The sequence below is a fragment of the Mytilus galloprovincialis genome, chromosome 12 (assembly GCF_965363235.1).
Source record: "Mytilus galloprovincialis chromosome 12, xbMytGall1.hap1.1, whole genome shotgun sequence".
Classification (NCBI taxonomy): Eukaryota; Metazoa; Mollusca; class Bivalvia; order Mytilida; family Mytilidae; genus Mytilus; species Mytilus galloprovincialis.
The window spans coordinates 7,999,945-8,117,401 of record NC_134849.1 but is presented as its reverse complement, the minus strand read 5'-3'; the positions used below and the strand labels follow the sequence as shown (position 1 = coordinate 8,117,401).

The 117,457-nt window shown below is 32.5% G+C and overlaps 2 protein-coding genes across 4 annotated transcripts; both read left to right on the top strand.

The window, feature by feature from the left end:
* The first annotated feature begins 59,961 nt into the window (after positions 1 to 59,961).
* LOC143054004 (uncharacterized) lies at positions 59,962 to 115,783 on the top strand. 3 transcript variants are annotated; one of them, XM_076226842.1, is made up of 21 exons: positions 59,963 to 60,151; positions 62,090 to 62,183; positions 62,477 to 62,674; positions 67,930 to 68,070; positions 68,899 to 68,997; positions 70,244 to 70,471; positions 72,734 to 72,938; positions 73,506 to 73,692; positions 73,964 to 74,094; positions 75,162 to 75,308; positions 76,764 to 76,826; positions 95,390 to 95,634; positions 96,314 to 96,377; positions 97,163 to 97,238; positions 99,525 to 101,002; positions 101,750 to 101,848; positions 105,486 to 105,659; positions 106,301 to 106,461; positions 107,149 to 107,280; positions 111,550 to 111,641; positions 112,184 to 115,783. In XM_076226842.1, exons 1-21 carry the CDS (start codon positions 60,132 to 60,134, stop codon positions 112,788 to 112,790), a joined length of 4,641 nt encoding a protein of 1,546 aa, XP_076082957.1. In that variant the 5' UTR covers positions 59,963 to 60,131; the 3' UTR covers positions 112,791 to 115,783. The 3 variants fall into 3 exon arrangements, with proteins under 3 accessions (XP_076082959.1, XP_076082957.1, XP_076082958.1); XM_076226843.1 differs by lacking the exon at positions 75,162 to 75,308; XM_076226844.1 differs by lacking the exons at positions 105,486 to 105,659; positions 106,301 to 106,461; positions 107,149 to 107,280; positions 111,550 to 111,641; positions 112,184 to 115,783 and adding an exon at positions 102,730 to 103,942 and having other exon boundaries at positions 59,962 to 60,151.
* LOC143054002 (uncharacterized) lies at positions 81,504 to 91,179 on the top strand. Its single transcript, XM_076226840.1, has one exon. The coding sequence runs from the start codon at positions 81,547 to 81,549 to the stop codon at positions 89,779 to 89,781; it is 8,235 nt and encodes a 2,744-aa protein (XP_076082955.1). The 5' UTR covers positions 81,504 to 81,546; the 3' UTR covers positions 89,782 to 91,179.
* Positions 115,784 to 117,457: the final 1,674 nt, after the last annotated feature.

Here is a 117,457-nt window from a genome sequence, read left to right as displayed (position 1 = left end):
GCAACAGAAATACTAACATGACTAAAGTGCAACAAAAAACCAAACGACAATGCAACACACACAGAAACGAACTATATTAAAATAATTGCCATTTTCTTGACTTAGTACAGGACATTTTAAAAATAAAATGGTTGGTTGAATCTGGTTTTGTGGCTAGCCAAACCTCCCGCTTTCATGGCAATGTTAAATATAACACTAAAATGACAATATCAAATGACAGGACTACAATACAAATAAAGGGAAAAACATTCAGAATAGAGAAATGCACAAATCAAAAATACAATAGAACATTACGACATGATAATAGTTATTAAAGGTACCAGGCTTATAATTTAATACGCCAGACGCGTGGTTCGTTCACATAAGACTCACCAGTGTACTCATGTCAAAATAGTAAAGAAAGCAATTCCAGTCAGACAGACATATATACTTGACAGTCATTATATATAGTATACGTCAAATTTACTTGTCCCACTGTTTATAGTATCTGAGAAACAGACCTAATCATGATACTTCAACCTAGAACACTGATCTATAGGTTGCATTTCTGTAAATATTGACAATGCATTGTCCCATAGGAACTCCTTTTACGGCTAAAACTGTACCACTTTTACAATGCAGTTTTGAAAAAAATCCTAGAATTGAATATGCACCAATTTTTTTTTTAAAGATCAAAATATAGGGCTGTGCGGCATATTTTCAACGTTTTAATGCCCTGAACTTCTCAGAGTTTAAATTAACACTAATTTTCTTAACTACCCCAACCTCGAATGAAAGGTTACAACAGATTTCAATGTAAACAATATGCACATGTAAATTTACTGGTAACATTCCCAAGTTATGTCTCTGTGAGATGGGTAAGTTACCATTTTGGTTTAGTTAGGAGTTTATTCCCTTTCAAAACATATAAAAAAATGAAATCTGAAAAGTTTCGAAAGAACGAAGAAATTAATGATGAATGATTGAAATAAAATCATAAAATGAACTTAAAGCTAACAAGTTGGTATTGTTGGTATTTGTTTTTGTATAGACAAATGGAAGAAGGTTTTAAATACTAAGTATTGGAGACTTAATCACTTTGGTCGGCTACTAGTCTAAATACCACATCTGAAGTAAGTCGGTAAGATAAATTCGTTCCGCGGTGTGCTAGTAACCTAATACGATATATATGGAGTCAGTAAATTTCATGGGGGGTTCGAGCTTCTCTTTCAACTACCATTTAGTTCACTGACCCAATATATATAGTATATTTTGTCACTTATAGCTATCAAATGTACCAGGATTATAATATAGTACGCCAGACACGCGTTTCGTCTACACAACACTCATCAGTGACGCTCATATCAAAATTTTTATAAAACAAAACAAGTACAAAATTGAAGAGCATCGAGGATCCAAAATTCCAAAAAGTTGTGCCAAATACGGCTAAGGTAATCTATGCCTAGGATAAGAAAATCCTTAGTTTTGCGAAAAATTCACTAAGACACCATATAACATTCGAAAGTTGATATCCTCATATCTCCCCTGTTATTTTTGTTCATAGTGGTTTATCTCATATTCAAATGCTATAAATTGAAAATAAATTGTTCTTCTGCAGTGTGCTTTACTTTTTTCTGAATATATACAATTATACAGTCACATTTTCACTTGTTCATCGGGGAAAAGAGGGAAAACAGTTTAAGAGCAGGCCTTTAAAACGATGGTAGAAAGTAAAAATTGCAAAAATATCGAACCCCAAGAAAAATTCATAACGGCAAGTTCATTTTCAAATGGCAAAATCAAAACTCAAACACATCAAATGAATGGATAAAAAATGACATATTCCTGACTTGGTAAAGGCATTTCTGGATGTAACAGTTGGATTAAACCTGGTTTAATAGCTAGCTAAACCCTTAACTTGTATTCCAATTGCCTGAAAATGGATTATATTAAATCAATCAAAACAAAATAAATTAAAATAAATATTTCCTGAGAAGACTGACTATACATTTTCAAATGTTGAGGTAATTGTGTTACGGTCTTTTTGTATTCTTGTCGTCTCCTTTTACTTATGTGCTTTTTATTTGTGCGTAGTCTAGAGTTATTTGTAAAACACAATAAATCTATTTTGTCATTATAACACAATACGAATAAGCTTATTAATGTCTAGAATACTGTAAATATGATATATATATATGTAATACTCTCAAACGTGTCCTTTCCCCCAAACGTGTCCGATTCCCCCAAACGTGTCTATTCTCCCCAAACGTGTCCCTAATATTCAACATTCCCCAAACGTGTCCGATTTCAGAACCCCCAAACGTGTCCAATAATTGTTATTCGCAAAAACATGTCCACTATTATACACGCCAGAACGTCTCACGTCTTTTAGCGCTAAAACATGTATGCCCCAAATGAAATCGATAACGTTTACCGCAATTCTATTAAGAGGGAAGCAATTGATGAGGTAGCCATTTATTAGCATTAGTTTGTTCAATGCCGGTTGTTAATGATTATCATAATTGCAAATTTAATCTTTATCATATTAATTAAATTTTGACTGAAATTGCTTATTGTCCAGTTGCAAGTATTTCATGCTCATTAATAGTGAACATACAAAAAATTAAAGGTAGTTGAATTAATTTTTTACTGTGTAAATTATTTGTGTATTATAAACTCCGGTGATGTCTTTTATATCAATCCGACGGCGATCGTTCAGCAAAGTTTACTTACATTTATTCAACAGTTCTGATATTCTAAAAGCTCATCAAATCATAAACTGTTATTCAGTTTTTTTTATAAATTTTAGGTTTCGAGCATCACTTAAGACACACGATTAAACATAACGACAAGTGCCAAATATTGCATGCATTATTTGATTGACATCATGTTAAAAAATTAGATAGGTTCTACAAATGTATTATCATACCGGGAGCCAGTCCACATTTGTCAACACTGGTATCACGCAGTACTTTGATAGTGAACAAATATATCCTGTGGAATTGTTTAGTAAAAGTCCCTGGACGATATGACTAGCTACAAATATTACAATAATTTATAAAAGGAGGTATCGTTGATTACAGAAACAATCCTGATATGAACAAAGGGACTGCTGTTTTAAGTAGCGGTTTCTAGCGAAGAGGTGTAGTAATACAAATAGATAAGTGTCCTAGACGAGGCACATTTTACACGGTAAAAGATGATATTATTAATTCGTATATTTTAACAAATTTGATTCGTTTAGGGATAGTCACATGTTAAACTATTTTTTCGAAGGTAGAGAAAAAACGGCGGATAGCAAAAAGCATATTGACCGGCAAAAAGCATATTGCACGGTTATTTTTAGAATATCTAAAAACCGATATACTTTGTGACGTCATGTAATGAATTTCAGGATATTGTTTAAACAAATGATATCTGTGATCGATTATTTGACGAAAATAAATCTTAAAATACATAAGATGTCCAAAAAAAAGTAAATGAAATAACAACTAATATGTTGTCATTGTCAAGGAGACGATGTAATATCTATCAAGTTCTAACCAACCTAAACGACTATTTTGATACAAACATGGTCGGAAATTAATAATATAACAAATATAGCCTTTGTATGAGGTCAATACAGGATATATCGACCCAAAGAAGTATATCGACCTCGGACTTCGTCCTCAGTCAATATACTTCTTTCAGGTCAATATATCCTTGTATCGACCTCATACAAAGGCTATATTTGTATAATATAACAGACTTCTGTTTTCAAATAAACAGACACTAGATAAGAATGGCACAATAAAAATGTATTTTTACTAATTGCAAATTAAATTTGTACTGTATCTATTAACTTTAGACTGTTGATTGCGTATTTCAAGTTGCAAGTATTTCATGCATATTTAGAGAGAACATACAAGTTTTAATGTTTTAATGTTTTTACAGTTGTAGTGTATAAATTAACTTTAAACTGTTGATTGCGTATTGTCCAGTTGCAAGTATTTCATGCATATTTAGAGAGAACATACAAGTTTTAATGATTTTACATTTCTAGTGTATAAATTAACTTTAGACTGTTGATTGCGTATTGTCCAATTATTTTATGCATATTTTGAGAGAAGATAAAAGTTCTAATGCGCAGAGAAAATGACATTTTGAGCAGGTATATGTACAGTTTATATAAAAATGTTTGCTTACAATTTACATACGACACTTACCAAGTTTATACTGCCGGTTTAAAAAAAGACCTTACGACTTTATGTTTATTTTTAATGAAATGGTAAAATTATTTAACAAATGAAATAGCAATAACCAAATAACGCTTGATATGGACACGTTTGGGGGATTGAACACGTTTAGGGGTTAGTTGAAAATGGACACGTTTAGGCGCCCATACATGTTTTGCAGTTCAATGACGTCGATGTGGATACATTTGGGGGAATCGGACACGTTTGGGGGAAGGACACGTTTCTGAGTGTGACATATATATATTTAAACAATGAATATTTTCTTTTGTAGTCCATTGAACTAATCAATTATATTAATGTATAAATAAAATGTCATGCCTAATAACTTTAACTTTGTAGGCAAATGTATTTTGTTCGATGCACATATATTTTTAACAATTTAACGTCTTTGTTCGAAATATACATGCTAGGTCATAGGGATAAAGTGCATATGACACCCGAAAAGTAGAGACACGTAAAATTCCACTAGTATCAGCAATATCAAAACTTAAAGTCAAATACAATGAAACAATTGTTATCATTAAACCTCTGTTGCTCTTTTATTATTTGATCTTCATTAAGCTAAACAGTCATCGTCTTTATTTAAAATCTTTTGTTAGGATTTTCTATTGATCTAAAGTTATATAATAAATCAATTGTATTGAGTTAGTTCATATGATAAAAAACAATGATAGTTTTCATGCAATGCTAAACGTAGTTTAAACACTCAACTGTTGAGAATTGTTATATACAAATACATAGCCATGTTTTCATATTAAAAAGCTTAAACAGTGAAGAATTGTCAATATTTTGTTTTTGCTTCCAATTTCGTTTTTACAAAGTCAGCAAAGAAAACAAAGAAAAGATGTAACATTTTTAATGATTTATTTTATGAGTACACTAGTTCAGGGTAAAATGAATATAATGCAATGTGTATATGCATTCTAAAAGAGTTGTCTTATTGGTAAGCAGACCACATCTTTTGTTTATTTATACATGAAACAACTAATTATGTTTTATTTGCGGTTGTTAAAGTTCAAGCTTTGGGATTTTTACTTTCCTAACTTTCTATTTTAGCAAATTCAGTTTGTTGACTTACAGAAGTAAGCTGTATTATGGAAACACTATAAGAGTTTCAATCACAATAAACTAAGAAACGCCGAATATATCTCGGATAGAACTAACGTTGTTAGTTTGATATTTTGTTTTCAAATCGCCGAGTAAGAAATTAACAATATTGGGTTTTTGAAATGCAGGTCTCCTTGATGTGAACCCTGAATTCAATGACCTTGATAACTAGGAAGACCCGGATAAAGTATAAGGTAAATGTCGTGTTACAATTCAAACAAGACGAGGATTTTGATGCAAATGAAAACAATGAACTCAAAGTGAAAGTGAATCTGACAAGTCGGAGACTGATGCTTCCGAGGTAGATTTTACATACGAAGATATTCAAATAAAAGGTTGAAATATTTATTTTGGAATTCGAGGAACAGCCACGTTCTAAAGGTTCTAAAACCATTGAATACGAACACTCAAAACATCGATCATGCGTAGTTATTACGGTATTTGATATATAAGCTTACAATATACAATCAGGCAGAACTTTCATATACAAAATATCTGACGTCACAAGTCTTTAACTTCCGGTCAAAACCTGAATTAACCGGCCCACTGTACAACACGGTCCTCTTTTTTTATTCACATAACCGTCCGGTTTATAAGTTTTACTGGAGCAATATACCAACTTCACCTGTATATGGGATATACATTTTCCAACTTATTCGGTTTTATAAAGCTTGCAGCTGCTACTCAGACTTTGTCAACAGTGTCTGAGCAGAAAGTTGATGAACCAGGGGTATGTCTTAAAACGAAGACCAAAACCTTTTTGATAAATATTCCGTATCAACTTCACAAATGATACGATGGTCTTTAAGTATTGATTCTAGGTAACGACGTTGTTTGCCATCTTAATAACGTGTTTAAACTTTCTTTTATTTTTTTTGTCTGTAAATTATTATTTGTACTGTTCAGTCTATTTTTGGCTATATCCATTTCACGTGGTCGGTACTTATACATCCTGCCATTGTGTATTGTACTATGGTAAGTTTCTTTATTAGTGTATTTCGTTTTGGTTTATGTGCTTTGTCAATACAAAACATGGCCAGAACGATTTACACCCATTAATATATTAATAAAATATTCCATGTTTCGCAAAACTTTTCAAATATATGACATATTGTCAATATAGTGGTCCTCAAGGTTACAATAAAACCATTAAATATTATAGGCGCAGCCATTTTATAAGCATTAACATGGTATTCAGAATTAAGAGTATAGCTAATCCTGATTTGTTGATATATGCGCCCGTTATTTTTTGTTATTAGAGACTTTGTGCATTCTGCATTATACCAAAGGCCAAATAAATTATTTTCCTTAGCCCTAACTGAACTGAGATGTCTTTTAAATGCAAGGATAAAACACGTATTTTTAAGTGCAAAATTGATAGGCCGTGGAGATAAGTATAAATTACGCTAAGAAAGGCAATCCGAACCTATATTTTGTACCAAAAAATATTGACTTAATAACTTATTTTTTATTCTAGCAAGTTTTCGTTAAAAAAATCAACTTTCTAAATTCTGTTTCTCGAACAAGGCTATCATTGTCGCATTTGGGAAAATTCATTGTTTATTTCAATCTTAGATTGCAATAAGTATGATATGAAAATTGTATAAATGCTCAATATTTACTTTAACTACTTTCTAGCATATGCTATTGATACACTTTCGAAGCTATATACAATATTACGATTATACGGTGTTAGTCCCACAGTATGTGTTCATGCTACATAGACTTAGATTAACAGTAAGTTTCAACATATTATGTAAACGTACACTTTCTACATGTACTTTTCGAAACAATATTTCTTCATAAAATGAGGCTGAAACAGGTGTTTCACATGTTAAGTAAAATATCAAAAGTTGTATTACGGTTTGTTAAACAAATATCAACTACAATTTTATTGAAATGCAAAATGTTTTGAGTGAAATGTTTTTGCAACACCCAATTAGGCAATGTAGTGAACACATTAATAGTATCATCTCATTGAGTTTCACCTTACCTTGTTTTGTAGTTTTCTATTTATCCTGTTCTAAAGTTCTAAATCTATCAAATTATCTGATGATTAAGTCTGTCGAATCATTTATTAAAGTAAACAATACACCCGGACCGTTTAGTTGTATTCGGTTGAATGTTAACGAGTATTTAATTAAATGTTAACATTCAATTTATCTGATTATCGAAGGACAAATGTAGGAATTATCGCTCTATGTATTTTTAAATGATAAGTATTTAAAGGAAGATTACACGACTTCTATGGGTTGTGGTTTTTGTAAATGAGTCACAAATGTATTTCATGTATCAGATATGTTAAGTTTGAATGCAACAAACACATTTAAGGTCTTTCCACATCAAAGAAATTTTGAAAAGAAGCTAGTTTCTCGAGCTGATGCTATAACTAATAGCTTTGATATGCTTTAAAGTGAACCAAAGGAGAAAATGTGCTACTTCCTGTTAATGAAATGTTACTTCTGGTCTCAAATGATAGCTTTTTTTACTCTGATTCATAAAATATATAGATTCTCTATACTTGTATGTGTACAACGTAAGATAATTGGCCACTTCTGGTTTATCGAAAGTTATTTTTAGTCTTGAGGGATAAGTTTATTTATCGAAATTACAAAATATATGGATTACGAGTACTTTTACATGAAGACATATGCAAAAATGGCTACTTCCGGTTTTCTCAAGGTCATTTCCGGTTGTAATTTATCAAGGTCATATGTCACCTAGACTTATTTTGAAGGTCAAATGGCTTTATATTGAACCAAGTTGAAGTTGTATTCAAATAACCTGATAATCAGATATATCAAGGGCATTTACTCCTGTAAGATGTCATAAGATGGTATCAGACCAAATGTAACATATCTTTATTACCATCTAGCAATCCTTTTGCATTTGTTCTTTTATACATATCTTTAAAATGTTGGAGAAAATGCAAAAACATGAAAAAGTCAAATTTAAGAACTTGACCTTGACCTTTGACCTTGACCTTGTTTTCTAAGTTAGGACCTAGGGACCTCAAATAAAAAGGTTCCAGGGTAATACAGTCAAAGGTTTATGAGATAAAAAAATAAACCGATAAATTTATTTCGTAAAGGTAGATAACTCTTATAAAATTTCATCGAATCACTTCGACCCAAATTAGCCAAAAAATCCTGAGAATGTAACGAACAATATAGATATCGATATTTTTTTTGTTACGAAGGAGTGCACTCACTTGATAAACAGTGAATAGGGAGATAACTCTTTCAAAGAAAATTGTGTGTCGTCTTAGCAGGTAATTCAAAACCGCATAAAATGTACGATACTATATAAAAAATATCGAAGCGACATATTGCGAAAAAAAATATTTCAAGCTGCGGCGGAAAAAAATTAAATAATTAAAAACCAATTGTTCAGAGAACAATTGCAGGTCTTTCCACTAAAAACAATGTATTTTAATATGAAAGTTGTAAAATTAAGTTTAAAATGTCATTTCAATTGTAAAATGATAGCTTATTGTACGCTGATTCCAAAAAAATATGGTTTCTTTACAATATTTTTTAAATAAGGGCGATAATTTGTTACCTCCGGTTTGAAATGTTACTTCCGATAATATTTGAATATTTGCTTGACACTGATTCCAAAAATATCTGGTTATATATACTTTTATATTAATAAAGTACAAAACATAGCTACTTCCGGTTTACACACGGTCACTTCCGGTTGTTTTTTTCAAGTTTAAATGGTTTGGTACCTACAAAAGTCTCATGGCTTTATCATGTATATATATGAGGTAAAAGCAAAGGTCAAAATCTAGAATATCAAATTAAGCTATGACCTTGAGATCAATTTCAAGGTCATAAACCAAGGACCTCAAATCAAAAGACCATAGGTCTTAATTATATCTTGTTAATGAGTTTTATCACCATATGCGTATTTTTGAATACAAAAGGGGAGAAAACTTCCTTTTATGTTCAACATACTCTTGCGATCAAAATTTACGTGTAACGACATGTCGCAACTAACAATTAAGTAAAAATAATTTGTTGATATCTTATACGGTTTAAGGAATAAGTGAGAATAAGCCAAATTCAAAAATTAGAATATGACCTTCAACTTTGACCTTGACCTAATTTTCATTTTTTTGGACCAAGAGCCTCAAATCAACAGATCATAGGTCTCTATCACTTATAGTTTACAAGATAGAAATGCATATCACTTATATCAAATGCATAAGGGGAAATAACTCTCATATGAAGCGTTCATATTGCTTCGGTCAAAATAGGACAAATCGTGCGAAGAATATAACCAGCAATTTCATAAAATAAATTTGTCGTAATCTTTAACGGTTGCGAAGGAGTAGTGGTCACAAGGAAAACAGTGTTTGGGGAGATAACTCATACAAAGATAAGTATTTCATTATGCAGGTTAAATTTTAAAAGTGCATAAACTCTCAGATTGCTTTACATGTATGTGTCTCTTGCTTAACTATTTCTAAATAGTTAACACATACAAACGAAAACATGAAAAAGAATGGGGTAATCGTAGCAAGTTTGTTTCACGCTCAATATAGGCATAAAATCTATCTTAATTTACATGTTAGATACGGGTATCTTAATTAGTGTATTTGAAAACTCCATCTGTTTACTTGTGATGGAAATAAATGTGTTCGTGTCAAACAACACAGCTACAGCAACGTTGAAATCACTTACCAGGACAAAAAGTCTTCAAATTTTTTTAGCAGAGTAAATTCGATGTTGCATGAGCCAAATGGAAAATATGTGTGCAATGCTTTGTCCAGGGCACAAAGTGTTATTATTTCAGAATATTTGATACATTTTTTTAATTAAAGAAGGGATGATAACATGGAACAATCAAAACCTACAAGTGGTTTAAAAACACATTAAGAATATTCAAATCCACAAAATTGTTTTCCAGTTCTAGCAATATGTCGATATTACTGATTCTGGACTGTTATTACTGATTGTATCAATTTTGTAGTCGTTGTTTAGGTATTGACATGATATACAACCTACTGTTCTTGAATCAATCTTTGGTACATTGAGAAATATAGTTACAACTCCCATTTGTGGGCGTTCATAATGAAGGTGAATCTTAAATAAACACTTAAGATGCACGAAAATTATGAAAAACTAATCTGATTGTTAAATAACTCTAATTTAAACATAATGTTAATTACCAGCTATGTGTTCAATATTTTTACAAGTACAAAATCCTGCACATCCGCTTCTTTTGAGAGGTCAAGGTTTTGATGATTTAGAAATTATCAATGTATCCCTAAAAAAAAAAGTTTTACAATTCTAATAGTTGGTAAATTGTATTGTAGTTTACATTGCAAATAATACATCTTCCATTGGTCTTGTTTGAACTATTTTCTTCACGTAAAGAACGAGATATGCTAACTGGAAGAAAAAAACTCCAATCAAAAAGTGACTTGTAAGCATTTTACCACAATTTGAGATCAATAGGTTAACCTATTCCATACTGCATACATTGTATTTCCATTGGGGTAATTAGTATTGAGGAACACTGATATTCATGCATTTACGAACTTTTTGGAATATTTTTGTTTTATTCACTGCTTCCTTATGTTCTTTTCAATGTTGTGATGTACTGAAGTTTTTTTTTTTGTCAAATATTATGGAACTATAGCCGGTAATAGATGAATATACAAATATGAAAATAAAGAGATGCTGTATGATTTTCAATGAGCCAAGTTTAAAAAAAAAGTTGTAAAAAAATAAGTGGAACCTATATCGTATAGTCGGATATTCGCCCCGACATGACACATATGAATCAATTCAACGACAGAGTTTATAACAAAACAATTTACGAAAATCAAATATGAGATACAAATAGTTATCAAAGGTACCAGGATTATAATTAGGTACGCCAGACGCGCGTTTCGTCTACATAAGACTCATCAGTGACTCTCATATCAAAATAGTTATAACCCAAACAAATACAAAGTTGAAGAGCATTGAGGATCCAAAATTCCAAATAAGTTGTGCCAAATACGGCTGAGGTAATCTATGCCTGGGATCAGAAAATCCTTATTTTTTCGAAAATTTCAAAGTTTTGTCAACAGGAAATTTATAAAAATGACCACATAATTGATATTCATGTCAACACCGAAGTGCTGACTACTGGGCTGGTGATACCCTCGGGGACTTTGGACCCTTTATAGCTTGCTGTTCGGTGTGAGCCAAGGCTCCGTGTTGAAGACCTGACTTTGGCATATACATTGTTACTTGGATGGAGAGTTGTCTTATTGGCACCCATACCACACCTTCATATATTTATATAAAATATTCTTGATCCACCCATAATATTTGAATATTTTTATTCAATCCCTCCTAAAAAAAATAAAAAAATTATGACCCCTTCTCCTCCCAATAAAAACTAATAAATCTAAACTGGTCCAAAAGGCAAGGGATATATTGTACCACAGACACTCTATACCTTGTGGAGACTGGCTACTTAGATTTGTAAACAAAGTATGTCATAAAGTTTACCGTGACTGTTTTTACTGTTTATTATTAGAGTTACCAATCTGTGCATATTTTCAAAGGCAGCGGTAAACCCTTGTATGTCTATGTAGGTGTGTTGTAGTTTGAACATCATATGGGCTTCTTCCTCTAGACAAGGATATGAGATATGTATTGCCTCTTCTATGTTCATTACAATATATATCATAAACCTTCATCAATCTGGCAGCATAGTGTGCGTGAAATTTTATTTCACATAACCAAAGTCATCTTAAGCATTACGGCAATTTCCACTTTGGAAGTAGTACCAGATGCATTGCCTCTAATTTGCACAAAATTTGGCTATACTTTAGGTAGTATTTGGTATGAATCGCTATTCAAGAATTATTTTGAAGTAAAATCACAAAAAAAAAAATGAACTCGAAGGAAAATTCATAACGAAATAACAAAAATCAAAAGATCAAACTCATCAAACGAATGGATAACAACTGTCATATTCCTGACCTGGCACAGATATCGTCTTATGTAGAAAATGGGGGCTTAAACCTGGTTTTACAGCCAGCCAAAACCTCTAACCTGTATGACAGTCGCATCAAAGTCCATACAATTGTACATTTTGGATATTCAAATATTTTATCGTTCATGTTGTTAATGGTACAGATAACATATCATTTCACATAGTCCAATTTGATTGTTGTTTGCTTGCCATACTTAGAGATTCGTCATGGAGAACTGTGCGGAGGTTTAGGTAGACATTATTTTTACAATGGAACTGTGCGGAGGTTTAGGTAGACATTATTTTTACAATGGAACTGTGTGGAGGTTTAGGTAGACATTATTTTTACAATGGACCTCTGTTTCAGATTAAAAAAAAAGTTCCAAGGCTTGTTTCATTGTAAGTAAGTGTACATTGTTCTGAATTGAAGTGTTTAATGTTGTTAATTTTGATTACGCGATTAAAGGGAATATGCTTTTAGGAGAGGTAGGGTTTAATATCTTATTCTCGAACAAGATCATAACGAAGTCCACAGCACGTGGTCGGTCGAGCAATCAATGAGAAGCCACAGTAAATGCTATACAAACTTGGCATATAACGAATACCCATAAAATAATAACTATTTGTACAGGCTTACAGTTTTACCATGTTTACCACCTAAGTCAGTAAGTATCGATATATTCAAATAGTTAAAAAAAAAACTCATGTTAATTGGAATATATTATATATGTGTATATAAGATATGACTTCAAAATAGTTAATAGTTATCAAAATATCAAATCACACAAATGATTTTATTTCTGTTATACGAATTGATAAATTCATATGAAGTTCACCTTTTATCTTAATTGTAATGGTTTTATCTCAAACACGACATACCTAGATGTGACAATACTTTGGACATTGGATATGTTATCTTAACTCGTGATTGAACATATGTAACATAAGCTTGCATCAAGTGGTCGGATTGCTGGTATACTCAAGGCAGGTATGTTTTATAGTATATCAAATTAAATTGAATTGGTATGGTGTTACTGTCAGAAACATACCTTTGACTTATATTTGTTTACATCTTTGTCTTTTTATCTCTTGGAGATAGTTGTATCATAATCATTCACACCACATCTCCTTATTTTATATTCAACATGATGTCCTGTCGAAAAGGCTCTTTTCATATATTCCTCTTATCAATATATTGGTTAAATATTTACACACTCCCTTTTTCTACTGCATAACTTTAAAAGAATTCACTAAAATTGATCGATTGAAAAATTTAATGCCAATACCTAAGCATGGAATATTTGCCATAGGTATGTCAGTACCCACACATTGACGTATTTGGTAGGTCAGTGTCTACATATTGTCTATTTGGTAGGTCAGTGTCTACATCTTGACTATTTGGTAGGTCAGTGTCTACATCTTGACTATTTGGTAGGTCAGTGTCTACATCTTGACTATTTGGTAGGTCAGTGTCTACATCTTGACTATTTGGTAGGTCAGTGTCTACATCTTGACTATTTGGTAGGTCAGTGTCTACATGTTGACTATTTGGTAGGTCAGTGTCTACATCTTGTCTATTTGGTAGGTCAGTGTCTACATCTTGTCTATTTGGTAGGTCAGTGTCTACATATTGACTATTTGGTAGGTCAGTGTCTACATCTTGACTATTTGGTAGGTTAGTGCCTACATGTTGACTATTTGGTATATCAAAACCTTTAAATTTGGACTATTTGTTATGTAAGTACCTTATTAGAAATATTGACTATGTGGTATGTCAGTGTCTATATACTGACTTCTTGGTTTGTAAGTACCTTATTCCAAATAATGACTATTTGTTATGTCAGCACCGTTTGCTAAATATTGACAGTTTGATATGTCAGTGTCTACATATTGACTATTTGGTAGGTCAGTGTCTACATCTTGACTATTTGGTAGGTCAGTGTCTACATCTTGACTATTTGGTAGGTCAGTGTCTACATCTTGACTATTTGGTAGGTCAGTGTCTACATCTTGACTATTTGGTAGGTCATTGTCTACATATTATCTATTTGGTAGGTCAGTGTCTACATCTTGTCTATTTGGTAGGTCAGTGTCTACATCTTGACTATTTGGTAGGTCAGTGTCTACATCTTGACTATTTGGTAGGTCAGTGTCTACATCTTGACTATTTGGTAGGTCAGTGCCTACATCTTGACTATTTGGTAGCTCAGTGTCTACATATTGACTATTTGGTAGGTCAGTGTCTACATCTTGACTATTTGGTAGGTCAGTGTCTACATCTTGACTATTTGGTAGGTCAGTGTCTACATCTTGACTATTTGGTAGGTCAGTGTCTACATCTTGACTATTTGGTAGGTCAGTGTCTACATCTTGACTATTTGGTAGGTCAGTGTCTACATCTTGTCTATTTGGTAGGTCAGTGTCTACATCTTGACTATTTGGTAGGTCAGTGTCTACATCTTGACTATTTGGTAGGTCAGTTTCAACATCTTGACTATTTGGTAGGTCAGTGTCTACATCTTGTCTATTTGGTAGGTCAGTGTCTACATATTGACTATTTGGTAGGTCAGTGTCTACATCTTGACTATTTGGTATGTCAGTGTCTACATATTGACTATTTGGTATGTCAGTGTCTACATATTGACTATTTGGTAGGTCAGTGTCAACATCTTGACTATTTGGTAGGTCAGTGTCTACATATTGACTTTTTTGTATGTCAGTGTCTACATATTGACTATTTGGTAGGTCAGTGTCTACATATTGACTATTTGGTAGGTCAGTGTCTACATCTCGACTATTTGGTAGGTCAGTGTCTACATATTGACTATTTGGTAGGTCAGTGTCTACATATTGACTTTTTGGTCTACATATTGACTATTTGGTAGGTCAGTGTCTACATCTTGACTATTTGGTAGGTCAGTGTCTACATCTTGACTATTTGGTAGGTCAGTGTCTACATCTTGACTATTTGGTAGGTCAGTGTCTACATCTTGACTATTTGGTAAGTCAGTGTCTACATATTGACTTTTTGGTAGGTCGGTGTCCACATATTGACTATTTGGTAGGTCAGTGTCTAAAAAATTGACTATTTGGTAGGTCAGTGTCTACATATTGACTATTTGGTATGTCAGTGTCTACATATTGACTATTTGGTAGGTCAGTGTCTACATATTGACTATTTGGTAGGTCAGTGTCTACATCTTGACTATTTGGTAGGTCAGTGTCTACATATTGACTATTTGGTAGGTCATTGTCTACATCTTGACTATTTGGTAGGTCAGTGTCTACATATTGACTATTTGGTAGGTCAGTGTCTACATCTTGACTATTTGGTAGGTCAGTGTCTACATATTGACTATTTGGTAGGTCAGTGTCTACATCTTGTCTATTTGGTAGGTCAGTGTCTACATATTGACTATTTGGTAGGTCAGTGTCTACATCTTGTCTATTTGGTAGGTCAGTGTCTACATCTTGACTATTTGGTAGGTCAGTGTCTACATCTTGACTATTTGGTAGGTCAGTGTCTACATATTGACTATTTGGTAGGTCAGTGTCTACATCTTGACTATTTGGTAGGTCAGTGTCTACATCTTGACTATTTGGTAGGTCAGTGTCTACATATTGACTATTTGGTAGGTCAGTGTCTACATCTTGACTATTTGGTAGGTCAGTGTCTACATCTTGACTATTTGGTAGGTCAGTGTCTACATCTTGACTATTTGGTAGGTCAGTGTCTACATCTTGACTATTTAGTAGGTCAGTGTCTACATCTTGTCTATTTGGTAGGTCAGTGTCTACATCTTGTCTATTTGGTAGGTCAGTGTCTACATCTTGTCTATTTGGTAGGTCAGTGTCTACATATTGACTATTTGGTAGGTCAGTGTCTACATATTGACTATTTGGTAGGTCAGTGCCTACATGTTGACTATTTGGTATATCAAAACCTTTAAATTTGGACTATTTGTTATGTAAGTACCTTATTATAAATATTGACTATGTGGTATGTCAGTGTCTATATACTGACTACTTGGTTTGTAAGTACCTTATTCCAAATAATGACTATTTGTTATGTCAGCACCGTTTGCTAAATATTGACAGTTTGATATGTCAGTGTCTACATATTGACTTTTTGGTAAGTCAGTGCCTACCCATTTACTATTAGTCATATAAGTACCAAAAAATTTACTATTTTTTCTACCTCTAGTAAATGTTCTACTATTAACTTTTAGCGTTTTTTATAAGTTCCTTAACTGGTCAAAACAAAACTGATCATTAGTTTTTTTTAATGAAAATCGTAGAATTGGACCATTTTTAGAGTGTAATAAAATACTCGGATGTTTAAGATAAATTACGTGCGTCTTTAATATCAGAATCGTTCCTGTACAGTTATTAATCACAATTTATGGCCAAACTATGTAAAGATCCGTCTAAACTCTTTAATTGACAAATTTAAGAATACCCAACGTTATCTAAAAGATATCTATAGTTGATTAATCAATTATTTTATAAATATATTGCCAAAATGTACCAACATGAATTAAACTTAGATAAACCATTACGACCAAGATAACAATTCGATTAACTCGGAATTCCAACAACTATTCAAAATACATCAGACTGTGCAGGATAATTCAAAAGAGGAACGAATGATACAAATGGGACAGTCAAACTCATAAATCGAAAATAAACTGACAACGTCTGGCTAAAAATTAAAAAAAAGGACAAACAGACAAATAATAAAACACATGATACAACATAAAAACTAAAGAATACGCAAAACGTTCATTTGCGTGTTTATTTTGACTTTCCAACTGTTTTAATTGAGTAGAGCGCATTGATGTTACCTCATTATGTGAAACGCTCATGTGGGGTGCTTTGTTCTAACATGCTAAATAAATTAAGCACATGAACATCAAGTTTAACATTTGCGCATTGGTGTACTTGAAATACACACCATTTATTAAATAAGGGGCGTATTGTTAATTCCGTTCTCTTATATTTAATGAGCGAAAGTTCTTCGCTTGATTATTTTAGAAAATATGCAGAGTGGGATGCACATATTCGCCGTGGACACAATTTCGCCGTTTTATGATTTTGATGCGTAAAAACTTCAAATGAAGGCTGAAATTGAAGAAATATGCCGATAAATTATAATTTTGTAACACATATGATTATTTTTAAACTTAAACAAAATTGCGGCAATTACTCCAAAGGACCAAAAAACGGAAAACGATTTTCGGCCAATTTCCTGAATGAAAAACACGATTTTCAAAGAAGTTTTTCTTATTAATTTTTGACTGATGGACCTTAATTTCTGTTTTTCACACCTTTGAAATGTTTAATATTGTATAAAGCTGGAGTTATTTGGTTTTGAATAGAGGTGTAAAAACGGCGAATATATGTTCCCCATTGACAAAACATCAGGAAACTTCAAACACCCTTTAATCTAACGTACAGATGATTATTTTCAAATAAACATGTTTTCAAGCTAAGGAATGTTTGCATTTGATGTAATCTTCATATAGTAATATCAGTATACTTTAAAAACATATAGACCTGAACATAAACTGTAGAAAACAGTGTAAGATATGACGAAAATGAGCAATCCACTTTATAGGTCTCTTATCCATCCATAACATACATGATTGATTTATTACATGTGTTATACATTTTTGTTCATAATGTTACTATTCTGTTGTAGGATGGCAACATTACTGCCACAGGAAAATACAAACTTTTTACGATTGGCTGGTTTATTAATAAGGATAGCACCACGTGCTGTTAGACGTTTGTTTGACAAAGAATTTCATCCTAATCAGCTTAACCAATTCCTGAGGAAAAATCGGCCCAAAATAGATGACCTGACATTTAGGAAGAGAGTAATAACACAAGCAGAGTATGAATTATTATATCCAAAAGGTAAGGTTTCTAGATGTACCAGGGGGAAATTATGAGTTCTTGCGTATGATGACCAATCAAATAAAAAAAAATATTACACAGGTACAATGCCGTTTGTTTTATGGCATATGAGATAAGGTTCAGAAATGTAATCGCAAGATTTATATTTGAAAGCATCTAACTGCATATTATTAGATTTATTTCACTTGAATGGGCGGGGCTTAACCAGTTCGCTTATTGAAGACCAGTCCATCTATAGACAGGTGTGTTGGGATAAACTCATCAATGAAGTGATTAGTTATTCGTCCAATATCATACACTCAGTTTATTTGCTTATCTATATGGTGACACTGTGATTTAATCAATTATAATTATAACGGCCATCATCCTTATCACACACATTTCAATTAGACTGTCCTTATGCAAATTAAAACTTAAGCTCCGCCCGATCAGTTAAAACAACCATGGTAATACTTGTTTAATAATAAATTAAATGTACCAATCTTTTCAAATGTAATGACTAAGTTATGAAAATGTGATAATTCAGGCTGCCGTTTCATAAAGCAACCGTTGCGTACGTTTGATCGATAACCGTTTGTGCGATCAAGATAGAAGGTATTCATGGAATATGCTAGTAAGACAAGCACAGGATGCACACATTTTTGTTTGACAGTGATTGATGAACGATAAACTTTTGTGTCTTTAATGTGCAACGCATATAATAATCACACATACTTTTCGGGTAAAGTCTATATACATTTCATTTTTGCGTGCTTTATCAAGTTACTTCATAATGAAAATCAGAAATATATGGACGCAAACCATTTATGTGCGATATATGAACAATAACATGGACAAACTAAAACAAAACTTAACTCTGGATACTGTTTTTTGGGTCATAAACAAGCTTTTGACCAATTTCATGAAACACATGTGAAAGTACATGAAAGTTTATCAAAGTTATTGATGTTCCAATTTTTTTACAACAGCTGGCACCTTAATGTTGACACCGTCGACGAAGCTGAGGACGTAATCGGTGTGTCCCCCTTTTGATGAAAAAAAATTCACAAAGGATGGAAACACAAAACATGCACATGTAAAATGATAAGACTAGTCTAGATTGAAATGAGAGATATTAAGAATTTATCATTTTAATTGCATGTTTAGAATTGTTGAGTAATTCTGACATAAGATTAAAGAGACCAAAAATTGTAGAAATGTATACAAGAGAGTTTTGTGTTAATGGCACTGATACCACACCTTCCTATATCTATTTTGCTGAAATGTTATCTCACCATCAACAGTCAAGTGAAGCTCAAATTGAATAGAATACATCTTTCTAAATAACAAAAAAAAATCTTAATGACAAATTAAAAAAAATCGACTGCTTTTGACGACTTCCAATTTTTCTCTCCAAAAAAAACGGTAACAAATACTTCCAAATGTATTTGAGATCTCTGACTCTCGATAATACGGTGGCTGAATATGGCTATGAAAGAATCAGATTACTGTCCTGTGTAAACGACATAGTATCCTGAATTGAAATGTTTTAAGTTTCCAAATTAAATTTCCGATGGGACATTTCCGTACATCATATCCTTTGAAAATATTCATGCAAATTTTTAATGGATACAGCCGTGTTAACCAATAATGAAATATATCACGTCATAAAATGTTCATGCAAAATCTCGAAGAGTTGCGTGCATATTTCGCGAATTGTTCGAGTTTTATGTTTCGAGTTTGTTACATGGGTCAACGCTAAGTAAACGTTTTTTTCTGATAATCTGTGTCTTCCTTAGCCTATGAATATTATATTTTCTATCTTTTTCTATCATAATGTGAAAATTTAAGAATCAATCTTTATTTTCATGTATAATTTGAAATATTTATTTCAGCATTTCTATAAAAAAAATTCCAGTCAAATATTTACTTAACTCTATTTTTCGCAGTGGAAGCAATATCTTACGTTACGTCATAATATCTTTCGGGAAAACATAATATCTTCAGGAAAGGACATAATATCTTTAGGGAACATCATAACATCTGGAGGTAAAACATAATAGCTTGAGAGAAAGACATAATATTTTGAGGGAAAGACATGATATGTTAAGGGAACGACATAATATCTTGAGGGAAAGACATAATATTTGAGGAAAAGACATACTACAGTACTGCCTGTGACATCCTCTTAGTAATGTCCACCCTCTTGCATGGTCAACATCCAATGGTGGACATTTATTGGGGTATTCAATCTTGAGATGTTGGCCATTTATTGGGGGGTCATAAAACATAGGTAGATTTTTAATCTCATTATGTTACCTGTTAAAGTCAATCAGGGTTGAAGTTTTCAGCTGGTATGTTTCATTAAAATTTACCTGTAAAGGTAACTCAGGTTTCTTTTACAATTGACATTTCACCTTTTTCGTAAAATGTAGAATAAAATATTGTTTTAGGCTGTTTAATTTATTATTTGATTTTTTGTTGTAATGTTATTTAAATTCTGTTTGTATGTTTTTTTTCATTACTTTTTTGTTTCTTATTCTTTTAATTTCTTCTTGGTAAGAATCTTGAGTAGAAATGGCAAAAAGTCAAAGATAAAGTTATTGACTGGCATTTGAAATAAACAGACTTTTAATAATTGTTTTTTAAGTAAAAGATTTATATAAATGTAAATGATGTACATTGCATTCAATTGTTTGTTAGCATTGTTACATGTAAATGAGTTATTTGTTTCTATTAATTATTAAAATAATAACTAATAATCATGCAAATGATATTCAAAAACAAATTCAAGTAATTAAACAAGTTGGTTTCTTAACAAAATAAGATGATCAATATCAATCCTTTTACAATCAATTTTGATAACATCTGATATTTTTCAGGAAAACTACAAGTTTCATTATATGGTTTAGGAAAAATCTAATTTTTATCTAAAAAAAATTTCAAATCTCAAAACAAGAGTTGCATGTGCACAAACAATCCCTGAATAGACTTATTTTCCAAATGCCCACCTAGTTATCATCAAATTTTCTTAAATGCTCATTGAAAATGGTAATCATAACGAAAAATGTTCTCATCTCTGAATAAAGTGAATCTTATGAAAAGAAATGTCTTGAAACTTATTAAATATGTTATCTTCAGATAAGTTAATTTCTTTCAAAGTTTGTCTCCAGAAAAAAATAATGGTGACACTTTCATGGTCTATTAATTACATCATATTTTTTCTCAGTGTATAGTACATGTATTGTCGAAAGTGCATGACTGGCATGATACATATTCTTGGTATACATTTGCAAAGAATATTTCACTCAACCTATGCCTTTTAGATAAAGTTAATAATTGCAGGGACTTGAATGAATTAAGACTTTTAAAGTCCTTAATAAAAAATAAATTTAAAGAAAAATCGTAGAATAAAAATTTATGATAAAAACTGTAAAATTGATTGTGTCAATAGATATAATTTTTTATCATAATTTAGAAATAGAAAATTAATGGACAATATAAAATTCATAGGAAGGATAGAATAGGTAAACAGTTTCTCTTGTCACTAGGTCAATGAAAACACTATTCCTTGATCAAAAAATTAACAAAACAACTTTGAGGTAATTTATTTGAAAATTATCTACCTAGCTTTTCATAATAATGTCTCTTGCCCAAAAACAAAAAGTAAAAGAAATGCTTTACCTCTAATACATAGATCATGTTTAAAATATCATATGACAATAAAAATATTATCAAATTTTGCTGTAATGAAAATTACTAATATTTATATTATATTTAATAGAAAAATAATGAACTGCCTAAATTTTATTAAGAGTAAGTCCTAAAGACAATCTTAAACATATGTTAAACAGTGTTGAATGCAGATCAGTCTACAATAATAAACAATTTTGATTTAACCAAATTAATTTGAGAAACACCTTTTCATTAGAAAAAGGCAGTCATTTGTGTGTGCAGTTATATTTGAAAATGATATTCAATTATTTTTCAAAAAAATAGACTAAAATATGAAAAATAACATAAATTGATTAAAAATTATTTAAAAGGTATAATATTAAAACTAAAAGTCATGAGACAATTATTAATTGTTTAATTGCACTGTTTTCGCCTAGTTTTATTATTTCATTTTATTTTTGAATTTCTTGTCATAAACACAATTATTAAATTACAAACACATACATGTAAATTTTACCTGAGACACATGACCTGTAAGTTATATAATTTTAACACTTCAGTGCATTCAAGATTTCCCTTCATCCTTGACTAGTTTTTGATTAATACCTTGTGTATTAAAAAAGCAACAGGGGGTATGATGATGAACATATAGGGCCACCATGGTGAACATATTTTTTATGGCCACCATTAATAAGATAAAGTCACAGGTAGTACTGTATCTTTAGGGAACGAAATAGTATCTTGAAGGAACGACATAATATCTTGAAGGAACGACATAACATCTTGAGGGGAAACATAATTTCTTGAGGGAAAGACATAATATCTTTAGGGAACGACATAATATCTGGAGGGAAAACATAATATCTTGAGGAAAAGGCATTATATCTTGAGGGAAAGACATTATATCTTTAGGGAACGACATAATATCTTGAGGGAAAGACATAATATCTTGAGGTAAAAACATACTATCTTTAGGGAACGAAATAATATCTTAAAGGAACGACTTAATATCTTGAATAAACGACATAACATCTTGAAGGAACGGCATACCATCTTGAGGGAGCGAGATAATTATCTCGTGGAAACAACATTGCATCTTCAGGGAACGAGATAACTATCTTGTGGAAACGATATAGCAATTGTGGAAGCGACAAAGTATCCCGAGCGAACGGTATAACTATCTTGTGGACACGACACAATATCTTGACGGACGTACATATATATATATATATATTTGAATATTGAGGAAGCGAGATATCTTACTTGTGGAAACGGTATAGCATTTTGATTAAACGACAAAGTATCTTGTGTCAACATCTTATTTTTTTTTCTTTTGTGTAGTCGTTAGTCACACACTAAAATCAACGTAAGTCGTTTTTAGTCATTATTTAATGGATCTAGCTGATTTCAATCGCAATTTAAAGGTATTATCCTAGCACATTAACATATAAAACAAAATAAGAAGATGTGGTCTGACTGTACAAAACAAATCGTAAACGTATGTAAATCTTTTAATAACAACGTCAGTCTTTCAGTTTTTATTTCTTGCATTTTTTTGTTAGGCTCTGTTGGAGTTTTGTCGGATATGTTTGATGTATCATTGATGGTATGTTTACTGAGAAATTTCACAGATCTTGACATCCAAGATAGTCTGCCACTGAAAACGAATCTTACTTCGGCTGCAGATATTTCAAGGATAAAATTTTACAGAAACTACATTGTTCATTCTGAGAGCGGTGAAGTTACAGCAAACAAGTTTACAGTCATATGGAAGTGTGTGGAAGAGGTATTGTTCACAATAAGAACATATACATTGTCACTGTGAACATAATCATCCTATGTGGAAATGAGACGACGATTTATGTATTATTTGCAAAAAAATAAAAAAAATATAAAAAACAGAAGTATATCGGAATTTGGAAATTTGTCAGGGTAGACAAATGATAGAAGCAATATAAAATTTTCTAAAGAGTTGTTTAATTTTTACAATAGAGGTAAAATAAAACATACCATGTATGCTTCTATATCTACTATATCTACTATCTCTACTATCGGCATTGTATTAGCAAATCTTTGTATGTACTTTTCCACGAAAGAATTTGTATAATGTTTTAATGGACACTTTAATTGCTTTGTCATGAATGTTATGATGTTTAAAATAATGTTTTCTCTTTCTTACAGGCCATCCTTAGACTTTTACCAGAATTAAAGCCTGAAATTGATGCTCTGATATGCTCATTGTTAACAAATGTTGGTGATATAAAACATGTTTTAAGGCTCGAGAAAGAATTAGAAAAAACTAATCAGCAACTGGGTGCAATTAACCAGAAACTGGAAACGCTTGAAATAAAAAATAGTAATGCCAGAGGTATTTCTGATTAATTGTTTATTAATTAGTTTAATTGTATCATAGTTAAAGGGAGGTAAAGGAACTAAAGGGACTTCACAGTATAACCATGGTTTCATAAGTAACACTAATTTAGTCTATGTCCCGGCCATTTTTAGAAATTCTTGACAATACTCAATATTTGTATATTCCGAAGGCATACTGGATATTTTATGGAAGAGACCAACATCACACTAATTCAACTTGTTCAAAGAATTATTTTTGTTACACAAATCCTCTCATAACAATAACTGGTAACGAAAAAAGTAAAGAGATTTTGGGTATCAATAGACTATGATTTGAAAATCTTACAAAAATGAAATAAGTTAAAAGGATGTTGTGTGGTTGTTGTAAAACATATATTTATCACAGTGTACGGTTATGAATCATGATAGGTCGTCTGACGGCTTTCGACAATAAGCGTAATTCATGGCACATACTAATGTATTAGAGACATCTATATAACGTATAGGTCAATCTGAAAGGATATTAATTACTCTTATTAGTTTAGTTTAGTTTAGTTTAGTTTAGTTTAAACATATTTATTTGTAGTGGATTGGGAAACAATTTTTTTTTACTTATATTAATACTTTACCACTTTGCGGGTGCGAGTGCTGCCTTGTAGCGGCATTAGCCTGCTCTTTTTCGAAATCTACAATGATGTCTTAAACGTGCAAGAGTTATGGGTCTCTCTTAACACGGGTCAGCCCTTAGTCTTCCCCTTTCCGACGGACTATCATCGTTTCTTCATGACCATACTCGCAAATGGTGTCAAGGGAGAGCCGAAAATTCAGTCCCTGAAATGTTCATCCCCAACAGGAATCGAACCAGGAACCTTTGTGATAGTATTCCGATGCACTAATCTATACACCACTGTTTTCTTATGAATAGTTGCTCCTCTTTCCCTTATTGTGTGAGTTTTTGTATTCGAAAAAATTTTCAGCATGCATAGTCATATCATGGCGAACAGACTTAATCGATGGGAAACAATGTAGTTCTCAGAAGAACAAACGACCTACGACAGGACAACTTGTCATAATATTCGACTACAACCTCAATGTTCATAGTTAGTGATTAATGCAAATGAACAACATTGACTACTCTGACACTGATATTTCCTCGATTGGTCTGTTTAAATCTATTTAAGGAATGCCTGTGTCGTACTCCTTCTGGTTTAAAAACTGAAAAACATCTCATTAATTGGCCTTATTAAAACAAGCAGTGATAACATCAATGCTTAATTGTTTCGACACTCATGTTATGAGGTTGATTGAAATTCATACAAATATATGTGTTTTCCTTTCCTTATATACATGAATGTGCTCAACTAAAACATTGGTGGAAATTGATACGCTATCTTAACATATGCTACAGTTGGGTGGAGTTCAAGCATAATATGTCAACGGGCGAAATAAGTTAACGCGGTGTATTAAACGCATGTAAGCGCAGATTTCCATTGTATCCTGGATACACTGACAAAACATATCACATGATAAGGTATATCAAAATTGCCAAATGTTTATTTTCGATTTTGAGATATGGATGAATACAGTTAATGATATTACACCTTTTTAATTAATTGAAAAATAACCAAAGTATATAAGTATAATATAGATAGTTGTTTAATTATTTCTATTTAGTGTACTACATCTTTAGAAATAAAAAATAAATAAAGAGCTGCTGAACCAACGCCTCCTATGTTTTGTGATTGTAGAGTTCCCTTAAGTAGATACCAGATGGTATGCAGGGTTGTTAGATAAAAACAATAACAAAATAGTATAAATATGTCAATGCAGAAATGGCACATATAATAATGAAACAACTTCTTTATCAGCAACATGCAGCATTGAAGTGGTTCTACTCTTATTCGACCACAATTCCGATTTGAACTGAACAAAAAAACAAAATTATCGTATCATTTTATATGTTGTTATATAGCTTATTGTTAATATGTGGTGATATAGAAAGTAAACATTGTTCAGGAGGCACACAAGACCAGCCAAAAAAAATGTCAATTTTACACAGTAATATTAGAAGCCTAAGACATGTCAGAAACACACTGAATTATTTTACTGACATAATTAAAGATCACATTTAGATGTTAATATTACTGATACGGATATATCCTTATTTGGGTTTGAGACACCAGTGCGAAAAGACCGTCCCCGGCGCCATAAAAACTTTTTTTGAGTAAAAACATATTCTCATAATGAATTATTTTCCTCAGCTAAGAATGAGAACTTTTTAATCTGCCATAAAAAATATTCTTAACGTTTAGAATATTCTCAGCTGATTTTTTTTTTTATCTTTGTCGAGAATTTTCTCTCAGTCATGTGAGCGGTAAACTAGGTGTTTGAAAACTAAATAGTATACCAAACTTCGCTAAAACTCAGTTTAATCTATTTAGCAATAATGTAAAACAAAAAGAATCCGTGATAGCTACAATGACAAGTAGCATTTTGTAAGCATCGGTAAATGGAAAGTTTTTAAGCATCTGTTATCATATATGGACAAAAGATCAGAAGATACTGTATAAAGTCACAAATAGTTTGTGGGTAATTGTTTAAAATTATAAGAGAGAGAAATATTTTTAGTTATCCACCCGTACCTTCTTATAAATATATATTACTTTTTATATTTATTTATATTTTTTATACAGATTAAATGTAATCGGCCTAGTTAACGTTTAGTGAAAAGTAAAATCACAAAAATACTGAACTAGTGGAAAATCGATTCGGAAAGTCCATAATCACATGGCAAAATCAAATAACAAAAGGCATCAAAAACGAATGGACGAGAATTGTCATTTTCCTGACTTGGTACAGGCATTTTCAACTGTAGAAAATGGTGGATTAAACCTGGTTCTAAAGCGATAACCCTCTCACTTTAATGACAGTCTCATCAAATTCCGTTATATTTACATTGATTTAAATTCCCGCACCCGGAGGCGTCATTCAGCGGGCCCCTAAACATATATATATACTAGTTCAGTGATAATAAACACCATACTTAACTCAAAAATTGTACACAAGAAACTAAACTGCTACAGAAACTAAAATTAAAAATAATACAAGACTAACAAAGTCCAGAGGCTCTGGACTTAGGACAGGCGCACAAATGCGGCGGGGTTAAACATGTTTATGAGATCTCAACCCCCCTAAACCTCTAGCCAATGTAGAAAGGTAAACGCATAACAATACGCACAATAAAATTCAGTTCAAGAGAAGTCCGAGTCTGATGTCAGAAGAAGTAACCAAAGAAAATATAAACAAAATGACAATAATACATAAATACCAACAGACCACTAGCAGTTAACTGACATGCCACCCCCGGACTTGACTGATTGAAAGATAATGTCTTCATCATATCAGGCACAATTCTTCCTGTTAGGGGTTTAGGAGCATACCATCATAACATATATGAGAAGATATACCTATATTGTTCCAAATTGGGTTTACCCTTTGGAACTTACTTTTACGCCACCTCTTTTGCCAAAAAAATATATTTTTCGCCACTTTATTACTTTTTTTCCCCAAGTTACATACCTATATCTTTCGTTTTATTTTTTATTTTTTAGAAGTATTGTTTAAGATGAGATGTATGTTCTGAGATATTTCATGATCTATTTGTCCTGTATCTTGTATTATGTATTTTATTGTTTGAAAAAAAAAGGAAACCGAAAATGACTAAATGCTACAACTGTGAGGAGGTGTCTGGTTAAACAAATATAATTAATTGGTCACACAGCAACTTAACACAATGATAACTTCATTTCAATAAAAGAAACGTGTCTAAAAAAGAAATATCAATATTAATCAAGACATTAAAAATGGTATTCCTGGTGTCATTTCGAAGCACTGGACAATCTAGCTGTTGATAGTATATGATATACAGATTTTGTATTTGTGTATCATTGCTAAAGGATCATATTTAGGCTAATGAACTATTAAATTCATTGTTGATTTTATTTGAAATTCTATTCAAATTTTGTGTTGAATGGCAATAAAATGGGATGGATTAAGTGTGTGTGTTTTTTTTATATATTTTTTTTTATTAATAGGTTTCTTTTATTAATCTCCGGAGTTCACCACAAGAAAAATTGTTAACTGTAAAATCAAAAGTAGCATGAAATGAAGTTAAAATGAATATGAGATCCCTTCATAATGTTCTAGAAATCGTTTTGTTAGAGATCAATTTATTTCCAAATGAACATTGATAAGTAGCTGTATAACGCTCTCCAAACAGAATATTTGCATTTAACTGAAAAAAGGTTCATTTTGATATGTTTTCGATGACTTATTGGGAATATACGATATATTTCAGTTATAAACTAATAAAAAAGTCAATTTTAAAGCCTAGAACACTTCAAATTTTCTGTAAAAAAACCCAGACCATTTGTCTAAAAACCCGGACGAATTCATAGTTGCTCTCGAAAAAAACCAGACAATAACAAACACTGATTTATTTATTAAATACAAGGAAAATGAGCTTCTTTTTGATCAAAACAAATATAGTATTCAATATAAAATTGGTAGCAATGTTAAAAACTGTTATAATTACAAAAAATCCGTTATTTGAACTTATCGTACGTTTTATTAGTCGAAAAATCCCGAACTACACACGAAAAAAAAGACCAAATCACTCGAAAAACCACGAGCTTAGGCGGACAAAATACCCACCGTGAATTTCCTGTTTACAAAACTTTGAATGTTTCAAAAACCAAGGATTTTCATATCTCAGTCATAGATTACAATAGCCGTATTCACAGTGTAGATACTATTCTGTACGCTATCTCGAAGTCGCGATTTTCGAGCGAGAACTTTTTGAATCTCATTTTAAATTTGATGGATATACTGAATTCAACGGTAAGTTGATCATTTGTACATTGCTTAATGATTAATTCAACTGACATCGATATTCTGAAATGGTTTAGAATTAAATTCAGCACATTTATTATTCGTATCTTTGCCTTTATCAATAGATTTTCAAGTGCATCTCGAAGGAAAATCAGTCGATGACCCTATACGCAATCTTTTTACCCTCTTAGTGTACAAATTAACGGACTTAATTAGGTAATTGAAGTATAATTCAATTTGAGGTAACAGTTTCAACCAGATCTTAAAAGCCAGAAATAAGAAAATACACTTGTTTGAATTTCTCACTGTACGATCAGTCTCGCTACCATATTTTGAAACTGTATGATCAGCCTTTATTTCACTGTATTCTAGTGGTGATTTCAAATTTATTTACGATACATTAGAAGGTGGTATTTTTTTTAATAACACAAATATATTTCAATAAATTCACCTCCTGAAAACCTATGAAACATGTTTTAGCTTGATAAGGTGTACTCGACTTACTACATTAAGTATAAGGATGTTTAAATGTTGCTAAAATAAGAGGAAGGTTTGTTGTATATATAAGTTTCAGAAATGTCCCCCGTTATACTTAAAATTGCACAAACACACAGATCTAATTGATATATCAAAAATGCATGTATTTAGACACATTCGAGGCCATAATGTAGCCTATAACTGATCACAGTTCCTTCTCTTTGACACTCATTTGTTCACCACTTTGTAAATCAGGTGTAAATCGGGGAAATAGTGATAATGAAGTCGGTCTTTCCCGGCGTTTGTCGGTTGGGCCGGTACAATATGTTTCGCCGATTTGTAAGCGCATATCCTCATAAACCACCTAATATACATTGGGGGTTCCAGCCAATTTTTAAAGGAGATGAAGTCCAATCTATGAGAAATGGGGATTCCATACAAATGTATTGATAGGTAAAAAGAGTTTAAAACCGTCGGATCCCCTTTTTTGGATCCGTCACTGATATAACTGCTAATTAATTTTTTCTCGGATTCCTTATCTTAAATGATAATGATTGTATTGTGCACCGTCTATTAAGAATTTTAGTAAAAAAAAAATATGGGGTTTCTTTATATAAGATACGGACTTTAACATTGCATTATATGGACACCCATCAGGTATTTCAATTACCTCCTTAACCAATTATTAAAGATTTCTGAAATTGCTGCATTTTTAATCAATTAATTCATTATGGACCTTCTATTTCGAATTTTTGGTAAAAATATTTTTGATTTTTCTATAACTAAAATACGGACCTTTCCATACCCTTATATTGGGCGTACCTATTTTATATCCACAACTTCCTTCAGACACTTGTCATAACTTAATGAATCTTTTCAGATTCTTTTTCATTTAATTCAATTGTGCACCTCTCATTTAGATTTTTCGAAAAATCACTGTTTTCTTTCTTTTCCACTATCTTATTGAGTGGTACCCATTTACTATAAGCAACTTCCCCAAACTTAAAAAGGCTTAATTATGTTTATATAAGATACGGACTTTAACATTGCATTATATGGGGGCACTCATCGAATATTTCCAACACCAATTATTAAAAATGTAATAGCTAAACAGATAACTGCAACGATACACTATTAAAAAATCCACAAGCGAATCATGTATTGCTTTTTAGGCATTTGATTTGGAATAAGACTGACGGAACAAAAATACATTTTTTCCCGTTTGCAAAAATCATCAGAAATATGTTTGTATTGTCTGGTGAAAGAATCTAAACGTTATAGTTCCCTGAACAGTTAATAATATTACATAGACACGTATATTCCTTCAAATTGCAGGTTTTTTTTCTTTCAAAATCACGACTGGTCATACAGTCAAAAAATCAGAAATCCCTTCTAGAATACAGTCAGTATACTAGACTGATCGTACAGTAATCTATTTTGGGATCCTCAAGGAAATCATATTTTTTATGGGAAATATGAATATTCTACTTAAATACGAAAAGAATATTGAAACAGTATATATGTAACTGTAAACTGATGCAAATATTTGCAATAAAAGATTATTTGCTTTGTACTACAAAATTATCCATCGATTTCACTTTTTTCTATCAAGTTGGTGTGATGCACACGTATATTTTATATTCTAATGCATGTTTTTGTTACAGTGACTCATATTTATGATGATATGCATACCTCGAAGATGTTCAAAGCACTTTATAAATATAAGAGTAAACAAACGTTGAGAAAAGTCACCGTAGGCAAATCCGTCCTGTTAGCCAGTTGGAAAGCATCGCTTCGAAAATCGAGACTTCCAGATAGTGTACAGAATAGTACCTACACTATGGTATTTGGTACAACTCTTTGGAGTTTTGAATCATCAATTTTGAACTTGTTTGGCCTTATGAATATTTTGATTTGAGCGTCACTAATGAGTCTTATGTAGACGAAACGCGCGTCTGGCTTACTAAATTATAATCCTTGTACCTTTGATAAATATTTGCCCTCAATTATATACCTGTCTCTTTATCATTTTCTGAAGCAAACTTATGGAAAAAAAATAGTTTTTAAAAATATTTTTCATTATTTGCATTCACATAATCTATTATACAAGTTTTAATCGGGTTTCATTCCCGGATATTCTACTACCCACCAATTGATGGAGTTGTATAATTTTTTTTAATGGCATTACACGACAAGTAAATTACTAGTATAACATTTGTAGATATAAGTACAGCTTTTGATAAAGTTTAGATTAAAGGACTTTTATATAAGCTCGAATATTATGGCATTAATGAGGATTTAGTATGTTGGTTGAAAAGTTACTTATCGGGACGGTCACAAAGAGTGGCTATGAAAGATTCCCTATCCACATTGGGCTGCTTAAAAGCTGGTATGTCCCAGGGGTCGGTACTAGGTCCATTATTTTTCTTGGTTTATATAAATGACATAGCAGATAATCTAAGTGGGTTCAGTTGTCTTTTTGATGATGGCACATCTATTATTCATACTTCACCCGATGTTACACGTCTAAACACTTTAATAAATTTTGATCCAGATAATTTGATTCTTAAATGTAATCCAAATAAAACAGATATCATGAATTTTAATACTGGGAATATGCAGAAGTCCTTACTTTTGATTTTGGGGGAGTCTCAAAAGCTTCTGTTGATACACATTAGCATTAAGGTAATTTTGAAGTAGAGACTGTAAATGGAATAAACATGTTGATAAACTGATAGAGAAGACGTCAAAACAAGTAAACGTACCGAGGTAACTAAACTCAAAACTAAACAAAGAGCTGAAAGCTCTGAGGAAAAATGACGCCACTGTCTCTAATAATGGGATATTGTTTATGCAAGTGTTGATTTTTACATACCGTAATTAGTTTAACAATGCAGCATGTCTCGTAAGCATATACTTGATATTCGTATGTGTGTGTGTGAGTTGAAGATGGCAACTGGTTTTTTTTAAAGACAAATGAATAGGTAAAGACTATCTGAATTGTACAAATAAATACCGTAGAAAGGCTTGTATATTTCTCACTAGTACATAGTCCGAAACCCCTTCTCTCACAAAATTTTAGGAAAATAATCTGTTTGTTATTGTTATCAAAGGTCTAATAAAACTTAGGTAATTTCAAAGAATTCTAGTCAAACCAGCACCTGGTGAAATTGGCACCTGGTCAAATCGGCATCCAGTGCAGTAAAATCGGCACCTGGTTAAATCGACACCTGAGATAGTCAATTTGTCCCCCATGTTAAATAATAATTTTCAACAGTATTTAAAGCAAAAAGAGTAAAAATAAGAAAGGGGTTGCCAGAATTTTTTTCATTATTTAAGCAAAAAGAGTTAAATACCTAAGGAAGGGATTGTCTAAAAATATAAACTTTCACATTGTGGGGGGTTCATGTACATTTTGAATATATTGATTTTTTCTCAACTAAATGTGTATTTATGAGGTGTATATAGGAATTAAATGTATTGGATATTTTTTTATGCATTTTGTAACCAGTTGAGCAATTTAAAGGATTAAAAAAAAGGGTTAAAAACACCGCAAAGGACCTCCTTTGTGCACAAAGGAGAACAAAGGAGCACTATGGACCCCAAAGAAGTTTGATAAGAGAACAAAGAACCTGAAATTCCCTTTATAGCATAAAAATATTATAATTTCTGAAGAAAAATGTAAAAAAAAAAAAAAATCAATAAAAATTGCAATTTTATAATGTACGATTTGGTGTTGTCACCGGTACCGGGTTGGAACCGACTTTATATCCGGGCTATGTGATAGCTCATTTATGTATATTTTTAAATAGTTATAATATGATATAAATGATAAAAACATCAATTATTATTCTTAATATTGTGTTGTTGTAATATTTCTTTTAGGTAAGAGACTTTACTAAAACTACGAAAACTATGTAAAGGTACCGATGTTTTGCTGGTTTTTTTTCTGGTCTCGTATTTCATCATTAGCTTGTTTTTTCTTATATAAAAAAGATGTGGTATGATTGCCAACGCGACAACTGTCCATAAGAGACCAAAATGACACAGACATAAACAATTATTGTAAAAAATATTAAGAATAATACATCGTTTCTGTTTATATAACATGTATAATATTATAACTATTTAAAATTCACATACATGAGCTAACACATATCCAAGATATGAAGTCAGTTTCTAACCGATGCCAGTGACAACACCAAATCTTACATTATAAAAATCACTATTTTTCTTGAAATTATTAAATTTTTTTACATTTTTCTTCGGGAATAATAATATTTTTATGTTTTAAAGGGAATTGCAGGTCCTGTATGCTCTTATAAAACTTCTATGGGGTCCTTAGCGCTCCTTTGTGCACACATGATGTCCTTTGCGGTGTCTTAGAGACCGGAAAAAAAACACCTTAAATTTGCTAAATATTTGGCATGAAAGTTTGATTTATTGAAAGGGACTCATAGTTTTCCATTTTATTTTTTCCCATTGTCTCATTGTTAAAACAACAGCTTGGGTAAGGACTTCGTTGTTCACCTTTATACACAACAACATATTAACTATGTACTTGGTAAAAGTATTAAATAATTGGATGTAAAATATTATAAAAAAATATTATTGGATGCCGAATTGACTTCAAATAGGTGCCGATTTGACTAGATGTCGATTTAACCAGGTGCCGAGTGGACTTGTACATTTCAAATCCACTGCGATCGTTTGCTGTATTTTCTTGAGAAATCCTGTTTTCGATCATCAAACAGAAGTAGAAACTGCTTGAAAATGATTCTAGAACGCTTCATGATTGTTTACATAAGTTTAATTCATTTAAAAAACAATTTTGAAACTTGCGATGTTTCAACAGGAAGTTTAAAAAGCACGTGTAAAAGAATAAATTAACCGGTGAGAGTCGAAATCCGTACATGACAGATATCACTTTAATACAACTTTGAAAATAAAACAGTTCCTTCCTTTTGTAAAGCAGTCTTTGATATACATATCACATTAATGTTTGAAGTGTCTTAAGCTTATACAAACCATTTAAGTCGGTATGAAACACTAAAACGGAATGATCAATAACCGATTACGTTTTGTAGTTTCCAAATTCTAAATGCATTAAAATAAAACGAGAAATTTTGTAATGAAAGGTTTAGTTTTATATTTATCACTTTTAATTTGATATTAAAAAGAAATAACTTATTAATATGGATGAGTTAACATTATTAGTTTGAAAAATGATGAGAGCGCCCCCAACAATATCAATAACAAAGATCGCGGAACGTAAACAAACCACCTCGCCGCGAATATTGAACTTGTTCTCTTAGTTCTTGCTTATTGTACTCTGTAGTCTGCACCCCCACTGGAAGGTCCAGTTTTGGAGAATAAAATCGCGGACGATACAAGCCTTTCTATGGAAAGGTCAACATATTTGTAGTAAATAAAATAGAGTATGTAAACTGGTTCCCGTCCGACTACAACACTTTGTTCGAGTGTAGCGGAATACAATCAGATACCAGTTAGTTTGTAAAATAGTAAATATGAAACCGAGTGCGGTAGGCGGAGGCAATAATCGAATTCCTGTTCTTCTGGTCAATGGTATTGGAACAATGACGATGACGCGTCATTTTCCAAAAAGGAAATATCTTGAAAAGATAAACTATTCGTCCTATTTTGAAATATACATCTGAAGCTTTGGACAACTGTGGGCACATTAATTATAAACGGTTAGAAAAGTTACAGATTGAAGCAGCACGTATAATTACCGGTTGACCATGTTATGGTAGTATCAACTCTATTTATAGAGAGACGGGATGGAAGAAATTAAGTGTAAGAAGGGAAGTTAAAAAATATCCGTGTTTTATAAAATTGCAAGTAACCAAACAGCGGATTATTTACATGCATTGGTTTCTACGTATGTATCAGATACTACCAGCGAAATATCAATAAAACAAATATACCATTGAACCGTCTATCAGTTTATCGACAGTCTTTTTTTCATCTTCTATTTCATAGTGGAATAAATGAGATTTGCATATTCGTCAAATTCCTACTTTCTCTTATTTCATGTTACAATTGCAATTATATTTTCATAATCTAAAACCTCCTACGTACTTTTTGTATCGAGATGGTCTATTATATATATAGCATGCAAGGCTTCGCAATAAGTGCAGTGCACTTAGCGCGGATTTATACATGGCTAATTTAGTACAGAATGCATATTGTGCATGTGGTTACACTAGTGAAAGTATTGTAATATTTTTTGCAGTACATAAATATATAAAAGAAAGACAACGTTTCTCACTTTGATAATAACCTTGCTGGTTATTGGTTTATTTACTACAGTACAAACGTTGCACTGTTCGAATGATCGATTTGTTGTTCATAACGGTTAAGCTAATGTTTCGCCCCAAGGGATTTTAATAGGTTAATACAACTAGAGGCTCTAAAGAGCCTGTGTCGCTCACCTTGGTCTATGTGAATATTCAACAAAGGTCACCGATGGATTCATGACAAAACTGTGTTTTGGTAATAGTGATGTGTTTGTAGATCTTACTTTACAAAACATTCTTGCTGCTTACAATAATCTCTATCTATAATGAACTTATACCCAGTTAGTTTCAGTGGAAAATGTAAGTGAAAATTTATAAATTTTATGAAAACTGTTTAAAAAAATTTACTATAAAGGGCAATAACTCCTTAGGGGTCAATTGGCCATTTTGGTCATGTTGTCTTATTTTTAGGTCTTACTTTGCTATACATTATTGCTGTTTACAGTTTATCTCTATCTATAATAATATTCAAGATAATAACCAAAAAAAAACGCAAAATTTTCTTAAAATTAACAATTTAGGGGCAGCAACCTAACAACAAGTTATCCGATTTATCTGAAAATTCCAGAGCAGATAGATCTATTCTGATTAATTGGTTATCCTCTCGTCAGATGTGCTCTAAATGCTTTGGTTTTTGAGTTATAAGCCAAAATCTGCATTTTACCCCTATGTTCTATTTAAGCCATTAAAGCCATCTTTGTTGGTTGGCCGGGTCACCGGACTCATTCTTTAAACTAGATACCAAATGATGAGTGTGGTCAAGTTTGGTTTGATTTGGCCCAGTAGTTTCAGGGGAGAAGATTTTTCTAAAAGATAACTAAGATTTACGAAAATGGTTAAAAATTGACGATAAAGGGCATTAACTCCTTATATTTGGCCCAGTAGTTTCAGAGGAGAAGCTTTTTGTAAAAGTTAAAGACGACGAACGACGGACGACGGACGCCAAGTGATGAGAAAAGCTCACTTGGCCCTTCAGGCCAGATGAGCTTAAAAGGATACTTACATTAAATATCTGTTCTTGTCAACCCTTTATCCGTATTTTAAATTCATAATTTAATATCCATATCACAATAATATACATTGCACGTTACTATTTACAAGTTATATAGGTAAATGAACCTTTTCAACATCTCTCGACACCAACTATTGACACCTACAGTTTACAGGTAAAATGGATGGGTCGTCTCAAAGACAAAAACCATCATAATTATCATTACGAAACATACTGGATTGGCGGTTATATACTATTTTGACTATATAGCTTAAGAATATATATATCAACCAAATAAATAAAAAAATATATGTCTCTGTCATATAATATTCTTCTTTCGTATGTATTTGAACGACATTTCATGTTGAATTGATTAAAAGATACTGCAATCATTCTGCATCCTAACTTTCTCTTCAATTTTATGATTATGTGAGGCTTTCGCCAAGTATTTGCCGAATGCGAAAAAACGAGCAATTTGTTGGTGTAAAAGCTTTTATGATTTTTTTCAAAATTAAAAAAAAAAAATGATTACTGTACCGTCCGTCCGCATCACACTTGTGAATACGACCAACTTGGTGTTATCCACCGATCTTCACTTTAATTGATGTACATATTTAATTTCTGAAGGGATAATCCCATATTGATTTTTGATGAAAGTCGTTTTAACCAACTTCAAAGATGTACAAATGTACACGAAGTTTATTTTATAATTAATACAATTAGTGAACGCGCGTTTACTTAATAGTGCAAATAAAAAATAATTTTGTGAAATCTAAAGTAAGCACCCGTTTACCACTGACTAAACGGAAACAGAGTAAACGACCGTTTACTCATGCAGACATAAGAAATTTCCATTTTGACCGCGTTAACGTAGGTAAAGTAAACGCACGTTTACAATATTTAATTTAACACAAAAACTGAAGTTAACTCACGAAATATCTGCACGTGGCTTGAACGTGCGTTATGTAATAATTGGTCTGCTTGGTCTGCAACCATGTGTATGTCACAGAATATTTAAAACAGTCTTATAATGATTAGAAAATACCATAACATGTTAAATCACATATAACTCTGTTGTAGAAATACGCCATAAAATTTTGAAAGAATGGAGAGAAACTGACAAGAAATACGTTTCTACCTCGGCAAAGACGTTTATTTTCAAATCGTTACAAAGCAAAAGGGGTGTCGTAATTACTGGATCCCCAGGCTGTGGGAAATCTGCAACCGCTCATCATGTAGCTTTTGAATTAGAGAAGGATGGATATGAAATATTCCCTTGTGATTATCCATCTGAGATCCTTGATAATTTCTCGTCAGGAAATTTCCAGGTTTTTGTACTTGATGACGTATGTGGTAAATTCACTCTTGATAAACAAAAAGCAGACTCTTGGGATCAATACGACGGTAAATTAAATATGTTACTTGAATTAAATAGAAACGACGACAAGGAAGACAGCTCAAGCAAATCTGAGAAAGATAAAATGAGCAAATCTAAGAAAGACAGCTACATCAAATTTGATGAAGATTTATCCAGGAAGTCACAGACAAAATTTATAATTACAAGCAGGGAGAATATATATGTTCACAAGGCGTTTCCAAAACTGACTTGTCTTTCGCTTGTGCAATGCAGCTTAAGTACCAATTACAAAATGTCCTTAGATGAAATGCAGAAAATTGCGGTGGCTTATGGATATGAGGATACTCCCAAAGACATTCAAAATATTTGTCTATATGATTTTTTCCCTCTTATATGTGCTTTGTACTGCAAAAGCGTCAATCGAGATCCGCGATTCTTTACTCATCCTGTAGAAATAGTTGAGAAAGAAATATCAGAAATGAAAATCAAATCTCAATCATCTTTTGTCTGTCTTTCTCTTCTTGTCCTGAGAAATAATAATATAAGTAAAGATGAAATAAGATCAGGTGATGTGGAACAGATAATTAAGGATATATGCTGGGACTGCGAAATTGAAGCAATTATTTCCATGGTGTCTATACAAAAATCTTTTGAATGTTTCAATGATATCTATATAATTGAGGCCGAGGAAAAATACACTGCAATCCACGACAAAATGTTTGACATCATAGCAGCAGCTATAGCACCATCGATAATGAAATGTTTGATAAAGTATGGGGACATAGTATTCCTCGCAAATCGTATTCAATTTTTGTCATTAGGTAGAAGTAGTCTCCCCTTTGTAGTTCATATCCCACAAGAGTTGGAAATAAATTATTTAAATAGAATATACAAGGAAGCATTAAGCGGGAAATACTGGGAAGTGTTTGGAAGCATACAAACAGAGAAGAAGACATTCAGAAATTTACTTATATCTTTTCTGAAAGAACAGGACACATGTAAACAAACATCTTATGCCATCAGTGAAGATGGACCAACGCCGTTGTTTGTATCCTCATCTCTAGGATACGAAAATTTGGTAGAATATTTTATAGCTATATGTCGTCATCACATAGATGTAAAAGACAAGGAAGGTAGATCTCCGTTCTATGTCGCGTGTAAAAACGGTCACATTGATGTGGTTAAATATTTGATCAAATTTTATAAAGACGTCAATGCAGAAATGGCATATGGAACAACAGCATTATCAGCAACTTCTTGCACTGAAGTGGCTCAACTGTTATTAGACAACAATGCAGATATCAATAGAACCAACAAATCAAACAATAACGCACTTCATTATGCCTGCCGTGACGGTAATGTTCAAATGGTGAATTTATTATTTAGCGCATATAATCTGGGTATAACAATCAGAGATATCAATGAACAAACTTATTTACATACGGTATACCAAACGACACAGCAACTAACATTTAAACAATTTTGTAGAGATGTAAATCAGCAATCTGACCTTGGCTGGACACCACTGTTTATTGCTTGTTATGAAGGTCATTATGAAACGGCGAAACTGTTACTTGAATTAAATAGACAAACATGTCATAGTTGTGTTGATTTAACAATAAAAGATAACAAGGGATACTCAAATTTACATGCCGCATGCGAAAATGGACGTATCGAGGTAGTGAAGATTTTGATTGATGTTGGTATGAATGTAAATGACACATCAAATGAAGGTTTAACACCATTACATGTAGCATGTAAGAAAGGTCACTACGACACGGTAAAACTTCTACTTGATTTAAAAGGAAAAACATGCAATAGTTGTGTAGATACAAGAACTAGGAATAAAGATGGATGGTCAGTTCTGCATGTAGCATGTTCTGAAGGACACACAGAAGTAGTAAAGTTATTGATTGATGTTGGTTTGAATGTAAACGACCGAACGAATCACTTACATACACCTTTATTGTTAGCATGTTATCACGGTCACTTTGAAACAGTGAAATATTTACTTTATCCAAACGGGAAAACCTTTAATAATCGTGTTGATGTAACAATGAAACACGAAAATGGGTGGTCAGTTTTACATGCAGCCTGTTCTAATGGACATACAGAAATTGTCAAATTACTGATTAAATTTGGTAGCAATTTAAAGGAGACAATTGACGATGGAAGTACACCGTTTGATATATCATGTTGTAATGGTCAGTATGACACAGTGAAATATTTACTTGCCTTAAAGGGGAAACTATTAGAGGATCTAGTATGTTCAACCTCAAAAATTAAGAATGGATGGTCAGCCTTACATGGAGCCTGTTCGGGTGGACATACAGAAGTAGTAAAACTATTAGTTGATGCCGGTATAGATATAAATGCCACATTAAATTGTGGGAATACACCTTTGCATCTAGCATGTGAGAACGGTCACTATGACACAGTGATTTTTTTACTCAATTTAAACGGACAAACACCAAATAGTAGTGTAGATACAACAATTAAAAATTTAAACGGACAGTCAGTTATTCATGTAGCTTGTTCTAAAGGCCATACAAAAGTTGTAAAGTTATTTTTTGAATTTGGGTTGTATGTTGATGACACATCAAAAGAGGGGGTTACGCCATTATCTTTTGCTTGTCGCGAAGGTCACATTGACACAGTGAAATTATTACTTGATTGGAATGGCCAAACATTGAATAGTTGTGTCAATACAACAACAAGGGACAAACATGGATGTTCAGCTTTATATGCAGCTTGTTCGAATGGACAGACAGAAATAGTAAAGCTATTGATTGATGTCGGTTTGAATGTGAATGACACATGTTATAACGGTCATACCCCACTTTGTGCAGCTTGTAAGAATGGTCAATATGACACGGTGAAATACTTACTTGATTTAAATTACCAAACATTAAATAGTCGTGTAGATACAACAATTAGAGACGTTTGTGGGAGAACAGCTTTACATGCTGCTTGTGCCAATGGACATACAGAAGTTATAAAGTTATTGGTAGGGGTCGGTATGAACATGAAAGACACAGCAAATATGGGTTATTCAGCGCTACATTTAGCTTGTGAGGGCGGTCACTATGACACAGTGAAATATTTGATTAATTTAAAAAGCGAAAAGTTTGAAAAAACAGGAGCTGGATCAATTAAGAATGAAAATGACACAGTGAAATGCTTGCTTGAATTAAATGGCCAAACAGGAATCAGTCGTGAAGATATATTTATAAAAAGTGAAATTGGATGGTCAGCTTTACATACAGCTTGCTTTCATGGACATGTCAAAGTAGTACAGCTATTGATTGAGGTCGGTATGAATGTAAACGACCAAACAAATGACCTTTGGACACCATTGTTTTTCGCCTGTATGAATGGTCACTATGAAACAGTGAAATTTTTACTTTATTTAAAAGAACAGAAAATAAAAAGTTACGTGGACATTCCAAAACATAATATCGAAGGAAGGTCAGCTTTACATGTATCGTTTTCAAGGGGACACGTGAAAGTTGTTGAAATTCCAAAACATAATATCGAAGGATGGTCAGCTTTACATGTATCGTGTTCAAGGGGACACGTGAAAGTTGTTGAGTTGTTAGTCGATTTCGGGATGGATGTAAATGCCACAACTTACGATAGATTGACACCACTTTATATAGCATGTGGTAATGGTCAATTTGACACAGTGAAATTTCTGCTTGCCTTAAATGGCCAAATATTAAATAGTCGTGTGAATACAGCAACTAAAGACAGTGATGGGGGAACAGCTTTACATGCTGCTTGTTCCAATGGACATACAGAAGTTGTGAAGTTATTGGTTGGTGTCGGTATGAACATTAATGACAAAACAAATAGTAATGAAACACCTCTATATATAGCTTGTAACTATGGTTACAATGACACAGTGAAATGGTTGATGCATTTAACCGGCGAAACATCAAAAGGGCCTATAGATACAACAATAAAAAATATAGATGGATTGTCAGTTTTACATGCAGCTTGTTCTGGAGGAAATACAGAAATAATAAAGTTATTGATTGGTGTTGGTTTGAATACAAATGACAGATCATATACAGGTTTTACACCACTTCATCTAGCGTGTCTGAACGGCCATTCTGACGCAGTTAGATGTTTGCTAGGTATAACCGATGAAGCATTAAAAGTTCAGGTAGATAGTGTGGATTACTATGTAGCAAAGTTAAAAGGACATGAGGAAATAGTTATGATATTGACCGAACATTTGGGATATGACTTGTGTGTGATATCGTAATATAACGATAATAAGAGAAAGTGATAAACCGTTAGACATATGTAATTGTGAACGGAGTGAACCATTAATAAAAAGCATTTTTTGTATACCACATAGCGGGTTATTTTCGCGAGGTGTAAATTTTCGATTATTTCCGTCCAATGTGAAAATAATGATGATATTATTTAGAAATAATGATGATATCTCAAATATTTTCGCCGATAGAACAAAATCGATAAAATAAATTCCATCAAAATATTTTGCACACCTACTTCAATCAAATATCGCGAAATTTACCCGCTATACGATATAATTTCATGAAATATTCTTGATTTTTTCAATACCTTGAAAATCAGACAATGACAATAAGACTTTTGCTCTCAAAAAGACGGATGACCTGTTTGTGGAGTGACACTTACGACTGCCACTGAATAATAAGATAAAATCGGGGCTGTGTCAAGGTAACAACAACTCTACCAGAGGGCCGGAGTGCATAAATCGGTCTTCGACACAACAAGAAAACCCCGCATCCGAAGGTGGGCTTCAGCTGGTCGCTTAACAAAAATGAGTATGTAGGAGATCGATAGATATTTCGCTCAATAACAATATTTCATACTCGTGTCGATCTAAGAAGTTGAGATGCTATGAAAGCGGAACATAAAATCAAAACCGTGGTACATAAGTTAAATGGTTGATCAAACACAATAGAACAGCATTACGTTACCCTTGTACTGGAATCAGAGCTATACGTCATACACATGAAACCAATTTGAAATTGTTTTCAAAATTGATGTAAGCAATTTGAATCATGCTTTATCAGTTGTTTGTTGGTACTTTCGATGTAATTGGTACTGGTCTGATAAAATTAAGAACATACACATCTATGTCGTGTGTAAATAGGTATTATTTGACTTCTGAGTGTCTTTTTGTAAACTCAATCGGAACATTTATTTATAAGAGCATACTAAACATTAAAAGACATTTGAATCATTAAATTGTGTATATAGCACTGTGTATTTATTTATGTTTTTTGTTTATACATGTTATAGTTTAAATTTGAATGAAGTGATAACTGAAAAATGCTTTAACGTCGGTCTAGTTTACATTTTTTTTTAAATAGTTGCTACCTATCAATTTATTTTCAAAAATTAAGTTGAACAACAATTTTACTGTTATACTGCATTTACATTTTCAATTATCAATCTTAAGCCAAATTTTAATGGCTCATTTTTGTTTTGTTTTAATGCATTCAGCAATACACAGGTTGCTGGTCCATATTTGAAATATAAAACTGTTTGGTGAGATAACAGACATTTCAATCTAGTATTTCCTAAGAATGTTAATTTTTCGGTACTTGAAACAGACTGTATTTGCTACCTGCAAATGCTAATTCATAATATAATTTATAGATATAAAGAAGAATAAATGTATATTTTTTACTATTATTTTCAATTGTTTGCCAGATGCATTAACATTCGAATGCTGCTTTTATTCTGGTAAAAATAAATCTAAACATAGTAAAAAAAATATTTAGATATAACAGTTTTCACAAAATAATACATTATGAAAGCTAATGTATAAATTTATAAATTGTATGGTGCCATTGTTTTACGTTTACCCAATAGAAATAAAATTTGCAAATTGCAAACTAGTTGACTTTATCCATGTTAGCATAAACTTACATCTTCTCGTCCAATCAAATTGATTGAATTTGCCTTCTAATTTTCATAGTACATACTTTTATCAAGTTATACGTAACTACTCATCAATGGCCACAAGGATAAAATGTATTGTATCGAAATCAAGATATTGAAATAAAAATTGCTACTGGCTTTTTGGAAAAATAGGTTGTGTTCCAAATTAAACTAAATAGTTTGTGATTAGTTTTCAAACTAATTTTTAAACATCCTACTATTTAATCTTTGGATCTTAAAATTCTTTTGACGGTTTAAAGTTTCTTTCATTCAAATAAAGAGTAACAAACATGGTTCTTTATACCTTGATTTAGAGAACAATGCCATGCGTCTAAAATTGTAATCATATATTTTCCATGCAATTACTTTGTACCCAAAAATACAGTAAACCATGGAACCTTGTAAATGAAAATTATTTGTTTGTATCTATTACGTCATACATTGATTGTTGAGTGGCTGCTTAATGTCCAGTGACAGATATTTCATGTATGTAAACTATCCACTAGACTACCTATGGGTACATACCAAGGGCAGATCCATTCATTTTTAAAAGGGGTTCTTCTCCTTCTTCTTCTTCTTCTTCCAGGTCAGGAGCAAGATCGATGCTGAATGTTAGTGGTTCCGCGCTAAAATTTTACGCAGTGTCGGGGAACACAGAACGATTTCTCTTGGCTATTTGCAAATTACGTTTAAAATGTTCGCAAAAAATACAATTAAAATTATTTACAACTGGTTTTTCCTGCTTCCTTTCAGAGCATGCCTACAGGGCAGCTCTGAATCCCTCAACGGTGTTGGTCGATGTAACTGTTGTTTGTAGGTTGTTCCAGTCCCTGATTGTCCTCGGGAAGAAAGATTGGCCGTAGGTGTCCGTACTTGTTCTTTCTTGGAAGAAGCGATTTTTACCTCTGGTCCGGTCCGGTCATTCGGGTCAAATATTGGTGACGGTCTATATCTATCAGATCATGCTGGATCTTGAATATCATGCATAATCTGTTTGTTTTCCTTCCGTTCTTCGAGGCTTTCCAACTTTAGATTTTTGACCATATTTGTGACACCGCCTGGTGTTCGGTCTGTGACGTTGTTATTCACAAATCGTGCAGCTCTTTTCTGTACCTGTTCAATTGCCTTGATTTTTTTGGGGGGCGGTTGAGTCCCATACTGTGCTTGCATAGTCCACTGCAGGTTTTACCATGGACACATATTCAGCTGCCTTTACAGGTTTTGTACAGCCTTTGAGGTTTCTACGTATAAATCCCAACGTTCTGTTTCCTTTGGCTTCTGTATTATTATGTATTTATCCCATGTTAGGTTGTTGCTGATGGTTACTTCAAGATATTTACTTGCTTCCTCTGTGTCTAACGTATGACCATGTAGATGGTACCATGTTTGTATCACTTGGTTTATTGGGGGGGGGGATATTCTAATGACAAGGCATTGTTTGGCATTAAAACTCATCTGCCAGATGTCTTCCCAGTCTTCAAATGGTGTTAAGTCGTTTTGAAGAAGTTCAATGGCAGCTTGCTTGGTGATGGTACGAAAGAGTAGGCTGTCATCCGCGAACAATTTGGTCTCTGATGTAGATGCTGTTTCTGGCATGTCGTCAATGTAGGCCAGGAACAGTAATGGACCAAGGAATGTGCCTTGGGGTACACAAGAGAGTACTGGTACTTGTGAGGCGACGACACCCTCTAATATCACGCTCTGCTTTCTGTTATGTTGGAAGGAGCGAATCTATTTATTGATTTTGGGGTTGACGCAATAGTATTCCAGCTTTTATAGGAGGCGGTGATGTGGTACCTTGTCAAATGCTTTTGCAAAGTCTAGCAGGATGATGTCTACTTGGCCGCTACTTTTTAATTTTGATGCAATGTCGTTGATGGTTACGATTAGTTGAGATTCGCATGATCGTCTTTTGCGGAATCCGTGTTGTGCATCAGTTAGTATTTTATTTTTGTCAAAGTGGTCCATGATATGTACAATGTTCTAGGACCTTACGTGTGATGGAAGTCAGAGATACTGGTCTGTAGTTAGATGCTAGGTGCCTTTCGGCTTTTTTTTTTAAAGAGAAGTACATTGGCATCTCTCCAATCTTGGGGGACTTCACCAGTGTTCAATGATGTTTGATATAGGTCTGTGAGTATAGGGGCATGTTTTTCTGCTGCTGCTTTCGGTATAAAGGCTGGTATTGAGTCGGGACCAGTAGCTTTATGTGGTTTCAGGTTTTTTAACAATTGGGTTCCAACCCAAGATAAAGGGGAGGGGTCCAACTGTATGTCCTCATTCAAAAGCATTCATCATTCAAAAAGGGCGTTTTTCACCACTCCTTTTTTATGTATAACTGCAAACTATCTATATGTTATTAATTTTATCATAGTTTTAGTTTTTTCACTTAACAATTTAAATGATAGAGCAGCAATATGCAAAATACGCATAAGTGCACATTCCTTAATTATTGCAAGGGGAAGACATTTTAATATTCCTAGAGAGGGAAGATACTTTCCTGTATGTAAAATGGGGAAATTGAGGATGAACAACATTTCTTATTAAAATGTTACAGATTTAGCTCAAAGCAAGAAATATTAGAAAATAAAACATTTCTTATTAAAATGTAACAGATTTAGCTCAAAGCAAGAAATATTAGAAAATAAAATAAATCTTATATTTCAAATACAGCGTAACATTACCGTTGATGAAAAAATATATTTATGGGTTAATAATAGCTCAGCATTATTTCTTAGACTGTCATCCTCTTTCATATCAGAGTGTCTAAATATAAGTAACTTTTCTTTATAGCATAATATGTTATCATAGAACCTTTTAATTCTACCATGTCAATTATTATAGTTATATGTAATGACATAGGTCTTAATAATTTATTGTTTAATGAGTTTGTGTAAATAAAAAATTTGTATTTGTATATAAAATTGATTTTTTTTTGGCAAGAATGTAAAGCTTACACATCAATTTAATAATTGTCTGTCAGGTTTTTTTTGTCATCTTACCATGTAAAGAATAAAATTAAGAATGGAAATGGGGAATGTGTCAAAGAGACAACAACCCAACCAAAGAAAAAACAACAGCAGAAGGTCACAAACAGGTCGTCAATGTAGCGAGAAATTCCCGCACCCGGAGTCGTCCTTCAGCTGGCCCCTAAACAAATATATACTAGTTCAGTGATAATGAACACCATACTAATTTCCAAATTGTACACAAGAAACCAAAATTAAAATAATACAAGACTAACAAAGGCCAGAGGCTCCTGACTTGAGACAGGCGCAAAAATGCAGCGGGGTTAAACATGTTTGTGAGATCTCCACCCTCCTCCAATACCTCTAGCCAATGTAGAAAAATAAACGCATAACAATACTCACATTAAAATTCAGTTCAAGAGAAGTCTGAGTCTGATGTCAGAAGATGTAAGCAAAGAAAATAAACAAAATGACAATAATACCTAAATAACAACAGACTTCTAGCAGTTAACTGACATGCCAGCTCCAGACTTCAATAAAACTGACTAAAAGATTATGATTTCATCATATGAACATCAGGCACAACCCTTCCCATTAGGGGGTAGTATCATACCGTTAAATCTAAAACATTGTTACATACACGAGCGAATCGTACAAGTTGAGATATATAAACACCGTAAGATGGTTAATTATGGATAATTAACGATAGGAAATGAAAAATCATCTCTTTTATCATAAATTTTAGTATTCAGCTTTCCATTAGTGATATAGATATGAAGATCGAGGAAAGGGCAGTGGTCATTGTTAATATTAGCTTTATTTAAAGTAAGTTCAACAGGATACATTTCTTTAATATACATACTTAAGTCGTCATTATTGAGAGCCAACATATCATCCAAATATCTAAAAGTATTATTAAATTTGTTTATCAGATGTTGTTTCGATGGCTCTTTGCTTATTTTTGTCATAAAGTGTAAGTCATAACAATACAATAACAGGTCCGCAATTAATGGTGCACAGTTAGTCCCCATTGGAATTCCGATAATCTGACGATATACGGAATCCCCAACGCGAACAAAAATGTTATCTGGTAAAAATTCAAGGGCATATATAGTATCAAAGCATGTCCAATTGACATAGTTTTTTTGTTTATTGTTACTAAAAAATGAACTAAAAGAGTTTGAACATATATATTCACATTCTGACTTTTTAAATGCCCATTTAATTAGGCGTGTGAATTTTTTCTTAATGAGAATGTGAGGCAATGTGGTATACAGGGTAGAAAAATCAAAACTTTGAACAGATTCAAAATCACCAATATAAGCATGCAATTTATCAAGTACTTCCAACGAGTTCTTGACACTGCAAAAGTAACTAATTCCACTATTTTCGAAGGCCTTATTTGAACAATTTATTATCAGGTTTTTAATTGTACCAAGTGTGCTGGTAAGAAGAATAGACAATTTAGTAGTTGAACAATGGCTTGAAGACGAAATAAATCTATATTTGTAAGGTGTTTTGTGTAGCTTCGGAAGACAAAACATAGTAGAAACTTTCATTGTATTTGGCTCTGATTGTAAATCGGTAGCTAAAAGTTTATGTTCGTTACAGATGTCGTTTTCTGAAAATGGAGTCAGTTGGAATGTTGGTGAATTTGTTGTTGAATAAAAATAAAAAGGAATGTTGGTGAACTTCAATGTGAAATTTACGTCAAACAATAATAATATTATTAGCAGCTTTATCGGCTGGGACAAAAACAAATTCCTTGGCTAGTTCTTTCAGTACATGTTTGATACGAGAAATAGGTTTATTGTGGTTATTGTTAATAGTAAAATGTTCTTTAAAATGTTGAATACGTATATCAACTATCTGCATTACAGAATTTAAAAAAGAGTCCAAAGATTTTTTGTCAGCTTTTTCCCGTTTTATCCATTTCATACAGTAAGAAAAGAGTGAGTCGTGGATGATATTATGACACTAATTCCAATTAATAATTGACGGGGACGATATTTAAGTCCTTTACTGATGAATGATTTTAACTCTCGGTCTCGGACGATGTTAAGATCTCCTGTTATAACATGGGAAATGGGTCCATAAATATATTCGGAATTACTACAATAACATGAAGTAGGTGTATTTTCACTGATATTAACATCTTTACACAATTGACTATAATAAAACACAAATTTCCGGGTAGATTTCTTGAAAATATAACAAAAAAGAGGTAGCTCAGTATTGTGAAAAATATCCAGGAATTTGTTCTTTAACAGAATGGTCGTTAAATATACCGGCAATATTTACAAATCAAAACCTTTATTGACATACTTTATTTTAATAAAATGTTTTTATGATCTTTAGGGCGATCAATTTTGGGAAATAGTTTAGAAGAACAATATGCCATAATAATTTGAACAATTTCATATTCAGGACTGCTATATATGAAATTGTGTTGCAATCCTCCAAAATTTTATTTAACTTATTAACCGGTAATGAACAGAGTTTTGTTAACAGATAATGTCTGCCGTTGTTTTTTTTAAATAGAAATAGAAATAGAAAGTACATGTATAGTATAACACAGCTTTAAACATACACACACCAGTAGCTACATCGTAAATTATTACAACAGAGAGCTCATATATATGCTTTAAATACAAATAATAATGTGCGATGTGAACTAGCACAATTCTAAAACTGTATCGGGAACGACAATTATGATGATATAACATGTATACGCATGATAACGTCTGTAAAATTACCAAAAAGACAGCACTGAACGATCTAAATATTTGAAATTGAGAGTAAAGTAGTTACAACAGAGTCTGAATATTTGAACATCGTGAACAAACGGCCGTAAAAATGTAATAATATTTTTTTACTAAGTATAACTAGAAGAATGTGGCTAGGTACTTATACATCCCTCAAAAAATTAAGCAATTTAAATTGGTATCTTCAACAAATGTATTTAACAAATGAAAAAGGTTAAGAAAAAGAAACAGAGACTGTAATAATAAGTAATATAACCTGAATGTGAAGCACTACACGGAGTCGAACTACATCTTTTCATTTATCCCATTTGGTGCCAAAGTTGTTAATTTTCGTATCCAAAATCTTTCCCGAGCGAGTCTATCCTCCTTAGACCAAGCAGAGTTGTGGTCAATGATTTTAATGGTCAGTCGATTGAGATCTGCCTTAGTGTGGCCAGGGGATCTCAAATGTCGACTGAGAGGGAGGTCTGGCTTGCATTGGTAGTCGCTACGATGGCCGTTCATTCGTTTGTGAAACGGCTGTTCTGACTCGCCAACATACTGTTTACCACATTTACACTGTAAGAGATACACAACATTTGAAGTCTTGCAATTAACATTGCAAAATATGGTGTATTCTGTGCCAGTGGAGTGACTGTTAAAAGTCTGGGTATCCAGTATTTGTTTGCAAGTCAGACATCGTTTGTTTCCGCAACCCTTGCAAGATCCCATAGATGATAAGCCTGCTTGAGAGCAAAAAAGCTCATCTCGGCTGATGTTGTTAGCACGAGAAAAACCTTTATCAATGTCTTTTCTTTTGTAGCCCCGATGTTTAAGGTGACCGCGAAGTTCTTGTAGACGTTTTTTTGCAATATCGTTGGTGGAGCAAATCCTTTTTATTCGTATGGCCTGGCTGTAGGGAATGCTCTTGGTGCAGTGTTTGGGATGACAACTCAAAGGAGATAGATATTGATGTTTGTCTGTGGGCTTGCAATACAGATCTGTTAATATGTTTCCATCCCTCAATTGCGTTGTAGTGTCAAGAAATGTGATCTTAGAGTCAGAGATTTCATATGTGAATTTTATTGAAGGATGGGCATTGTTGGCATGATGAATGAACAGATTTAGTTCTTGTTCAGTATTGTCCCACTTCATGTCAATATCGTCGATAAATCGAAACCAAGAGAGGGGTTGATGAAGAGATGCATTGAGAATTCTTTGTTCTAATTTCCCCATAAAAATATTGGCATAAGACGGGGCCATCTGTGTTCCCATTGCTGTTCCATTAACTTGGAGGAAGTGTTCGCCATTAAATACGAAGTTATTGCATTTCAATACCAAAGTTAGAAGCTGGATGAGACATTCAGTTGGTGGATGTAAGGTGTTACGAGAGTTCCAGACTTCCCTACAGGCTTCAATACCATCGTCATGGGGGATGTTAGTATAGAGGGAGGTAACATCAAGCGAAACAAGGATCGTTTCATGTGGGAGAGGGTTCAGAGATTCCATTTTCTTAAGATAGTGTGTTGTGTCTTGTATATAGGATGGTAAATTTTCTACATGTGGTCTCAGATGAAAGTCAATAAATTCTGATATTTTCTCTGTAGGGTGGTCATTGGCGGAAACAATTGGTCTACCGGGATTATTAACTTTATGAATTTTAGGCAGAAGATAGAAACGCCCGGGCTTTGATTTTTCGGGTTTTTGGTGTTTAAATGTGTCTTCATCAATATGCCTCTCTTTGTTGAACTGAGGGGTGGGGTCAGTGTCTAATTTCTTATAAAATCTCTCATCAGAGAGTTGACGTTCTGCCTCTTGAATGTAGTCACATTTGTCCATGACTTAACCTTTTTCATTTGTTAAATACATTTGTTGAAGATACCAATTTAAATTGCTTAATTTTTTGAGGAATGTATAAGTACCTAGCCACATTCTTCTAGTTATACTTAGTAAAAAAATATTATTACATTTTTACGGCCGTTTGTTCACGATGTTTAAATATTCAGACTCTGTTGTTACTACTTTACTCTCAATTTCAAATATTTAGATCGTTCAGTGCTGTCTATTTGGTAATTTTACAGACGTTATCATGCGTATACATGTTATATCATCATAATTGTCGTTCCCGATACAGTTTTAGAATTGTGCTAGTTCACATCGCACATTATTATTTGTATTTAAAGCATATATATGAGCTCTCTGTTGTAATAAACCATATAACCTATGTCATGTTAACATTTTTTTAGAATGGTGCAAGCGTCTTTACTGATGTTCGGTTTGACTTTTTTTATTGTATAAAATTCAAGATTTAGTAAAAGTTTAATCTAACGAGACTCAAAGATGATTCATTTCACATCAGAATCTGACTGACGAAGGATATCTGTTATCCGAAATATTTATAAATAATTACATTTATAGTTACCTTTTTTGTATTTGGAGTTGTTGTGTACACTTTTTTAGGCGTTTATATAATTTATTTATTGTGTACATGTATCGTTACTCGTAACGATCCAGCGCCCTCGTGGGGAAAATCGTTGACTACTATACAGACGTTTTATATATATATATATATATATATAAATATTTAAATGTAGTAACATAATCTATCATTTCAGACCGGAAATGAATAAAAGCAAAAGTTGTATACCGCTGTTCGAAATTCATAAATCAAAAGGCGAAAACAAATCCCAGTTTCAAACTAAAAATGAGGGAAATGTATCAAATATAAGAGAACTACGACACATCAGAAACACAACATTGAAATGTAACACACACAGAAACGAACTATACTAGTAATATAATAATGGCCATTTTCCTGACTTCGTACAGGGCTTTTTAAGAAGAATAAAATGGTGGGTTGAACTTGGTTTAATCACAATGTTAATTATAACATTAAACTGACAGTATTACATGACAGGACTTCAAAACAAATAAATGGGGAAAAATTAAGGACAGAGAAACAAACGAATAATAACACACAAAAAGGTACCAGGTTAAAAACTTAATACGCCAGACGCACGTCACGTCCATTTAAAACTCTTAAAGGAGCCTTGGGTTTCACCGAACAGCAAGCCAAAAAGGGCCCCAAAAATGACTAGTGAAAAAACATGCAAACGGGAAAAACTAACAGTCTAATCTCTATAAAAACCGAGAAACGAAAACCACTTATGAACAACATCAACAAATGACACCAACTTGGCAAAAGTAGATGTGATATGAGTGCTAATCAGCCATGCAACTCTCCATCCAAGTCAAAATTGTGTAAAAGAAACCTGTTATGAAAAAAGACAACAGTAGTTAACCGGTGTTCGAAATCCTAAATCGATCGAGAAAAAAACAAAACAAATCCGAGTTACAAACTAAGACCGAGGGAAACGCATCAAATATAAGAGGAGAGCTACGACACAACAGAAACAACACATTAAAATGTAACACACATTGAAACGAATTACTAGTATAATATAACAATTTCCATTTACCTGACTTGTTACAGAACATTTGAAAAAAATGGTGGGTTCAACTTGGTTTTGTGGCATGCCAAACCTCCCGCTTTTATGTCAATGTTAAATATAACATTAAAATGACAACATTACATGACAGAACTGCAATTTAAATAAATGAGAAAACATATCGGACATAGAAACACACGAATAATAGCTAACAAAAAGTACCAGGTCTAAAATTTAATACGGCAGATGCGTGTTTCGTCCACACAAGACTTAGCAGTGACACTCAGATAAATAGAGTTTGAAAGCCAAAACAAGTACAAAGTTAAACATCACTGAGGATAAAAATTGCCAAACAATTTAGTCAAATACGGCTAAGGTTTTTCGCCTGAGAGAAGTCAATGTACGATCTTCAACAAGGAGCTTTGACACACCAACATCAAGCTATAACGGGCCCCAAAAAATACCCAGTGAAAAACCATTCAAACCGGAAAACTAACAGTATAATCTTTATTAAACCCAGAAACGAGAACCACTTATGAACAACATCAACAAAAGACACCCACTGAACATCTGCTTTTATTATTTCCATTTTTCTGAGGAAAAACCTATTGTATTTGTTCTGATATATAATATTTAGGTCTTTCATCTTTTACGGAAGAAGTCATTTGTGCACTTCTTTCATGGAAATCTATAGATATTTATATATGTATTTTTAAAGTGCCAGTCTGCCTAAGAATCAGGCAGTGATGAAAACATGAACAAAAAACCCCACCCAATCTGACATTGATTTCAGTTCATAATATGTAGTTATGCACAAAAATAACATTCATTTCTGTTTTCTGTTCTGGTAATAGAAGATACAATTTGGTTGAAATGCACTAAAAATTTACAAATAAGGGGATATAACTCTGTGATTTGCTATCATTCTAACCAATATTCTAACCGAGTTTTTTTTATATTACCAGACACACACAAACGAAAGACTAATAATTTTTAACTCAGGATGATGGTTTGTATTAAATAGAATTATTAGCTCGGTGGTTTTTTTCTGATCATGTTTTGATTTTTACCTAAATTGCCTGATTCTTACAAAGACTGGCACTTAAATGTAGAAACATAATCTATCATTTCAGACCGGAAACGAATAAAAGCAAAAGTTGTATACCGCTGTTCGAAATTCATAAATCAAAAGGCGAAAACAAATCCCAGTTACAAACTAAAACTGAGGGAAATGTATCAGATATAAGAGAACTACGACACATCAGAAACACAACATTGATCCAAAAAGTTGTCACCAATACGGCCAGGGTTATCCGCCTGGGACAAGAGCATCCTTATTATTAGGAATAATTCATACTTTTGCAAACAGTAAGTTTTATAAAAATGACTATATAAAAGATATACATGATTAAAATGGTGTATGACATTTTATTAACCAGATGAAGCAACTTATTTCTGTAAAAAAGGCATGAATATATATAAACATATATTTTGGGAATCAGTGTGAATGAAGCTATCATTTGAGTCGGACGTTATATATTTTCTAAACCGGAAGTAGCCAATAATCTCCAGGCGCAAGTATATAAAAACCATACATTTTTGGAATCAGTGTGAATACAGCTATCATTATCATCTGGGAATGACATATTTAACTAAAGGTTGTCAGTTATCTTCATTAACATTCTTAACTCAGTCGAAAACATCTAGAACACATATATGCATTGAAATATTTGGACACAATCTTTGACTTGACGCTACCTGTTACTTTGAGCTAACCAGAAGTAGCTTATCGTTTTAGCGGTATGTTTTGCATTTCAATATAAGCGGGAGGTTTGACTAGACATAAAACCCGTTTCAACCCAATGTTTTTGATTAACATACCAGGTTGTTGTTTATTTCTATGTATGTTGGCGTTTGGTTTTTTGTAGTAGTTCAGTGTTTCTATTGTTCTGATGTATTGTCTTATATTTTTTATTTAATTTGTGACCCGGATTTGTTTCAGTTAAATCGATTTTTTACCATTGAACAGCGGTATACTACTGTTGCCTTAAGGTACCACCGCCAGATTCTTTATGTGTCTGTTCAAAATCAAAAACCTATAAATCACTGCTTGTCGGTTGTCTCCTTGTTGACGGCCATTAGCGTGACCTTCGCAGTTCGGAGTATCATCGCGGTTCAGAGTCCTACGCATTTACCAACATCTATCAAAATATTATGTGGTTTTGAGCTTCTTTCGTGTGTTCATAGTTTCTCTTTCAGAGAAATAATCCATTAAGTTGTTACAACCTCAGAGTTTATCTCATGGAGCTGTCATACAATATTGATTCAGATGAAATTGGCCCCACATATCCATGTTGATAACTGCAATTGTTCTATTGCAGAGACTATCCCATCTGTCATTAATTTCTCAAATGTTGAAAGAAAAGAAAAAAGACTACCACTATGTTGGACAGTCCCTTTCATCATGAACATTTGTTTGGGTAAGAGGAAACAGTAACAAAGAGGTGAGAGGGGTGTCGTCCGGCACTCCTAAAGATGTAAACGCTGAATTGTAGGGAAAAACACTCCTTCTTGGAACCCAAAGAAATAATCATTAATTCCCGATACACAATACCCGATATGAGTAAATACCAATTTTCGCAACGACGGATAACACACGTCTGTGACGCTTAATTTTGTGAATGTGCCGTTATCGAAAATGTTCTCAATTGTTTAAACATGTACTTTATATTAATTGACGTGAATAATTATGTCTGAAAATGACCTGTTTGTTTCAGACGGATTTACTAGTTCAATTCTTTACATGCTTGAGGATGCAAGGTTTTCAAATACCTTTCTTATATAGGTACGAGTTGCCCCATATGTTCTTACTCTGAAATGTTACAATCTTTGTGAAGACGCAGTCCATGTCAACCTGTTTTGTGTACTACAACTTTTTTACTCGAATCGACCATATTACAACAGATCCATCAGTCAGCTATATTGTCTTCCCAAAACAATTAGTATTTTTCTTAAAATACGAAATGTAATATTTATAGATTGATTTCTCATATGAATATTGATCGAACGGATACATATATGATTAAAACTGCTGTACGAAAAGATTACGTGTGTATTAAACAAGTTCACTGGAAATTTGCTATATTCCCCTTAATCATGTAATGTCAAGTACATACAAATATCTTCTTAATATACATCTAGCCTGTTTGATAAACCGCTATTTAGACTTCAGTTTAAAAAGTTTAGATTTTTTAATACGACAAGGACTAATCGGCTGGTGTTTTGCCAGTTTGCTGAAGTAACATGGAATTCATGTCGCTCAATTTGCTATTTTTTCTCTGTAATTTCTATTAAACTTGTTTTCTTGTCGTTGCTTTTTTGTAGAAGTTTTCTTTTCATTTACTGTTATGATTTCCTGTCTTTGCATTTCTGGACTCCCCATGTTTATTTGATATTTTTTGCTATAAAACTTACATGTGTTGGGACCGTAGATACAAACTGAATTAACCGGTATTAAAAAACAAACAAAAATTTAACAAAAGCAACTTTATCCGTTTACAGTAAAATGTTGTTTAATTTTGCAACCAATATTTAAAATTATAAAATAACTATTAAATATGTGCAAACTCATTGAACCATGTGATCATCAGTTGTTCAGTAACATCCAGCTAGGATGCATGCGGAGCGGCCTCCGGAATGTATACCTACCTATATATACATAAAGTATCTAAGCATTAACTCAACATAAAACTACCTTTATTAATGGTTTCTATGTACAAAATATTTAGACCGTGGTTAGTTTAGTTTAAAACAAGTTACAATATAAGGGTTTGTTGGAGAATATGATGCATCGTGTTAAAAACCAACTTGTCGAAACTTTTTAAATGACGAGTTGCTTGAATATTTTAAGCTAATTGTCATCATGAAAACTTCTTAATATACAAGAAAAAATACTGGTAAGTCTTTCATACTATAATATCTTGTATTCTCATCAGAAGTAGTAGAAATATGTAAGTATTATGTAGGTACCTTAAAGAATTGTTAAAAATAACTATATCATAGCGTTGAATTTGTGAAAAGAACTACTCAAATTAATTCATACTTAATTATCTTCATTACTATGATTTTTTGGGGTAATAATAAACAACTCTTAAATTCGCCGCTTCAGAATCTAACTTGTATCGAAGGTTGGTGGTTTTATCCGGGTACTCTGGCTTCCTCCACCAATAAAAACTGTCCGCCACAAAAAGCCTAAATGTGGAGCTTAAAAGTGGCGTTAAAACAAAGTTAATTTAACTTCCATTTTCAAAAGCGTACACCGAAAATGTAATGATTGGGTTAAAACGTATCAAAAATGTTATAAACCATTTAGATTCTGAAAAAGACGAATTGTTAATGACATCTAAAAAACGTTTAAAAAAAGTTCAGAATGTTTAAACTGTATGTTCAAGTATAACGTTCTTACTTCTTATCATATTTTCTAATGTTTTAACATAAAGTGAACTTGCACATTTTAATATTAAAGCGGTCGTTGTTTAAAATTATTAAAAAACCGCGGAATCCCTAAGTATAATGGGTGTTTTATTTGCAATAAATTAGTATTTAAAAATTATCCGCTATCTGCTCAATCCATCAAAAGTTTGTAAAAACAATGAAACTTTGTATTAATTTTTAAGTATATGTATTTTTACAGGAAATGTCTGGTGGTTTGAATTATTTAGGGTGCACATGCCATGATATGGATAATGGAGGTGGAGTTTGGAAAGCTAATTTTGAAAGATCGTATTCAAACCCGTTTCTGTCTAGTGGAAATAACGATTTTGTTGATATTCCCTCTGAAAATTACAGATATGAGACTTTTACATCAAGTCCATGCTTGCAGTCAGCTTACACTGATACTATCAGTACTTCTGGGAATGCATTAGCACATGGGAATTATTCTGATCATTTCTTTTCCGAAGGTAGGAAACGATGGAATTGTGAAACATACTATGACAATAGGAATTATGGAAGTGAATTACCATCCGAAAACTGCGCATGTATATTATATCCTGGTCAAGGTTCGACAGGAAACCGTTTCACTGATGACTCTTCTGAAATATTTGACAATTTTGATGATCTTTTGCCCTATCCATGTACCTGTGAAACATTTTATGTCAAACAGCTCAGAGATAACCAAGCAAATCAAGATTCTACTAAAGGTGGAGCCACTTACTCGGGTGACAGAACTGATGGTAATTTCGGGAACAAGTTTGCAAATCGCAGTATCTATGAATATGGGTTAGTTTCCGAGTATATCATCTGGTCAATTAATGTATATAAAACAGGCAAGCTCATATATTTATACATTAAAATATTGATATAGCACTGAATTGAAAAGATCTGAAAACGTTGATTTAGGTATACATGAAACACTTGCCACTGGACATGAAAATCTTGCAATGATTTTCGTATATTTGTAAACCAATTATCACTTCATACTTGGTTCAGTGTAATCAACACATTCAATAAAGATAAGAAAAAAAAGGAGCATGATATATATCAAATTTAGAGGTTGACAAGGAAGGACAAATTATTTCTGCAATTTATGTCTTGTATTTAAATACATACAGAATGCCTCCGTGTATACCATGTATACCGAAACCTTTCTCACCTGTGTTGAAAACCCATTGGTGGCCTTGTGCGCTGTTTTCTACTCTTTTTTTGGTCGGGTTGTTGTCTCTTTGGCAGATTCCCCATTTCTATTCTCAATTTTATTTCCTCAAAGTAAAAAATATGCAAAAATTCTGATAACAAATATGTACATTGAAAGATTGATTGTCAGTGTGTGCCTAATCAAAATCATCATATGAAACGATTTCATAAATGGAATTTTGTCAGTGCAGTTAATTGAAATTATGTATATTTCTCTGATCAAATTAAGTCCTGTATGTACCTTTTCTTTTCTTTCAGTTCACGAATCTACATAATATCGACAAATAATATTTCATTCAGTGATCGGCGTTGTTTGTGGTCAAAGTTCTCGGCAGTATTTTAAATAGTTATAAAACAGAGCAGAATAAAAATGTTTCTAATTCAAAGGCAGATTTCAGAGGCCCATGTCCTCTTTTTAATGCTGCATTCATGGTTTATTCAGACTTTTATAGGTTTTCTGAGCTAAGTTTAGTCCTAGTTAGCCTTCCCCGTCCCCCTTTTCTCCCTTTTTAAATTCAGGATCCGTATCTGACTGAGATTATCAACGTTGAAAATCTCATTCACCACTATATTCTAATAATTAAGATTATTTCGGTCAAATATTGCCTAGATATACGAAAACACTGTTAAAATAAATTGCCCCTTGAAAAAAGTCAGCCAGTTTATTATTGACATACCATCCCCCTTTTTTTTAAATTCAAATTATTTGAATTCAAAATTAAGTCAAGTTAATATGTATTCTTTTCCAAGTTAAATAAAAAAGTAAAATACAACAATAGGCATAGTTTTGAAAAAACTGAGAATGTAATTAGATATAAGTTTAACGTCAAACGTTGGTGCTCCTGAAAAAAAGGAGAAGATACGGGTAGCAGAAATTGAAAATTAACGGGGCACCTGCGTGAAAGAGTTGTTTGGTCACATGACTCTCCCCGGCGACGAATGTTTATGATGGCAAAATAGTGATTTTTAACATTTAAACGACATGGATTTGTGACATCATTTAAAGTCCAATTTGCAGTTTTTATACTTGCAGAATTATCTTTAAACAGTGGTAACTGAAAATCAGCAAGATGAGCCAAATACATGATGGGTAGGTCGTGTCGTATGGTCGTCCCGGAAAAAAGGGGGGATATTTCAATCATTGAAAATTGAAACACATCCTTGTCTGTCATTCGATGTTGTCAGTTTGAATTACAGACTGAGGAAAATAGTATTTTATTTGTTTTTATTGTCATGTTGATTATATGTAGATGTCAACCCAAATTTACATACATGTAGGGGTACAACTCACTGTCAAGTCAACTGTAAAACAGTGACAATTGCCTGAATTTTTAAAACTCAGTAGCTGAATCACATTCAGGGAAATAGTTTCATACATAACCATCGTCTAAGCCCAATACACCAGTGAACTTATTGCTATTAATGCCATAATGATTGTGAATAAGTTCTAAAATTAAACAATTTTTTTTCAAACCATGAGTTGTCAGCTACATGTATCTCAGCGGGGGCCTTGTTATAACAATATTATGCATATACATTTCATAAAGATATGTTTAAACCATAATAAACGCATCAAACAAAACTTTTTTTTAAACATTGATTTACATACATGTAGGGGGTCTCATTGGAGGGTTCCCATCCCTGATGCTGCTAACTTTTTTGTCCGATTCCTGTATCCTGTTACACTTTGTATGTAAGCAATTCTCATTTTTTGTAAATTCCCCTGTCCCGCTGGACTTTATTTCCCGTTTTCACGGCACAATTATTCAACTTTCACATATATCATGCTTACAAAAAATTCGGCAATCCCGTGTCATGCTATTAATGCCATAATGATTGTGAAAAAGTTCTAAAATTACACATTTTTTTTCAAACCATGAGTTGTCAGCTACATGTATCTCAGCGGGGGCCTTGTTATAACAATATTATGCATACACATTTCATAAAGATACGTTTAAACCATAATAAAAATGATAAACGCATCAAACAAAACTTTTTATAAAACATTGCTTTACATGCATGTAGGGGGTCTCATTGGAGGGTTCCCATCCCTGATGCTGCTAACTATTTTGTCCTATTCCTGTATCCTGTTACACTTTGTATGTAAGCAATTCTCATTTTTTGTAAATTCCCCTGTCCCGCTGGACTTCATTTCCCGTTTTCACGGCACAATAATTCAACTTTCACATATCATGCTTACAAAAAGTCGGCAATCCTGTGTCATGCTTAAACCCCAACGAAACCCACTACATAAATACTTATGTATTATGGTATTAAAATTTTTGAAATGTTCACTTTCAAAACTCGGCCCTTTCTCAGCTCATTACTGATGACCTTTGTTTTTCACCCGATCTCAATTTACGGTCACAAAACATGTACTGCAGTGTAAATGACCTATATTTCAACCACATATTTGTACATTTATACACTTTTATAAAAAGGAAGATGTGGAATGATTGCCAATTAGACATCTAAACAAACAACAACCACTGATTTACAGGCTCCTGACTTGGGACAGGCACATACATAAATAATGTGGCGGGGTTAAATATGTTAGCGGGATCTCAACCCTCTCCCTAACCTGGGACAGTGGTATAACAGTACAACATAGGATATAGTCAGATATAGTCAGATAAGGGATATGGTTGGAAGATGGGAAATACTTATATGTCCACATTAATTTTGACTCTTATTATAAATTTAAACATACTGCAGCCTTGTACACGGAAATGTCAAAAACAGTATTTACGTTACCTGCGAGGCATAAAATAATTAAAATCACAGTCAAATAAAAAAAATTCTGCACTTATTTAAAGAATGATCAGACAATTTACTTTTTAACTGCACATGATGATTAATTTGCATACACATTCAATATTTTTTATAATTGAGTTGAACTTTTCAGTGTCACAAATGCAAAGTAGTGACTTCTTATATAAATGTGTTCCTAATGTTAGTGATTTGAATGTAATTATGTGTGCCTTCAACCATATATTGTGTAAATCATTATGTTTATGTCTATTTTCAGACCCCTTGCTACATACTGTAGTCTTACAGATAAGAATTTGGCAGGGTATTTTTCTAACACCAAAATGCGACGCCATCTCAAAAAGGCTGGACTGGTAAGTGTAACTGTACATTTAAATACTTCAGGTCAAAATCACTTTTTTTTAATCATTTGTTATTGTATACATCGATGACATGTGCTAATCACTGCTAATTATAATGCATTAAATTTATATCAAATGCTAATTTTGCTCATCATGATTCAGACTTTACCTAAAAATTGGTATTTACTAGCTTTCAATCAAATTAGAAAACTTAAGGTGTTATTTGAATAACTTTCTTTCAAAAGATCATGTGAAATTCATTAAAAAAAACATGAAATTAAAATTGATTTTTATAAAATTTTCAGGTTGACAGAAGAGGACAGATCATATCTGAAAACCAATACAGACTGAACATGGCTAGGAAAGAACACAAAAAACATGTGAAAGACTTACTGGCCCAGGCTATTGTACATAAAACATTGGATATAGAGAGGAACAGACAAGTAGAAATTAAAAGGAAATTAGAAGAAATTGCCAAACTAGAAGTTGTCAGGAGAGTAAGGGTAAGTGATAAATGTGATAGCTGTCAGAAGATAAAAGTTTACTCAAAGTTTTAATGTCATCATCGTAAGCTTAAATGTGACTTGTCACCGCTATTTAATTGGACTTTTAAAAATCCAATTAATAAATTAATCATCAGTGATGGACATTTACTTGAAGAATTCTTTGATTTCTCAAAATAGCTGGTTGAAGGACACTTCACCAGAAAGACTATTTTACCAGAAAGTATCACTCATGCTAAAGGTAAAAGAATTTGAGGACATTTCTTTTTCACTCTTGAAACAAAGAAGTAAACTGTGAACCTCTGCCCCTTGGCATTGAACAAAGGTGATTGCTCAAGTTCATGGGGCTCAATGAATTCTACTTATCTTCTCCTTAATGAGCATGATGAGACTGTCAAATAATTCAATTCTGCTCTGGATTTCATATTGATGCTCTTTTGTTTTATCAATTTTTGTTTTAAGTACATACATCAGCGCATAATTGTTCTTATTAACATAATTGTTTTGAATTTGTCATTTTGAGACATATACTAGCTTATGGCAATAAGCAGTAAGGATATTCTCATTGTTGAAGGTCGTACAACCACCTATGATTTTTAACTTCTGTGTCATTTGGTCTCTGGTAGATAGTTGTCTCATTGGTCCTCCAATTTTCAAATGATCAACCCTGGTTACCCAATAGAACTGTTGTGAAATTTCTTTCTATTTTATTTGTCTTTCACAATCAGTAAATAAAAGTCTCAGTACAAAATTAACCTCAGAGACATAGATACATTTGGCGGATCCAGGGGGTCTGGGGGTTGGAACCCCCCTTTTTTTGGGCTGATCAATGCATTTGAATAGGGACATATAGTTGGAACCCACCTTTATCCTGGGTTGGGACCCCCCCCCCCTTTTAAAATGGCTGGATCAGCTCCTGAGATATGCTGGAGAATAGTAGCACTGAAGAAAACTGTGAATATATATATATACCTCAGTTTATTTTCTCAATAGTTTTAAAACTGTCAAAGATAAAAACCTGATAGATTGGTTTCCTTATCATTCAATATCTTTTAAATAAGGTGTGGGTTGCTCAAAGGTGAGGATAATTTAAACAACATTAGATTTTTAAAAGAGTCATTTTAAAAAAAAAATGTTTATGATTTAATAATTGACACTTTGCATTTAAACATAGATTCACTTTAATTGAGGTTTGCAAACTGCCCTGTTTCAAATTTGTAAAACTAAATGACTGCTGCTCCTAGTTTCAATATTTATTATATTTTTTGTCCTCTCTTTAAATTCAAATGTGTTTATGTACAAATGTAAGCTTTCATCATTTGATGTCTTTTTATGTTTATAATATTTATGACTGCCTAACATAAACCTATAACATATCAGATTCAGTCACATTCTTTGTGTGTCTGTCCTAAGCCAGGAGCCTGTACAAATATAATTCTGTTCATGTAGATGTTGTCGTTGGTTCTTCAATCATGTCATATTTTGTTTTCCTTTAATTGTATAACTACAAATTACTAGGTAGGCTTTAAGTTCTGGCCTTCAAATTATTTTACATTATTCATGTCAGTTCCCTTTATAGATGACTTTAACTATATTACAGTATAGGCTCAGTGCTCATTGTTGAAGGCTGTGCAGTGACCTGTATAGCTGTTAACTTTTGTGTCATTTGGTCTCTTGTTGAGAGTTGTCTCATTGGCTATCATACCACATCTTCTTTTTCATATATTCAGTATGTGTTTGTTTTTTTCATATTGTATAATGCTTTAAACAATTCATAAATTGGTCTGTTTAAGTATTCTAGTTTGAATTTATTTACATTGTCATTACGGGGTGTTCTATAGCTGACTATACATTATGGGCTTTGTTCATTGTTGAAGGTTGTACGGTGACCTATAGTTGTACATATTTATGTCATTTGGTCTCTTGTGGAGAGTTGTCTCATTGGCAGTCATACCACAATCATACCACATCTTTTTTATGCCCCACCTACGATAGTAGAGGGGCATTATGTTTTCTGGTCTGTGGCTCCTTTCGTTCTTCCGTCCATTCGTTCGTCCGTCTGTCCCACTTCAGGTTAAAGTTTTTGGTCAAGGTAGTTTTTGATGAAGTTGAAGTCCAATCAACTTGAAACTTATTATACATGATCGATCCCTTTGATAAGATCATTCTAATTTTAATGCCAAAATAGAGAATTTATTCCAATTTCACGGTCCACTAAACAAAAAAATTAAAGTGCGAGTGGGGCATCCGTGAACTGTGGACACATTCTTGTTTTACATTAATTTAATTCCTTATGAAATCTGATCTCTATCATTTTTACTCTGATGGATACAATGTACATGTAGTTGGTCTATTTTTGGCAATCATTTCCCATCTCCTTATTTTTATGCTAATGATCAGACCAGCTGGACCAGAGGGGATATTAAGTGGTCTGGAGTTTTATTTTCAAACCAGTATGACAGGGAATGACTAGAAATCACACCTCAGTTTTTTTTATAGTCAGTGGCTATCTATATAGCTAATTTGTACAAAAATGTACATATATATATTTTTCTCAGCATTATTATCACGAAGAATTATGGAAATAGTTGTTAAATTTAACATCAAAAAGAGTATAGCTTAATATTGACTGAATGTTGTCATGCTTGTATACACCCTGTCTTAACTAATTGTGAAAATAAAGAATAACTTAATAATTCATGGTAACAACACTCCAGCCAGGTATAAAACAGATCTACCTGAAATCCAATATTATATCATATTGATTTTTAAGTAATCTACTTTTCTTTGTTTACAATCATGTAGTAGTTATGTGTTTATGTAATCATGTGGTTAAACAAATATATTTATTTGTTTTGGTAAAAGAGATTAAAATACACATTTTCAGTTTTCTAGGCGTGTCATTAATAATTTAACTTATCAACACATCTCCCATGAAATTTAACACATTTATTTTTTGTATTGATTTGAAAATTGTGATTCAAGCAGCTAAAGTTAAAGTTCCTTGATGTTCAATACAACATATTTATATGAATTAATACATGGCATTCAATGTTTGTTTGGTAGGGGTGAGCAGCTGAGACATCAAAACCCCACCCTTTTTGTATATTTGTATATTTTGTTTAATCGAAAATATACATGTATACATGTACCTTGTCATATGTCAATTAACGAACAAAAACAGAGCCATAGATATATTTGGATATTTTCCATCTTCTGGTACACAGATTTTTTTGGGGGACCTCACCGCTCATCACCAAAATTATTTTTTTAGAAGCAAAGCAATTGTAATAAACACATCTTGCTTTTTCAAAAAAATCCCTCACATCTTAAACACTTTCTCTAATTGCCCCTTTTATATCTTTCATTATGAAGACATTTCTTCAGCATTCACAATGAGGAACACCAAGTTTTTCATCTCATGTTCTCTTAGATACCAGATTCTGTAAGTCTATCCCACATATACACCTGATATAAACATACACTGTTTTTTAAACAATTTCAGACCTTTTATTATACCCCCGCTTTCAAAAAAGGGGGGTATACTGTTTTACCTCTGTCTGTAAGTCCGTCCCATGAAACTTTGGTCACATTTTTCTCAGGAACTACACATCCACCCTTTCTGTAATTTGGTATCAACATTTATATATGTCAGCCATACCGTGTAGTGCGTTTTCAGATTCATCATTCATCGACTTCCTGTTTACCGAACACTTGTATGATTTTACACATGATAGCCAGGTTGAAAATTTTCGTCACATTTTTCTCAGGAACTACAATACAAGGATTTCTGAAATTTGGTTTCAGGATTTATCTAAGTCAGCTATACCGTGTGATGCGTTTTCAGATTGATCACTTGTCAACTTCCTGTTTACCGAACACTTGTATGATTTTACACATGATAGCCAAGTTGAAAATTTTCGTCACACTTTTCTCAGGAACTACAATACAAGGATTTCTGAAATTTGGTTTCAGGATTTATCTAAGTCAGCTATACCGTGTGATGTGTTTTCAGATTCATCACTTGACAACTTCCTGTTTACCGAACACTTGCATATTTTTACACTATTAATATTATCCACTTGCAGCAGGGGTATCATCAGTGAGCAGTAGCTCGCAGTTTCACTTGTTATTCACTATTTCATTTTAATACATTAGGTCATACTTTCTCAATTTTCACACTTTTCAGTTAAAATCATACTGTCAGTTATTTCCAGCGCTTCCTTCTTATGAATTATGGTAATTCTCTCTTTTGTATATATTCCATATTTTATATCTAATATTTTTGTTTGTGATTGCTTATGAAAATATGAAAGAAAAACATAAGCTTAGTTTGTATGTATAGTAAAATGTATGCAAAAAAAATCAAAGAAAAAATAGGTTATTTATAAATGAGAACTATTTTGTGATGCTTAGGCAGACACAAAGAAGAGGAGTGATTCAACTCTGATGCCTTTGTTGACCCCAAGGTTGCGACCTCCATCAGCTCAAGAATCTGTACAGGAGGAAGAAAATGTTCTAACTCCAGGGTCATTGGTTAGTGGATTGTCATGTGATCTTGTTGTGAGATTGAATTAATCTCGAATTGAATTTGAATGTATTTTTGCTTAATCAATGACGAAATTTGCATATGCAAATGTTTATATGTATAAATAGTAGCTTTTCTAACCATTGTGATGTGGAGATGTATTTACAATGTTTTACAAGAAAAAAATACATAAGTTTTTGTGTTTTGTGTGTTAATATCTTTAAAGTTGTAGACCCTATCATGGTAATGTTGTACAAATATAACAAAGGATGATTTTAAAGTTAATTCATTTTTTCATAAGTATAAATGTACTTAAAATGTATCTAAATATTTAAAAAATGATTAGAATGACATTTTCTTACATTGTTTGTATACATTATTTGAAATCAACTTGTCTTTGATTTAATTAATTTCATCTTTTTTAAAGAGTTTATTGGCATTGATTTAATTTTGCTTTTCAAGTAGATTTAAAGATATTCAAATCAATTTTTTGTCCAATCATTATAATTATACAGTTCTAATATTTACTCTATTTCATAAATATGATCAAATATTCCATTTCCCAATTCGACTAAAAAAAAATTATGCTTTTTGTTTGAATCATACCATGAAAGGGTCTGTACATATCTTACTACAGCTGATGTAAAAAACAAAATTAAGCTTTTGTTGTGTTCTGCTTATTTCTTTAACACTATGCTGTATTTGTGTGTTTTGCTTTAATCCCCAGGCTACTAAATTCAGAAAAGGTGATGAAGATATATTACCTTACTTGTCTCCAAGGTCAAGTCGACCTCAGAGTAGATCTGGTAGATATCGTCCACAAAGTGCCCCGGCAGACAGACAATATAATGATAGTTATGACGCTGACGTGAGTACTCACATGGTTTTAGTTGGTACCAAAACTAAATTGATCTTAGAGTACGTTTCAGAAACAGGAATATTAGCAGAACACAGGCCTTCATTAGAAACACTCATAAAACAGAATTTTAAGGCATTCATGGATGGCACACTTAAATAATTGAAGTACTATGAAAAAATGTTTATATCTGAGTCAGACAATTAAAATTCAGCATAAAAACATGTATATTTTACATTTATTTATATGACAAGGTACATTGTACCTTTCAAAAAGAAAGTTTTGAAGTGCTATATATAGTTTTTGTGCAGTCAAATTTTGCAGTTTCAGTATCTCATGTATTCTGTGTAATATTTTCCAAAGCATACACCAAAACGTTGTGATTGGTTTAAAACGTTCTAAACAATTGAAAATTGAAATGAACCAATAACGCTACGTCATTTTCATTTTGGTGTACAAATAATGAAATTACCCATAGTCCTTCAGATTCAGAAACGGTGAATTGCCTTGACTATATACTAATTTGTTAGGATTAATCTAAGTATATTTCCATATATATACTATCTCACAAGGACAGATAATTGGCAATTACAGTAGACAAAATTAATGCAGTTATCTCCCTTTACATAAAGTTAATGATACATTTTATTGAATTTATATCTCTCCTGGTAAGGGTCTCTTTAAAAATTACCTGTGAAAATTCAATATACTTTTATATGCCTAATAAGATATAAAAAAATCTTAAATCTTAATCTATCTACCTGCATGTTGACCCAATGAATCACCTTTTGCTTGATTTGATATTTGATTATATAATAATATACCATGTTACAATTTTAGGTGATATATGTTGATGATGAGGGTCGTCCTGTGACTCCACCCAAAGATCTACAGGATGATCATAAAAGAGAGGAGATTGATACCAGGCATCTCTATGCTGTATGTATTTTTTTGGAGAAAAGTCACATCTCAATGCATATATATAGTTCCTTATAAAAGTTACAGAATTCAAAATAAATTTTAAAAAGTATTTCGCAAATTAAGAACAGTTATAAATACCATACAGTCAAACTAATAAATTGAAAATGAACTGACAATGCCATGGCTAAAAAAGAAAAATACAGACAGACAAACAATAGCACACAAGGCACAGCATTAACAAGAACTATCTTTAAAAAATATATCCCACATATTTAAATTTGAGTATATGTTTACAATTATCATTTCGATAACCTTCAGAAGCACAATGACTTAATGATGCAGGACCTCGTTAATAAAATCTCCATCTGAATGTAACTACAAGAAATTCTTTACTAAGTCTGGTTATACTAAGGCAATAATATATAAGAATATTGTGATGACACCTAAACATTTTATTTGTCAAAAAATCCAGTGCAAATAACAAGAAACAAATATAAGTTTACTACCTATTACATTAAGCTTAATTCATGGTTAACAAAGCTAGAAACTTTTGGTAGTATAAGTAGTATCATATTTCTGTTTACATTCACCAAAACCCTGCAGAAATCTCAAAATGCGTAGGTGCATTCTAAAAGACGTGTACGTTTGTACAACAAAGTTTACATTAAAAATTATATAATTGTACTGAAAAAACAGCTGTCATGGATGCAAAGAGCTATTGGAGAAACAATTATTTTAACAAAAATATAAATCTTTGTAAGATCTAGTTCAAATATTTATAGTTTTACACTTGCTTTCCATCACGATATAATTTTCGAGACGTTTTTTCAAACACAACCAAATCACCCACCATGACAGCATTTTGTCCAATCACAGAAAGGATTTTCGAGCATGCTTATTCTGTTGCCATAGTTAAGCGTCCATAAATTCAAAGGTCACAAACCCAAACTATACCGACTATGTCGGTAAAAAAATCAAACTGACATTTAAACTCCTAAGTCGAAAATAAACTTATATTGTGACAAAGTTCACAATGCTGTTACTTAAAGAAAAGACCAACAATTGAACTTTCATAGACAAACATACCATAGAAAACTATAAACTCAGCAACACAAGAACTGGGAGTGATCTTAAGTGCTCCCGAAGGGTCACAAAGCAGATAATGCTCCACATGTGGATACCTATTTTTTTTTATTTATCAATTTGATGAAAGTTATTTTGACCCACGTTTAATAGTTTTACTTTTAATTTGTTTCCATTTTAGCTGGACTCTGCTGCTTTAAAAAAATATGCTTTAACATTGTCAAAAATAGAACAAGGTGAAGGAATGACATCACCATATCTGATATCACAAGTTCCTTCTCCTCCCAGAAGTGCTAGAGGTAGTGCCAGGAACAACTACAGGGATGCTAGGTTCAAATCCCGCCTCCAAAGACCTAGAACAGCCAATAGCTTGAGTCCATACAGAAGTACTAGGACTGGAGCTGTTCAGGTAATTATCTCCCTTTAATGTTACTAGGAGACTTAGGGTATTGAGAAGTTTGTGAGCTTGTTTATTCAGAACCAGTCAAATTCAGAAATTCTTTCATGACATGAAAATAGTTTTGATTTTACGAAATTAGATAACAATTCTAGGTTGTTACTTATATGATATTTTTTCTGTTTAACATATGTTAACAGCCTATTATTAAGAACTTCTAATACTTCTGTTCTAAGAAATTTGCAAGGCTTTAACTTACATTGTTGCTGTTTAAGGAAACAGATTCATTTAAAGGTGTTGACAAGAAAACTGTGACAAATAAAAGGGTAGAAGTAGGTTAAACATTTTCTCTAGAAACACTATGTCCTCAGTTCAAATTTTGGTTAAACTGTTTAATGCAATTATTTTATTTTTGTCAATACACTTTCGTTTTTTTCAAAAATTGATTTTTTTTTATTTTGCAAGAAAACACTCACTAAATCTGTATTATGTGTTACAAACATAATTTTTAAATATTTAAAGTTGTCCAGATGAAATGATTTTAATTGTTACTTATCTCATCACTTTGCTTCTGTCTTAATTCTGTTGTCGGTTGACTTTTACACAATACCTTCTCCTTTGAAACAACTGGACCAAATATAACCACTTGACCACAAGCATCATTGGGGTACATAGTTTTAAAATTGTGTCTGATGCCCTGTCTGACAACCAAGATGATAAACAGTTGGTTTAGAATAGAACATTGGGGTAAAATGCAAGTTTTGTCTATTTAAAAAACTGCTAAAGATAGAGAAATTTGACAGAAATATTAAATATTTTGAGCTCTACGTACTGTCCATTTACGTCAAAATTGTCAGACAATTGACTTCTTCTAGGAGATATGGCCCTCATTTGAATGACTAATTTGTCTTAGAATTTCTTCGTATTTAAACTTGTATGACTATTACAAGACAGATTGTAATTTTCTAGCTTGAATTCAGAGATCAGTGGCACGTAGCTGACAAGAAAGTTCACAAAAGTCCATCTGTACATGTAGGTCAAAGCATGATTACTATATATAGTAGTAATCTGGCATGGGTCTATAAATAAATTGGTATTTTATTGGTCTATGAATAGATTAACCTAGCATGAATTGAATATATTGCCTAATTAGATCATGCAAATGTAGTCAGCATGGAATTAGATATAAAATTGGGTTTATAAATTTTGCTGGGTTCTGGAAACAATCCTTCTACATAGAATATAAAAAAGTCATTATTAAAGTTATAATTACAATATAAACTCTAATTTGATTTCTTTTTACCTCTCTTATAATCTTAATATATTTAATGCTTACAAACAAAAGATATAATCTGTGTTAATCAACAATTGAAAATGATTTCAAAGGATTAAAATAATTTATTCTTTTCACCAATTTCCATCTCCAAATATCCTACTTTAATTTCAAAGTCGGCGTTTGGAACACTACCCCTTTCTCCCCGTTTTTTGTACGATCAATGCATATGAATGGGATTGATTAATATATGTAGTTATAACCCCCTTTCTCTTAAGTTGGGAACCCCCTTTTGAAGATAGCTGGACTAAACATGCTTAAGATGACTGCACGTCAGATTATGACTGACCTTATCCAAATTGAGAATATTTTACATTTAGTTAAACTTCGATAAAATTGAAGACTCGACACGTTGCTTACTTTATATTGCACTGATTATAGTTATTACAAGAAATGAGTCCTTGCACCAAAACCAAATGTGCACTGCTTATATAGATATATGAATGTGTAAAGGTAATAATCAGAAATGCTTGTGCCTCAAGAAGGCATTAAACATACATGCATGAGTATGGTATATTTTATTGATTATTAAAGATATCAACCATTAAATTTATATGCCCTTGAACAACAAATAGGAATGATAAAATTGCAAGTTATCTGTCAATGATTTGGTGTGTTCATTACCTAGGAAATTTGTGATATGGTAACATAGTAAAAACATTTTATTGAAAACACTCAATTGGGTGATATTCACAATGTGGGGAGAAAAAAATCCTATTTAATGAATATTGACTGGTAATTTATAGTTGCCAAATGAAGAAAAATTGTGATTAGTTTTTCACAAAAAAAAACTCTTCAAAAATTAAAAGTACTGCATAATTTATAAAATTATCTTGATTGTCCAATGCAATTTAAATTATTTTGAAACTAACTTATGAAAGAATAACTCAAGAATTAGATTGGAACTAGAAATGTTTAATTTTGAAAATGACATATTTTAGGGAACTTTAATGCTTCATAGACAAGAGCCTGCTATGATGCATCAAGGAGAGGTCCAGACCCTTTGTGAAGTGACGATGAAATATTATGGACCAAATCTAATACTGCCAAGAGACCAGAGAGACCCTACACAAGACATTGAAATTGAACAACAGCATTGTGGGGGAAATACACTTCCTGTTTTCAAGGAAAGGATTAAACCTGGAGGTACTGTTATATTGAAAACATGTCTTCCTCTGGTATAACATTAGTTTAAACAGTATTTATTAATGAAAAATTACAAGATATATATTACAATGTTTCATAACGCTTTAATATGGGATTCAGAAACAAGTTTGGAAAAACTTTTATTAATCTGTCTCCCTTTTGTATAATATTAAGAAGATGTAATGTCATAACTATAAATCACAGCAAAGCCTTTGACAATGAGCAAAAACTGCATAATGTAGGAGACTATTAAATACCCCTGCCATGACAAACCACTGAGCTTTAATCTTAAAACAATAAAGGAAAATCATATAAGTAGTGAAGCAGACAACAACAAATAACAGCCACTGAATAGACCGAATAACACTTCATGATTAAAAAATTCAATTACTGATTGTCAAAGTGTTGTTTTGTTTGTACCTTAAAACAGACTTATTGCTTATAATTAATTGTTTAATGTATGTATTGAATCTGATGTTTATTTTCCACCAAACTAGTTAGACCTTTTAATTGTCAAGCTCATTTAAAACATCCCTGCAGTAAATTTTTCCATGTTTTTATTTTCAGATGAGTTTACATTCATATCTAGAAGACATAGAGGATATCCTTTCAGCCTGTCTATATTTGTTGATGGTAGGATCAGTGCTCGTGTCAGTACCTGCTGTGAATATGGCCATGCTAAAGGAGTTAGACTTGGCGGGAAAATGGGACAGTTCTGTCTGAAAAATATCACTGGTGCTACACCTTGCTACAAGTAAGAATATCTCATACAACACCTCTGTGTGAGTTTCTAGCGATATTTTTTTTATCTCAAGCGAGATGAATGATTAGAAAAATAATCACAAAAAAGATCAAAGATATATACACAAAATAGCAATAAAACTTGATACCTGTAGAAAGAGGTCAGGACAAGAACTGTTGTCAAATTGGATATAAAAATATATGACAAATTGAGATTTTGGTCAAGAAAAAAAAGAAAAACAATTTATATGTTATTAGTATTGGTATGTCATTTTTATCTGCAGATGCAAGTTGAATGCTCAAGCTAGTCCACGTACATTGAAACGTCCTACTTCAAAGAAAAGACAACAGAAAGTAGAGCAAATAAAAGAGGAAATAATTGTTGTAAGAAAAGAGCAGAAAAACAAGGAAGAAGGTAATTGTCACATTTCTCTAAATTGTCACATGATCTTAAAAATGGCTTTTTTCTGAGGCACATAGACATAACTCTAACAAAGTCACATGATCTTAAAAATGGCTATTTTTCTAGGGCACAAGATAGACATACATAAACACAGTCACATGATCTTCAAAATGGCTATGTTCTAAAACACAGTATAGACTTTACTCTAACATTGCCACATGATTTTTTAAATTATGGCTATGTTTTTAGACACATTATAGACATTCTAGCACATCAAATGGATAGTAGAGAACTTAATTTTCCAAATGCACATGTTTCATACTTTCAAAAAAGCACTAAACTTTATTAGATGTTTGAAGAACTGAAATCTTTTGCACATTAGGATAACATATAGTACAGTTAATTCAGAAATTATTACGAGTTCTTGAAAGTAAATAATGAGACCGTGTGAGTATGGCAATAATAGGGATTCTCATTCTAAATTTGATTCTTAAATCTGTCTGCAGATTTTCATATAATCACAATAAATAATCTAACAGTTTTATCTTTTCTTCAAAAATCACATTGATGAATGAGGACATACTCTTCATCGCAATAAAATTTTAACCAATTTGACGCTGACGCTGACAGTAGCAAAAATAAACTGTTTGAAGGACATTTTTTCCCACATATATTCACTCAATGATTTCTGAATTTACAGTATATTACTAACTTCATAAATTTGAATGAATTGGTAGTTGTGTTTTTATGTGTGCAAATACTAAGGGTTTGTTATATTTCATTAGCATATAACATTAATATCTATATAAGTGATTTACAGTCAAACCTTCTATGAAGGTCACCTCTTATACTAAATACTGTATGGTCAGGTCACTTACGTCTGGTCCCACTGTTACAATATCTATGCACTTGTAACTTCAAAGGTCGTATCTCTTATGATGTGACTTTTCTCTGGGACCGAGGGTAACCTTTATATGCAGCTTTGACTTAGTTAAAAAATGAAAGATTCAGATTGATCCTGATTTTTAAGAAAGCTTTCAACTAACCTAGATTTTTCTTACTAACATGGACCATTTCAGAGGAAGCAGAAGACAATGTAGTGGTACCAGTAGAGGGCGCTGGTGATGATGACGATGACAAAACAAGATCTCATAAAGCTTATATTAAAACTGACACAGATTCAGATCGCAGTGATAACAAAATTAATGATAATAAAAAACAGAATGGTACAAAATTCTTCATCTTTATAGGAATGCTAGTTGTGTTTCTCTGTTGTTTTATCTGCAAGCTACAACCAATTATTGTTAAATGTCTGTTTTGGACCATAATTCATTGTTCAATTATAAATATATCAATTTTAGAAAAAAACAATTTCTTTCTTTAAATTGAACTTTTTGTCCTTAACAAAGTGGTAAAACTATAATTAGTTTTATGATTTTACTTTGAATTTATCTCAAGTTTTAAAATCAAATTGTTTATCCTATAATTGAAGTCATAGAAAGTTAAAATTTTCTCAATATTATTTATTAGTTGGGTATTTATTGGTCATACCTATAAATTTGTTGTAGCCTAATGATTTAATTTATATTTGCATGGAGTTCATTTCTGTTTGTCTTATTTATTCTTGTTGACTTTATAGGCATGCTTTTACTCTGCTAAAAGTAATATCAGAGACAAATTTATTAATAAAAAATGCCCATAATAAGTATTTCTCTTAAATCTCCAAGATCAGTAAAATTGATGAAATAGTTCCAGTTTTTTTCAAGATTTTATTGTTTAAATCAATTAGACAAAGTGATTGAATAAAGGTTCAGCCAATATAAACCCTTTCAATTCCAAGATAGATAAAATAATAATTGTTTTTATTAAGGAAAACATATTAATTTATTCATAACTTAAATTGTCTCACAGTTAGTCAGGGGAGACGACCCTTCCTCATATTACCATTTATTTGAGTCTAAATTAAATGGATTTGAATGTTTTATTGTACAAATGAAAGTAGTATATGTTTTAGGATATTATAATGAAACAGAACAATGCTTGAATATTATGCATAACTCATTTATTGGCTGAATTATTAGTATGAATGCATTTATTATTGAATATTTTTCAATTTGACTTTATATATCATATACACCATTACATATTTATAAACATTGCATGGTTTTATCACAATATAATATATAATAATTAATATGCTGCAAGAAGTAACATTTTAATCAATTGAAGGCCATACGGTTGCCTATTTAATTGCTACCATCCATTTCATTTGAAATTGGGTGGATAGTTTTCTCATTTTCAATCAAACCACATCTCCTTATTTTTATATTGTAATTTTCTCAGATATTTACTAATTCCTCATTTTAAATTACCATACTTTGCAATTGCTTTTATTAATACAGGTTTCATTGTAAAATTATTCAAACATTTGATTAAAATTAAATTTAAGAATCAGGCAGTATGAAAGATGTGGTTTAAAAAAACTGGACAATAAGAGAAAATTTGTTTTGCTATATCATTACTAACAGAAATTAATAAATTCAATACATTTTTATTTTATGCATTGAGGAATATTTGAATTAATATATGCCTCAATGTTAGAATATTTTTAGCCCAAGCAATGTAGAATTATTGAAATGTCATATGACCACTTAGTAACTTGAATATTTTCTATTTTACAGAGGATAATTATGATGATGATTTTGAAGACGAAGATTCTGGCAGTAAGAAAGATAGCGGCACAGGTGAGTACATGAGATATATCTCATTAGAAAAGTCAATTAGAAGGAAAAAAGGTAAGTACATGAGATTTGTCTCATTAGAAATGTCAAGTAGGAGGAGAATTGATGAGTATGTGAGATTTGTCTCTTAAAATCTAGTCTACCAGCAGGAGGAAAATCAGTGAGTACATAAGACTTGTCTCATTTAAAATGTTATCAGGAGGAAAATAGATAAGTACATGAGATTTGTCTCAGAAAGGTCTACAAATAGGTTCATTCATGCAATTGTCTAGTTACTTTGTCTGACAGAAGAATATGTGAGTTAACATGAGAATTAACTAACAAATAAAAACAGATGGGAACATGAGATTTTTCTCATTAAAAGTATGACTTATCATGCATAAAATTGAAATTTACGTAATAGGTTGTTGTCACTTTTTAATCTTAATTGAGAAAATGTAACCTTTCCACATTTCCAACGTATTATAGTATCATGACAAACAAATGTTATGAAATGAAATAAGTATGGAATTTTTCATGTTTTTAAGATCTTATTTGAGTTGATCTTTTTTAAAATATACTGTGTGACTGTAGTTATATATCCACTTTTAATTATAAAAGATTGTCTGATATATATATAGCATAGAATCAAAGCTAGCACTACAGAATTTAAAAAAAACATCAACTTCTAAACATTTTCTGAAATGTTATCTTGATCTTTTGTTTTTATATGAAATAATCTTGATATTTATAATATAAAACTTGATGTTTGTAAGAGACTGGTTTAGGGATATTCCAGGGGAAAAATGTATTGGGGTTCGGGTTTGAATACACTTTTGATATACTGCACCACCTATGATTTTTTATTTATTTCATTTGTAACAGAAATGTATTTGCTTTTACCCCTTTTACCCACATAAAAAAAATATCACATGGTGTCAAACCCTCCGATACATGTTTTTTTTCCAGGAATAGCCCTTACATGATAATAATTTTAATAGATTAAAAAATGAAAAATGATGACTTTGTATATTTTTTAACTTCCAGATGATTGACTATAGAAGGGTTATTATTATTTTATATTTTTATTGTTTTTATATATACATAAGTAGTTTATTATTGTAAATGCCTTTTTCATGTCATTTTTCACCACTTATATTCATTTTCAATCTTATGTTTCGATGATAATAAGAATAGAAATTCTTTCTACTTTTGGGGCATAATAATAACATTCTGTTGTGCCTACACTAAATTAGTTATGGAACAATATATTTTCCAGCCATTCTTCTCATATATCAGGTTTTGGTTAAAGGTAGTCAGTGGTCACAGAAACCTTTTAATTAGTACTGATGATCATTATGAAATAAGATTTTAACTTAAAAGTTAAAGATTTTTTTTTTAAATGTGACATTGTGAGTAGGCTTTAGACAAATTCTTGATTTGATAATATTATTAATATTTTGTGATACAAGTCCCCATTTTCTTAAAATTGTACAATTGTTTGTTAGTAAATGTAAGCGTTCAGACTATTAAAGTGTTTTAAAAAGAATTTGAAAAACATTTACAATTTTTCAATACCATATATTATTAGTGTTTAGATTTGTTGAAAAGGTTGAAATTGAATCATAAGTGCTTATAGAATAAAGTAGTTTATTGTCTTATTTATTTATTTATTTTTCCTACAATGTTTAATAATTATTCTCAATTTACCAGATACCAGGATAAATATTCTGGACAAAGATGATACAAATGGTGATTATTGAGTTGTCCCCCCTTAAGTTCACTTCCTGTGTCACATTAAATGTTTGACCTGTGGTCAGGGAAAACAAGTCTTGTTACCTTATAGATTTTATAAATATTATATATAGTCACAGCTTATTCAGTTGAGTTATAGAAGATTTTGCTATTTTAGCTTTTCATAAAATATAAATCCTATTTAACAAGAGTTGTGTCCCTTTTTCCCCTTTTTCAGCAAACCTAATAAATAATCTGTTTCTGTAGTGAGTTTACACTCTAAAACAGTATCCCTTATTGTCCACTTAGTATCCGTTTAATTTTCAAATTAATTACCATCTATAATTGCTATAGTTGTTGAACTAATCTACCATAGCATAGAAAAGGAAAAAGAAATCAAGTTTAGAATATTCCTTTCCAGGAACCCTACTATTTCCCTAAATAAAATGAATGACATTTAAAAGTAATCCTTATTTGAACACTTAAATTTTAATCATAGAATTTATATTACCCTCCTGTGTTTCTTCCCCAAAGTATTTCTATAAAAAGGGGGGATATAAATATGTGTTGTGAAAAGCTGAACTTTGCAAATCACTCAACTGAAAACCTGCTGTAATGTGAAAGCACGCAAGCATGTAGTTTTTCAAGTCGCTGGTTCAGGGAGATATTTAAAGCCAAAATTAGTCAGATAGTAAAACAAATTTAGTTTGCATGCTGCTTCATATTTTGTTATTTAAATTTATTCCGTCTGTAATATTGATATTGTACCTGTTTCCCTGACCACAGTGGCAAATGAAATCACTGCATGGTTGATGTGATATTTACAAATAATGACCTTGAACAACCTTGTTGGATGCAAATTTTCAGGTTTTGGGTGGACTCTTAACAGATAGATAGATCCCTAATTTTGGTTTTTGTTAATGTAAAAAAGATTTACAGAAATTTATTTTTCATGAAGCTTATTTTCGTTCATTATTTTGATGTCATTATCTGTTTTGTATAATTTGCATTTCAAAAGTTTCTCTAATGGCAATGCATTTTTTTGCCAGTCAAGGCCAATAAATGTTGACATCTTTGTCATTGCAGCCAAACAATCTTGTTCAAGATAAAATTGAGATCATGATATAATATAAAATAAAATTAGTGACATGTTCAACTGTGTAAGATGCAAAACAAAATTAAGAAGTTGGAATGAATGACACATAGCCAACAGTATTTTAATTATTAATCGTTTTTATGTTTAGATATTCAGGTAATTTTGATTCATTAGAATAATATTAACAATATCAATGATTATTGCAGATTTTTGTGTCTTTATGTGTGTACTACAGTTTCGTGTTTACATGTGTGTTGTGTATTTTATGTTCTGTCACCTTACTAGAATTTAACAGGGCCACCATTTTACCTGTACTTATATGAATGACATGTGCCTCTCACCTATATATCACATGATATGTCACATGACCACCACCTCATCACCACAGATTTTGAATTTCAAGACTTTTGTTTCGCAGGTTTGTATATTTTTTAACATATTAATAGATGAAAAAGTAACATAACAAAAATACTGAACTACTATGCGCTCTGAGAAAAATTCAAAACTGAAAGTTCTGAATATAAATAATGGCTTAATCAAAAGCTGAAACATGTTGATTGTGATCAATTACGAATGACGAGTCTCATCCTTTTGAAAATACTAATGAGGTATGATTGCCTATGAGACAAGTTTCTACCAGAGAACTAAGTATAAGGATTAAATAATATTTATTAACTAAAAAAAGCCATAAAAACATTATTATTTAATTTATGTAATCAAGAAAACTGGATTATTACTGTGGATTCATTTGTTTTCGTTGGTATCAATTTTTGTGGATTGAGGAGAACTTGCATGTTCATGGATATTTGATATTGTGGTTTAGCAATCTCTATATACAAAGCCTATAGAAAATTTGTAATTTGTTGAGCATTTGAAGTCATGGTTAACAATTTAACCCAAGAAAACAACAAAAATTGGTACCCAATGAATTATAATGAGTTCACTGTATATAGATTTTGGGAATACAAAGAGACAACTATTCCAACAACCTTGGCAGAGATGTGGAATAAACTTCATAGAACAGCAACCCAAAGACACAAAAAACTTAAGAAATATTCCAACAAACTGTCTTCATTAATAATTCTAGTCTGTTCATAGTGTCAATCTATGATTTAGCAGAATGTTTCAATAATGAATGAATTTGATAATGTCTAGCAACAATTTATACTTAACATTGAAACTTACATAAAAAAAATGTAACATTTGATATATCTTACAGAAAATGACCTTGACATTAGAGGTCATAGATGTGAAGAAGATGATGAAGATGATTGGTCAGATATTGAAGATGCAGAGGTCGCACCACCTAGAAGAGTTCACCAAATGAGATCAAGTACACCAGTTGTTGGTTGGGATGAGGAAAAAGAGGAAGCTATAATTAGCAGAGAGGAGAATGAGGATGATGATGAAGCTGACGGTAAGAGACACGTCCATTTTGATGAGGATGTTCAATGTATTGCAGCTTCAGACGAATCGGAAGACACGTTAGGTCAGAAAGAATCGGACAATGCAAAAGATAGGGACTTAAAGAAAGAGAGAGACATCCAAACCAAGGTGCAAGAATTTATAGAGGATAATGATACATGTGATGAAGTGTCAGAGATAGAGACTGACCTTGACTCTCCAAGGAGAAAACAAGATTCTCAAGGTCGTGTAAAAAAGCCATCAAGGGAAGTTGAAAAGAATAGGGTAACAAGAGAGGACAAATTAAAACGACTACAGAAGCAGGATAATGAGGTTTACAGTGATGATTTTGATTCTGTTACATCTTATGTAAGTGAATCTAGTACTAAGTCAACTGAAGTCTTTAAGGGGGAAAGCCCTCAATCGTTGTCTTCTTCTGAATCTTCAACTCCTAAAACTGGTGAGTACAAAGATCATAAAAACAAGGCACCAGTCGATGTTGTATCACAAATGCACATGCATGTTAGTAAAGTGCACGAAGATGATTTGCATGAAAATACAGAAGTGAAAGAAGAAAACACGGTAGTGGTGGAAGAAAAGGGAGATAACTATGAAATAAGGCAGGAAAGTGATGGAGAGGAAGACTCTAGCATGGAGTTTAGGAAGGGAGGACCAATGTCTATTACATTTAGTGAAATGGACATCATTGGGCCGCTGGCAACACTTCTCGTAAAAGTTCGGAGAAGGAGACGTGAAAAGTCAGAAAAACGATCAAGAAAACAAATGTTGATTATGATTGATGAAAGTGAAACAGATAGTTCTGATAAACCGGCTGACCATAGCTTTGTTGATACCACCAGTAAACCCAGTGAGAAACTGGCTGACCATACTTCTGTAGATAGTACAAATAAAGCAAGTGATAAACCAGTAAATGATAGTTCTGTAGATACTTTAAGTCAAGTGAGCGATAAACATTTTGACGATACTCAAGGCGAGGCTACAAGTAATGCAAGTGTAAAGGAAAGTATTACAGATGCTTTTCAGGATGAAAAACCAGTAAGTGAGACAGAGGTGAAAGGTCAGATTATAGAGAAAGATGGTTCAAAATCTGAAACTGAAACTGACAGCAAGGCTGAGAATTCTGATAAAATAATTTGCCAAGGGAGACTAAAGCCAATTTCTAAACCTAAATCAAGAACTAAAAAATCGCATAGGTCAGAGCACTCAGACTCCTCTTTATCAAGTGTTTCTAGTTTAAATGGATCTTCAAAGGGTACATGTAGAACGTGTCGAAGAGAAAAGGTCATTGTTGTCAAACCAGCACAAGCTACGAAGGAGACATCCATGTCAGAGGTCGAAGTTGAGACCGTTATAAAACAGAAAATTAAACCAAAAAAAGAATTAATTAGTGATCATTTTGATGCTGACATAGTTACAACACCTACTGTAAGTATAAACAAAGAATCTGTCGTCCCACAGCAGAATAGCAATGTAAGATTTGTTAAACCAAGTTATTTACAGCGAGAGTATGATGATGATGATGGGTATGACAAAGTCCGAATGAAAAAGATGGAAGAGAAAGAGAAGAAGAAGGACCCTTCAGACGAGGATATTCTACGACAGTTAATTCAGAGTACGTTTGATGAGTCATATGAAGTGGACGATGACATAAGTGTTATAGACATCGATGATGACGAGCCATCCATTACAGAAAAATGTAGCACCACTGATAAATTATCAGAGAGCTTTGCACAGACAGTTCATCTGAAAAAGGACAATGTAAATGATGACACTAACAGTTCGAGCAAAATGTTGACTACAAAGGAGGCGACCAAGCAAACTCAGTTGGATACCGGTCCCAATTTAGAGATTATAGGTACAAAGTCCAAATTGTGTACTGAATTGACTGATGAAATTGAAGAGATTAAGATGGATGATGATAAGAATGAATCTGAAAACCAAACAAACAAAATTTTATCTAGTGATAAGAAGACGGATGAAGAACAAAGTGTTACTAAAGACCAAAAAGAAGAAACAAATACATCCATGGACCACGAAGTGAAGCTTGTTGCTGAAAAGTCATACAATATCAGATTTAAAGCAGATAGTATTGATGAAATAAATTTAGTAGATGATAATAATGGAAGTCAAAAAGATAATTCTGTAAGCCAGAAAAATGAGAAAATTGCTACAATTGATCAAACCATACACATAACAGCTGATAGTTCTATCACAGTGAAACTAGAGGCTGAAGTGTTCAAAGCAACACAAGGAAGATCTGAGGTGCCGCAGGTAATGGTAGCATCAGCTGATTTCTTTGACGAAAAATTAATTGATGAGAAGCAGAATGTTTATTTGGAGAAAATTCAATCTGTACAAAAACCAGAAACTCCTAATGGGGAGATAACTCCAGCAGATGAACAACAGAGTAATGTTACCTTTATTGATCCTGAAGATACAGAACAAGCTGAAACAGATCAACCTGTACAAAAAACAGAAATTCCTGAACATGCAGAACTAGTTGAATCAGATGTTAAGCTTGTGGAAAATGAAGTGTCAGACATGTTAGATGGAAATGATGCTGTTGGTCAGGAATTGTGGAATGTACAAAGACCAATCAAGTATGTTACTATGTTAGAGGAAAGACAAAGTTCAATAGATGAAAGCAATATTCCTGTAGCCAGTAGTTACAAAACATTGTTAGAAAGAGAATCATATATTGAAAAGGAAAACACAACTGAACCAGGAGAAACAGTACTTAAGGAGACTGGAAGCCAAAAAGGGATACAAGATGATAAAGAAAGTTTGGTGGATGTTGACCATAAAGAAAAGGGGAAAGAGACTAATACGAAACAATTTATATATCAAAAATATTCTGTAGAGAATCAAGAAGACACTGTAGTAATGGAAACAGTAAATAGTAAACCAGCCAACTCAAAATCTTCTGTTCCATTTGAAGATGATAATTTGTCAATATCTTCAGCCATTGTGGGGGAATATGTTCAAACAATTATAGCAGAGGCTAAGAAGATAGAGGAAGCACACACTGTTATGAATGACCATGTACAAAACATTATGTCTGAAGCTAAGAAATTAGAGGAAATTCAGGTAAACTCATATGTAAACGATGACATAAAATCTGATGAGATCACTGAAAGGAAAAAAGAGCATATTCAGGTCAAAACATCTGTAAATGATGAAATGAAATCTGACAAAATCAGTGAAAAGAAAACAGAGAGATTAGAGGAAATTGAGATAAAATCGTCTACTCATGATAAAATGAAATCTAAAGGGATCAATGAAAGGAAAATAGAGAATTTAGAGGAAATTGAGATACAGAGGCCTTCTCCTAATGAAATGAAATCTGAAGAGATCAATGAAAGCAAAAAAGATGAAGTAATGAAAACCAAAGAAACCACAACATCTGTATCTTTTGACCAAGTAAAAGTTGATTCATCTAAAGACAATGATGCAATGATGGTTGTAGATGAAGCCAAGGAAGATGAAACAGATAAAATGTCCACTACAAGTGAAACTGACAATTGCTCTGTATCCTCAAGTGTCATAGAGAGCTATGTCAACCATGTGTTAACAACAGCCACAGAACAAACAGTCACAAATATAGCTGTAAGTAAACAGGCAAACAAGGAGGATAAGGTAATTCCTTTAGCTGTTGACATCAATTCAAGTGTCTTGTTACAGGAAGCAGATGGTGTAAAAGATAAATCAGGAGAAAAAATACCTGCTACTGAAATAAAAGTACCTGAATCAGAACTAAAGACAAATGTAAAAGAAGAACAAAATGAACTTTCTAAAGCTGTATTAAGTTCTGAAACCAGCCTCAATTCAGATCTTACTTCTGATTATAATACAATTACAATAGCACAACAAACACCGGTTTCTGCTACAGAAGACGATTTGAGATGCAAAGTTGAGCAGCAATCAGTTCCTGAGTCCAAAATAAGTCCAAAATTAGAATCTGATAGTCCTCCTAATATTGATCCCACTGTTGATTTACAAGAGAATAAGGATTCTACTGCTGATACTGTGTCCTTGACATCTGTCTCCTCTAGTGTTGTCTTGGAATATGTGGGGAATGTACTTGAGGGTGTAAAGGGAGAGTTAACTACAGATCAGAAGGTAGAATTGAACCAGTCACCAGACTTGCAAAAGGAAAGCCAATCACATTTACTCACTCAAAATGATATACAGAGGACATCAGTTGTTCAATCAGAAATAAAGTCACAAGTTAAAGATGGAAAGTCACAGGAGGTTGATCTTTCAATTGAAGAGAAACAGGATGATGGGAACAAACTTGTTAACCAATCAAAACTGATGTCACAAGTTGAAGATGGAAAGACACCGAAGGTTGGCCAATCAGATAAAGATGAACATGAACATGTGGAAGAAAAAGTTATCCAATCAGAAATGATTTCACAAGAAGAAATTGGAAAGGAACAAGATATTGACCAATCACATAAAGACAAACATGATGATGTGGATGAATCTTCAGTTTCTTCTTCTGTTGTAATGGAGTATGTTAATTGTATTGTACATAACATCAAAGAAGATTTAAGTAAAATAAATAATAAAGAGGAAAAAGAAAGTCCTAAAGGAGAACAGGAAGTGGGAAGTAATGCAGCTGAAAAAGAGGCTGTTGTGTCTGAAACACCAAGAACAGATCCAGAGAGACAGGAATCGGCTATGTCTGCCCCAGAATCACTTAAAAACATCAGTCGTGCAGCTATACAGAAAGATACACAACCAAATGAGTCAAGTTATAACAATGAAACCAAAGAAAGTCCATCATCTATATCTTCAGAACAGAATGAGAAGAAAGAAATAATTGTTGCGGTAGCTGAAATACATATAAAGCAGGACACATTTAAAGCATGTGAAAATGTCAAAGTATCTGAAAATAGCACACATGAAACGTCTGATGTTTGTATTGCGGGAAAGGAACCAATTTCTCCAGCTAGTAATAAAATTTCTGATGAAACAGTTATAACTGTTGATGGCAATAACTTTTCAGAAGAAATAAAACCAGAAAAAGAAAGTAAAAAAATATTGAAAACAGAAACTGAAGAAAAACATACAGAAGGAACTGAACCTAAAAATGAAAGTACAAAAATTTTAAAAACAGAAACCAGTCAAGATACTTCAAAACAGATAGACAAAAAGATTTTACCTGATGACAAAATGATAACTGAAGCTGTTAATGAACATATATATAGTGATGATAGCGATGAAATGAGGGCTGTAGAAGTGGCTGTATTAGAAACTGGCATGGTGGGAAGTCTGGCAGCCATTATACACCTGGACTCTAGTTCTAATGAGTCGGTTAGTGGTGCTACTTCGCCAGTGGATAACAAGAGTGTTTCTGACATTAACAGTGTAATCAAAGAGGAGAATCAAATCAAACTAGTGGAGAAAAATCATGAAGATATTGTTAAAGGAAAAGCTGAAGAAACGTGTAGTTCTGAAATGAAAATTGTGGAAACACCAACCACTGATACTAAATCAGCAGATACACTAACCAGTGAAACTAAAACAGTAGATACAACAATCACTGACACAAAACCACTTGATACACCAATTATTGAAACTAAACAAATCGATACACCAACCGCTGCAACAAAACCAGTAGAAACATCAATCACTGAAACAAAATCAGTATATAAACAAACCACTGAAACTAAACCAGTTGATACACCAACCACTGAAACTAAACCAGTTGAATCACAAACCACAGAAACTAAACCAGTTGATACACCAATCACTGAAACTAAACCAGTAGATACACCAACCACTGAAACTAAACCAGTAGATTCACAAGTCACTGAAACCAAACCAGTAGAAACACCATCAACTGAAACAAAATCAGTAGAAACACCAACCATTGAAACTAAACAGATAGAAACGCCAGCTTCTGAAATAAAACCAGCAGATACACCAAGCATTGAAACTATACCAGTTGATGCACCAACCCCTGAAACTAAACCTAAAGATACACCAGCTGCTGCAACTAAACCAGTAGAAACACCAACCACTGATATTAAAACAGTAGATAAACCAACAATGGAAACTAAACTAGTAGAAAAACCAACCACTGAAACTAAACCAGTTGATACACCAACCACTGAAACAAAACCAGTAGAAAATCCAACCACTGAAACAAAACCAGAAGTTGCACTAATCGCTGAAACTAAACCAGTAGATACACCAACCAGTGAAACTAAACCTATAGATACACCAAACACTGAAACAAAAACAGTAGAGAAACCTTCCACTGAAACAAAACCAGTAGACACACCAATCACTGAAACCAAACAAGTTGAAACACCAACCGCTGAAACTAAACCAGTAGATACACCATTCACTGAAACAAAACTAGTAGAAAGACCAACCTCTGAAACAAAACCAGAAGTGTCACTAATTGCTGAAATTAAACCAGTAGAAACTTCAACCACTGAACCTAAACAAGTAGATACACCAACCTCTGACACAAAACCAGTAGAAACACTAACTACTGAAGCAAAATCAGTAGAAACACCAACTACTGAAACTATACCAGTAGTTACACCAGCCACTGAAACAAAACCAGTTGATACACCAACCACTAAAACTAAACCAGTAGAAATACCAACCACTGAAACAAAACCAGTTGATACACCAACCACTAAAACTAAACCAGTAGAAACACCAACCACTGAAAAAATACCAGTTGATACACCAACCACTGAAAATAAACCAGTTGATACACCAACCACTGAAAAAAAAACAGTTGATACACCAACCACTAAAACTAAACCAGTAGAAACACCAACCACTGAAACAAAACCAGTTGATACACCAATAACTGAAATTAAACCAGAAGACACACCAAGCACTCAGACTAAACCAATAGATAAACCAACCACTGAAACTAAACTGGTATATACAACTACCACTGAAACTAAACTGGTAGATAAAACTACCACTGATAATAAGCCAGAACTTGCACAAAACACTGAAATCAAACTAGCATTTAAAACTGAAAGCAATTCACAAATCATTGATCCGAAAACTGCAGAGAGACCTGTGACTGAATCAAAACCAGTAGATTCTGGTAATATTGACTCAAATATTCTTGATGCTGACAAAATTGGAATTGTTGAAGTACCAGATGTTCCAGCTAAGATCAAACCAGTTTCTGAACAGGGAACTACTACATCAACAGGTAACATTGTAGAATCAACTATTGTTGAGGTAGGGAAAATAGGAATTACTGCAGTACCAGAAGTATCAGCAAATGTGGATCAAAACCATGAAAAGGAAACCAGTCCATCATCTGGTCACATTAGTTCAGTTATAGTTGATGCTGGAAAAATTGGAATAGTAGCGGTACCAGATGTTCAAGATATCAAAGAACCAGTTTCTGAACAGGACAACAGTTCACACATCATTGATTCTGTTGTTGTAGAGGCAGGCAAAGTGGGAATCATTGCAGTACCAGTTGCATCAGAAAATGCAGAACCAGTTCAAGCGCAAGAATCCAGTAGTGAAACTGGCTCCTCTGTTGAAGCTGCATTAACTGAGGCAGGAAAAGTGATAGGTAGTGTTGTACACTTAAATGCAGATGATATTTCTGAAACTGCTGTGAATGAACAGACAGTTCACAGTGTTATTGAGAATATTGTCATTAGTTCTGAGAAAATAGCTGCTGGGGTGATTCATATTGATGAAATAAAGAAGGATGTACCAAATACTAAAGAGAAAGAGCAGTCAAAAGATATAACTGTTGATCTCTCTCATACTGATTTGACCTGCAGAGAAAATGAAACAGTCCAGCCTGTTCAATGCTCTACTCCTAAAACACAACAAAATAATCCTTTTGAAAACAAAGCTGACACTGCCATACAAAACAATATAGTTGAACAGGTGAACTCTGGAAACTGGACTGTAGATATTGCAGAAGTTAATGATGGGCAGGAAGTAAATCCAGATACAAAAGGGGAAATAACTCATGTACCTGATATTGTTGTGACCTGTCCAAATAATCCACCAAATGAGGACTGTATTGTACAAATTTCAGATCAGAAACAAGTAAAGACGAAAACTTCTGAAAATACACAGAACACTTCAAATGTTTCAAAACAAAAGGATTTACAAGATTTGCCAATAAGTGTTGCTAAAGAAGAACAAACCGAAACAATTGATAATAAACCACAACAGACTAATCAAAAAGAAGAATCTGAAGAAAAAATTATGACAGAAACATCTGAACCTGATGTTAAACATGAAAATTCAGGCTCTGATATGGTAAATTCAGACCAAACGGATAAAATTAGTTTAGAGACAAATGAAAATTTAGAGATTAGGAATGCTTTACCCAATGGGTTGGAGATTAAAGATGGTGCCTCTGTTGGGTTAGAGATTAAAGATACTGCAACCAAAGAGTTAAAATCATTGGAAGATGAAGAAGTTTCAGCCATCTTAAATGAAATTGATGATAATCTTAACAGGGGTGAGAAGAAGATATTAACTGAAGCTTTAAAAGAAAACTTCCAATACAATGATGAACAGAAAGAAGAGATGAACATATTGACAAAGAAAGACATTGAGGCGTTATTGGAAAGTGATGCTGAGTTAATGATTGACAAACAGACTCTGAAAGATATTAAGTCTGCTGCTTATGATGTTGATGTCATGTCGACCATTTCTGAAGTGACAACTGACTCTGTCACACAAAGTGTTCCAAAATAAATACTGAAAGAACAAATGGATAATTTTCATGACTTAAACACAAGATGATACTGTGGATTCATTGATATTCGTTGGATACCAATTTTACATGGATTTCGTTGGTAAATGTGTACCATGTAATTAAATTTTCAAAGTATGAAATTTTTCTATCAGCTTGTATGCTGACCTCGGTAAAACAACAAAATTAAATAGTTTTATTTCATCCACACAAATTGGTAATCACAAAATTAAATGAATCCACAGTTAGCTTTTTAGACTTAGTTATCAGAAATCAACTTTTAGTCAGTGTTGTAATATTGATTTTCCTAAATGTTGTAATCTTGAATTTTATCACAAATAAAATCTTGAACTTTATATTTTGAATTTCAAGTGCACCCACTTGATCGAGTAAAATCATTTTGCATTTCCTTAAAGTTTGTTAACTCTCTGCAATTTTTGTTGAAACTTTCATAGTTTTATTTTTTTGTATATTTAACTGTAGTTGTCTATAAAGCACAAGTTGAACATGTCACATCATTAGTTTTTTTTTGTTTATATTTATTTGAATATTTCTCTGTATATATTATTATATTAGATTTTTGTTTAATTTGAAATAATTTTCAACTGAAGGGAAAATAGACATAGTTTAGTAGTATTTCAGATTTTACAAAATTTGTATGCTTTAGCTGTGAACAATTTTGCTTTCTTGATTTGATATATTAAGGGGTCACCAGATTTGAGTTTGCTGTCTTAAGGAGGCTCGAGGGTATAAAAATTTCAGAAAAAAATTAAACATTTGTTTTTCATTACAAATTTTATTTATTACCTTTTGTAGTTGTTACTTTATCATATGGTATAAAAACATTCAAAACAATTAATTCGTGTTGGCCCCCGATGACTTTTAAAATGTAAACATCATTGAAAAAGTTCCAAATTATCTCCCTTTGGTGGAAAAATGCCATTTTTTGGCTTTAAAAATGAAATATCTCTTTTAACTCATCGGTGACCTATATTTTTTAATATAATTTCGATATATGCTGTACCTAAACTAAATTATTGTAAAATTTGAGCGATTTCTGTAATAAATTTCTTTTTTTATTTCGATATTACCTTTATTTCTCCTATTAGTTCAACAGAAAAAAAAACACTTTTATGCTTCTTTCGAAGGCAGATTGTGAGCGCAAATGAACGGTGACCCCATTTTTTTATTTTATTTTTCTATTAACTATAAGATAAAGTTTATTTATAGAAAAATATAGAGAAATCCTATATAAATGATTTAGACCCGCTAACCCCCTTAATCATTAAAGTTGAGGGATGTATAAAACTCACGAAAAAGAATTTCGTAGCATGATGTCGTCTTGAAATAACATTTTCCTTATCATTTAATTTTAAGTGTTCATAAACCGTTTTTTTTTTTAGAAAAAAAAGATAATAATCTGTTGTCACTATTTTAAAATTAGGAAACTTCATTTTTTCTCTTTTTATGTCCATTCTGAATATTCAAAAATTTATATTATCAATTTTAAGTTTATCCTAGGGTAATCTTTCCGTATTCAGATGCAGTTCAAGAAGTCATAAATGCATACAAAATTTATAAAAATCTGAAATACTGCCCAATTATGTATATTTTGTCTAAAAGAATGTCATGGTTTAACTTTACTTTGTCTAAAAGAATGTCATACTTTAACTTTACTTTGTCTAAAAGGTGTAATGGTTTAACTTTACCTTGTCTAAAAGAATGTCATAGTTTAACTTTACTTTGTCTAAAAGGTGTAATGGTTTAACTTTACTTTGTCTAAAAGATTGTCATGGTTTAACTTTACTTTGTCTAAAAGAATGTCATGTTTAACTTTACTTCGTCTAAAAGAATGTCATGGTTTAACTTTGCTTTGTCTAAAAGAATGTCATGGTTTAACTTTACTTCGTCTAAAAGAATGTCATGGTTTAACTTTGCTTTGTCTAAAAGAATGTCATGGTTTAACTTTGCTTTGTCTAAAAGAAAGTCATGGTTTAACTTTGCTTTGTCTAAAAGAATGTCATGGTTTAACTTTGCTTTGTCTAAAAGAATGTCATGGTTTAACTTTGCTAAGTCCATCAGACCTGTTACATTTTAAAAATTGTGACTTGAATGGAGTCTCAGTTGTCTCGATTGGCACTGATACCACATCTTCTTATATCTATATAAATTTAGAGTTCATGCAGTTCATGAAATCAGCTTTATTGCAAAATTTGAAAGAATTCCCAAGAAGTTTGTGTTAGGAAAAATATTGTATGTGTGAATTAGTATTTACACCATGACCACTGTTTTAGTTGTAGAGACTGTGAAGACATCAGGGTACCAGACAGAAGAAGTTTAAAATTTAGAGGAAACCAGTCCTCATTAACATCATCATATCTTTTTATAAGTAGAATAGCTCTGTTTTTGATTATAATATAATTGTTAGTTATAGACTATGTATTGTGATACTGTTAAAAAAGTTATTGAAGTTGCAAAAATGAATTTAAAGAGATGTTTTGTTTAAAAAAAAGAAAACAATTAATGTCTGCCATGTAGTTGAGTAGAAAAATAAATAAACTGAAGAAGGCCAATAAGAGAATTTTTACAAAAACTAGTTTAATATGCCTGTAATAACATAGGCAGGCACTATTGTAGTACCTAGGTGTCTTTCAAAAAAAACCATTTGCCTAAACTTGTGGCACAAAATCTTTGAACCGACACCAAGATAATTTTAATGACCTATCCAGTGACACTGCCAGAAAGGTATTTGTGACTGTTGAATTTGAAATTAACATTTGCAACTTTAAAGTGTATTTTTGTTTCAAATTAGTGTAATACTACAAAATCAGCCCTGCATTTACGACAAATTGTTTTGTAATCTGATGTGATCCTTTAAAAATTGCAGTTTCAAGTGAGTTTAATTTAAATTTTACTTGATACAACTATATTACTTTTCTTGCTTTATTGGTCAAATTAGATCATTATCTAACTCAATCCTTAGAGCCATTTGGTATCACTCAGCATCTGTCATTAGGGTTTGTCATATTCTTCCTTAGAAATCTTCAAAATTGGCACAAAATTTCATTCATCCTGGTTAGAGTTATATCCCTTTAAATGTCAATGCACTGTATAAGCAAATGTCATAGTTTTGGGGTCTGATTTTGAAAATTTAGAAGGTTAATAAAAAGTACAATTGGAAATTTGATTAGTAAACTATTTGAATAACAGAGAAAAAAAAACTAATTGAAGTTCTTTATTCTTATAATTTCAATTTTTAGTCATTAGGCAGATTTTGGCCAAATAAACAAATATTTAGTATTTATATATTGTAACTGATGAAAAATCATGCATTTATTGGTTTTACAATATTAAGTCTGTAAATATACCAATGCAATCCTCAGATCTCTGTGATATATGATATTGTTCCTTTTTAATGATTTTTTTATGAAGAATTTGTTATATATAGTCTTGTTAGTTATCTCATTGTATTAGATAGGTTATTTTGTATATCTTTTAATCTTTGTGAATGTGGAGATGAGGGTCTGGATGGGGTAGAGAATGATCGACCAACAGTTATACTAAGATCTGCACCACATGAAACAATTAAGAAATTGAGAAAAACATACAAAAAATAAATATGAAACAAAAAAATAATAGCTAGGTATTAAAATTTAAAGTAATATTACCTTAGAATTTAACCCCCATCCAGTCCCTCAAAAGGTTTAAGCCACCCTTAATTATTTTAGCACTCAAAACACAAAAAAAAAAAGGATTTGTTATTTTTGAATAGATTAAAAAAAAATTAAGTCCATTAACACCAAAACTAAATGCGATTTCTAAGACGGATTTTGTTTAAATCATTCAAATCAAAAAAGTGTTTTCACTTGACAGGAATTTTAACCTAGAAATTAGTGCCAAAATATGCTTGAGCTTTAACCTTTTGCCAGATTTATGTATTACTGTGTATTAGTCTTGTATTTTAAAAAATAGATGTCTGTAATAATGTTAAAATAAAAATTCATTTCTTCACAATAAATATTGTTTCTATTTTCAAATGGTTTTATAGATAATTTAGCTTTGTCCATCAGATGCAAAATAGTTGCTTCCGATTGAAGACATTATAAAAGTTTCAATCTGTTTTAAATATTTTTACTACATTGCTTGAAAAGAATTACCGTGATTTCCCTGTGAATTAAAAAAAGACAATTTCACATGTGAAATAAAATCCGTTATTTCACTCCTCTGATGTCATACAGCAATAGGTGTTGTCAAGATGTTGATGACATTACATCAAAGCAATTGTGAATGCAAAGAAAAAAAATATAGTTCCTTACTTTTACTAATTTTAATTCCACTAAAAATCCCGTTATCAATGTAATAAAAAGAATAACTAATCAAAGAATTCAAATATCGAAAAATATTCAGCTTGAAACCAAATAACACTTATAATTAACTAATGCGCTACATGCATTTGTAAATTATTGTGTTCTTTAGTGACTTGTTAAACATTCTCTATTTGAATTCTTAATTAGTTATTCTATTATTATCATTGGAGGATGTGGAAGGTAGAGGTAGATATCAGTTTTACAACCTAGAGTTTTTATAGAGGATCGTTGATTCATTACTATTCATGGGATACCTCTTATTTTTAGTAAACGTGAACCACAAATTGAAATGTTTATCTAAGTTAAAATTTTCCGTTACATGCAGACTTTTTTTTATAGGTCACTCACTCTTATGTATTTTTTTGTTGCTTCATTGACCTGGTTATGTATATGGATAAATAAGCATAATAAAATTGTTATTATCTGTCAATAGTTACATAGTTACATGAAAATTAAGATAAGATTGGTTAAAATGAACAAGATTTTGTCAATGAAAGTCTACCTTTAATGTGGCACAAGTAAAATTTGAACTTGAAACAATAATCGGAAAATGCAAAATATGCAGCTTGTTTGTTTACATACAAAAAAAGAGGACGAACAATTCATGAAATAAGTTGGCTGCTGCATGTATGAAATAAAAAGTGCAGTTTGCTCCTAGGGTGGTAACATTGAAACAGATGAAAATTTTGGTAAGTATAAATTGAAACCAAATGCTATGAGATGTTTACTGGCAATGATCAATCAGCAAGTTTACTGTGGATTCATTATTATTTGTTTTTTTAACCAATTTTCCTGGATATTGGGGAATCCTCAAATTTTAGCGTTCAACAAAATGCAACCTCTCTATAGGAATGAATGCATGTAGACTTCGGTATTAAACCATGAAATCAAGTTTCCACAAAAATCAATTTTTTGTCAATCCACGTAAAATGAATGAATCCACAGCATGGTAAGTTAAGGTTTATTTTTTGTTTTGTAAAGTGAAGGAAACATGCTGTGACTATATACATTTTGCAATTGCAACTTTCAAAAAGTAATTGAGTTAAAGTATATTCTCTTACAAGAAGGACAAATTATATTTAATTGATCGATAGATTTAATGAATGAACTCAAATAGTTGATACATTTGACAGTAAAAAAGAAAACCGAGTAAAGATAATTCGCAGTTAAAGATTCTGAATTTTTTTTTTATTAAGGTTTTTAGTCTTCAGAATATTTAACTTGAAACTTTCATTTTTTGCAGAAAAATACAAAGACGATTTTGAATCTGATGAAGAGACAAAGCCTAAAGGAAGGAGGTCAAGGTCAAGTTCATCTAGTTCCTCGTCCTCAAGGTCAAGATCCAGGTCACCACCACCAAGATCTCACACCCCTACACCAAAGACAGAAGAAGTGAATGATAGAGAGATATATGGACTGCGAGCAGATGAAGATACGAAGAAAGATTTGTCAGATGATGAAAGATCAGAGAAAGATAAACCAGTGAAGGTAAAGGTCAAATTCTATAAAAAAAATGATTAAAAAGTCATGTCCTTCTGCGGTTTATCTCCTGCAAATTCAGATTTTTTTTAAAAATTTTATTTATTGAAATAATATGACTGGGTGAGTATCCCAGTATAAAAACTTGCAAAAGGACAAACATCAGTTTTCAAAAAAAAAATTCAAAGAAAACTAAAGATAAAACAACTGTAACATGACCAGGCAAAAGTTAACTCAGGTGTTAAATAAAGAAAAATTGAATGTCCTTGTGGCTATTTTAGAAACTAAATGCATGAAAGGGTTTGACATCACGTTATGCTTTTCCTGTTGGTGATCCCAGTGGAAGCAGGTACAATTTTGTCACCAGTGAAAACAATAATAATTTGTGAAGGGGTATAAAAAAAAAAGAATCATCCCAACCCTATACCACCTCACAATTTATTTTTTTTTATATAGGAAGATGTGGTATGAGTGCCAATGAGACAGCTCTCCATCCAAGTAACAAATTAGAAAAGTAAACTATTATAGGTCAAGGTACCTGGAATATTCTTTTATTATAAACAATATTCATAAGCCAATTAGATTTATTTTTTGGACAGCACATTAAATAACTAATACACATATTTATATAAGAACTTATATTTAAAATATATTTCCTAGTCATCAAAATTTGGAGTTTTGATTTCAGCTACAGAGTTATTCGGACGAAGATGAACAGCCAGAGAGTAAGAAATGGATTCAACGTGAACCAGGTAAAGTGTTTGCCACGGTCACACACCCATAATCTATTTTCTTTTTATGGTTTAGAGAATAAGGGGCAAAAAAACAGCTTAAGGGCAATAAAATGAAGAATATTCTGAGAGAAAGAAGCATTATGATAATAAAGAATAGAGAATATTTGGCAAAATAAATTCATAATAAGAGAAAAATAGTGTAAAAATTAAAGTACAAGGAAATAATGGAATTCCAATCATGATTCTAATCTATAATAGCCACAGTTTTGGATTGTTGAGGATTCTACAAAATAGTAGTATTTTACAAGATAAGCCCCAAAACATACCTATTGAGTACAAGTTACATTTTATTTACAATCATTACTATGTTAAAATTAAAAGATTTAGTATGATTTCCTGTGAGATAAATCAGAGACCAAATGAAGTTAACAACTATACATCACCATGCCACCTAAATCTATCAAGAAGGAAAAACCCCATACCACAAATTTCAGCTACAAAAGGCACCAAATAGAGAAAAGTAAAACTTTTAAAACAAGAAAACAATCAACCTCATATATGCACCAAACAATAAACAAAAAACAAATATGTTTTATCATGCATATGACAACCACTGAAATACAGATTTCTGACTAAAGACATCACATACAGAACATGGATCAGTTAATTATGTTTACTGGTGCCAAACCAGCTATGTTTATAAACCTCCATCAATAACACATCATTTGGTTATTTCTTTTGTATTTGAGAAACTAATATTTAGTAAGTTTATTTTTTTAATCTGATGTTATTTTTGTAAACAGTTCCTCCGAAGAGAAAAGATAGCACTAGTAGCAGCAGTAGTAGCTCTAGTGCTAAGAGTAGAGACAGTCAGAAACCGTAAGTCAATACAAATAAACAGTCAGACACAGTAAGTCAATACAGATAAACAAGTCAGAAACAGTCAGCCAATACATTTTTTTGTAACTACAATCCTGTACCCTTTCCACAATTGAGACTTACCGAATTAGACTATTTACTGGGTTTATAATAACATGAACAACATGACAGGTGCAACTTGTGGAACAGGATCTGCTTACTCTTCCTGAACACCTTAGATCACCCCAAGTTTTTAGTGGGGTTTGTGTTGCTTAGTTTTTGTCGAGCCTGCAACTTTTGTTGCAGAAAGCTCGACATAGGGATAGTGATCCGGCGGCGGCGGCTACGGCGGCGGCGGCGGCGGCGGCGGCGGTGTTAGCTAACTTCTTAAAAGCTTTATATTTTAGAAGGTGGAAGACCTGGATGCTTCATACTTTGTATATAGATGCCTCATGTTACGAAGTTTCCGTCAGTCACATGTCGTATGTCCTTGACCTCATTTTCATGGTTCAGTGACCACTTGAAAAAAAAGTTCAGATTTTTTGTAATGTTGAATTCTCTCTTATTATAAGTAATAGGATAACTATATTTGATATGTGCGTACCTTGCAAGGTCCTCATGTCTGTCAGACAGTTTTCACTTGACCTCGACCTCATTTCATGGATCAGTGAACAAGGTTAAGTTTTGGTGGTCAAGTCCGTATCTCAGATACTATAAGCAATAGGGATTGTATATTTGGTGTATGGAAGGACTGTAAGGTGTACATGTCCAACTGGCAGGTGTCATCTGACCTTGACCTCATTTTCATGGTTCAGTGGTTATAGTTAAATTTTTGTGTTTTGGTCTGTTTTTTTCATACTATATGCAATAGGTCTACTGTATTTGTTGTATGGAATGATTGTAAGGTGTACATGTCTAGTGGGCAGATGTCATGTGACTTTGACCTCATTTTCATGGTTCAGTGGTTATAGTTAAATTTTTGTGTTTTGGTCTGTTTTTTTCATACTATATGCAATAGGTCTACTATATTTGTTGTATGGAATGATTGTAAGGTGTACATGTCTAGCGGGCAGATGTCATGTGACCTTGACCTCATTTTCATGGTTCAGTGGTCAAAGTTAAGTTTTTGAGTTTTGGTCTATTTATCTAATACTATATGCCATAGGTCAACTATATTTGGTGTATGGAAATATTTTATGATCTTTATGTCAGTAGCGCAGGTTTCTTTTGACCATGACCTCATTTTCACGGTTCATTGCACAGTGTTAATTTTTTGTGTTTTGGTCTATTTTTCTTAAACTATAAGTAATAGGTCAACTAAATGTGTTGTATAGAAGCATTGTTAGCTGTACATGTCTGCCTGGCATGGTTCATCTGACCTTGACCTCATTTTCATGGTTCATTGGTCTTTGTTTAGTTATCTAATCTTGGTTAATGTTAAGTTTATGAGACAGTTGTAATAAAGCTTTATACTTAGGACTATCAACATAATATCAATGATTAGTATAGAAGGCGAGACATTTCAGCGTGTGCACTCTTGTTATATCATCTTTCTAATTTTAATGGCAAAGTTTTTACCCCATTTTCACATATAAAATGATAATGCAGATGGGGCATCTGTGTACTATGGACACATTCTTGTTCTTTTTGAGCCATGATCTTATCAGTCCATTTTCGATCTATCAGTTTGAATGTCCCTCTGGTATCTTTCTCCCCTCTTTTTCAATACAAATGATAAAATAGAAAGGAAAATAGGTGGATATCCATACATGACATGAAATCAATACAATGTACAATATTAAAAGCAGATGAACTGAACTTGTAGCAATTTTCTTCATCTCAAAGTCAAAGCAAGGCCTTCAACACTACATGCAAAAAAAAAAGTTTAAGAAAAGATGTTCGTTTAAATCAATCTGTAAACCAATTTTAAGTTTGGACAGGATAGATTTAATAGCAAAACTTATTTGAGATAATCGTGATATTGATTGTATGCAACATTGCATTATTGTTCCATTATTCAACAATCTCATTATTAAATTCATAAAAAAAATCTTAATTTACAGTACAATAGATGTATTTACTATTATATACAAGTTTGTCCACCATTACATAAAAAAACAGGTTCCCATAATCCTTGGCATCACAATTAAAAAAAAAATCCCGTCATAATTAAAACGTGATTGTTGCTTGAATTTGGAGGTTATTCGGATCTAGGGTCATTTGGAGACAAAATTCAGCTAAATACCAAAAGTGTTAATACGTTCATAAGACTGGTAAACATTAGCTTTATGTTTTAATATTTTGTAGGATAAAAGAAGAAGAAAGAAAGACAGAAGAGATAAAACCTACTGTTGTGACAATACAACGTGAGCCTGTTGTTGAGAAAAGAAAAGAAAGAAGGTCATCTACATCATCTTCTTCATCTTCATCTTCTTCATCTACTGATTCAAGAAGGGAAAAATTCAAGAGACAATTGTCTAGGGAAGAGATAAGAAAGAAGGATCACCAAAGCAGTATTGATCAACGTAGAGAAGAGGAGAGAAAAAAAGAGGAAGAAGCTAGATTGAAAGAAGAACAGAAACAATTAGAAATAGAGAGAAAAAGACGGGAGGAAGACGAAGAAAGAAGAAGACATGAAGAAGAATCTAGAGTTAGAGAAGAAAAGAGGCTGGCTGATCAAAAAAGGAGAGAACAAGAGCTGGAAGAGGAAAGGAAAAGGAGAGAAGAAGAAAGACAAGAGAAAGAAAAGAGAGAAATTTATGCTAAGAGGAAACAAACTGAAAATCTAAATTCCACCCCTAGAATGGATTATATTCCAGAGGCACCAAGTTACTCTAAAATGTACGAACAAGAGGTTAAAGCAGCTAATAGACAGGTAGAGGCAGAGAGGGAGGTTGTGACAGAGAAACCAAGGTCAACAAGGAATAGAAGCAGCAGCGACACAAGCAGTGCGTCAGAGAGATCTACGCCAAAGCGTGTTGCTTCTCCAAAGGTTAGTCGCCCAGCATCATCCAGCTCTAGTAGCAGTGATTCTGATACAGACACAGAGAAAGAAAAAGGTTCAAAGGTCACCCCTCCAAGGACTCCTTCTCCAGCTAAGGTCACACCCCCAAGGTCAAGGACTGTTTCATCTAGTTCAAGTTCTAGTAGTGATACTGAAACAGAAACTGATGCTGAGAAAAAGGTGGTTAAATCAATAACCCCTGCTTCAACTCCCAAAAAGTCATCTGATAGTTCTAGTAGTGAAACTGAGACTACCACTGACACCGACCAAAAATCTCCAAAATCTATCACTCCACCCGAGACTAAAGCTATAAAGGAAGAAAAGGAATCATCAAGTTCTAGCAGTTCTGAAAGTGAAAGTAACAATGAAAAAACACCGAGGGCTATAACACCCCCTCGTCCTGGTAGCACTTTACCACATCCAATAGAAGCTAATGTTGTAACGACCAGTAGACCCAAAACTGACGAATCAAGTTCAAGTTCTGATAGTGAAACTGAAACTGGTACTGAGACTGGTACTGCTACTGAGACTGAAACTGATAACGAAAAACTTAAAAAGGAAGCAGAACAACAAAAACAGAAATTATCTGTTATCCAGGAGAAGGAGAAAAAGAGCACTACTGGTAGCTCAAGTAGTTCTAGTGGAACCAGTAGTAGTGAAACAGAGACTGAGACTGATAGGAGTCAGAAACAGGTACCAGTTCAGAAAACTGAAGAAGTACAAAAAACAGAAGTAGTACAGAAAACAGAACAGGTGCAGAAAAAAGAAGACGAGAAAAAAGGTACAGTTTTGAAAAATTAATATTTATGCTTGGCCAACAATAAAAGAGGTCATTATATTTTTTATTCTGTGCATACATTTGTTCACCAATCTAGTATCAGGTAAAAACATTTGAGTAATGGTAATATTTTATGAAGTTGTGTGGTCACATCTTCATCATACTAAGTACACATGTTTATTCTAATGTGAATGTTTTGAAATATATACATGTATATCAAATTGAAAATTTCTCTCCAATTTTATTGATCACAAAATATAAAAAATAACAATGCAAAACCTGTACATTCACATGTTAAAACTTTTGGTTAGGTCTAAGTTTAGCAAGAGGTTGAGGTCACATCAACATGAAACTTAGCAGACATGCTCATTATAATTAATATGCAAACTTTTTGACATTGATATCAAACGAGTTTTTATCCTTATTTCACAGTTTACTTAACATGGAAATATGAGTTTCATTTTGATTCAATTTGTAATTTTGTAATTTGCACTGAATACATGCTAACAGAGGGGAGATAACTCTGAAGAAGATATATTAGTTTCATGTTGGGCCTTTAATGGTCCACTATATAGTGTGGGTTTTAATCCTTGTTTAAGACTGCATAGTTGCCTTTACACTAACCTTGTCTATAGTCCCTTATAAAAACTTCATGTAAACTCTGGTGGAAAGTTGTCTCACTGCGTCAAACCACATCTTTTACATTAATAATATTTTCTTCTGTATTAAATTTTTGAACAACTATTTCAGACACGACAACAACAACAGATGATTCATCTAGTGGATCATCGTCAGATTCTTCATCTGATTCATCTGACAGTGAAGAAGAAGATAAGCAAAAGACTGCTGGTAAGTCTTCAGGAATTCAGATATTGTTCATATAAATCTATTTTACAATGAACATTCAATCTGAAACCAGTTGGGTTGCTGTCTCTTGACTTGAGACAGACATTTTTTTACCAAAGAAACTTGAACTCAAAACAATTTGGTTGCCATTTCATTCACGTACACTGTCATATATTTTACAATAGAAACTCATTATGAAACCAATTGGGTTTGCTGTCGCATTGATCTCAGCAATCATTTAAATGCAGCAAAGTGAGCTGTAAAAAAAATAAGTGTGGGAAAATGATTTAATCTAATAATTGAATTGAATAGATAAGCTAGAAAAAAGTAGCCTAGACGATTGTTATTTAGTAGCTAGAGTACAAGTTATTGCTGAAAATACTATTAAATTGCTAGTCACTAGTGATTGTCTATAAAAACATGCAGCTCTCATCATTTCAAATATAATCTGAGACAGTTCAGAGTTTTTGTAAAAATTCACTCTAAAGAAATCTTGTTATATGGATCAATATAGTCCAAATTACAAGGGTTACATGAGTCCATATAGATAAATTGCTGAAGTGTTACATGAATTATCAACATAGTTCCAATTACACAACTGTTATATGAGAAATTATGTTTAAGATTATCTATCAAATGAATTTCGCATCAGAAAAGAAATGGAATTTTCCCAAAGAGAGATAACTTAAGAATTATAATAAAGGGTCATAACATAACTTCATAAGAATTATAACAAAGGGAGATAACTTAAGAATTATCACAAAGGGAGATTTCACAAAGGGAGATAATCTGCTTTATATCCTGCCTCTTGTGAATTCTTTATTACACATCCTAGATTGCTTAGAGGTGTCAATGCTAACCATTTGTTTCTTTCCTATTTTCAGGGAAGGGACAGCAGCCTTAAGAAAAAAAAATGGAGTTTTTACTAAAACTTTCACCTCTCTTTCTGCTCCTTGTAGTTCAATGTTTCACTCTTTTTGTTGATGTTTTGTTTTATAAATGCATTCACTTTGAAATTCAATTTAAAAAATTTAATGTCTAATTTTGAAAAAAATCATACAAATTGAAAAACAATTAATGATGAGAAACATTTGTCTGTAGTTTTTGACTCGTATGATTGTTTATTTTGGGATAGATGCCCCTGATTGTTTGTAGATTTTTTCATGATAATTGTTAAGAAATGTAACTTGTACAAAAATGAGTTGTATAGATGTGTTTTGTATATGTCTGGACATTGTACACAAGTAAAATATAAAAATCAATTTAGTATTTTTAAGTGAATGCATTTTATTTTTTTTTTAATATTGGGATGTAGAATTCATATTTTAAAATTTTTAGATATTATAATTAGTAATTTCGTATTAAAATTTCATAATATTGATTAGGTCCAAATTATTTGTTAATGATTTAGTAAATTGCCATTTGCCTTTAACTGTTTGAATTTAACACTTGCACACCAATGCATTTGTATATATATATATATATATATATGCTTTGTTTCCATTTTTACGCTTCTTTCATTAAACCTGTGTTTGTGCTATTCATTATTGTTTTAAGTAATTTATTTAAAAATCAGTTCAAATCTTTTTATAAATGAAATTTTAATTTTTCTCATTGTTATTTAGAATTTTTTCCAAACTTAGCCTAAACATAATTTATTTCTCTTTTTATTTTCAAAATCACAAAACATTATTTCTTTAGCAAATGGGGTCAAAATCCAAATTTGAAATCCTTCCTTTGAATTTATAATCACTGCTTGTTCTGTGGTGTATATCCATACACTAACTCACAGTTTTAAACTTATGCTTTCCTAATGTGTCATATCAGCTGCTGCCCTTCCGATAATGAACTTTCTGCACTGCAACTGTCATTGACCTTTGCACTTTCAACAACAAGGTTGTATTTGTATTGTACACATCTTTCTGTTGGCTTTACTGTAACTAACCATCTCACTCCATACAACAAAATAACACATTCTCCCATTGGCTGTAGTTTACATAACAAATTCTCTCATTGGCTGGAGATGATATAACAAATTCTCCCATTGGCTGGAGTTAATATTCAAACATCCAGGAGACTTTGCGGCCTTCATTAAAGGTAATATTTTATATTAAATGTGTAGAATTAAGTCGAATTATGGTTTATTTGTATTGCATTGTAATACTCCTTGTAGACTATAACTTTTACAATACAATAGTTTTATGTGTGCAATATGGCTTTATCTGATAGTGCAATAATTCTACTAGTGCTATAACCTTAAAAGTGCAATATGACTTGGGGAAAATGTCAATCATACCACATCTCAGTATTTTCGCATATTTAGTTATTAAGTTTTCATGTTGTGAAAAAGCTTTTTCATTTAAATTTGTTTACTTTAGCTTCATTCACCTATTTTTTGTTATAAAGAAAATTAAAATGTAATGTACATAGATCAGGTACAGTAACCGTCAGAATACCTTAGTTTTTCTCAAATATTGTTTTGCATGATTTTCTGTTAAAACCATTCTCTTACTATATAAGAGTTGCTAAAAGTTATAAGAATTTAAAATTACAAGGCCTATATATACTGAAAATTCAGAAATTATTGTATTCATTTATTATTGCGATTTTGTCATTTTAGACTTAAATGCGATTTTAATTTTTACGATTTTTAGAAAAATCCTGTTCAATTCATATAAAATATTTCAAAATGCGAGTTTGAATTATTGCATTTACAACTCTATCACATTTTTCGCAATAATAAAAACCTCGCATTAATTTCTGAATTTATAGTAGGTAGTTACCATCATTTAAGAATCAGTAAATGATAGATATTTCCACTTCATATCAGTATTTCTGTCATATAATGCTTATCTGTAGAAAGAGGAGAGGGTTCTTTGTTTAATTAACCACACACATAGTCATTAAGTACGGTTATCCATATCTTTTCTTCCTTTTGAATTCCAAATTGGTTATAAATCATGTCCTTTGAGATCAACAAAATATCCTATATTGAAGGAGTGCAAACAAGAATGTGTCCCCAGTACAGGGATGAACTATCCACAACATCATTTTCTATGTTCAGTGGACCGTGAAAATGGGGTAAAATCTCTAATTTGGCATTAAAGTGAGAAAGATCATGTCATAGGGAACATGTGTACGAAGTTTCAAGTCGATTGGACTTCAAATTCATCAAATACTACCTCGACCAAAAACTTTAACATGAAGCGGGACAGAACGATGAACTGACGGACAAACGAACAGACGGAGGCTCAGACCAGAAAACATTATGGCCATAAATGGGGCATAAAAATATGATTTTCAAAATAATAAATTTGTGTCTTTGATTTACTATGTAATTGAAACCATTAAGTTTTCTAAAGTTGAGGACAACAAGTATTTTCAAAAATAAAGCACACATGAAACAGTACGTTTAGAAAATAAATGGACATTATTTTTCTCATTTAAAAAAAAATAAGAAGATGTGGTATGGTTGCCAACTCTCCACAAGAAATCAAATGATAGAAATTTACATTTATAGATCACCATACAGCTTTCAACAATGAGCAAAGCCCATAACTCTTAGTGAGCTAACAGTTAAATAGTAGAGAACAATTTTTTTTGTATAAGAGTATTAAGATACAGTAGTTTCTTCTTGCAGAAAAAATGAAAGAAATCCTAACCAAAGATGATGTTCCAGTTAGTGAAGCGCCACCTGTTGACAATCAAGAGAAGATAATCAATGAAGAACCATTTATCAGTGAAAGTGAAGGGGAACAGATGAAAGCTGCCACAATATTTGCCAGTGAAAGTGAAGATGACAATATGCATGGAGGTTAAACAAATGATTTTTTTTAGATACTGTGGATTAATTTTTATTATTATTTTATGTGATACCAATTTTCATGGATTTCGTGGATAAAGATGAAAATTACAAACTGTCCATAGGCTTGTATACAGACTTTGGCAGTACTGCAAAATCAAATATCCACGAACTTTCACTATTTTCTCAAACCACAAAAATAGGTATCCAAGAAAATAAATGAATTCACAGTATGAATTACTATGTATATTTAATTGACTTAAATAGAAAAACTAAGGACATGAGGTTTCCATCAATGACAAAAAAAAATGTATTTGCCAAGCAAAAAATAATTAAAGAGGAACAGAACAGCACTTTTATTGTTGTTCTTCATCTGAAAGTCACAATGAGGCCTTCAACACAGATCAAAAAAAGCTCTCATCTCACATAAAGTTTAAGTTGGTCCTTTTTATAAAAACCAAAAGGGTAGTTTCCATAATACCACCATTTGTCTGTCTGTCCATCCGTCTGTCATTACATTACTTATGTCTGTCACTTTTTTCAATCGTCAAATATCAATTTTATGAATTCTTTTTTATTCTAAGATATAATGGCCATGTACAAATTTTTTCTATGAAACTACAAATAAGATTTTACTGAACTTGTTTTTACAGGAAACGACCCTGACAACTTGGCTACCAGTCATACAGAGGTAAAATCTACCCTGACCAAGATTGGTATTACTCCGCCTCAGTTAGTGGAAGGAACTATTTTATCTTCAATTGAAGGCAAAAGAGATTTGGAACTCAACAATATTGCCCTAAGTAGTTCACAGGTATGCAATAGTTGGTCAATCATGGTGCACATTTTATTAAACTGGAAAAAAACCTATCAGTATTGCCTTCAGTAAAATTGAGAAAGGAAATGGGGAATGTGTCAAAGCGACAACAACCCGACCATAGAGCAGACAACAGCCAAAGGCAACCAATGGGTCTTAAATGTAGCAAGAATTCCCGCACCCATAGGTGTCCTTCAGCTGGCCCCTAAAATATGTATACTAGTACAGTGATAATGGACGTCATACTAAACTCCGAATTATACACAAGAAACTAAAATTAAAAATCATACAAGACTAGTAGTTCACAGGTATGCAATAGTCAAACATGGTCTGAATTTTATTCAACTGGAATTTTTTTTTAAATATTTTTAATGATAAACAGTATGAATTTTAAATAAGACCATGCATAATTAAGCAAATACTTTAAAAACGAATTATAAATGTTAATCAAAGTGTTATTTTCTGTCATTGTCCATAGTTTAAGATTCATGAATACGAAATTCTCAACTTAACCAATCTTTCGAATGCATAATTGTACGTGTTCTGAGTATACCCCTTCTAACAGTTTTTTCAGAGGGATAAACAGAATCACCCAGGATATCTGTCTATGAATACAGATATTGATACAATTAATATTTGATATATAAAAATAAAAAGATGCTTAAAGATTTTATTTTATTTTAGGTAACAGAAATTTGTGATGTCCTATCTAAGGAAGACAATTTACAATCTGTCTGCCTTAGGAATTCTGGGATTGATGATGAAAAATTTACAGCCATAGCTAATGCCTTGAAAACTACAGAATCCAAACCACTGGTTAGTTAGTTATATACAGTTAATGTCTTGTGTTCATTCAATACAGTTGTATATTGATGTTCCCTTTATAGATGGGGCCTTACTTGGCATCTTCTAACCCTTGCATCTTATGTGACAAGAATTGCCAGTTGGCCTGATGATGGTTGGTTGTTCCCTTTATAGATGGGGCCTTACTTGGCAAGGAGATACTGATCTTCTAACCCTTGCATCTTATGTGACAAGAATTGCCAGTTGGCCTGATGATGGTTGGTTGTTCCCTTTATAGATGGGGCCTTACTTGGCAAAGAGATACTGATCTTCTAACCCTTGCATCTTATGTGACAAGAATTGCCAGTTGGCCTGATGATGGTTGGTTGTTCCCTTTATAGATGGGGCCTTACTTGGCAAGGAGATACTGATATTCTAACCCTTGCATCTTATGTGACAAGAATTGCCAGTTGGCCTGATGATGGTTGGTTGTTCCCTTTATAGATGGGGCCTTGCTTGGCAAGGAGATACTGATCTTCTAACCCAAGCATCATATGTGACAAGAATTGCCAGTTGGCCTGATGATGGTTGGTTGTTCCCTTTATAGATGGGGCCTTACTTGGCAAGGAGATACTGATCTTCTAACCCTTGCATCATATGTGACAAGAATTGCCAGTTGGCCTGATGATGGTTGGTTGTTCCCTTTATAGATGGGGCCTTACTTGGCAAGGAGATACTGATCTTCTAACCCTTGCATCTTATGTGACAAGAATTGCCAGTTGGCCTGATGAAGGTTGGTTGTTCCCTTTATAGATGGGGCCTTACTTGGCAAGGAGATACTGATCTTCTAACCCTTGCATCTTATGTGACAAGAATTGCCAGTTGGCCTGATGAAGGTTGGTTGTTCCCTTTATAGATGGGGCAATATGCGGAATTGTTTCTACATAGGCGGTAATGGTAACGTTTTCTTCTGTTGCTCAGCCCATATCATAAACTTGTATATGTATGATGGCTTGTTTCGAAGCTGAGACATTTTTTACATATGTGGTTAAATTTTAGGAGTACGAAGTGTGATTCATTTTTCCGTAAATTAGCAAACCCCGAGTATCCTTTTGCGATGTGGCTCCTCATGGTAAAAAATCCCATTTTTGACACAATAAGTTCTTTAAAAATTTAATACTTTGAACACATTTAATGGCTCCATAGTTTTAACACAATTATTCTGTGTTCCCTTACTTTCTAAATTAACACAAATGGTTCAGCTTTGTCATTTGTTTATCATAGAAATGTGTCAAATATCACTACACAGAGATTTTTTGTTTACACGTGACTTTTGAGTTCCTCATTTCAAGGCGCATTAGGGATATTGTCCCAGATGGGGCCTTACTTGGCAAGGAGATACTGATCTTCTAACCCTTGCATCTTATGTGACAAGAATTGCCAGTTGGCCTGATGATGGTTGGTTGTTCCCTTTATAGATGGGGCCTTACTTGGCAAGGAGATACTGATCTTCTAACCCTTGCATCTTATGTGACAAGAATTGCCAGTTGGCCTGATGAAGGTTGGTTGTTCCCTTTATAGATGGGGCCTTTCTTGGCAAGGAGATACTGATCTTCTAACCCTTGCATCTTATATGACAAGAATTGCCAGTTGGCCTGATGAAGGTTGGTTGTTCCCTTTATAGATGGGGCCTTTCTTGGCAAGGAGATACTGATATTCTAACCCTTGCATCTTATTTGACAAGAATTGCCAGTTGGCCTGATGAAGGTTGGTTGTTCCCTTTATAGATGGGGCCTTACTTGGCAAGGAGATACTGATCTTCTAACCCTTGTATCTTATGTGACAAGAATTGCCAGTTGGCCTGATGATGGTTGGTTGTTCCCTTTATAGATGGGGCCTTACTTGGCAAGGAGATACTGATCTTCTAACCCTTGCATCTTATGTGACAAGAATTGCCAGTTGGCCTGATGAAGGTTGGTTGTTCCCTTTATAGATGGGGCATTACTTGGCAAGGAGATACTGATCTTCTAACCCTTGCATCTTATGTGACAAGAATTGCCAGTTGGCCTGATGAAGGTTGGTTGTTCCCTTTATAGATGGGGCCTTACTTGGCAAGGAGATACTGATCTTCTAACCCTTGCATCTTATGTGACAAGAATTGCCAGTTGGCCTGATAATGGTTGGTTGTTCCCTTTATAGATGGGGCCTTACTTGGCAAGGAGATACTGATCTTCTAACCCTTGCATCTTCTGTGACAAGAATTGCCAGTTGGCCTGATGAAGGTTGGTTGTTCCCTTTATAGATGGGGCCTTACTTGGCAAGGAGATACTGATCTTCTAACCCTTGCATCTTATGTGACAAGAATTGCCAGTTGGCCTGATGAAGGTTGGTTGTTCCCTTTATAGATGGGGCCTTACTTGGCAAGGAGATACTGATCTTCTAACCCTTGCATCTTATGTGACAAGAATTGCCAGTTGGCCTGATGATGGTTGGTTGTTCCCTTTATAGATGGGGCCTTACTTGGCAAGGAGATACTGATCTTCTAACCCTTGCATCTTATGTGACAAGAATTGCCAGTTGGCCTGATGAAGGTTGGTTGTTCCCTTTATAGATGGGGCCTTACTTGGCAAGGAGATACTGATCTTCTAACCCTTGCATCTTATGTGACAAGAATTGCCAGTTGGCCTGATGAAGGTTGGTTGTTCCCTTTATAGATGGGGCCTTACTTGGCAAGGAGATACTGATCTTCTAACCCTTGCATCTTATGTGACAAGAATTGCCAGTTGGCCTGATGAAGGTTGGTTGTTCCCTTTATAGATGGGCCCTTACTTGGCAAGGAGATACTGATCTTCTAACCCAAGCATCTTATGTGACAAGAATTGCCAGTTGGCCTGATGAAGGTTGGTTGTTCCCTTTATAGATGGGGCCTTACTTGGCAAGGAGATACTGATCTTCTAACCCTTGCATCTTATGTGACAAGAATTGCCAGTTGGCCTGATGAAGGTTGGTTGTTCCCTTTATAGATGGGGCCTTACTTGGCAAGGAGATACTGATCTTCTTACCCTTGCATCTTATGTGACAAGAATTGCCAGTTGGCCTGATGAAGGTTGGTTGTTCCCTTTATAGATGGGGCCTTACTTGGCAAGGAGATACTGATCTTCTAACCCTTGCATCTTATGTGACAAGAATTGCCAGTTGGCCTGATGAAGGTTGGTTGTTCCCTTTATAGATGGGGCCTTACTTGGCAAGGAGATACTGATCTTCTAACCCAAGCATCTTATGTGACAAGAATTGCCAGTTGGCCTGATGAAGGTTGGTTGTTCCCTTTATAGATGGGGCCTTACTTGGCAAGGAGATACTGATCTTCTAACCCTTGCATCTTATGTGACAAGAATTGCCAGTTGGCCTGATGATGGTTGGTTGTTCTCTCTGGCCTAAGACTGCCTATGGCTTCCTCTGTCCAGGGTCTAAGTAGTTTGTCTCTCTGGCCAAAGACTGCCTATGGCTTCCTCTGTCCAGGGTCTAAGTAGTTCTCTCTGGCCAAAGACTGCCTATGGCTTCCTCTGTCCAGGGTCTAAGTTGTTCTCTCTGGCCAAAGATTGCCTATGGCTTCCTCTGTCCAGGGTCTAAGTAGTTTGTCTCTCTGGCCTAAGACTGCCTATGGCTTCCTCTGTCCAGGGTCTAAGTAGTTTGTCTCTCTGGCCTAAGACTGCCTATGGCTTCCTCTGTCCAGGGTCTAAGTAGTTTGTCTCTCTGGCCTAAGACTGCCTATGGCTTCCTCTGTCCAGGGTCTAAGTAGTTTGTCTCTCTGGCCTAAGACTGCTTATGGCTTCCTCTGTCCAGGGTCTAAGTAGTTTGTCAACAGTAATCAGCAGCCTGTCAACTCTTAGCTTGTGAGTTAGAACCTCACCAAATTTTATTTGATCATTGCTTGTTGATTTGTATTGGAGATGACATTTTGTGATTTTGTTAACTTTGTTCACATACAAGTGGAAGGTTTAGCTAGCTATAAAACCTGGTTCAACCCACCATTTTCTTTGAAAAATGCATGTACCAAGTAGGAATATCACAGTTAACTTTGTTTTCTGATGGGTCGATATAGTCTGACATTTGATTTAAAGATTTTGTCATGTTTTATGAACTTTCCCCCTTTTGAAGTGACCTTGGAGTTTTTTTGCTAATTCTTTTTTCTTGCCGTACACATTTTGTCCAATATTTTTTCTGTATATTCTGAAAGCCCATCAGGAACCTCATCATTGAATGTGACATTTTATTTACTAATAGTTGCTATTGTTGTTACAGATGTTGAATTTTAACCTTAACAAGTTGAGGTCTGGTTCTGCTGACAAGCTGGTAGAGATTTTATCAGGCAAACCATCAATACAGATACTTCTGTAAGTATACACTTAGCAAGGGCAGGTGGATCAAGGAGTTTTGAAAGGGGGCATAATTCCACAAAAAATGTTTAGATACCAGGACGAACTAAAAACTTTTAAGGACAACTTTATGCTAAAAAAGATATACCTCATGAAGAACGTGATATTTTATTTTAATGGTTATGTCATATTGTTTTTGTCAAAATTTTTCATGCAACTTTTGAATAACATAAATTGAATTATTAAATTTGAAAACAGAAAAAAATATGGCTATTATTTCTTTAAGTTTCCCAAAAACAACTGATTGAATTTATTTATATTTTGTATAGAAAGCACATAAAATCTTCATTTTAAAATCCATAAAAATTTGTCTTTTGTCGCTAAAGAAAAATACAGTGATCCTACATTTGTCATTGGGTTCCGCGGAACCCTTATGAATTTTTTAAAAAAACTATTAGATGTTAATTCATGAATTTAAATTTCTGTTTAAATGATATAAAATAATCATAGGGTCGCAGACTTATAACTAAACAATTTGACCTTGTTTTGTTTTATTTCAGGTTGCATGGCAATCCTCTTGGAGATGATGGTGTGAAGCAGTTAGTTAATGGTATCCTTGACATCAAACAGGCGTCTAATCAGAACAAAATGGAGGAACAGGAAGTAGATGGAGCCAAAACAAGGGAGACAACCAAACATCATGTACTGAGGGAACTGGATTTAGGAGATACAGAGATTGGAGATGTAGGAATGGGGCATGTGGCTCATCTTCTGGAAAATGATTCTGGTTTGACGACTCTCAATTTAAATGGAAATTCAAAAGTCTCATACACTGGATGGAAAAGATTGTCTAAAGCTTTAAAAAGGAACAAAACTCTTCAATCATTGACCCTTGATTTCAATAAGATTGGAGATGAAGGAGTTGCTGCCCTTGTCAATAGTTTGAAGGTCAATACCAATCTACAAACACTTGACCTTGAGTCAACCGGTATCTCTGATGAAGGAGGACGGCTGCTAATTGATCTGGTTAAATGTAACACCACCATTTTAGATATCACTGTCATGCCGGGAAATAAAATCTCTGAGAAAACACAGGAAGAGATTAGGAACTACCTTGGACTCAATAAAGCGGCTAGCTCTGACAAAATGGTGTCTACTCTGAAATAAATTTTGTGACTTTTGCTTTAATGTGAACTTTTGCCAAAATGTTAGATATGAAATATTTTATTGACATTTTTTTGCTTAAAAAGGTAGTGACAGATCTAAATAAGATAACTTGGTTTATTTCATTTGCAGTAATTGTAAATCTATTAGGAAACTCTTAAGTATAAACAAAAATCTTGTCATTTGATAATCTCTATCCATTATTGATCGTTACTCTGAGTGCATAACTGACTGTTACGGCCATGTCTTATATGGAGATGTTTGTTACTCTTAGTGTATAACTGACTGTTACGGCCATGTCTTATATGGAGATGTTTGTTACTCTTAGTGTATAACTGACTGTTATGGCCATGTTCTATATGGAGATGTTTGCAAGACAGCATTTATTTCTTCCGTTGATGTAGCTGTTGGCACAAAATATTTATAATTTCATATTTTTTTCAAATTCTGAGAACTTATTTTTTTCAAATTCTGAGAACTTATTTTTTTCAGAACTTATTTTTTTCAAATTCTGAGAACTTATTTTTTTTCTACTTTTTGAAACTTTTGAAGCATTTCATAGGTTATTTAGTTCAAAGGAAAACATTATATGAATTATAAACAGAAAAGATTTGTTATATAAGGATGTAGCATGCTGGTCAATGTAGCATGGTCAAGACTTTGGTGTTGGTGGCTTTGGCTTTAATTATTTTTGCTACATGTAGACACTAGTCATCATTTTATAGATTTTTTGTATAATTAACTAAGATTATGAGAATTTTATAGATTAATATGTCTTCTATTTTTTTTTTTTTAAGGAATTAGTACATACACTTAAAAGAATATAACAACAGAACAGTGAAACAAAAGTATCTTTTTTTAAACAGGGAATTATTCAAAACATATATAGTATATTAGTAATTGTATATACTAATTTTATTAATTATAATTCATGACTTCTATCTTACATGCCAATACTGTGACCGAACATATTTATTATATAACTTTTTATATATTTATGAATTATTAGTTTCCGTCCAAATTTTAAATTGTTTATTGTTACTTTTACTTTTTATGTTAATAATAGATATGTTTTTATCATTTAATACATGCTAGATAGGGAGAATAAGTTTTACTAGGTTTTAATATATTTATGATAACCTGATAGTGTCTTGCAGTGAACATTTCAATACTTCATGTACTAATTGAAATTAAGGTTGCATTTCTTTTTTTGAATCATCAAAAAAAATGTACCAATTGTAAAATTTGTTTATCCTTGTAGGATTTCTGTTTACAACTAAGGTATGAAATGTTCTGCTAACTTAAATTGTATTCTATAAAATGTATTTTAATGTTTACCTTATTTTTAATCATACCTGTCCACAAACATTGCTGATACAAACTAAATGTGTATTAAATTTTACCTTATTTTTAATCATTACCGTCCAAATATTACCGATACAAACTAAATATATTGTAAATTTTACTTTATTTTTTAATCGTTCCCGTCCACACACATTGCTGATACGAACTCAATATATTGTAATATTGACCTCATTTTTAATCGTTCCCGTCCACACACATTGCTGATACGAACTCAATATATTGTAATATTGACCTCATTTTTAATCGTACCGTCCACAAATGTTGCTGATACAAACTAAATGTATTGTAAATTTGCTCATTTAAAAAAATTATTGTGATAAAAAACAAGGTTGTGATTTGTGATTATATTTTTATTGAAATTACTTTTAATTAAATTTTGTTTATTTATATTTCAAATCTTATATAGAGATATTTATATACAATTTGAAAAATGAATTGAGGGTTGTGACTTGTTGTATTTGCTATTCAAATTGACATGGAAGTTCTGATGTTGGCCTTATTATTGTTTTTAAACTCTTGTCTTTTGGCTCTGAATACATTACAAAAAATATATATTTTGAATTGTAACAACACTAATGTATAGTTTAAAAGAAAGAAAAAATATTTTGAATCAATATTTTATGCCTCAAAATAAAATCTCACTCTTATTTCCCCAAAACAATATATTTTGGAAGAATACACTAATTGAAAAAATTAATATGTGCAAGAAATGATTTATATTTAAAAATAAAAAAAATATCCTATTTTAATATTTCAGTCAAATTTAGCTGAGATTTATAATCATGGTTGACATTGCAACTAATTTATTGCCTAATTATATGAAAGTTATACATATTTTTCTGTTTGATTATGTCATGACACTACTTATGTGATGTAAAATTAATGGAAATTTGAGCCAAATACAGTAATAAACATTCCTGATTCTCCATCTGTAAACAATATTTGGACATTATGCTGAACTAGTTGTTGTGGATGCTATATATTTTGTTATAATATCACAGAATGAACAATTTTGTGTCAGATTTATTACAGGGTTGTGTAAGCTACATTGTAATAATACACATTTTACATTTAACATTTTACATTTTACTTAAAAGATTTCGATTTTGAGAAGACTCCATGCTCTCATGTTTTTGTCACACTAGGAAAATTAAATCAGCTAATTATTTTTTGATGCTTTGGAAATAATACATTTTTTTAATTATTGAAATAATTTTGAGAAAAAAATGAGTTTAACTTAATATTAACATCAAGTTTGTATTGTTAAAGTAAAATCTATTAGTTAAGGATATAAATTATTATTTTTTTCACATTTTCTGAAAGAAAATTTTCAAATTATTTTTTTTTTACATTTCACTTACATTCATATCACTGATAGTGTAAAAGGATTGATAAGAAATAATAATGTAACATTTAGTCACCAGTTGTACTAAAAAATCTTATTATGAGTTTAAATTGTCTTTTACATGTAATCAAATGTAAATCATGTGAAAATGACTAGAAATTGTTATGAGTTGAAATTGTCTCTACTTTAAATCAAATGTGATTGTATTTCCTGTGATAACAACATTTCTGTTGATAGAAATGTAGTGCCAGATGTTTTGTCTGTAGAATAAATATAAATTTTATAATGTTTTCTTTATCTTTGGTGAGTGTTTGTCATTTTAATAAAGACGATGTGGTATGATTGCCAATGAGACAACTGTCCACAAGAAATAACACAGAAATTAACAACTATAGGTCACGTACATTCTTCAACAATAAGCAAAGCCCATTTCCCATAGTCAGCTATAAAAGGCCCGCTACTTCTGTTGTAGAAAGCTGGACATAAGGATAGTGATTTGACCACAACATGTACATCAGTGTTAACTTACTACTTAAAAGCTTTATATTTAAGAAGTTAGAAGACCTGGATGCTTCATACTTTGTTTATAGATGCCTTATATTATGAAATTTCTATCAGTCATTTGTCCTTGATTTCATTTTCATTGCTAGGTGACTACTTGAATGAAGTTTTGATTTTTTTGTAAGGTTAATTTTTTTCTTTAATATGTGCATACCTTGCAAGGTCCTCGTGCCTGTCAGACAGTTTACATCTGACCTCGAAATCATTTCACAGATCAGTGAACAAGGTAAAGTTTTCCTGGTCAAGTTCAAAACACAGATTCTTTAGGCAATAGGTCATCTTTATTTAGTGTAAAAATTGATAGTAAGGTTTGCATGTCAAACTGGTATGTGTCATATGACCTTGACCTCATGTTCACTGGTCTTTTGTGAGTTTTTACAACCACATAGTTGATGCCACAACTGGGGTCTTTGATATGTTGTTACAACCACAAGGTAGATGCCACTGGTTGTGATCTTTGATGGGTTTTTACAACTACAGGGTTAATACACTGCCGGTAATATTTGAAGAGTTTTTACAACCACATGGTTCAAGCCACTCCTGTTAATCTTTGCTGAGTTTATACAGCAATAGGTTAAATGCAACAGATGAACTTCCCTCAAAAAAAATCATAAAAATCCTCCTCTGTCAATTATTAATTGAAATGCGTGTAGTATTATCATTCATGACTCACTTCGTACTTCCTGCTCGAAATGGATTAAACGAGAAAAAGCTGATAAAAAATCCTTATATCGTCGCTGGGCTTCTAAAATGTCGTATATGACTTTTTTGGCTCAAATTACTTTTTGACACCAATGGTTAGGGCGGGAGGAAATCTTTGGTATTACAGAATAGTATACAGTTAGACCAATCAAAATGTGTGAAATAAGACATATCCAAGATGGCCGCCAGCGGGGGACTTAGCATAGGACCCTAAGGGAAATTCATACAAATGACTTCTTTTAGAGAACCACTGAATGGAATGAAACCAAACATAGCATGAATGTTCCTTCTGAGGTGCTGACCAAGTGTTGTTACTTTGTAGCCGGTCCATTATCCAAGATGGCCGCCAGCGGGGGACTTAGTTTAACATAGGATCTTATAGGAAATGCATACAAATGACTTCTTTTAGAGAACAACTAAATGGAATGAAACCAAACATAGCATGAATGTTTCTTATGAGGTGCTGACCGAGTGTTGTTACTTTGTAGCCGACCCATCATCCAAGATGGCCGCCAACGGGGGACTTAGTTTAACATAGGACCCTATTGGATAGGCATACAAATGACTTCTTCTAGAGAACCACTGAATATAATGAAACCAAACATAGCATGAATGTTCCTTATGAGGTGCTGGCCAAGTGTTGTTACTTTGTAGCCGATCCATCATCCAAGATGGCCGCCAGCGGGGGACTTAGTTT

Bases quoted from the DNA above. Each gene is read 5' to 3' on its own strand.
- LOC143054004 (XM_076226842.1), top strand. From the start codon at position 60,132: ATGAGCCAAATACATGATGG. The intron at 75,309-76,763 runs GTACAAAATTCT...TCTATTTTACAG, and splicing joins TGATAATAAAAAACAGAATG to AGGATAATTATGATGATGAT. The intron at 106,462-107,148 runs GTATGCAATAGT...ATTTTATTTTAG, and splicing joins TTGCCCTAAGTAGTTCACAG to GTAACAGAAATTTGTGATGT.
- LOC143054002 (XM_076226840.1), top strand. From the start codon at position 81,547: ATGCACATGCATGTTAGTAAAGTGCACGAAGATGATTTGCATGAAAAT.